The 144,179-nt window shown below is 44.8% G+C and overlaps 1 protein-coding gene and 1 pseudogene across 1 annotated transcript; one reads left to right on the top strand and one right to left on the bottom strand.

Moving 5' to 3' along the window:
- The first annotated feature begins 25,597 nt into the window (after positions 1 to 25,597).
- On the top strand, positions 25,598 to 133,068 carry LOC147710881 (uncharacterized). The gene is made up of 9 exons (XM_086921621.1): positions 25,598 to 26,015; positions 81,696 to 81,825; positions 86,032 to 86,253; positions 86,571 to 86,697; positions 94,689 to 94,816; positions 115,967 to 116,095; positions 119,777 to 119,880; positions 123,251 to 123,440; positions 127,862 to 133,068. Exons 1-9 carry the CDS (start codon positions 25,878 to 25,880, stop codon positions 129,793 to 129,795), a joined length of 3,102 nt encoding a protein of 1,033 aa, XP_086777747.1. The 5' UTR covers positions 25,598 to 25,877; the 3' UTR covers positions 129,796 to 133,068.
- Positions 104,324 to 105,253, bottom strand: LOC147710882 (zinc finger and BTB domain-containing protein 37 pseudogene; annotated as a pseudogene).
- Positions 133,069 to 144,179: the final 11,111 nt, after the last annotated feature.

Genomic DNA, 144,179 nt, shown 5'->3' with positions numbered 1-144,179 from the left:
CGCTCCTTTGCCTATTGCTATTCCTACTGCTCCTCCGCTTCCACATCCTCCTGCTCCCGCTACTGCTCCTGCTCTACTTACTCCTGTTGCTTCTTCTGTTTCTACCTCTTCTCTTGTTAGTCCCTTGTGCTATACTTCTCCATCTGCTCGTAGTCGTACTTCTCCTGTTGCGGCTAGTTTTTTTCATTCTCTCGGCCCCGTTTTTGGGTCCGCTGGTTCAGATGGTCCTCAGAGACGTAGTCAGCTTCCCGGTAACAGGGAGCGTGCTTCGCTATACAATATGGCGATGGGTTGGATGACGCACCCTCTTAGAAATCCTCCACGTGTTGTACTTGATACGTTTTGCCAATTCAATGTACCGACACAAAGATACGTGTTCGAAGAAATGTGCAAAGTTCTGCGTGATCAGATATCGGCCGATGCACCTGACGAGGTGTTGACCGCTTTGTCTGATCTACAGCTTCAGTTCTCGACTGGACTGATAGTGGATACTAACGTTCGACGTGCTGTTGAACGGTTGTTATCTTTCCGTCCCGCTCCTATACCTCAAGCTTTGTTTGTTGAGGATGTTGAGAGGCAGTTAGATGCGTCCGGTCAGTTCCCCATGCGAGAAGTTCCACCAGTGTGGATGCCAGGTGATGCTGCTCAAATTCCACCGATCCTGACACATTTTCAGAGAGTATGGATACATCTCCCATGGAAACGATCAGAAGTTTTACAGGTGAAGCAATCTTTGCCTGACCCTCGCAAAAATCCTGCAGGGTATTATAAAGAATTGTCGCAGCTTGTAGACGCTACGATAATGAATCTTGCCGATATCGACATGCTGTTCGGCAATATCGTACCGCAACCGGTATGGGCTAAGATTCGGCACGAAGATCACGCAAACGAATTAGGTGGCGATTGGGCTGCTCTTACTGCGGCCGATACGCGACAAGTTGGCGGGGCTAAGCCTGAACAACTCATTACTGCTCTCCCTCAAAGAATAATTACCCTAATGAAAACACTTATGCCAGCTATGAGGGTGAACTGGGACAAATTGTCAGCTTGTAAACAGAAAAAGGACGAGAGTGTCTCTGATTTCTTCACGAGATTTGAGGAGGCATTCATCGATCACAGTGGTCAGGATATGAGCACTGAGGGTGGTCAACGGTTGTTCGTGGACAAATTTGTCTCTAACTTATTGCCCGATTTGAGCAATAAATTGAAAAATTCTGAGAGTGCGTGGGCCGTTTCTACCTCGGCTCAAATATTGGCTACGGCACAGTATTATGAGAACAGAGAAGAGGAGAACGACCGCGCTGATAAGAAGACGAAAGAACTTAAAACTAAAGTGTTGTTACAGCAGGCCTATCCTCCGCGCTCGAATCAGAATGCTTCGCAGCAAAATAGACCGCAGTCGCAATCAAATAGGTCACAACCTCGAAATGACTCCTCTTCCCAAAGATCTTCGTTAGGGTACAATCAATGTGCCTATTGTAGACAGGAGGGTCATTTAAAATTTAACTGTCCCGTTTTAAACAATCGTAACAGTGGTAACTCATCTAGAGGAGGTCGTGGTGGTTCTCAGCAGGCACCACGTGGTAGAGGTCGTGGGGTTCAAAATGACCGTTCAGATAACTCATCAAATTCCGATAATTGTTTTGATCAACGTGGATCATCGCAAGGACGATCTGCGCAGTACAATGTAGACGATTATTACGTCGATCAGGGAACTGACGACAGTAATTACTAGGACAGCCATAGACAAGGAGAGGGAGTGGTATCAGTTCCGGTTGATCAGAGAGGGCCTCACGTCGCAGTTGCTACATCGGGCGTCGTTGAGCCTTTTCTGTTGGACACTGGTGCAGCGAAAAGTTCCATAATGCATTCGAAACTCCCTGGCGCACCTTTGTCTGGCTTAACAAATGTTTCCGTTGGATTCTCTGGCGCCCCCGTTAGCAATCCAGTTTCACGCCCTTTGCCCCTTGCAATTGGGCCTCGTAAGCTAGAAGCTCCGTTGATTTTGACTACGGGTTGTGGTGAAAATCTTTTGGGCCTGGATTTGCTGAAACGTTTGTATGCAACTCTGTATTGTTCTCCTGCGGGTGTAAAGCTTACTTTGGGAGAGAGGGTTGTCTCTCCTATGTACTTGTCTCTCGATAAGCTTCCACCGGAATTGAGTTCTCTTCCTGCATCTTTGTGGGCAACAGGTCCCAATGATGTGGGCCTGCTTGACATCTCCCCTTATGTTGTTCAGCTGAAATCTAATGTGCGGTTGCCACGTATTCCCCAGTATCGACTCTCTCTTGATGGTGAACGAGCATTGTTAGCGATCATCTATGATTTGATCGAGAAAGACGTTATTGAAGAGACGCGGGGAAACGTGTGCAACAGCCCTGTACTGCCCATTCTAAAACGTACTGATCCTTCGAAACCGCCTGTTTATCGTTTTGTTATCGATTTACGGGAGGTAAATAAAATTGTGATTCCTCAGTTTCCTGTTGTGCCTGACATCACGGCGCTGCTGACTCTGATTCCAGCTTCTGCATCGTGGTTTTCGGTGATCGATTTGAAGAATGCGTTCTTCAGCATTCCCATTGCAGAGGAGAGCAGAGACCTTTTCGGTTTCTCTCTTGGTGGACGCAGCTTCCGGTTTAAACGCGCTCCTCAGGGCTACTGTGAGAGTCCATCGATTTACAGTCAAGCCTTGAAGGGTCAACTGGATGCATTTTTGTTGCCGGCTGGCGCGGCCTTAATCCAATATGTCGATGACTTGTTGGTGGCTGCAGATACTCAGGACATTTGCAAAATTGCTACGGTGTCGTTGCTGCAACATTTCTGTGACTTACATCACAAGGTGTCACCTTCTAAACTCCAATATTGTTGTCAAGAAGTAACCTATCTAGGTCACTTATTGTCAAAGGAGGGAAGACGGTTGACCCCAGAGAGAATTGCAGCAATTGCGCGAATGGCTGTGCCAACAACCCAAAGAGATGTGCGTGCCTTTCTAGGTATCACGTCGTATTGCAGGCAATGGATTCCAAATTTTTCATTGCTAGCGAAACCATTGGTGGCTCTTACGTGCAAGGATGTTTCAACTCCTTTACCATGGACGGAAGAATGTCAGAAAAGTTTTTCTGAATTACGTGACTCATTGTGTTCGGCTCCTGTGTTAGGTACTCCTGACTATAGTAAGCCGTTTACACTATATGTTCACGAGAGGGAAGGTTGTGCTTTGAGTGTCTTAACGCAACCTTTTGGTGGTAAGCAACGTCCATGTGCATATTTTTCCTCGACCTTGGACCCGGTAGCTAGAGCATTGCCGAGTTGTTTGAGAGCAACAGCGGCAGCTGCGGTGTCCATCCGACAATCAGCAGGATTGGTCATGGATAATATGCTTACGGTGATGGTTCCGCATGCAGTCGATACTCTTTTGAATCGTACGAAAACTCAGCACTTGACGAGTGCGAGGTTGTCTGGGTACGAGTTGACGCTGTTGGCAAGCCACATTCAGATAAAACGTTGTAATGTTCTGAACCCGGCAACTTTGTTACCCATTAGCACAGAGTCAGATGAAATAGCAGCCCATGACTGCTATCTGAGAACTGAAGAGGAAACAAAAGGTCGAGTGGACCTTAAAAACACTCCTTTGGAAGATCCAGATGGAACGTTGTATGTGGATGGTTCATGTTTTAAATTGCCGAATGGTGATGTGACTACTGCGTATGCTGTTGTGACTTTGAATACTGTTGTGGAAACTGCGAGATTGAATCAGAACTCTGCCCAGGCTGCAGAGCTGATCGCTCTAACTAGAGCGTGTGTGTTAGCGAAAGGGAAACGTGTGAATGTGTTTACCGACAGCCAATATGCTTTTGGCGTCGCCCATAGCTTTGGACGGTTGTGGAGAGAGAGAGGTTTTATGACATCGCATGGTACGAAGATTCAGCATGGACAACTTGTGAATGATCTTTTGGATGCACTTACGTTGCCTAAGCAGGTAGCGATTGTTAAATGTAGTGCGCATCGTAAGGTGACGGATGATGTTGGTCGCGGTAATGCCTTTGCGGATGAGATTGCTAAGGAGACTGCACGGAATCTTAGCACTAGAATGTATGTGATGAGTTCGGTTAGGTGGCCTACCGAATCGAGTATGTGTGAGGACACTATCGAGAGTGTGAAAGCAATTTAGAATGAGGCCACCGAGACTGAAAAGACGAAGTGGAAAGAAAGTACGGGAAAGTTGGATGTGAATGGTTGTTGGGTTGATTTGTCGGAACATAAGAGATGGATGTTACCGGATGCATATGTGCTGGCTGTTGTGACAATGGCGCATGGGTTAGCACATATTAGCGTGAAAGGTATTTGTAAGTTGCTGTCCCCTGTGTGGAAGAATGATGGTATCGCGAAATGTGCTGAACGATTGGTTAAGAATTGTATGGTATGTATGTTGTACAATCCTGGTAAGGGAACCCCAACTCCTCCTGGTAGTTTTGCTCCCCCTTCATGTCCCTTTGAGGTGATCCAATTAGACTTCATCCATATGGAGCGATGCAATAACCTGAAATACGTTTTAGTTGTGGTTTGCGCGTTCTCCCGATGGATTGAAGCCTATCCCCTCAAGGACAACACTGCTTTGTCTACTGCGAAAATCCTACTGAAGGAATACTTTCCTCGGTATGGAATGCCTCGGATTGTATGGTCGGATAACGGAAGTGAGTTTGTGGGGAGTGTGATGAAGAGTGTGTGTAAGGGCCTTGGAATTAATCAAAAATTCCATAGCGCCAATCATCCCCAGTCAGCTGGTTTGGTTGAAGGGTATAATGGCACCCTTAAATTGAAACTAGCGAAGATTCAGGCTACGACTGGTCTTTCGTGGCCTGATGCTTTACCCTTAGCTTTGTTATCAACTAGGGCAACCGTACACTCCCGAGTAGGGCTTAGCCCCTATGAAATAGTGTTCGGTCGACCTGCGAATGTGTGGGGGGTCCCTAGACCGGGTGTGTTCTCCAGTTTCGAATACCCAATGTTGATTGACTATCTTCATGATCTGACTGCTAAACTGAGGTTAATTCACCAACAGGTTTACGAAGCATTGCCGACGCAGACGGAGGGTCCAGGCCACCAGCTCCAGCCCGGAGACTGGGTGGTCACCAGAAGTTTTTCCCGCAAGAAGAATTTGGAACCCCGGTTTACTGGACCCTACCAGGTCCTCCTTGCCACGAGAACTGCCGTTCGTTTAGAGGGCCGGAAAAATTGGGTGCATGCCACCCATACAAAGAAAGTTCCTATTCCTTTGCCGGCAGACTCGTGGGTGAGGAGGGGCATTGCTTCATCTGAATCCGAAGGATTGCCGGCGTTTGTACCTTTCAGCGACGCACAACCTGTCGGAGAATCCTCAGTGCAGCAGACAGACACTGTTGAACATTTGTCATCAAAAGACTCGAGACCAGAACATTCGGCTGATCAACAGGACTCTGTTCCCTCATCGGATCCTTTGTTTAATGAACATATACGTCCTGGGAAAACTCGATACTTTTTGCGTTCCAGCACTAAGGACAAATAAAATAATCCCGTTCTGCCCCTTGATAAGTGCATCATCCCGTTTTCCACGATCAGTCCGAACACCCGTATTATTGTAATTATTTTTGTATATATATATATATTGAGTTTCGTTCCATATGTGTTTTTGCTTCCACAGCTGAGAGACATTTTTTTGCATATACATTGTGAATAAAGGCCGTAGGGCCGCGCGTGTACTTCCTTCTGGTTAGCAGGTCTTGACGCTAGGTTAAAGACCGTCGGTTCCTGGGAACTCCTAGGGATTGACTACTGCTACACAGAACGAAGTGCGTCAAGAAACGTTGCGGACGGTCATAGGGGATGGCGTTTTCGAAGCTGATGGACTTGGAAGAAGCTCAGGCGCAAAGGTTCAAGTTACAACAACTTACTCGTACCAAATGTTTTATGTTTCAAATATTCGTACTGCTTCTGATTGTTTCTGCACTATTGGCGGGTGGGGTGTATTACACGATGTCTTACTTCTTACCTTCTGCTATACCTACTCCTACCTCTGACCCTACACTTACCTCCACTGCATCCCCTCATTCCTTTCATATCTTACCCGAACACGAGCAGGCTAGACGTGCAGAATTCCGCAATAATTCCTTTATTCAGCTCCTTCACCAGCACCAGTGTAATGGCTGCCCTTCTGCTGGCTCTTTGGAGAGGGAGAATGATGGAGAGTGACTCCAGCCTATCACCCCCATAGCATAGGGGTTAGGACTATAGACAGGGCCCCTGTCTTTCATATATTAGGGCATTTTCGTGTCACTTTCCTTAATGTAGGGCTTATGAATTTAAGTTAGGGGATAGATATATAAGTATTAGTCATGATTTGCCCATTTGCTAACATGCTAGGATATTTTCCATGGAGTTATGCATATTGTGGTCTCCGTAGGCCTTAAACGAGACAGACTCCATTTTGCTTTCTGCCTGGTAGCTCGAGAAGGCTTTCTAGGTGAAGTGTAATGTTTTAGTTTCAAGCTGTTGTTCGCTTGGAGAGAACCGGTTCAGGCTGACCCTTATCGAAGGAATGTATTTTTCTCCACACCGAAGACACAACTTCAGGCCGGCCGGCTGGGAACGTGTCCTTGGTACGGGGAGGTACAAGAATTTGGTGGGCGGCAGGTTACTGGCCGTAGCTTTCCATGAAGGAACGGGCTTTGATATTAGCGAAGGTGTTAGTCAGTTTTGAGTTAGTCCGTAGGCGGCATCTAGCCGTTAGCATCTCTGCCATTAATTATCTCATGGCGGACAGTCGCCATCTTTGAAGTCCTAGAAAGATTTAAGACCGAAACTCTCTGAGAAAGACTGAAGGAGAATTAGCGCGGAGCGCACTGATACAGAGAGAGAGAGAGAGACGGTAGCTAATAACCAGCAAGGTTCCGGTGCCCTGGAGGGAAGCAGACGAGGTTGAGCCTAGCGGTGCAGACGTGTACTTGTGACGGTTGGGGTGTGACTGCAAGGCGAGCCAGGACACAGAGACGAGAAGGGAACCTAGATGACTGCCGAGCCCAGACTTCATATTAACCAGGTGATGTCCGTCCATTGTTCATAGAACGTGCACTCTAATCTTTACCTTTTCTTTGCAGAAGTTATGTTGCATAGTAATGTTATTTGTGTCTACTGTTAATAAATATCCTAATTCTTATGGAATTATCGTGTGCCTCGTGTTCATGTTCAATCTCGGTAAATGCATCTCCTAGTTGAGCGTTGTTTATGTGAGCGGAGGTGAAATCCCGATCAGGTAAATAGTGATCGAACAAAGAGGGAGTGAGTGGACCTTTGATGCCACGAATAGGAGGTACACCATATAATTTGGGAACCGTATCCAAAGTCATTATTATAGTTTTATCCCGAGTAGGTAACTGAGATATTATCCTGATGATTGTTCATAGGAATGTGGTCGTCGTTGATATGCGGCGTTAGTGAGAACGCTGGGGAGGATTACCAGCGCGTATACCCACAGGATTGTGGCTTGAATAAGTGAGAACGCCAGGGGGGAGACTGGCGTGTAGTTTCGCAGGATTGCGAACAGTTTGGAAAAGGGAGCATTGGGTTCTGCAGGCCCATGTGTAGACGCACCGGATTGTGTGTCAGATCTGCCCTAGGGTAGACCGGTCTGGGTCGGGGTGGCCGCGAGACCAACTGATGTGAATAAGATATTGTAGAAAATCTATGTATATTCCCCATCCTTAGGTACGACCTGTATATATATCCGTACATCTATCCATTGTGAATACTGTCTAAGGAGGGAAGGTGAGTACGTTTTGGCTGGGTCATAGGGGCCCCTGGGGGCTGATCCCATTTCAACGGAAAATCCAGCCATAACAACCAGTTAGTGGTAAACACTACTAATTGTTGGGTGTGTGGACTAATGCCGCATACCACGGATAAGGGAATTCCATATCTGGTCTTACCGTATAGTTCCCAGGGTTCAGCTCGAGCATTCCAAACAATGTTTCGAAGCGCACTAGATTCTCACCCCAGTCGAGAGCCACGTTCTCCCTACCTTGGCCTTGGCTCGTACTATAAGCCTTTGTCAATAGCGATAGAAGATTTAGATAGAGATATCTATGAGATATCTATGGAGAGAGTGCTTGCACCGAGAATTACATTCTGCCTATGGTCTCGTCCCCTGTGTTTCTGGCTGCCAAGGGTACGTACTTTGTCTGCCATGATCGTGCGTATGCATGGTTGCCCTCCGACTTTGTGGGCGCCTGCTTTATCGCAAATTTGTTGCCTCCGACGTTCACTGTAGATGCAGATTATCACAAGACAAGAGTTGTGAGAGGCGTAATTAGCGAAGAGGATACTGCCGGTCAAGAGGAAGGAGACTTTTTCAAGGGTTTCCTCCCGTTTTGGGGACCTATGGTTAATAGTAGGAACCTGAGACAGTTGACTCGAGTGGTAGAATCGACAGCTAATATTACTGCCAGTGCCCTTGGTAATATCACCACAGAACTTCAGGCGGATAGACTTATGACGTTACAAAACCGTATGGTTTTAGACGTGATCTTAGCAGATCGAGGTGGGGTATGTAAGGTGATCCATTCGAGCTGCTGTATTTTCATTCCGGATAACGCTCCGACTGTCTATCAAGCCATCTCAAAGTTGCATAAAATCTCTGAATCCATACACGTGGATGTAGGGGATTGGACGCTACTTGGGTGGTTTTGGGGCCTGATGTCGACTTGGGGTTGGAAGATTCTGATGATTATCGGAGTTGTTGTGGCGTTCCTGTTCACGTGTTGCCTTTGTGTGCAGTGTGGTCCTGCCTTATGTGGCCTCTGTGCTACAACGTGTATGAGACAGCCACCTGTTACCAAGGGGACTCGGTTGGACAGAGCTATGTTACAGCAACATCTAGATGGTCTGATGAATATCGAGTATGATTCCGACTAGTGCTTGCCTACATGAGGGCAAAAGGAGCGTCTGAGGTTACGTGGCAATTATAAGTGGTGTTTTCGACTCGCACGAATATGGTCGAGTCTGGTATCTACGAACCGCAAATGACGAGTTTAGTAAGTGTGCGCAGTTTCGCTGTGCTAACTTAAACCGTTCGTTTGTTACGTGGGTTTTTCGTCTGTACCCACGGGTTCCATCTTAGATACGGCATCCATTTTGTTTCTTGCCCTCAAGTAGCCAGCGAACGGACGTTGTCCGCTTCGCGACCCTGGGATTCCCAAGATATCTGCGGAAGACACATGTCCTTTGAAAGTGTCTTTATGACATGGGGGATGATACTGTAAGGCAGATGGCCCCGCTCGAGGCTCATCTCGCCGTGCCGGTTTATTGTCTCAGCCGTGCATCTCATTAGGCACGTCCCTTTGATGCCGGTAGCTCGTGTTTCCCGATACCTCCCCTTTTACACCCTTTCCAATCTCCCCACTGTCTCCATCTTCCTCCACACCTGTTCTTGTTCCTTCTTCGATCTGTTTTACTGCCGATTGGAATGTACTAATGGTGGGAAGATGGGTTTGTACAGTTGGGAATCGCCAAATGTTTCCGCACTTATATTCTGGACCTTGAATGTATCAAAGTGACCAAAAACGACCCCTCTCGGGGATAATTGTGGGAACCAAGTCATAAACCTTTGTGTACCATGTAAACCTATGGGAGAATCGTGTATAAAAAGAGCGATCCACAGAACCAATTTGAAGCAGTCTCCCTGAACTACACTCGTTGTACTTCCTGTGACTTCTGTGTTTCCCTGCAGTAAATAACCCTTGAATCTTTGACGCCGAAGGAAGTGTCCCGTGTCTCTGTCATTCGTACGCCGGAGCAGGTTACCCACGAAGGTTTCAGGTGTTGTCCCCTGGCACCGCTGGGTCTTCCAGAACCCAGTCCTTCACAGGCACTGCCCTATTCAAGGTTCAGGTGCAACTCCTCCCTCCCATCTAGATGCAGAACTCTCTATTTACCACTTTGCGACTCAGCCTGTCTCCTGGAATTACCCAGCCCCGTCACTCACTAAACCAGACTTAGGAATACACAACCTAGCAGAGGCAGGTTTGAATGGTTAGACAAGCAAATACATACTTTCTAAAAGTGGTATTTGCAAACACAGAATATTAAAATAAACTTCACTAAAAGATGTGTTTTGTTATTCTGAGTTCAGGCATACTAAACTCGATTTTCTACTATGTTCTCTGAGACAGTTAGGATTATAAAATGTAATAACTCTAACAGCCCATTCTGGCCTATGGAGAACAGGTAGCCTTGCAATAGTGAAAAACTAAAATGGCTGTAATTCACTATTAGGACACGCCACACACATCAGGGCTTGTCCTACCTTATACTTACAATGCACCCTGCCCTTGGGCCTACCATAGGGGTGACTGATATGAAGAAAAGAGAAGGTCTGGGGACAGGCAAATGGGTGCACTTGCCCAGTCAGCATGACAGTCCAGACTGTACGCAGGCTCTGCAATGGCAGACCTTAAACACATTTTACAAGGCTGCTTCTGTGGGTGGCACAACCAGTGCTGCAGGCCCACCAGCAGCATTTTAATTACATGCCCTGGCATACTCAGTGCACTAGACTAGGGTCTGACAAGTAAACCAAAATAGCCAAACATGGAATCACTAATCCATACATCAATTTACAACATGGAGCACTTGCACTGGACAGCAGTGGCACAGTGCCCAAAGCATCTAACACCAGCAAAAATACATGAGGCAACATCAAAAATGGAAGGGAGACCCACGCCAATGGTGCCAGGTCTAACACAGCCCCAGTAACAAAACCGGTCCCCACCCTGGTGGCCCACCGGGGAAATGTCTGGTGCTTGCTATGGCCAGTCCAGCCCTGATTCCAGTTCATAAATGGGGTGGCTGTACTACTCTGGCACAGTTGTCGACTCCTCTCCTCACACATAATTATGAGTAACTTTATGTTCTCTCTAGCGCTTTGGTTTACTCAGTGAAACCAGCAGTCCCAGCACTAAAGACACAGCAATCATTAAGTTGTGCTTTACTAAAGTATGCCCTGCGTTCTCTTCCTTGCAATGCAATAGGTCTCATGTTACTGAAAGTTTGAGGGATTGCCATTGAATTATTATTTGCAACGCCAATAGCTCAAACTTGCAGTAATGCAAGACCCGTTGCATTTCATATTTTTTTTAATTATTTTTTGCAATAGAGTAATGACACGAGACAATTGCAAGAGCACATATGGGTGACTTACATGAATATTGTATGCACGCCGAAATTGACAGCAATATGTGTTAAAAAAAGGAGTATTAATCACCCTGGAGTATGGATTCATGCTCGGGACACACAATTACAATTTGACATAAAGTAGGGACTGTTTATAAACTATCCAGAATTGGGCAAACAAATATTGTAGAGCATTAAAAAAAAGAGAAATGCAAATACAGTTCAAAGCCAAAGCGGGAGGGGTAATTGCACGGAACAGGCACCCTCATACCACTCTGATGAAAGTAAACAAAGAAATGGAAATGCCACTGGAAAGCCAAAGTGGGAAAGGGAAGTACATGGAACACCCACTGCTGCCATTGCTAAGGAAAATGAAGCGCCGGAGTTGGGCGAGGTGCTCATTATGAAAATAAAGGCATGCAGCCGCCATTGGCTGCTTACTCTGGCAAAATAAACAAGCATTTGCAATGCAATAGGTCTCGTATTAGGAAAGTGTGAGCTATTTGTATTGTAAATGACAATTTTTTTAATATGTGTTGGCTTTGAAAATATATAAATTAATAGCATTGTTATTCACAAAGCCAATAGCTTACACTTTCTTAATGTGAGTCCTATTGGCTATGGCAATGCTTGTTGGTAGCAGGCAAGGACAGTGCTGTTGTGGTGCTAAGTGATGCTGTTGTGGTGCTGAGTGATGATGTGGTTTGGCTGAGTGATGTGATGGTGTCCCAGAGTGATGTGGTGGTGTCCCAGAGTGATGTGGTGGTGTCCCTGAGTGGTGTGGTGGTGTCCCTGAGTGGTGTGGTGGTGTCCCTGAGTGGTGTGGTGGTGTCTCTGAGCGATGTGGTGGTGTCCCTGAGCGATGTGGTGGTGTCCCTGAGTGATGTGGTGGTGTCCCAGAGTGATGTGGTGGTGTCCCAGAGTGATGTGGTGGTGTCCCTAGTAAACAGACAAAATATCGACTTCAAAATATCGAATGGACAGAATATAGTCATCAAAAATATTGTTTTTAAGGTAAGTAATGTAATATCGAATTTTATAAATATAGAAAGTCAAAATATCGAAGTATATAATATAGGATATTCAAATTATAGTATTTTTTATAATATCGAATTTTTTATAGTGTTTTGTATGTTAATATATGTGTGAAAAGTGTATATTTATGTAATAATTTATTTTAAGTAATGAATTTTATGTTATTTAATTTTTGCGTAATTTAATTCTGTGGCGGGTAGTGGGTTCATAGGGGAATAGGGTGGGAAGTAATTGAATTATAATTAATTAAATATTTAAATGTATTTATTTTGAATTAATTGTTCATTAATTTTTATTTGGTAATTAATTCAATTTTAATTGGCAATTATTTTTACTTACTTGATTAATTGATAATTATGTTAATTTCATTAATAATTTTCCGTAGCGGGTTGTGGATTTATAGGGGAATAGGGTGGGAAGTAATTTAATTATAATTAATCAAATATTTATGTATTTATTGGTATTTATTTTGAATTAATTGTTAATTAATTTTTATTTGGTAATTAATTACATTGAAATTGGCAATTAATTTTACTTAATTGATGAATTGATAATTATGTTAACTAGTTTATTTTCTGTAGCAGGTTGTGGGTTTATAGGGGAATAGGGTGGGAAGTAATGTAATTATAATTAATTAAATAATTAAATTTATTGGTATTCATTTTGAATTCTTAATTAATTTTTAATTACTAATTAATTAATTGTTAATGTGTAATTAATAGGTAATAATTCTAATAATTAATTTTTTATTTGTATTTTTAATTGATTAATTATTATATTAAATTGGTAATTACTTTAATTAATTGTTTATAGATATTAAAATATATATATTTTAAATAATATATGAAGTATTTACTTTCCCTACTGTTGCACTCACTGGAGTGGGAATAGTAATTTTTACCCCTACGCTATCCAACGCTTTCTCTACTGTTGCACTCACTGGAGTGGGAATAGTAATTTTTACCCCTACGTGAGGCGTGCAGCAGTGTGAGGCGTTCAGCAGTGTGAGGCGTGCAGCAGTGTGAGGCGTGCGGCAGTGTGAGGTGTGCAGAAGTGTGAGGCGTGCAGCAGTGCGCAGCATGCAGCAGTGTGAGTAATGCAGCAGTGTGAGGCGTGCAGCAGTGTGAGCCGTGCAGCAGTGTGAGGCGTGCAGCAGTGTGAGGCATGCAGCAGTGTGAGGCATGCAGCAGTGTGAGGCGTGCAGCAGTGTGAGGCGTGCAGCAGTGTGGCGTGCAGCAGTGCGAGGCGGGCAGCAGTACAAGGCGTGCAGCAGTGCGAGGCGTGCAGCAGTGTGAAGCGTGCAGCAGTGTGAGGCGTGCAGCAGTGTGAGGCGTGCAGCAGTGTGAGGTGTGCAGCCGTGTCGATGCTACAATCATAATCCCTATGAGGGGGGAGTTCTTCGGCTTTAACGTCACTGAAAACCTCACTGTAGGCTAGATAGCAATCTGGAAGCACTACCTCTTTTTCAGCTGCTGTTGCGATATGATGCAATGTGGCTAATACCGTCGAATGTCGAGTAGAAGACTGGTTGCAATACTCCTGGCAATAGTTGGATTGTAACAGTAAGGTCTGGCCTGTCCAATGAATGATCGGCTCAAGTTTTCGCAGCCATGGAAGCCCTAGAATCACTCCATAGTGGGGAGCTTGAATGATATTAAAGGAGATTAGTTCTCGATGATACCCCTCATAGGTGAGTTCATATTCAGGGGTGTTATGGCTAATTGGTCCGGTTTCCAGTTCCTGGCCATCCACCGCATATACCAGTTCAGGTGTGTTCTTGCGGATAACCAACACTCCTAGTCGGATGGCTTCTTTTCTGTTCATAAAACAGCTGGTAGCCCCTGAATCCACCATTGGTCTGATGGGTTTGGTTTCTTGGTTTATTAAGATCTCCATAGAGATAAAAAATGTTCAGACTCACGAAAGACATCAAGGTTAACTGAAGGGATGGTGTTTTCACTTGAGAGGTTTCCTTCCAATGGACTCAAGCGCTGCAGTTTTCTGCTGTAATCGTAGCCAATTGCCCAGGGCAAAACCAACCAGGTTTGGGCTTAACAGGACATTCCCTAAGGAAATGCCCCTTCTTATCGCAATATAAGCATAATCCCTGCTTGCGTCGATGATTCTTCTCGCTGAGCGTTAATGATGCTCTCACTGTTCCATTTCCATTGGTTTGGGCCTTGCTTCTGTTTTCTCCGTGGGAAACCCTCGGTCACTTATGGGGGCATGCCTCTCCTTCCTTTTGTGATCACCTTTCCGTTCTCGTAATCTGTGGTCCAACCGGAGTGTCAGTTAGATGAGGGCAGCACAGGTACTGGGTTGTGGTTCTATTTGAGCGAGGACGTCCTTCAATTTATCTGTTAGGCCTTGATAAAAGATGACAGATTGTTTGGCTTCAGGTCAGTTTGTTTCTGCTATCAATCTTCGGAAATGGTCGAGGTAGCTGACCAAATCCAAGGAACCTTGTTTGAGCTCTAGCAGATCCTTGTCAGCTGAAAACGTCTCAGCCCTCCGATCAAACGAGTTTGAGAAAACTCGTTTAGAAAACTGTCCCAATCATAAAGCAGTGGATCGTCTCCCCTGACTATGGGGACCGCCCATTGTGCTGCCTCCCCACCTAAATAGGAGATTAGGAATGCCACCCTAGCCTGGTTTGAAAGAAACATCTTCGGCTTACACGTAAAGTGTAGTAAAACCTGGGTCATGAACACCTGGACCTTTTTCCTATCTCCGTGAAACCTCTCAGGCGGGGCTAATGGTACTTGAGATGGCATCTCTACAACCACTGACGGTGGGTGAGGGGAACCCGCATTGAATGGATTTCTCTGTAGCAAGTCAACCCTTGTTTGTAAGGCAGCTGTCTCTTGACGTGAGGCAGCCAGTTCTGCCTGCATTAATACTAATGCTGCCATTACATCATCCAAGGTGGCCATCCTTGACTTCAACACTGCTGGGAGGAAATAAAATTAGTGGGCCGATAATTCTGTCAGGTTTCTCCAAACAAATCCTCAGGGCTGTGTTGATGCTCTAAAGGGGCCCACCTTAGGACAACCCCAAGTCTGGCATTGAGGTAAACACAGACTTTTGGGGTAATCGAGCGGGGGAAGGAAAGGGTAGGGACTGCGGGAGGGAGATCTGAAGAGGAGAGAAAATTACAAAATCACCACAGGTTACACAATTAGGGCTACAAAAACACAGAGATAAATAATGCAGCATGAATGATTCTCAACCCCCCTCACCTGAAAGAAAATTAAGTGGAGCCTAATACATAGAAGAGAGCAGAGGGCAGCGGCAAGATCACCTCAACACCCTATGATTGTAAGACAAAAGAACAGGAAATCATGTGGATGAAATATAGTATGTTATTTCCACCTAGCAGAGTATACTTCCTATATTCCTATTCCGCCTACCATTATATTTGAAGTGAATGCAGACGCCTAGCCTAACTGGCAACACACCCTCTCCGAACCCCTCTCCTATGATAAAAGCAAAGAACAAAAGGCAAAAGCATGTGAGTCTTAGATTCCAGAGCTCTGATCAATAACTTCTTGTCTTTAGCCCTGATCAGAGGTTTGAATCAGTAAAGAACATAGTCACCAAATGTATGTAACCAAAACACTTGATCCTGATAAATCACTTCTTTATCAGGCCCTTTTATATATGTTACAATGGTTCGCTCTCCAAGTTTTGTTCAATAAAGTAACATAAAAGGAGCGCCTCTGCACAAGACCAGAAGCAGTCGATCTCCTCCAACAGGGGAAAAATAGGAAATGGATCCAAATAAACAAGCTCTAGTACTCCTCTGCACAAGACCGAAAGCTCGGTCTCCTCCAATAGAGGAGTTCAGGACATATGAACAAACAACAACGAAAGAGCAGCGTTATCTCCAAGAAAACCGGAGTAACACAGCCTAGACAGCACTGGCTACAGTATTGAGGGAACCACCTCGCACGAAGAGCACTCCAAGGTTATTTAGGCGATAACAAGGAACAGTGCATGTGCACTCTTACCGCCTTACAGAAACAGGGAAGCAAGTAATGATACCAGCAGCAGGCACCAAATTGGAATTATCGGCACCGCGGCCATCAGCAATCGCCGCTATATCCTGGTTCCGGGTTTGCGTGCGTGTCACGTGATGCGTGAGACGCAAGTTCTGCTGGGGAATGTAGTTTATCGTTCCCAAATCGTCCCAATCACTGCTACGCCAGCAACAGGAGCAGGCAGTGAATTGCCGCAGGGAGATAGTGACACGGCTAAACTGGGAACTGAAATCGGCAGTGGCAAACAGCTCGGTCAGCCTCCGGGGGGGGTGGTGCTAGTTGGAAGCACCACTCCGGTCTCCCAGCTCCGGCTTTTGTTACACGGGGCCGATATTGCAGCTATGCTGCAAAACCAGCCTGTTAGATTTGGGGGTCTCTAGTTTGCACAGGTAGGTACTTGTGACAAGTAGGGACCCTCTCCTCTAGTCAGGACAAGGGGTCTTACACTCCTAAAATAACCCCTGCTCACCCTCTAGGCTGCGTAGCGTGAGCAATCAAGGCTTATTTCAGAGGCGTTGTAAGTTAAGCAGTTGTAACCACATACAGTAACCCAGTGACAACACTACAAATGGACACCACACAGGTTTTTTATAAAATAATAAGTAGACTTTATATAGAGTTACCACAAGACCATAAACAACAAAAATGCACACTATCATTACTTTAAGATGGTATATTTAAGCTTAGTTCAGTTCAGTTCTTAGATGCGACACTCTGCGTCAATGTACCTTAGGTTGCGTTACGCTTCCAGGACAAGCAACATTGCAGCTATGGGAAATGTGGCAAAGTTCAGATACAAAGAAATAAAGACGTGAAGATCTTCCAGATGTGGCACGCTTCTCGGGGGATGCGAGAAGTCCTCAGTTCGATGCGTGGACTGCAGCGGTGACACCCTTATGATGCAACGGGAACAGCTCCAGCGGTGACGCTCTTCTCCACGATGTGTGAAGCTTCTGCTCAATGTGACAACCACAGCGGCAACATCCAAGATGGAGGCACAGCAACGGCATAACGCTCCGACCTCATTGCGAGATTCTTCTCCTGATGCGGTGAAGTGCGACGGCTCCTGCGGCGACACCCTCCTTCTTCGGAGTTGCGACGGCAGCAGCAGTGACGGTGATACGCTTCCTCTTCGTTACGACATGCTTCTCTCTGATGCGGTGCAGTGGGACAATGCCAGCGGAGACACCCTCCTTCGGAGTTGCGATGGCAGGAACAGCGACGGCGACACACTTCTTCTCGTTGAGTCGGGCTTCCAGCTCCTTGCGACACGCAGTTCCTCAGAATGCCCAAAACAGCAGCAGGCACTTCCACAAGAACTCTGGGGGGTGAAGTCTGTTGTCCCTGAGACTTCAGCAGGAGGCAAGCTCTTTTCCAAGCCCTTGGAGATCCTTCACAAGTTGAAAGCAAAGTACACAATGTTCCTTTCTCCTTCCTTTCGCAGTAAGGCAACCACTGCAGGCCAATCCCCCAAGCAGCACTTCAGCTTGGGAATAGTCTCTCCTCAGTTTCTTCAGGTTCCTCTCCTCAGTAAAGGTTTCTTCTTGTAGTCCAAAATGATCTAATTTCTTGGGATCAGTGTCCCAATATTTATACCCCAAAATCCTTTGTTTTCTGAGGGGAGAGGGGCCTTTGCCCAGTCCAAACCAGTTCTGAAGCACTCTGTTTACCAGACTTCTCCTTTCCTTTCACAGTGCAGGGCATGCACATCAGACGCCCCACAGGAGGTGGAGCCAGCATTGTGGAAGGCAAGTACAGTCCTGGAGCACTTTGTTTACAGGACTCATTCTCTTCTTTCAGTGTGTAGTGCAGAGACATCAGCCGCTCCCCAGGGGGTGGAGCCAGCATTGTGGAAGGCAGGCACTGCCCTATTCAAGGTTCAGGTGCAACTCCTCCCTCCCATCTAGATGCAGAACTCTCTATTTACCACTTTGCGACTCAGCCTGTCTCCTGGAATTACCCAGCCCCGTCACTCACTAAACCAGACATAGGAATACACAACCTAGCAGAGGCAGGTTTGAATGGTTAGACAAGCAAATACATACTTTCTAAAAGTGGTATTTGCAAACACAGAATATTAAAATAAACTTCACTAAAAGATGTGTTTTGTTATTCTGAGTTCAGGCATACTAAACTCGATTTTCTACTATGTTCTCTGAGACAGTTAGGATTATAAAATGTAATAACTCTAACAGCCCATTCTGGCCTATGGAGAACAGGTAGCCTTGCAATAGTGAAAAACTAAAATGGCTGTAATTCACTATTAGGAAACGCCACACACATCAGGGCTTGTCCTACCTTATACTTAGAATGCACCCTGCCCTTGGGCCTACCATAGGGGTGACTGATATGAAGAAAAGAGAAGGTCTGGGGACAGGCAAATGGGTGCACTTGCCCAGTCAGCATGACAGTTCCAGACTGTACGCAGGCTCTGCAATGGCAGACCTTAAACACATTTTACAAGGCTGCTTCTGTGGGTGGCACAACCAGTGCTGCAGGCCCACCAGCAGCATTTTAATTACATGCCCTGGCATACTCAGTGCACTAGACTAGGGTCTGACAAGTAAACCAAAATAGCCAAACATGTAATCACTAATCCATACATCAATTTACAACATGGAGCACTTGCACTGGACAGCAGTGGCACAGTGCCCAAAGCATCTAACACCAGCAAAAATACATGAGGCAACATCAAAAATGGAAGGGAGACCCATGCCAATGGTGCCAGGTCTAACACAGCCCCAGTAACAAAACCGGTCCCCACCCTGGTGGCCCACCGGGGAAATGTCTGGTGCTTGCTATGGCCAGTCCAGCCCTGATTCCAGTTCATAAATGGGGTGGCTGTACTACTCTGGCACAGTTGTCGACTCCTCTCCTCACACATAATTATGAGTAACTTTATGTTCTCTCTAGCGCTTTGGTTCACTCAGTGAAACCAGCAGTCCCAGCACTAAAGACACAGCAATCATTAAGTTGTGCTTTACTAAAGTATGCCCTGCGCTCTCTTCCTTGCAATGCAATAGGTCTCATGTTACTGAAAGTTTGAGGGATTGCCATTGAATTATTATTTGCAACGCCAATAGCTCAAACTTGCAGTAATGCAAGACCCGTTGCATTTCATATTTTTTTTAATTATTTTTTGCAATAGAGTAATGACACGAGACAATTGCAAGAGCACATATGGGTGACTTACCTGAATATTGTATGCACGCCGAAATTGACAGCAATATGTGTTAAAAAAAGGAGTATTAATCACCCTGGAGTATGGATTCATGCTCGGGACACACAATTACAATTTGACATAAAGTAGGGACTGTTTATAAACTATCCAGAATTGGGCAAACAAATATTGTAGAGCATTAAAAAAAAGAGAAATGCAAATACAGTTCAAAGCCAAAGCGGGAGGGGTAATTGCACGGAACAGGCACCCTCATACCACTCTGATGAAAGTAAAAAAAGAAATGCAAATGCCACTGGAAAGCCAAAGTGGGAAAGGGAAGTACATGGAACACCCACTGCTGCCATAGCTAAGGAAAATGAAGCGCCGGAGTTGGGCGAGGTGCTCATTATGAAAATAAAGGCATGCAGCCGCCATTGGCTGCTTACTCTGGCAAAATAAACAAGCATTTGCAATGCAATAGGTCTCGTATTAGGAAAGTGTGAGCTATTTGTATCGTAAATGACAATTTTTTTAATATGTGTTGGCTTTGAAAATATATAAATTAATAGCATTGTTATTCACAAAGCCAATAGCTTACACTTTCTTAATGTGAGTCCTATTGGCTATGGCAATGCTTGTTGGTAGCAGGCAAGGACAGTGCTGTTGTGGTGCTGAGTGATGCTGTTGTGGTGCTGAGTGATGATGTGGTTTGGCTGAGTGATGTGATGGTGTCCCAGAGTGATGTGGTGGTGTCCCAGAGTGATGTGGTGGTGTCCCAGAGTGATGTGGTGGTGTCCCTGAGTGGTGTGGTGGTGTCCCTGAGTGGTGTGGTGGTGTCTCTGAGCGATGTGGTGGTGTCCCTGAGCGATGTGGTGGTGTCCCTGAGTGATGTGGTGGTGTCCCAGAGTGATGTGGTGGTGTCCCAGAGTGATGTGGTGGTGTCCCTAGTAAACAGACAAAATATCGACTTCAAAATATCGAATGGACAGAATATAGTCATCAAAAATATTGTTTTTAAGGTAAGTAATGTAATATCGAATTTTATAAATATAGAAAGTCAAAATATCGAAGTATATAATATAGGTTATTCAAATTATAGTATTTTTTATAATATCGAATTTTTTATAGTGCTTTGTATGTTAATATATGTGTGAAAAGTGTATATTTATGTAATAATTTATTTTAAGTAATGAATTTTATGTTATTTAATTTTTGCGTAATTTAATTCTGTGGCGGGTAGTGGGTTCATAGGGGAATAGGGTGGGAAGTAATTGAATTATAATTAATTAAATATTTAAATGTATTTATTTTGAATTAATTGTTCATTAATTTTTATTTGGTAATTAATTCAATTTTAATTGGCAATTATTTGTACTTACTTGATTAATTGATAATTATGTTAATTTCATTAATAATTTTCCGTAGCGGGTTGTGGATTTATAGGGGAATAGGGTGGGAAGTAATTTAATTATAATTAATCAAATATTTATGTATTTATTGGTATTTATTTTGAATTAATTGTTAATTAATTTTTATTTGGTAATTAATTACATTGAAATTGGCAATTAATTTTACTTAATTGATGAATTGATAATTATGTTAACTAGTTTATTTTCTGTAGCAGGTTGTGGGTTTATAGGGGAATAGGGTGGGAAGTAATTTAATTATAATTAATTAAATAATTAAATTTATTGGTATTCATTTTGAATTCTTAATTAATTTTTAATTACTAATTAATTAATTGTTAATGTGTAATTAATGTGTATTAATAGGTAATAATTCTAATAATTAATTTTTATTTGTATTTTTAATTGATTAATTATTATATTAAATTGGTAATTACTTTAATTAATTGTTTATAGATATTAAAATATATATATTTTAAATAATATATGAAGTATTTACTTTCCCTACTGTTGCACTCACTGGAGTGGGAATAGTAATTTTTACCCCTACGCTATCCAACGCTTTCTCTACTGTTGCACTCACTGGAGTGGGAATAGTAATTTTTACCCCTACGTGAGGCGTGCAGCAGTGTGAGGCGTGCAGCAGTGTGAGGCGTGCAGCAGTGTGAGGCATGCGGCAGTGTGAGGTGTGCAGAAGTGTGAGGCGTGCAGCAGTGTGCAGCATGCAGCAGTGTGAGTAATGCAGCAGTGTGAGCCGTGCAGCAGTGTGAGCCGTGCAGCAGTGTGAGCCGTGCAGCAGTGTGCAGCGTGCAGCAGTGTGAGTAATGCAGCAGTGTGTAGCATGCAGCAGTGTGAGGCATGCAGCAGTGTGAGGCGTGCAGCAGTGTGAGGCGTGCAGCAGTGTGAGGCGTGCAGCAGTGTGAGGCATACAGCAGTGTGAGGCGTGCAGCAGTGTGAGGCATGCAGCAGTGTGAGGCGTGCAGCAGTGTGGCATGCAGCAGTGCGAGGCGGGCAGCAGTACAAGGCGTGCAGCAGTGCGAGGCGTGCAGCAGTGTGAGGCGTGCAGCAGTGTGAGGCGTGCAGCAGTGTGAGGCGTGCAGCAGTGTGAGGCGTGCAGCAGTGTGAGGTGTGCAGCAGTGTGAGGTGTGCAGCAGTGTGAGGTGTGCAGCAGTGTGTGGCATGCAGCAGTGTGTGGCGTGCAGCAGTTTGTGGCATGCAGCAGTGTGCAGCATGCAGCAGTGTGAGTAATGCAGCAGTGTGCAGTGTGTAGCAGTGTGATGCATGCAGCAGTGTGAGACGTGCAGCAGTGTGAGGCGTGCAACAGTGTGAGTCGTGCAGCAGTGTGAGTCGTGCGCAGTGTGAGTAATGCAGCAGTGTGCAGCATGCAGCAGTGGGAGGCGTGTAGCAGTGTGTGGCGTGCAGCAGTGTGAGGCGTGCAGCAGTGTGAGGCGGGCAGCAGTGTGAGGCGGGCAGCAGTGCAGTGTGCAGCAGTGCAGCAGTGTACAGCATGCAGCAGTGTGAGTAATGCAGCAGTGTGAGCCGTGCAGCAGTGTGAGGCGTGCAGCGTGCAACAGTGTGAGTAATGCAGCAGTGTGCAGCATGCAGCAGTGTGAGGCGTGCAGCAGTGTGAGGCGTGCAGCAGTGTGAGGCGTGCAGCAGTGTGAGGCATGCAGCAATGTGAGGCATGCAGCAGTGTGAGGCGTGCAGCAGTGTGAGGCGTGCAGCAGTGTGAGGCGTGCAGCAATGTGAGGCGTGCAGCAATGTGAGGCGTGCAGCAATGTGAGGCGTGCAGCAGTGTGAGGCGTGCAGCAGTGTGAGACGTGCTGCAGTGTGAGGCGTGCAGCAGTGTGAGGCGTGCAGCAGTGTGAGGCGTTTGTCGTGTCATCACTACTGTTGACAATCAGCAGTAATCTCCCCCTGCCCTGTACTCCCCGGTAGCAAGATGAGTACAAGGCCATTTAAATAATCAGCCCTGCCAAGTACCACGCATCAGGCGTTAGTCTAATGCTTTTCAGTCTGGTGATCTGCATCACCGCACTGAAATGCAATGTCACAGTATATAGCGCCTCCTCAGCTGCCACGTGGAGAGCTGTTATAATACACATGATGGAGTGAGCTGCAGTGCTCATCAGCACGGTGCACACTGCTCTCTGCAGACAGGGTCTAGGTGGCTGGCTAGATCTGCTTGCAGCTATTCGAGTACTGCTACAATGTCATTGTATCCAAGTTAGGTACACTCTGGGGTTGACGCACATGGCGCCAAATTAAAACTGATGTCACTGAAGTCAGTGGCCAATGGTAAAGTTGACTGACTGACAGTGAGGAAACAATAGGGTACCTTAAGTCACTGTCAGTCCTCCTGCTGCCACCCGCGCTTCTTGCAGTTATGCCCAGCTCTTGCTCCTCTTGACCTCACCGCTCTCAACGAACCGGGTGGCGGCGATTAGGTGAATTTCGCTGTTGATTGTCAGTGCAGGGTCCAAGCCAGGCTGAACGCTGCTGACACCGCTGTCTGCAGTAACGGTGGCAGGATCCACTCTGGAATCAGATCCCACCTACACCATTCATCCTGAGCAGCACCATGAGCCAGTGTTACAGTAGAGGCAGCGCTGGGGCCCCGAATGTTAATGTATTCTTCCCACTTTAGGGCAGAGGAGCGTTGCAGCAGGTGGGCAACACACCTCTGCCCTAAAGGAGGAACCGCCGTTGGAGCCAAACAGATTCTTGATGTTGAGTGAGTGTTTGATTCGTTAACCTGGGATTACATATTTAGCATGTGTTGGAACACATGGGCTTTGGCCCAGTGTACATAAACTGGGTCAAACTCTTGTACATGTGCTCTTCTACAACAGTATGCACTGCTGGTTCAGTCTCTGATGACTGTAAAGTAGAGGGCGGAACATGGCAGGGCTGTCTTCTTTTGCCTTTATTGTTTGTGTTGGCAGTGATGCCATTAAGCTATGACAATCAATGGCCGCATAGGGAATTAAGATGGGGCAACAATGCATTTGGTATCTTTGTACGCCGATGATATGCCACTCTATCTATGGGACCCTGAAGGAGAGATCCAGTAGCTGTTGGAAATAGTGGAACACAATAGAGATATCTTTGTTGTACATATTAACCAGGAAAAATCCAATGTTTTACCTGGGACAAGTTAGAGTGAAGGAGATAGTGATGTTGCCACAAATGGTTATGCAATGGAAGTTAAATAGCGTAAGGTACCTGGCTATATAAATCTTCTATGATAATAATAGACAGTTAAAGGAAAAATGGGCAAAGCACTAGTTAATATCCGAAATACTGAACACCGCCCCATTGTCAATTATAGGACCAAATCCCTGGCTAAGATGGTCTTCTTCTTATACATGCTGTAAAATTCAATATGTGCCATCCCCAATGGAATAAAGAACTCAACTCTGTTATGGAAAAAAGGTTTGGGGCAGGGAAAGGAGTAGAGTCAAACAGGTAATACGCAAATTACAATAGGAGCAGAGTGGGCTTGGTCCTTCATACATGTTACTGTGCTATGCTGCTAACCATTTGCAGCATGCAGTACATTGATTCAATCATCAGGTTGATTGGGAGAAGACATTGGTGGATGGGATTTACCCACAAGGTTCAATGCAAGAAGGAATTATGTTGGGCAATGATATAACATTAGAATATCATTATGTTGTTCACTGGGTGCGAATAGTTTAGAACAAAGAAGTGCAGAAAATTAAATGTAATTGCATTTATATATCGCTTACTACCCCTGATGAAAGATGGCGTCAAATGCTGTACGGTGAGTAGCATGCTACCCAGGAGCCCAAATACTTGGTTCAGAAGGTATAGCCCACTGCATCCCCCTTAAGAGCAGCCCCACAGAAGACACCATGTCAAAAGAATGGATGTGTTTGAGGTCACCTTCCAGTATCCGCCCTGCCTCATAGAGTCAGTAGCTTCTTGTCTTACAGATAGGAGTTTAACGTAGTAGTAGTCTCTACCGGGGAATAAATGGAATCCTGCAATATTTATTGCTAGACCAGTCCTTAAAAACAAACTTATTCTTCTATAACTGAAATACACACACAATCACAATCTACCTGCACTGTACAATTCTACATGAGGTTGTTCATACTCCACCTTTGTTTGCCTTCAATCTGCTGTTAATGCATTATTCGGCCTTTCAAGAATATAATGAAAGCTATAATTGTACAATATAGCAACAAGGGGTTGCAAAATTTGAGAAAACACAATAAATATTTGGATTAAGTATTATTCTGGTCTGGGACAGGTGCTTCGGAAGATCGATTAATTGTGTTAAATGTGAAGGCTGCAGGTAAAATAACCGTGTATATACAGAAACAGGCAGCATATCTACGCAAGAAAATAGAAGAAGGACCAACGTGACACTGCCCCTTCAATGGATTGATGTAAGGTATTACAAAAACCTCGATTCGCCCGCGTAATACTTTATAATCTTTGCAATAACCATATATCATGATTAAGATACATTGTTCCTGTAGTTTGTAATGGTTACCAACATAAGTATATTTTTTGGGCAGTCGTAATATATTAGATTCCCCGTGTTTTGTTTTGTACCTGTCGATATTTTCATTGTACTAAAGTCGCCGTTATGTGTAAAGTCGCCGGTGTCACCGTCCCCAAGTCCGACTTATGTCGTATCCAAACTTATAACATGGCCGCACCCAGTCACACGAAAACAGCGGCTTCCGCTGACCGGGACGCGCTTGCGCAACCTATCGTTTCCTGTATCTGTGACGTCGGCTATGTGGACGGATCTCCTGCACCGTTTCGCTTTCTGAATAGGTCGGTAACCTGCGCTGGCCAAAAACACCCGGTTGCCCCCTCCTCCCCGCCTGGCAGAGACAAGACACACTGCCGACTGATAAAACCGGCAGGGGGAGGAGTACTGTAGGCAGCTACCATCACTGTTCATCCTTGAGTTTTCCCGTCTGTGCCCCTTTTCTCCCAGACCGGACTACGGTGCTCTCCGTTTCCCCTAGTTGGTTTACTGTGCGCTGCGGTATGCTGCTGACGGTGTTCTGCCTGCGCCGGGACCGCTCGGAACTCACCTTCTCACTGGACGTGGATCCGGACTTCGAACTCCAGAACTTCCGGGCTTTATGCGAGCTAGAGAGTGGCGTGCCGTCAGTGGAAAGCACGGTGAGTCGGATTTAGAGAATTAGCGTCAGGGCGGTAAATTACAGAATTGGGTCATCAAACGGCCTCAATCTGTCGCTTGAGAGGAAGGGAATCCGGTTCCTTATGTTTGTTGGTTGCTTTTCAGTGTAGTATTAAGTGTGTCAAAGGTCCTTATACAAATAAGGATATGTTGCTGCTTTGTTGTGTAGATACATATAGTCGTCATTGTGGTGTAGCGGGCTCCTGTACACCTGGCACATATTGCCACTAATGATAGGTGCGCCCCTGTCGGCGTGCACAGATTTCCGGTGATCTTGGAGTTGGAGCAAGGTATTGCGAGTTCTAGTCAGAAGGCATCTGATTATTTAACGGAACTGCCGTAAGTAGGTGAGATCAGTTGAACTTTGACCACTGCAGTACCTTAGCACAGACCATGTGATACAGGAACTGGGCGGTCTGTTACTGTCTAAATTGAGGTTATTATATTGCTAAAGCTCGACAAGGTTTGTTTGCTTATTCTACTTTTTCTTCATATTAACGGTGGGACAGGCACTGTTAAAATTCAGGGGATTTCTTTGTTTTTGCCTAGAGAAGCCATGTGAATAAATGCATGCGATTAAAAATCGCTATTCAAACTTGTTTAATTTCTCAGCATGTCATTGAAATGTGCTTGTCATCAAAAACAACAAAGCTTTGATCATAAACCAATCCAAACATACACCCGAAAATGTAGCCTACTTCCGTAGGCCGGTCCTACCGAATGAATATCTGGTGTGTATACATATCATTTTGGGGGTGGGGAATTGGCCTGCTATTTACAAGTAAGGGTTCTCCAATCCCACATAGACAGGTATTTGTGCACTCTTCTTACATAAAGCCGGCGCTTTTACATAGAGCAGTTTGTTATTGAGTGTTTATGTAGATTGTTAGCCGTTGACTGTTTAAAGCGTGACAATATGTGGTGGCTTCTTTGGCTTGTCTGCTTACAGCTAAATAATTGGGATGTTTGACTCTTCCTTCCCTCTCAGTGGCAGTTAAAACAGCAAATGCCATGGGCAACTTCTTGACTTATTGCATAGAATGCCTCCCAATTACCTATTGTGAATGTTTTGCTAATGTCCAATGGCTGGAAGACGGAGGTACTTTTGTTTTGATTCTTGCTATGGTGAGAAGTGTCACTTGATCTAGTCTTCTCCTCTGCATGGTGTGTGCCTGCTCCGTGGTTCACAGGCCAATTTCGAACGTTGTCATGTTTGCAATTCTTTCAGCCCTAAAGAGTTTCTGGTGTTGCATTTGCCCTTTATCCAGTGAGAAGGCGTTTTTTTCCCCTTTATTTCCCGTACCCTTAGCTGTCCATGGATGTGAGGAGGGCGATACTTTTTGGGGACAGATTTGTTCTCCACTGAGGTTGAACTTTGGTGCCATACCCACTCTTTGGGAGGTAGGCTTTAGTCTTCAGTAATTGTAGTACCCTTGGTCCGGTTGCTATTACTCACCTTACATGATAGTATATGGGAAACCTTTGAGCAGTGTCCTTTTATCTAAAAATGAGTGGCTGAAGCATATAAGAGTCTGGATTGAACGCAGAGTGTAGGAAATATGGGAGCAGTGAAAGTCAGAGCTTTACTTTCTATATAGAAGCCAATACGTTGTACCAACTAATTCAGTTTTCCATGTACAAATATTTCGAGTATTGAAACATGGCCTAATCTATTTACATATACATTCGAATTAAAAAAAAGTCATATTGGAACATATTGTTTTGCACTGAATGAACATTAAAAAGAATATGTAATTTGTTACAAGGTTTCATAAATATCTCCAATAGATAGCCACTTCACCAAGAGTCTTAATCTTTACTTATACATGTTAATTGCATTAAAGATATTGACTGACTGATTGAAGGTATTGTCCAGAATCTGTACATTCATTCCAAATTGTTTCCTGCTAAGAGCTGCAAACCAGTAGCACGCCAAGAATACATCCTGCTCCCTATTGAGTTTAGGACAATCTTACTGCAGCTTTAAATTCTGTTAGACGCTGCCTGAAAGACCAACTAAAATTAGTTTAAAACTTGCAGCAGAAAATGGAAGCGCCCAGTTTCACGCTAATCAAAGTTCCGTACTTATGGCTTCCAGGGGAGTTATTGAATAAGGATCCGAAAGCATCTCCTCCAAAATGGGTCCTTAAGGCAATTAATGGATTTGTTAATGTTGAAAGCCAATTTTGAGATTCAAGGGTAAAAGCGTGTCACTTTGAAAGTGTAGACTTTTACAAGCACAATCCAGGAATGACGACCATAGCACATCTCAGAAGGACACTGGGCAGAATACACAACATTCGTTTTTTTTTTTTTTTTGAACGTGTGATTTCATGATCGTAAACTGTCAAAAACAATTCAAATGACGATAAGAGGTCGCATTGAGAAACATACATGTATTAAAGAACCAAAAAACCTGAAGCAATGGCTGCCACATTTTATAATCTGGTGTTTATCATAGTTTACCCTAAGAAAAGTATTAGATATACGGAGGTAATGTACTGAGATCATGTTGCATTCCTTCAGCAGTGTGGTCCAATATTAGGTCATCTGAAAACGTAAGAGCAGATAGCACATTTTAACAAGAAAACTAAAAGATACTCTGAGAATGAAGGCTTTGGGATTCTTCGGCTGTTGAACAATGGCCAGAACGCATCCTTGGTAGACTCCAGAATTGCACTATTTTCTACAGTTCTGTCTTTCTGCAATGAGGATAGCACAACTTAAGAATCAGAGTAACGTTGTGATAACATACAGACAAAACGATGCAGAGCTCCTAGTTTTAACGTACTAAAGCTCTATTGTAATCAGTCAAAGCCCATGCTGAAATCCGAACACTACTAGCAAGGAATAATAAAGGGTAATGCATTGTGCATAAGTGTCCTTTTCTTAAGCCTATTTGACTTGGTGAAATTAAATCATTTTTGTAAACCCATAATGTTTTAACTTCCCAAAAGAATTTTAGAAACGATTTGGCCAGGGGGGATAACAAGGTGATAATGTCCAGTGTCTGTTTTGACACATTTTAAATAACAGCTCAGTTATGTTGTGTTGCTAAAGATGTAGGGTTCTGATAAAATGTCTTAATAGAAGATTCATGTTAGAGGGGCATTTCAACCGAAGTTCTACAGATGATTGCTGAATCAGCCATCAGAGCCAGTGGCATTGGAAACCTTAACATGCTTTGCTATTCTGCTACATTAGTTATAATAAGATCACTGGTAATGGTTATGAATTCAGAAAGTCCTTCAGGTTTATTAATCTTAGCAATGTACGTTGACTACACATTACTGTTGTTTACAGAACTAGCACTCTTACGTACACTCCTTGCAGGATCCCTTTTCATTAAGTGCCCAGAATTTCTTATTTGATTTAATCACCATTGAGCATTTGCTCCTATCTTTTAAAATCATGCTTCGACTTTCTATAAATTAGATTTTTAAATACCCGTTTGCCAGACTTTATCAAACTGACTACTGAGAGAGGAATTCTCATACCATATCTTCCTAGATGCTTGAAAGAGAATGCACTTGGACTGATGTTTTGTAACGACTTCTTAATAAAATCATTGACCTTTAGAATGGGACCCTGGAGGCTTACTAAGCTTTACTTATAATTGTTCATTTGGCACCAGATTGAAAAATGTCTTCATTTTGTCCATCTGATGTGTAACGATGGCACACAAACTATTGTAGATGGATGCAGTATGCCTCCCACCACACCCTCACAAATCTTGCTTCCGACCCCATCTGCCTACGCCCAGGCAGAGTTTATGCAGGTCATCAAGTTAGTGCCTACTATCATGGACATTCTAGATGCTGAATCTTTTTGCAGGAAATCTCATCCTTCACTTCCGCTCATCTTTAGGTACTGCTCCACCTTAATCCACTTCACAAAGAGGTTAACTCTTAAGTTATTGTGGTTCTGTGGCTTTCAAGCATAGAGTCCTATCACGGACTCTTTAAACACTGAAGTCTGGAAATAAAGTGATACCCTCCATACGCAGGATTAGGGTCGAAACCGACAAGTTACAAAGATTGCCTGCTGTTTTATGTACTACTGGACCAGCTACCTCTGAATGGTTGAACAGTGCCATGCTGTTACTATTGGCACCGTTTATGCATCTCTCTCCTCGTGTACTTAATTTTCGGGAATGGCACTTGCTTGAGTTCCTCTCAGCAGACCGTACATCAAGTTCTTCGGGGGGACTGGGCTGCCTGGATCTGCGAAGAAGGGCGGGGAGTCTCCAGCTGCTTGCTTCTCTTCGTGCTCTCAACTTTGTCTGATCAATCCTACTTCCTCTATGATCCACTTTTAGAAACTGCGTCCACATCTGAAGAAATGGAATTATGACAATCTTCAAGTGACTGAAAGCTCCCAGGGAAAACATTTGTTTCATTCAGTACCTCGACCATGCCAAAGAATTGCCTCTTGAAATATAAGCGTACCAATTTTTAGGATTATCACAATTTTATCACACTCACCATTTAGCCTGGGAAACAGGAGGGTAGGAAAATCTAGCAGCACCATAGATTATTGAAAGGTAGACTTCCTTTTGAATGAACTCTGTGAGCTAGACTAATAATTGTCACTTCATGGGTTAAGGCATGTTGCCTGGGACTAAGACCATGAAACCCGCCCAGCAAATATTATTTGCACACAACAATGCTGAAAGATTGATTCGTCTATTGTTTACGCAGTGAACCTGTTTACTTTGGCAATACCCGTTTAGCTTGTTCCAGCAGTTTTGCAGTTTGGAATCAAGGTGCCTGGTTGTGGCACGCAGAAGCAATTCTGTATAGAAGGCTGGGTGTGTTATCTATTTTTGTGGAATGAGCATGCCCCCTGTTCGCCCCTCTAAATCATGCGGCTGGTATATGAAAGACATAAGCAGAGAGAATGGTGTGTTAATTAGAACACTGATTCTTGGCTTCAGTCATTGGTTTCCAACTCTTTTTATTCTTTGTGACACACTTCTTGATAACTAATTACATTTACTTTTATTTCAATCGTTTATAAACATTTAACAGTTGATAAATTGGTGAGTGGGTGCCAAAATTGGATAATTTTTGAATGTGTGCTGTTCTTTTATTTTTTTGAAACATAGTTTTATTGATTTTTCTTGAGAGAACGAATATATTTCAATACAATGTTACATAGCCATATACATGTTTCGGATATCGTATAGCAATACCTATGCTGCTAACAAATTGGAGCCTGGCATCTCGGTATAATTTACCACTGCCGAGAAGTTATTGTTAGTGTATATATCCCATAGAAACTGTAATAACAGGGGTGCAGGCAGTTATCTTGTTATGTCTGCAAACATAAATAATGATCGTAAAAATACATCCGAATGTGTACTGTTCTTAAAAAGGTTTTTTCAGCATACCATCGGCAGGATTCTGCTTGAAAGGCTCTGCTCTCTTCAGAGTGTTTGAGGCTTGTTTCTTGTCCGTTATCAGGACAACACAGTCTTACCGACCTGGTCCAAGTTTTAATTATCAGTGAATTAATCTATTTTCTCCTTTCTTTAGCAAATTGTTCGATAACGCGGCATGATATTGAGCTCCTATGCACACGATTGCGACCCAGATCTCCACACATTACCAGCTCTCCTCTGCTCAGTCGAGAATTTAGAGGCCCCACATTAAACTCTGGTCGTTCATAATCTATGAAAAGGGCCTCGAATGTCGGTGTCGTGTACACTGAAAGAAGGAATTTAGTAGCAGCCTCGTTGCAGAACATCTTGCCGCTGTTTAAATCTGCTGCTTGCAGTGTACTTCAAGAGATTAATGGAATACAATGTAAATTTATTAATGTGAATTCACGAGCCACCGCTCAAAGACCCCCTTTAATATATGGATTTTTTTTCTAATAAGAGTATAAGAAAAGTAGCGCCTAGATTCCACGAAATAATCGCTTGTCCAAATCTATTGGACGACTGAGAATACATAACGATATGGTGCAGCATGCTCACTGTGCAACATCGACTCGTGTGCCTGTTGGTAATTGAGCATTTGTGCACCTGCCACGCTTCTCTAGCTACTTAAGCCCGGCGCCAGTTCGAAAAGGAGTGTGCTGGCACAATGCCGCATTAAAAATCTATTCGGACAGTCCATCGAGATCTCGCCTGTGTAGTTCTGTTTCCCAGCTGTTGAAGAAATCACAATTTCTACTCGTTGCAACTTGAACTAAACGGTATTCTCCCCCCCCCACCCCCCATTTTTTTTCTATTTGAGCGCTATAAACAATCGATGTTACATGTACCCTATTTGTGGATAATTATTTATCGACCTTGGAAGGATGAGGGGCTGCATTGATATTTCCTGGTTTTGAGCTCCTGACAAGCGGCTCCCTAGGGTGTAGGCAGGCAGGGTTTAACTAGGTGCTGCAGTGTGAAGGCTGTTGGTTATACATTCCTTCTTGTTTTGATATTCCAGCGATTACGCCTTTGCCTTCAGCGTCATCATTTTATGGTTGGTACTCCCCACACCACTGTTTACGTAGATTGGAGGACTTATTTGTTTGATAATTTTCGTTTTCCCCGTTTCCCCTCGCTTTTTGCAAACGAGAGATGCCTCGTGCATCTTGACTGGTGAAGAGAATGGGTTAAGACCTTGTTCATCAGCTTTGGGTTTCCTTTGAACCACCAGCATACATTGCTTTGTAAAACCAGGGACTGCAAATGTAATAACTAAATGTATTTTGCTTTCATACATCAATTTAATTGGGGTCGTAAGTAAGTGCCGTGTCACGTTCTGTCCTTGCATTCTTTAGTTGTTCTACTGCCTTGCCGAGAAGTTTAGGGGCAGTTGCCCATTTTTGGGAGAGAAACTCTGGATAGGGATAGCAGTGCATGAACATTCTTAGGTTTAAGAGTAATAACAACAGACGAATAATTGTGATGGCCTTTTTAGCTGGATGTCATTTGGTCCCATGGTTGTACATGCGAGGCAACAAACAGTCCGAATCTAGTCCAAGTAGATATAAGAAAGAAACAGTGGGGCAAAATGTGGAGTGTTTCCAATCGGATTTGGTGTGCTGCTTTTGTTTTCTTATAACCTAACCAGCTTCAAGCCACAAATAGCGATGAACACCCAGAAGACGACATTATCTCTGTTTGTGACATGTCTAGAGAGTGGTGGAGAAGAGTTTGTTTGAACAGGGCGCCTGAGTACTGACGCTCACACGCAGTGCAGTGCAGTGCAGTGTAGAAGCCCTACTTCCTTTTATGGAGGCGAGTAGGCAGAGCACAGACGATTATCCTATCACCCTAGTGAAACCTATTTTCGCAACATACAATTAAAATCCCTGATAAGGAAACTTGGAGTAGTTACTAGTTGCCAGGGTCTTTTAGACAGGCACAATACTGCTGTAAGCGCGGCTATCATCGCTGGTTCTTTTTCCTTAACAACCACCGTCCCTTGCCAGATAGCACTTTCATTTGGAGACTATTTTGTAATGCATTTATTTAGTGCTTACTACCCCTAACGAGGTGTTAATGCGTTTTACACCTTCCAGCATGCTGCCCCAAGGTTAGTCCAGTTGTGTTGGTTATTGGGGTTATTTGACTAGATTACTGTAGATATTGTACCATAGATACTTATACTCCCAACTTTCCCCATCGAGTGAAGGGTTGAGGCACATGAGGAAGATAAACTGGCATTATTTCTGTGGTACCTAATTTTGATTTTTTTTGATAATCAAGTTTATTGATTTTACAAATTGCAGCAAAGGAAAACAATACCAGCTCTCAGTACAGTGGTCAGTGCAGAGCAGTGACAAAAGATAAATAATACCCCAGCATACAGTATTTAACATATGAATAGCAAGCAATATCGTCCGCACCCAAGTCAAAAGTTGATCAACAGGAATATTCAATCTTCTACCATCGACCCATTTGCCTCACACCCTTCGAAACTTTTTTGGACAGCCTTGGGCCGCATACATTGGTCGCTCCTGCGCTGCACACCAATCTACCCCTCTGCGCCATCGCGCCATGGAAGGAGCTGTCGGGTCTAACCAGAGAGCTGCCATATCCCGCTTAGTCACCATCAATGCCGTATTTAAACAAAGCTTCTCGGCTCTGGACTCATTCAATCCCTCGGTAGCACCCAGAAGTATGGTCCTCGGGCTCAAGGGAACCTCCCAACCCAGGACCTCTGCAAGTTCCCCTGTCACTGACACCCAGTAGCGCATGATTGCAGGACAGAGCCATACCATGGGATAAAAGTCAGCCTGGGGGCAGCTACAGCAGGGACAGGAAGCATCTGGTCGGAGCCCAGTGCGATGAAGACACAATGGCGTGAGGTAGGCCGCGTGTAAATAGTATATTTGAACTAACCGGAGCCGCTGAAGCTGTAACTGTTTTAGGGGCCATCAGCGCATCCCTCCAATAAGCATCCTCTAAGGAGCCAAGCCAACCCTCCCACTTATCCCGCAGATGGGAGGTACCTGCTCTTTTTGAGGATGGTTTGCAGTGACATTGTGTTCTATTAGGTAAAAAGCTCCAAAAAAGTTAGAAAGCCAAGTGAAAAAAAGTGTGAAAAACAAAAAAATATTAAAGACAAAGCTTTGAAGAGTTTGAGAAGGTAATTTAATTTATTCTCTTTGAGGCCCTGGCTCTTTCCCTTCACAGCCTCTGTCCATGACTCCTGGTTGTGGGTCCGATAGCAACTTTTATAGCGGTTTGAATAGACCGCTTTGTATGCTGTTACCTTTATATGATTATTTGTAATTCTGCGGCAAAATATATCTGACTTAAACCTGTTCTATAAAAAGTTTCCCCACCAACCTGTTACCTCGATGTTTTTAAATAGATGCTTTTCTAAAACGTTGAATCCAACCTGACAAAAAAATGCCCTTCTTGCCAAAACAACCCTGCATTATATTGATTCAATATCATATAAATCACATATTTCTCTTTTATGAGGGGACAGTTTGAGTCCCTTCTTCTTTCTCTAGTTACTTTCCTGTTTTTCACCCCCTCCTACAATCTTCCTATATCTTGGTTACCTCCTCCTTCCTCAGCGATGTATTTTTTGTTTTGACACCCATTTATCCTGCTTACACCCTTGTACCTACGACTCTTAACAATATATAACCACGTACTTTCACCTGACCTTCACCCTAGCACCTCCTACTATATTAACCTTACCTATACTGTGGTACCTTTACATCTTACACTAAATAACCTCCTTTTTCTATACCCTAGTTACGCTACCTGTTTCCTAATAACTTTAGTCCTACCTATACCCTAGCATCTCTACTCGTACTGTTACCTCTACTCCTACCAGTGCAGTAGAGCTTCCTGTACTTGTACTCTCCTGCCTTTTGTCCCATCTATACCCTACTACCTCTTCCTATACCCAATTTTATACCCCTGGAATTCTGCCTCAGCTGAACTCTAATTCTTAATTAGCAAGTTAAACCCTTTTACTATTTCTCAACTCGTGCCCTGTATTTTTACCCCTGTTTTTAGGTTTCGCCTGTCGAAAGCTGCTCAAGCAGCGTTTCGCGCAGGCGAAATCTTTTGTTTTGCAGTATGGCTGTTTGTCCCGCCTCTGTTTCCCATTGGCTAGCTCTCTAAATGGAGGCTAGCCATTGGAAAACAGAGGCGTCAGTCATTCTGCGAGGCGACTCGTGGGCGTTCCTGAGAATTTTTCTCATCCGGCCCCTTTTAGGACATCAGTGCGGCGCTGGGCGGGGTTTATTTTTTTGTTCGCCGAGGTTTCTATTCGTCATTCCGCGGCCGACCGCTGCCGGAGGAAGTCCAGGTGAGTGCTTTCCGTGTGCCCGTTCGTTCCCGCACCCCCGCACCCCCCCTCCCGCCGTCCGTGTGCCTGTAGCTGCTTGTTCATCCTTGATTTCGTCTCTTGCATTATAGGAATTGTTCGTTTCACATCAATGATGGCTCTTAAATAACAAATTGTAAACGCGCATCCTGGATACTTGTCTAAGTTACACCGATGATCTAATTAATATATGATAGATCAGCTGTCGTTGGATTATTGGGGGGCGGGGCACTCCTGTGCATTTTGTGTGCATAAATGTGTTTTTTGTGTGCATTTTAATGTCGTTTTCGTGCAAAACCAGAAGAGTCGCTTTTATTAATTAATTCCATATTCCTGTGTGACCTATGCGTTAGTGTTTTTGATTGTGTCATAGTGCGCGTAATTGCTCACGTCCCTGCTGATGTGTTTGTTTGGTTTGATGTGTTACTGAGCGTGGTTTCAGTGGTGGGAGCAGTTATTCTCCTTGGGTAACATCTCTCTGGTGTAACTACCTCACCATGGTGCTTGGGTATAGGCAGCGACTCTGATTATGCGGCAGCAACGTTTTCGCATTTATAATTACCATATTTGCCAAATAATCCACCAACTGCTTCATAATTTGCAGATTCCAAACTAAGTGAGGTTTGTAACTCGAACGGAACTAGTGACTTTAATACGCCACAAACGTTGTTCCGTGCAGTGGCACACACCTGTAGGGTTAACTCGCCACATTTCACTTGCTTATTGCCTATATTCAGGCATCAGTGAGGTGGAGCCTCTACACAGATAGTATCAATATGTTAAAATGGCGAAATAAGACTACAGCAGAATGGGCCTTATTAGTTCATGAAGTCTGCCTTCTCTTGCTGCATAATTTAACAAACCCTTAGTATAGGCGGATAAATGTCTGTGCTGAAGAAGTGCGTCGGCTGGTACAATAATTTTAAGATGTGGAAAAAGGGCCACGTGGTAGAGTTGGGAAACCTCTGTGTTTACTGCGGATCTTCCCTATCAAAGTGGCAAATGTTCTTAGAAAACGGATATAGACAATCTTTCACTGAATTGATATAAAGCCTGATGAGTGACGTGATTCACACTGCCAGAACAGTGTTTACACTTATTACATGTTTAAGACCTTTCCATACACTAAATATCCTGTCACCGTAGTAGTGACCAATATTTGATTAAACAATTGATGTCAGTTTTGTTATTTATGCGAACGGAAGGGCTCGGAAAACATCAAAAACGGGATCGTCTATATCAAAAAATATCCTGGTTACTAATTTGTGTTTATTGTCAAACTCGGGCGGTTTGTTAGCTCTACCTTTGAAGCATAAAAGGCTTAATTGGAGTCTAAACCGATGTCTGTTGCAGGTTTGTAAACTAACTAAGTCCTCTTTACTGCCCGCGAGTATCAGACTAAGGAATCGCCAAGTGCCCATTAAGCCCCCTGGTTTCATAATTCAGAGCTAGCATCCCCTTCAAGTCTCTGTTCAACCTTGTCTTACAGTATGAGTAAAATGTATATTTTACGTATAGTTTTTTTTTAGTTCGTTAAAATTATTGCATGCTTAATTTTTGTCTTGAGAAGTAGTAGTGCTGGAGCGAAGCTATATGTCCCAAGGGTACTTCTGGCTTGACTGATTCTGTCACAACTCTCTCACCCTTCCAGGTGCATGACTCATACTGACATGCCTGTCATTTCCGAGATCTTGACAAGTGACTGGCACTGTGTACCACAGGGTCTCCAGACTGTTCTGTAATAAGAGAAAGTGTGTGTGTGTATGTGACTGCTCCAGTGTGTGTGTGTATGACTGCTCCAGTGTGTGTGTGTGTGTGTATGTGACTGCTCCAGAGTGTGTGTTTGTGTGACTGCTCCAGTGTGTGTGTGTGTATGACTGCTCCAGTGTGTTTGTGTGTGTGTGTGTGACTGCTCCAGAATGTTTGCGTGTGTGACTGCTCCAGTGTGTGTGTATGTGACTGCTCCAGTGTGTGTGTATATGACTGCTCCAGTGTGTGTGTGTGTGTGTGTGTGTGTGTGTGTATGTGACTGCTCCAGAGTGTGTGTGTCTGCTCCAGTGTGTGTGTGTGTGACTGCTCCAGTGTGTGTGTGTGTGTGTGTGTGTGTGTGACTGCTCCAGAATGTGTGCGTGTGTGACTGCTCCAGTGTGTGTGTATGTGACTGATCCAGAGTGTGTGTGTGTGTGTGTGACTGCTCCAGTGTGTGTGTGCATGTGTGACTGATCTTGAGTGTGTGCATGTATGACTGCTCCAGTGTGTGTGTGTGTGTGACTGCTCCAGTGTGTGTGTGTGTGTGACTGCTCCAGAGTGTGTGTGTGTATGTATGTGACTGCTCCAGAGTGTGTGTGTGTGTATGTATGTGACTGCTCCAGAGTGTGTGTGTGTGTATGTATGTGACTGCTCCAGAGTGTGTGTGTGTATGTATGTGACTGCTCCAGAGTGTGTGTGTGTATGTATGTGACTGCTCCAGAGTGTGTGTGTGTATGTATGTGACTGCTCCAGAGTGTGTGTGTGTGTGTATGTGACTGCTCCAGTGTGAGTGTGTGTGTGTATGTGACTGCTCCAGTGTGTGTGTGTGTGTATGTGACTGCTCCAGTGTGTGTGTGTGTGTGTATGTGACTGCTCCAGTGTGTGTGTGTATGTGACTGCTCCAGAGTGTGTGTGTATGTGACTGCTCCATAGTGTGTGTGACTGCTCCAGAATGTGTGTGTATGTGACTGCTCCATGGTGTGTGTCTGTATGTATGTGACTGCTCCAGTGTGTGTGTATGTGACTGCTCCAGTGTGTGTGACTGCTCCAGTGTGTGTGTGACTGCTCCAGTGTGTGTGTGACTGCTCCAGTGTGTGTGTGACTGCTCCAGTGTGTGTGTGACTGCTCCAGTGTGTGTGTGTGTGACTGCTCCAGTGTGTGTGTGTGTGACTGCTCCAGTGTGTGTGTGTGTGACTGCTCCAGTGTGTGTGTGTGTGTGACTGCTCCAGTGTGTGTGTGTGTGACTGCTCCAGTGTGTGTGTGACTGCTCCAGTGTGGGTGTGACTGCTCCAGTGTGGGTGTGTGTGTGGGGCTCTGGGTGTGTGTGTGGGGCTCTGGGTGTGTGTCTGGCTCTGTGTGTGTGTGTGTGTGTGTGTGTGTGTTAGTAATTGCTGTCTGCTGAGCTCGTCCGTAGGGTCCAATAGGTCTCACATTTGCGAGAGATTAAGCTATTGGCAATGTAAATGAGAATGCCATTTATTTATCCGTTTTCAAAACTAACACATAAATACAAATTTTGTCATTTACAATGCCAATAGCTCTAACTTTTCCAAAGGGGAACCCGTTGCATTGTAAATGCTTGTTAACCTATCTTCTCTACCTCGTCTGTTCCCTAGTTACTCTGCCTCAACCAGTACCCTATTATCTCTACCCTATCATAGTAATGGAATCCCCGCCATTACCCTTATACATTTATCTGTACCCAAGTACCCCTTCCCTACATATATCAAGCACTTATAAAATGAACTGTATTCTATGTTCTCCACTTCCCACTTTGACCATGGTACGTTGACTTCTGTTTATGCCCAGATATCTTTTCACTTAAATGCTGTTCCATTTTCTCTTTAAATGTTTTCTTATGTCATTTTCTTACCTTTTTTTCTTGCAGATTTTTTTTGTTAAATCTTTTTATCTTTTTCGAGGAAAATTGCATTCCTCATTTTGAAATGTGACCAAAATGGATATTAACCAATGGGATTGTCAGGTTGCTAGCCTTCGTTCTGCATCTTTTCCAGAGTGAGGTATAGCCATCCTGTACATTTGCATACACCTGTGTTGCACGCTTCTTTCTGTTCACATATGCTTGTCCTTTGCCAGATTCATTTTTTCCTCCACACAGTGTAGCATGAACTTGCTTTTCTCATGCTGTGTGACTTTACTACTATGGTCCTAGACCCAGTGTGTCTTTTATATAGATTTTTTTTCTGACTGAGCTTATGCTGTAAGGCCTCAGTTTCAGGTCATGTGCGTCATGGCATTGGATGTCATTGGCATCTGCACTGCATAAATTCTGATTGTGTGCTTGGGGAGCTGCTGTTAAATGAAGTAGTATTTATAGAACGCAGCTTATCATCCGTGAGGGTATCTGGGTGCTTGCTGCCAGTCTCATTCGAAGAACCAGTTTTGAGCCCCTTCCTGTAGTTGGTCAGTGAGATCAAGGTGCAGAGGTGGCGGGTGTTCCACGCTTTTGCGGCAAGATGGGAGAAGGAATGTCCTCCATTGTAGCAGTGGTGTGTGCGAGGGGACGGTGGAAGTGTAGCCGGTGATTCAAGTAAGAGGGTCCTTGGTGTTGGAGGGCTTTGTGGGTCTGGAGGTTGAAATGGCATCTCTTCTGGACCGGGAGCCAGTGGAGGTCTTTCAGGTGGTGGGTGATGTGGGTTCTCTTTGGCATGTTAAGGATCAGTCTAGCGGCTGCGTTCTGGATCGTCTGGATTCTTTGTATGAGTTCAGTGGTGGTGCCTGCATAGAGTGCATTGCTGTAGTCCAGTCATGTGGTGATGAGGGCATGCATTATTGTCTTCCTGGTGGTGATGGGGAGCAACTTTAAAATCTTGCGAAGCCTGTGGAAGCAGGCTGATGAGACTTCGTTGACCTAATGTTTTTCGCTGCCTAGGATGATAGACGTTGCAGGTGTGGCCTTTCAGCGTGGGGGTAGGACTGAGTTCCGATGGCCACAAGGAGTCGTTCCAGAGGATGGTGTGTTTGCCAAAGATGAGAACTTCCATCTTGTCCGTGTTAAGTTTTAGGCAGTTGTCCTTCATCCATGCTGGGACATCCTTCATGCAGCTGTGGAAGTTGGTCTTCATTGCGGAGAGGTCAGCAGAGTGCAATGGGACGAGTTGTGGCTCGGCTGCGTTGGAGCTGCTGTTGTTATGCGATCTAACAATGTTTGCTAGTGGAGTCATGTATATTTTGAAGATTTTTCGGCTGAGCCTTGGGGAACACCGCAGATGTTGGTTGGGCTTGGTTTGCGATGTGAAGGGATGAAGGCAGAGTTTCTGGGTGCGTCCTGTGAGAGAGGATGCATCCATCTGAGTGCATCGTGTGTTATACCAATTTGGTGTAGTGGGAGACTGTTTCGAATGCATCTGAGAGGTAAAGCAGGATCAGGATAGCAGATTTTCCTCTGTTGAATAGGATGTGGATGTCGTCTGCTGCGGTGATCAGAGCTGTTTGTGTGCTATGATTGGCTCTGAATCCTGATTGGGAGGGGGGCAGCAAGTTGTTTCTTTCCAAGTGTTTGGTGAGTTGTAGGTTAATTGCCTTCCCCAGTGCTTTGGCAGGGAACAGGGGTAGTGAGATGGGACGGTCGTTCTGGAGTTTGTTTGGGTCTGCAGAGAGTTTCTTGAGGACCGGTCTGGTCTCAATGTTTTTGTAGGCGTTGGGAAGGGTGGCCATGGTTAGTGACTCGTTGATGGTGGTGGTGAGTTGGTGGCTGATCTCGTCTCTTCTGAACTTGAAAAGTTGGGGGGGGGGGGGGGGTAGGGGTCAGTTGCTGCTCATGTGTGGATCTAGTTCATAAGGATGATTGTGTTTGATGTTCTGAGCCTTTTCCATGCGTTTAGCAGGTGGTTGATCAGAGGCTGCTGAGGTTGGAGGAAGGGTTGGGGATCGAAGTTCTTATAGATGGTTGCTATCTTGTGGAAATGGTCGGTGAGGGTGTTGCAGAGTTCTTGTGAGGAGGATTGAGTTTTCAGTGGCTGACGGGCAGGTGAACTCTGGCGATGGTGAAGAGTTCCCTGATTTGGTTGACGCTAGTGTGAATCCGGTGGGTCAGGGCCTTTTTATGTCGAGCTTAGAGCAGCACATACACTGCTTGCTCGACTTTTAGTATGGGGGTTTTCAAAGTGCTACCAGAGGCTTTTGCTGGCCTTAAGCTTGCGCGTGCAAGCGCGCAGCCTCCATGTGGGTTTCTGTCAAGGCTCATTAAGCCTTGCGTGCCTGACAACATAGCCAAAGGTAAATTATCCCCACCTCCTTTCACAGTGCGGTGTTTTTCGTGGCTCAGCATGGGGTCCATGCGCAAAGCGCTTTCACTTTTACATCTCTGAAGCATAGGATTCACGGAGGGTGCGCTTCAAGCAAAGTAAAATGTAATTAACTGAGTCACTGCCTGGGAGAGATTCATACTCCTGCCATATTTTTACTGCTGCTTCTGTTGAGTATCTCAGGAACAAGTTCTGGCTGTACACTGATCATCGGGTTCAAAGCTCGCTGTGCTTACCCCCTGCTCTGTCCTAACCCTGATCATTAGGTTCAAAGCTCACTGTCCTAACACTGATCATCAAGTTCAAAGCTCGCCGTGCTTACCCCCCGTTCTGTCCTAACACTTCTCATCAGGTTCAAAGCTCGCCGTACGTATCCCCCTGCACCCGCTCTGTCCTAACACTTGTCATCAGGTTCAAAGCATTCAAGCATTGGCATAGCCAATAAGTCTCACTTTTGGGACCTTATAAGTGTTTAGCCATGCAACAGTTGATGTTGCACCAAGGATATTGTGCTGTATAACTAAATACTTATTAAGTCCCAAAAGCGAGACCTATTGGCTATGCCAATGCTTGTTTTTTTGCCGCTTTGCTCTGTGAATGGTAGTTCTTGAGGACTAATTTGAAAGTGGCTTGGTCGGTGGGGTTCTTGCTGGAGCGCCATCTTCTTTTGAGTTGTTTGCACTTGTGTTCCTGAGTTCCGGGGTGTACTAGTTTGCTTGTTTGTCTGGTCTGTGTGTTTTGGGTGGTTTGGTGGGATTGACTGACTTAGTCGGCGGCTCTTGGGATGCAGTTGTTGAAGTTCTGTATTCCGTAGTCCACATGGGTAATGGTCTTGTGCTTTGTAATGTTGAGGGTGTCCGTCCATTGTTGCGGAGTGACCTTGGACCAGCTGCGGTGCATCTGTTGGTTGGGGATGATGAGGGCATGTCCGGGGACGGTGAAATTTATGATGGAGTGGTCCAACCAGGTGACTTCCGTAGTGTAGTTGTATCAAATTCTGTTGCTAGATATGAAGAGGAGTTTCAGCATGTGTCCAGCTTTGTTCTAGGGGTCCATGACTAGTTGCTTGAGGCAGATGTTGTCCTGTCTGCAGGAGGTCAGTGGAGTAGGTTTTGGTGGTGTCGTCTAGGTGAAAGTGGAGGTCTCCCAGGAAGACTTAGTGTTCGGATTTGATGGTGAGCAGAGTGATAAATTCAGCTATGGCTTTGTCTGGTCCGCGTTTCTGGCGTTCTTTACGCGAAGGTGCTTTTGATGGCAGTGTTGTCGTCTGTGCAGAGCTGAAAGTTCATGTGTTCATGATCAGTGTTGTTTGGTCGGCAGTGATGGGGCAGGTGATTGACTTCTTGTATATGATGGCTATGCCTTTTTCGTGCCTGTTAGTGCTGTGACAGTGTTTGATCTTGTTTGATGGGTGTTGCTGTGGCAATATCCGAGGTCGATGCCGGGGTAAGCCACGTTTCTGTGATAAAGGGTGTGTTGGAGATGGTGGTGGAGATGATGGCCCAGATTTCTGTGGCATGTTTGCAGGGCAATCTGGTGTTGAGCAGGAGACATCTGAGTTGGTCTGGTGGAGTCTTGGTCGGTGCGGATGGCGCTGTGCGAGATATTGCGGAGGACATTAGTCCTGAAGTTGAAGTGAAGCAGCAGGTATTACAGGTGAACAGTCCTGTTGTGAAGCAGGGGGGATGCGAGGCAACAGTTCTTGCGACCAGGGTGTAGGGTGCGAAGATCGGCGGAGGAGTTGCTGTGGGAGTCTGGAAGGCCACGGTTCCTGGTGCGGGGCACAGTCCAGGCGCAGATGGGCTTGTAGTTGGCGTGCCTTCGGCGCGGCCGCACTGCGGCCTCTATTAAGTAGGTCCCAGGAGAGCCGGTGGAGGTGGGTGCCGGGGAGCGGGAAACCGTGAGAGAGCAAAAGGCAGGCAAGGCTCATAGGGGACAGGAAACTTTGGTGCTGGTCCCTGGGGGCAAAGGAACACCTGCACTTGCTGCTGCTGGGCGACTCACTGGTCAGGCAGGCCTGCGGTCGCTGGCGGCTGTCAGGGAGATCTGGACTGGACCTGCTCTTTGGGTGCATATCCCTGTGTCCTGACATCAATTTAAGATCCAGCCGAAGCAGCCCTTACGGAGAAATGCCTACTGCAGAAAGCAACTGCAACATTTGTTGTGTCATTCCAATATTTAGTCAATCTAATATGATTTGCAAATATCAAGTTAATTAGCTTAGCCTTGTGTTTGGAAGATTGTTGATATGCCCCACTAATGTTTTACTCACGTCATGGTGGCAAGATGTCCAGAAGTCGCATTTACAGTATTTGTATATTGACCTAAAAGCAAGGATGAATGAATATAGAATGTTCAAACAAACTGTTTGCATTCTAAATCTAGTTCTCTAGGGCCACTCTTGCTGTTATACAAACGTTGTAAATGGGTAGTTATAATATTGACATTTTAATACTTCTGTATTCCTGTTTAAATATAATTTTAAAATGATGTATTCGTGATCATTTTTTCCGAAGTAATCAGTCTTGTGGTGGTTGCGCTGCTTCTATTAAAACAACTTAAAACATGGATATTTGACAAGTAACCCTCCTTCTCCTTCCTAAGCGCCTTGAAACCCTCTGGGTATGTAGTGCGCTATACAAATTCATGACTTGACTATTTCAGGCTAGTTACAAGCACATTTTGATCTAGGGTGGATGACCTGATATCTGAGTTTTAGATCGATGAAAGGGGGCACTGCGTCAACTGGCTTCATGTATAGAATTGAGACAGTTTTTCACATCAGTAGCATAGCCAAGTTTTGCATCACTGTTTTTGTCTAGCTGAAACGTTAGGTCTTCAAGTGAACCTATAGTCTAAGATTGGAGGCCTTTAAATGCCATTTATCTAAATTCCAGGACGGTGCCCTTTTGGTAACCATTCTTTCCTCCCTTTGTGTTTGCTTTGTGTTACTTATTTATGATAATTAGGTCTCTTCTAGGGTGAAGTGCCATGCAAGTCTTTTGTGTAGTTTCTGCCTGTTCAGTAGTGGCACAGGTAGATCCTTAGTTTGGCAGGCTTTAGTGCGCGCGTTCCGGTACACTCTACAATAGCAGGGTGGTACAAAAATACAGTTTTGTTGCTGAAGGAGTTTGTCCACCATTGGTAGTCTCACGACGAGCCATGCATTTCACACAAAGCTAAAGTACAATAGCAAATCTAGTGCTTTTGTACTTCCATAAAATCGTCCATATATTCTTTCACTCTGATCAGGAGTTGTCAGGCTTTATGAAGTTTCAGAAGTATACTGCTCACTCTGTGGCTCGAAATCCAGAAGTAAATAAATCGAGTTACAGGCTTTCACATTTTTTGATCGAGGATGGAGAGACGAGTCACAGAGTGGGAAATTGCTGTGCTGCGAGTTGAGTGGTTAGCAATTTTATTCACAACTTTATGTATGTGCCCACTGGATGCTTTTACCTTTCCACCTCCTCTTCTCTGTAGGCTAGAGATACCTTTTGTGCACTACACCTTGTTCATGTCAGTGTTTGCGTTTCTGGCACTACCCCTATATTATTATGACGAAACTAGTATTCAGACAGACAAGCTAAAGGCAGCGCTCCCTTGTGGGCAGGTGTTATGTGTTTGGTATGTAGCACTGTGAAATGTTGCTACTTCTGGCAATGCCCCCTTTTTCTTCGGAATCCTGTTTGAACTGCTTTTCTTTTTCACAAGCTGGTCTGCTCGGAAGTCATGGCGCCTGATCATTTATAGATGGATCTGGTACAATGCAGTCTGAAAGGAACATCGTAAAATGAAGAAGAGTGTTGTATCGATTGATCATAGTTAATGCTAACTGATGTTTGGAACTGAACCCAAAATGACAGAATCCCAAATCACCCTGTAATGTCATCAACCACTCATGATAAGGATGTGAGTTACAGAAGCGAGTTACAATAGTAGGGGGGGCCATCAAAGCTCATTTCCAGTCTCCACTGGGTGTTCCAGGTGATACAGTTTAAATGTATCCCAAATATCTCGATGTTGGGACGAGAGTGGAAGCAGCCCGGCATAAATGTCTGCTTGGTTCTACCAGAGTGTAAGGTCGTTGATCCATTCCTTTAATTTGGGAGCACGACCGAGGCCCCAACACCCCGTGTGACAAGAAGGAGAGTAAATGACAAACTTGCGGTGCAAAGCTGGTGTCTCCTCTGTGTACCCTAGTATTGCGAGAAGAGGGGAAACTTGGAGTTGCAGGAAGGTCATTAATTGCAGCGCATTGAAAACCTGCTACCAGTATGTAACAACTGAGTTACAGCTCTACGTGAGATGCAGAAAGTCAGGGGCTTCCGCCTTGCATCTGTCACATTGATCTGTTTTACGGAATTTGTATTTGTGCAGTTTGGTGTAATAGATGCGGTGCAGGAATTTGCAGTGAGTAATACGTAGCCGACTGCTAGAAGATACTTGTTCAGTTTGCTTACAGCAATACATCCACTGTTGGTCTGTGACCTTGTGGCAGAGTTCAGCGGCCCACTTATCACGGGATGTGCAGGGTTGGTAAATTACGTCTGTGGACAAGCTATGATAGAGTGTGGACACAAGGTGGGATGAACTTTTAGTATGCAGGACGTGATGCAGGGGAGCAACTGTACGGGGCTCTTGAGGTTGGAAGGTGTATACTCCTTAAAACCTTGTCTCAGGCGAACATAGAGAAAGAGATATATGGGAGAGGGTTGTGTGTCTTTAAATAACTGCTGCGAGGTGCGAAACCTGCAATTGAGATAGAGGTCCCCCCGGCAATGAATATTATGTTAGCTTTAGCCTTGTTGAAGACACCTTCCTGCAATACAGGCATCTTTGGGTGGTATGTAAGCGGGAGTAGTGGAGAATATAATATGATGGCTTGTAAGTGACGAGCGATGCAACTCTACGCCATGACTGTGCAGTGGACAGATGTCGGGCATGGCTTTCGAGGTGTGGTTGCAGACAGTATGGCCCCGTTGAGTGGGATAGGGTCTGCCAGCCAGTGTTCGGATGCAACATGAGGTGTATATCTGGGAGGGTGGAGCCAATAACGGACATTATGTGCCTGAGCACAAAGATAATCTAGTTCTAAGTTGGGCACATCAAACCCCCCCTGAGAATAAGGTTGTGTTAGTGTATCCCACTGCAAGCGCGGTTGTTTGGCGCCCCAAACTAATCTTATTAGCTCCGAACATAGCTGAGAGAAGAACGGCCTGCCCGGATCATGCAGTATATTTGAAAACCGCTATAAGAGCTTGGGGAGGACAACCATTTTGATGAGTGAGATCCGTCCCGCCATAGTAAGGGGGAGGACGTTCCACTGTGTGATGCTGCTAGTGATGTGCTCTAATGTGCGTCCATAATTGAGTCTCATTAACTCCTCACAAGCGATGGTAACATGTATCCCCAATTATTTCACCTCCGTGGCGCACCATTCTATGGGAAAATCAGTAGGGAATTGCACTGCAGATGCTGTGAGTGGAAAAATTTGTGTTTTAGTCAAATTATATTATTTCCAGAGAGGCCTCCGAATCGAACAAGTTCACGGGGGATCAGGTTGAGGTTCTGTGGGGTTTTTTTTTTTCACACACAGGGTAACATTATCAGCATAGAGTGAAATGAGAATCGGGTGGAGGAAACATCGAAGGTCCTTTTCCTGATGATGCTGCCTAATTTTAGCCGCGAGCGGCTCTATTGCAAGGGTAAACAGGAGGGGAGAAAGTGGGCAGCCTTGCCGAGTGCCTCAAGTAAGGCAGAAGGAGGGGAAGGTATGACCATTGATTAAAATCCTTGCCGTGGGAGAGGCATAAAGCAGGAGAATCCATGCTAAGAAGCCTATTGGGAGCCAAATGCATTGAAAGATAGTAAAAAGATAGTCCCATTCCACTGAGTCAAAGGCCTTTGTGGTATCTAAAAAAACTGACACTAGTGCTAATTTAGGGGCCATCGGCTGCAGAATGGAGAAAAGAGTATGGTGTTATGGAAGGTCGCTCCCCCGAGAATAAATCCCGCCTGATTGGCTAAAAGTTTGGCAAGGATTTTTCCATCTGTGTCGATGAGGGACAGGGGTTGGTAGGAGTATGAGCGGTCTGCTGGCTTTCCAAGCTTTAGTAGGGAAACAATAAGTGCCTCTCTCATTGATCCTGGGAGGATCTGTGCCTCTTAAGCCTCCATGTATACCTCCCTCAACACCGGGAGCAGTTGTTCAAGATAAGTCTTATGGAAATCAATGGGGAAGCCATCAGAGCCTGGGGCCTTGCCCGATTTCATCTGCATGATGGCCGTTCTGAACTCATCCTCTTCAAACGGAGCTGCCCTCATGTGATGTGATATTTTCAAGAAATTGAGTAAAGACTGGGGGTTCGGTCCTTCGAGAGTGGTAAAGGTTTGGGTAAAATTCAGTGAAGGTATGTAATATTGCAAGACTATCTCTGTGACGTGTCCCCGAGTCATCTACTATATCCAGAATGTAGTTGGAGAAGCAGGACAGTATGATCTCCGTCGCCAGCGCCCTGCCAGGCCCCCCCCCCCCACCCCATAACTGCGAGCAGTGAAGTATTTTTTGTGAAAGTGAACCTCTCGCGCAGCTGTGTTGGTATATTCAGTGAGTTTATCTCTAAGTGTCCGGTTGAGTCCTGCCACATATCTGCTTCCGGTTGTTTTATTTCCCATTCGAGGCAGCGCAAGCTGCGACGAATCACTCTGAGGACTCCAAAGCTTTTTGCTATACAAAAAACACCCACCGTTACTTTAAAAGCCTCCCAAAGGGTGCTCATGTGAGTGTCTGAACCTTTATTCAGTTTAAAGAAGTCAGAGATCTCCTCCCCAAGGTCTGCCTTGAAGATAGTGTCTAATAGCGCTTCTGGCATTAGCTGCCAGATTCGTGGGGAGGCGATCAAACTAGGGGGCTCAATCGTCATGCACACTGGCGTGATCTGAATGAGTTGTGTCCATGTGCTCCAATGAGTGAATTCAAGGAACAACCCCTCGGGATACTGGTTCAGCGAAGGGTTATGTGAGTGTCCAGAAATTTGATGGCGCTCTACAGGTAGTGGTTAGAGAGTAATGCAGAAAGAAAAAAAGAGGGGGTTCGGATGGTTGGTGCTACTTGATCAGAGATAACCCTGGTCCCTGAAAAAGGGAGGGGTAGGCAGACTCTCCCTCCTGTATAAATGTCAACAAAGTCAAGCGCACACAACGTTGGTAATTTCCTAGGTTTAGGTTTGTTGTATCGTTAGATGAAAGGATAAGATCAAACTCCAAATGTTTCTTGTTCGTGTTTATTTTATTTTTCTGTTGAGTATTCGTTTCATAAGAAAACCAGCCGACACGTGTTTCGTCAATAACGGGGTAGACCCGTGACTCTTCAGGGCTGGGGAGATAAGGTAGAGTATGAAACTATACTTTTTTTTATGGAGGTGGGGAATATAAATATAAGGATGTGAGAGGGCCAGTGTGGAAGGAGTGACGAAGAGAAAGACAATCAGCAGTTAGGCCAATTGTTATTAAGTGGAAACCAAAAGATAAGGGTGGCTGGGGAGGAAGGAGGGACGGGGGGTTGTTACTTGAAGTGAACATTAAGAGATAACCGAGTGACATAACAATCAAAAGTGAGTGCACAAGTGTGGTGGTGAGCTGCTGTTATATTAATAGTAATTCCAAATAAAGCAGCGACGCAAGCGAAAACCACATGGTGTGTGTCATGTGGGAAAAGAGGTGACAAGCTGAAAAGCGCATATACATGACTGTTATGTCTATACAATATAAGTAACGATGTCCTGTGGAAATAAAAAGGAGGAAAATACAGAGAAAATATACAGTTATTCAGAAGTTAATTTGCTAATAACCGGTGGTGAGTGGTATGTGGTGCATTGATACGTAAACAACAGTATTCCATATTTTAAATTATTTAGGACGAAGACATTTGCAATGATAATGTCAAAAGACCCCTCGGGATACTATCCAATAGTCAAGTCTTGACCAGGAAGCATGTGCTGTTGTGTAATAGGTGCCCTCTCTTGCATCAAGGTGTACAAGGCGCCAAGCGTCTATCAGACCATGGTCCAGAAGCAAACGCACTAGTGTTTCATGAGTTTTTGTGTAGTGATGAGTGAGAGGATTGGACCTGTCATCAGAAGGGCACAGAGCAGTATTAAAATCTTCACCCACAAAGATTACATGTGTAGATCCCACTTTAAGAATGTGTCCCCATACAATAGTGAAGTAGTCCGGGCCATCAGTATTGGGCCCGTAGCAACAGATGGGTGTAATTGACTGCGTACTCAGTGTGCCCCAGAGCATGCAACTCCTACCAGAAGGATCGCCAAAAGTGCCGCCTAGAATAAAGGGTGTGTTCCTTTTTACTAAAATTAGAGAACCGCAGGAGTAGGTAGAGTAAGAGGAGAACACCCACTTCACAACCCATCTACTACCAAGTCGAGGAGAGCGGCGTGGATCGACATGTCTCTTGAAGCATAGCGATATGTATGTCATACCTATCTAGATAAGCAAAGATTTGCTGACATTTACGGGGGTCACAAAGTCCTCTGACATTCCATGAAAGCAATTTTAAGCGAAGCTTTTCAGGAGGCGAGACCATTATTCTGGGAGAAAGAAGTAGCAACTTAGAACATCATGACGGTGTGTGCTATACGTATCTACATCAATGTACACTGGCATGATTATCTGTTGATACAGGACAAACTTAATATAAATAAACAACCGTGATCCCCAACGCACCCACAGCAGCACCCCAATCGTGCCGGTAATACATTGCCCACCCCACTTCCAAGAAAATTGTGCCATTATAGTCCAGGTCTATCGAGTCCAACAAAAACAGAAGTCCAGCTGATTAGGGGGGTCTCCCATATAGGGGGGGGTCGCTGGTGGGTCACAGATTTCTCCTTTCTCTCATGAGCTGCTTGGCAGCTACCCACTGGAGTGGGGATGCGATGGAAGAGAGAGGTAGGGTACTCAGCATAGTTCAGGACTAACACACTAACCATATATTAAAGCTGTTTACCCAACATGTTAGGTTTGCATACAGGAAGTTGCACTTATCTGTCCAATATGCGCTGAAACCGGTCAAGAACTTCGGAGATGAGCGAGATTAATGCAGCCCCATAGTTCAACACCAATTTCACCTCAGAGTCTGAGTTTCTGGATACAACGGTCGCAGAAGAGGACATGAGGTGCGAGAGAGGTACATCAGGATGCAGTGCCTTCCCGGAGATCAGTCCTCGGCGGGAGATGAAGATCTTGATTCGCGGCTATCAGAGGTTCCTCTTGGTGATCTTCGGTTGACGGATTTGAAGAAGTCCTCCGCTTTTTGTAGGTTGGAGTAGATGGTGTGTTTGCCCTGGTAGGATATTTGAAGGCGCGACGTATACAGGAGCGCATATTCGATCTGCGCTTTCTTCAAAGTTTTTGCTTAACAACTAGGAATTTGCGCCTTACTTCCTGCACAGCAACAGTGAAGTCCGGAAAGATCGAGAATTCCAACCCTTCATGTCGTAGCGGTCTGTTCTCTCGGGTCATTCTTAATGCTGTGTCGGGGTCCCTGCAATTAAGGAGGTAGGTCACAATGGGCCGAGGCGCACCGCCCGGTGGGGTCCGAGAACCCAGGGAACAATGTGCCCCTCTCCACAACAAGTTGCGTAGAGAAGGCTCCATCACTGCATGATGGAGGCGCTCCACAAAGTAATCCATGCTGCCCGTATTTTTACTTTCTGAAATGCCTATTATCCTGATATTATTACGATGGCTGCAAGCCTCCAAATCCTCATTCTTTGCAGCAATGACTTTGAGCAGCTTATCCATCTGCGTCACTTGAAGCTGCAGTTGTGAGGTGGTGTCTTCCGTGTCTGATATACAACATTCTGCTTCCTTGATCTGCTTGTTGTGCTTGTCCACCTTCTGAATTAAGAAATCTAAGAGGCTCTTCATGGGGTCCATTTTCCCAGAAAAGTCAGTGAGGCTGTACCTCATAGCTAGAAGCAACGTTTTGATCTCCACTTCTGGTGTTGAAGACTGCATTTGTACCTGTTCCCCGCTAGATTGGATATTTTTCGTAAGCTTGGAAGTCAAGCAGCTCCCATTGCCCATTGTGTGGAGTACTTTTGTCAGAGGATGTTGATCAGGCTCCATGTCGGCGATGTCACCCCAAGCTCTCCAGCGAGGCCCCTGTGCAATAAACTGGCTTGCCATGGGTTAGTTCTGTCAACAAGTCAAATGGGATGAGAGACCAGTCATGAAATGAGTCGCCTAGGGTGCTTACATATACGGATTACCAGAGTGCAACTCCCTCCAGACCAGTAGTTGCCTCTGCAATGACACTCATATGCTACTCGAAGGAGGCTAGAAAAGCCACTGGCCGCAATGAGCCAGGATGGAACAATTTCTGCACCAGACTTATCGCTCTAGCCCCTGTCCCCGAGCACTCTGTCAAGTTGTACCTGGTTAGCCAGCATGTGGGCCATTGGAGCTGCACGCCGGATAATAGTTTTCGAACACTGGTGTGCACAACACTGCACTTAGTAGTTAGTTGCAGTTTGGACAGGGCACCTCTAGGTCTTCCTTTGTTACATACAATGCTACCCAGCATCACGTTCAGTGACAGATATGTGCTGCGAGGGATATGAATTGGTAAGCTTGTGAAGTAGTATAGGAATTGTGGGAACATCACAATTTTAGAGAGGGCCACCTGGCCCTACACTGTGAGGGCCAGAAGACCGCCTTAGGCTGCAGGGAATAAATCGCCCCCCTGAGGTTGGCATCTATTAAATCTCGGATTGTGTGGTAAATCTAAATGCCAAGATAGCGGAAGGTATGCAGTTCCACCAAATTACATGAGTGCGAATTGCAACGTTATGCGGTGGGCAGTCTGGATGTAAGAGTAACAGAAAAGTCTTAGCCCAGTTTATCCCCAACATCAAGATGGTTTTGAAATTGTTCAGGATGTGGGCGATTATAGACTATACCATAACAAATATACTTGATCTATAGACCAGGATGTCCTCCATGTTCATGGAGGCACCGTGGAACTCTGCCAATAGGAATGCCCCAAGCGTTGTCAGACTGATTAAGACACTGTGTCAGGGGCTCCATCGCCAGAGCAAAAAGTGGAGTGAGAGGGGGCATCCCTGAAGCGTGCCCCTACCGATTGGAAAAGGGCTTGACAACATGTAGCCTGTTTTTACTCTTACTGATGGAGGATCAGTATAGTTTAATCATCTGCAAGAGCATCCCCTAAATGCCCATCTTCTGTAGGGGTGTGAACATAAAGTCCCAGTCCAAGGTGTCAAATGCTTTTTCGAGGTCCAGGACCAGGCAAGCAGAGTTTCCTCCAGCAGTCTCTGTTTTCAACAATTGAGGGTCTTGGATTTGCCCCATATGAACTCATTCTGATCAAGGTGAACCAACACCGGCATGTTCCCCCAGCAACCGTGTCACCAGTACCCTACTACGGGTCTTTTAGTCGCTACTCATCATGGACAGCAAAACACACAAGATGATGGTCGGAATGTTGCACAGTGGCAAAACATACACTGTTCCCATTTGGCACAGGATTAAGGCTGATTTGCATATGGCCATGTCTGAACTGGGTGGTGTGGTGAACAAAAGAATGATTGATTTAGGCCCAGATCTCTGTACTGGGGTTAATGTACGACATTGTTCTGCATTCTGCCCATCAACTGTTGTTTAGGTCTCGCCCTGGTGAAAGCGCGCTCTTGCCGCGAGAACTATAGCTGTTGGCTCAGCCGACAACGAGGGGAGATGAGACTGGCCACACGCCCAGCATCGTCAATGGGAGAAGGAGAGACCAGAGCTGGCCACGGCTGCATGGGATTGGGTCGCGCGTGTGAGTCAGTCTCGGAGCTGCCGATGTGCACGCTCACGACGACGTCTCTGCCGCGCGCCACAGCCCCATGATGAAGGTGACGTCAGTGAACGCTCGCCGTCTCCTGTGGCTGCTGCGGGCCCGGCCAGCGGCCGCTGCTTGTTTAGCTTTGACCGCGGCACCCAGAAATAAACCAACATCTGACTGTGAATCAGCAGCAAGATACTACCGAAAGAAAAGAGCACACCTAGCACAGCCAAAATGTCAGGGACTTTCTTTACTGTTGAAGCGGTCAGTGGCGGTGAGCAAAGTCACACGAAGAGACTGCCATCAAGCGTTTGAAGGAGTGAACATTTTGCTGCCCTTGTTCAGAAGTGCCCCCGTCAATGCCAGCTGCATCTCGTGATGAGTGAGAAGGTTTCAGCACAATTACTATCCAGAATAAAAACCATGCTGAAACCGAGGGAAGAACGATTCAAGGTCAGACTGTGTTAGTACAGCCCTGCTAAGTGCCATGCATTACAAGTTAGTTACACCAACGCATTTCTACTGAACCCTCTCATTACCGTTGCTGGGTCTTATATTTGTCATGCATAGTCCGGTAAAAGCGGATAGCGCGTTCATTCACTATTGCAGTCTATCCTGGAGCAGAAGCGGACATCCGTCATGCTTGGCCTCCTGGCTGACGGCAACACTCCTGTATGCCTTGGCTGTCACATACTCAGCAATCACTGAACAGCATCACGCGGCCTTTGTGTGGATTTCTTACACACGCTCGCCAGAGAGTAGCGCGTGACCACCAGTAGAGAGTGCCCCTCCTTCACCAGCTCAAACCTAACTAGGACTGAGCTCTGCAGCATCCCCAGGTCATAGAAAAGCGGTCTCTTGTGCTCAGATATGGTGGTCTACGACTGTCTAGTGTGACACGTAAAGGACAACACTGATCAGGGATCTCTTCATGTCCACACGGGTGGGAAGCAGCAACAACAGTTGGTACGAGGGTGTGAAAGCAATCAGCTATATGCAAGGGATATAGTCCAGGGCTAGTTCTTAGCAGGGGACGAAGACGTGATTTGCCCAGAATCACAGGATGTTGGTTTACGCAAGAGTCTCAACTAATTCTTGTCGAGGTCTCTTTCTGCTCCCCTGCTTTCAGCCCCTTCGTTTCTCTTTCTGGGTAAATAAACGCATGTTCTATTTTATTCTTACAATAAGAAGGACATCATTGCCTTTTCACGTTGAACCCGATTTTCATTGTAGAGCTGTTGGATTTTATTTTACGAAAATGCTTTCAGTTTACATTTATTTTTCTTGTCTAAATGTTAACGCGTGCTTCTTAAATTATGTTTTTCTGTTTCTATAACATGCCATTGAATGTGCAATGTCTGTCTAGGGCTTTCCTTCTTCTGCCCCTTACTACGCCTATTTGAGCCTCTGGTACACCAGGCAGTAAGCTTGGTTGACCAGGTGAAAAGTTGAGGGCATCTTTCTCGGGTGCATTAATCATTTAGGCCTTTTCGGGCCAGTGGGACTTTGAGCCATTGTCTCTGTAAACAAGCATTTTCAATGCAATAGGTCTCGTTTTTTTAGCTAAGCCTCTCTTGGAGCCCGAGTCGTTATGCAGTCAGGCAGAATACACACAAAGATGTGAAGAAAGAGCCGCTGGCAGGGTTTATTTATTTTTCCTGACACTTGAGGGAGACTTGCCATCACCTACACTAAAATAGGTGCACGACGCTATTAAGCTCAAAGCAAAGGTATCAGGACAACGGCACTAAAATGCTTCATTTCCCACTACATTTCTCCCAATAATCCTCTAACAAAGCCCCCATTTTTCATGGTGAATGTGCTTCTACAGCTCATGCATACACGTCCACTTCCTCAGCCAAACCGCATTCTGTCACAGCCCTATCAGTTAGAAATCCGTGGGTGAGCCCTGCCATCAGGGTGGCCCTGGGCGCTGTCAGGAGGCGTCACAGGGTCAGTCCATGGGGTCTGAGGGCAGTAGAGGACCTGAGAGCATCCTGAGGGGTTCTCAGGGGCCCTTCGCGCCCTCACTCTATCTATCGCCCTCACTCTCTATCTATCTATCTATCTATCTATCTATCTATCTATCTATCTATCTATCGCCCTCCCTCTATCCATCGCCCTCCCGCCCTCCCGCCCTCCCTCTATCCATCGCCCTCCCTCTATCCATCGCCCTCCCTCTATCCATCGCCCTCCCTCTATCCATCGCCCTCCCTCTATCCATCGCCCTCCCTCTATCCATCGCCCTCCCTCTATCCATTGCCCTCCCTCTATCCATTGCCCTCCCTCTATCCATCGCCCTCCCTCTATCCATCGCCCTCCCTCTATCCATCGCACTCCCTCTATCCATCGCCCTCCCTCTATCCATCGCCCTCCCTCTATCTATCGCCCTCACTCTCTATCTATCTATCTATCTATCTATCTATCTATCTATCGCCCTCCCTCTATCCATCGCCCTCCCGCCCTCCCGCCCTCCCTCTATCCATCGCCCTCCCTCTATCCATCGCCCTCCCTCTATCCATCGCCCTCCCTCTATCCATCGCCCTCCCTCTATCCATCGCCCTCCCTCTATCCATCGCCCTCCCTCTATCCATCGCCCTCCCTCTATCCATCGCCCTCCCTCTATCCATCGCCCTCCCTCTATCCATCGCACTCCCTCTATCCATCGCACTCCCTCTATCCATCGCCCTCCCTCTATCCATCGCCCTCCCTCTATCCATCGCCCTCCCTCGATCCATCGCCCTCCCTCGATCCATCGCCCTCCCTCGATCCATCGCCCTCCCTCGATCCATCGCCCTCCCTCGATCCATCGCCCTCCCTCGATCCATCGCCCTCCCTCGATCCATCGCCCTCCCTCTATCCATCGCCCTCCCTCTATCCATCGCCCTCCCTCTATCCATCGCCCTCTCTCTATCCATAGCCCTCCCTCCCTCTATCTGTCTATTGCCCTTCCTCTATCTATCACACTCACTCTGTCTATCACACCACCACAGCATCACTCAGGGGCAACACAACATCACTCGGGGGCAAAACAACATCACTCGGGGGCAAAACAACATCACTGACTGCCACAGCATCACTCGTCGCCACCACAACATCACTTAGCGCCACCACAACATCACTTAGCGCCACCACAGCATCAATCTAAGCAACCATTCAACAACTGGTTCAAATATGTTCTCTCAATGTTTCAAGCTTTATTACAAATGTCACAAAAAGATGTAAATATTTCACTTCTGTTCTTGGATTTTCGTCACAATAAAATACACTGAAAAGTTGTTTACAAAATTTTACGCAATTGCCATTTATAAATTACAATAACTTTTAAGTATAAATTATTCTAAAAAAATTAAAGCCATTGTTATTTGTAAAATCAATACATCTAAGTCACGTAAATGCAACACATATTGCATTACAAATGCTATAGGTGTCATGTTTGTGAAAGTTAAAACTATTGGCATTGTAAATGACAAAGCTATTATTTTCGCTATTTTCAAAACCAACACTTAAATAAAACATTTGTCATTTACAATACCAATAGCTCAATCTTTCCTAATGCGAGACCTATTGCATTCCAAATGCTTGTTTTGCATTTGTCACCCTGAGTGGGACGGGTATGCTCAGACGTGAGTCCTGTACTCTCCACCCCACTGGAGTCAAGCTATCCTGGCTGATAGCCTGAAACCGGTCCTAGGATGCTTGATTTCGGTCCAGGGAAGACATGACTTGGCAGTTCGGGCTGGACTGTTACGATGAGGCACAGGGTCAAGGCTGATTTGCATATGGCCATGTCTGAACTGGGGTGATGTGGTGAGCAAAAGAAATGATGGATTTAGACCCATATCTCTACTGGGGTGAATGTATGACATTGTTCGGCATTCTGTCCATCGACTGTTGTTTTTGCACTCATCATGGACAGCAGTCTGTAGTAGGAAACCTCCAAGGGGTCGCGTCCTGGTTTTGGGAGTGACAGGAGGTCAGCCTCCCGCAGGGGTGGGGTTTAAATGACTAGCGGAGAGGGCTTCCAAATAGAATTCTGCCTATTTAGGGGCCAACATGTTTTATACAATTCAAGAGGTAAGCCGTCCAAGGCCGGTGTTTTTACAATTCGGGGACTCGCGTACAGCCTCTCTAATTTCTTGTTATGGTATGTGGCTATTCAGGGATTTTCTCAGGGACTGTCTTTAAGGTAACAGTGCACAGGTATTCCCAAATATTAGGCTGCCTTTGTAGAAGTACTGTGTTGTACAGGGCCTGGTAGTACAAACAGAATGCAGTGTGTATCACTTCCTGGGTGTTGGCGACTGAGTTGTGAACATTGCGGCTGGCAGTCACCGACTTTATGTCCGATGCACTCTTTAGCAGCCATGCCAGTTTATATCCCACTTTGTCCCCTTCTGCATGCATTGTGGCTTGGTAAGCTTTATAGGCGAGGCATTGGAATGACTCAATCAGTTGTGCGGTGGTACCTTGCTTCTGGCATGTCGACCCGGACAGCATCATCTCCACTGCAGCCCGCTCGAGATCCTGTGAGGAAGTTTCCAGCTGGGCAAGCTCCCTGCTCTGGGTCCCACACCAACAAAAACTTGTGGAGGCTGTGTTGCTGTTTTCTGTTATATAAATGGCTAGTGTTGCATGGAAAGAGTTGCAGAATGCATGGCCCTCAAATACTGTGGGCTGCAAGCACCAGATGGATACTGGGAGATGAGGTCTCCCCATGCAACTTGTAAAAGTAGCAGGTTATGATCTTGTCGGGTCTTCCCCAGGTACTCCTCTTCTGTGACTTTGAGCTGCGTCACACCGACAGAGGAAGCGGTCAAGATGGACATGGAGATCGTGCAGTGGATAATCGAAGGAATATACCCTGGCAGGCGGGTTCAGGGCTCATCAGCTGTCTTTTAAGGACCAGTGTGTGAACCATTGTTAGTCATGATGCAGCACATATGGTGGAGGATTGGGAAAGAGGGGGTGTGCTGGGTCCTGTACACAGTTAAAATGGCCCTAAAAAATCCAAGGCAAATGGGACCATTGTGTCAAAAGGAAGGATATCTGCTCCAGAAACACTTCCTGTGCAAAATCCGGTACATACACATTTCCCAACAATACTTCTTTGCCACCGGACCTTGCCACCAAAAACACATAGCATCCTTCTGGGTCCGTCTGGACCACCGTGCTCTGAAAGGGCACTGATGGATCTATATCTATATTTGCGCCCCCAGCATAACCCAAATAGGCAATGCAAAAGCATTTTCCCCTCCAACATTTTTGAGGTCTAAAATCCTCCCTCATTAGCATGTGAGTTTCCTGCAAAAAAGGCCACATATGCCCCAAGTCTTCTGATTTATTGATGGACAGAATGACACCTTTTGACTGTGCCCAAGCCCTGGACATTGTGTGGAGAAGTGTGGCTCAGGGGTTAGAGGCGGCAGACCCGGAAGCTGAGATCGGCCCTGGACCAGGGTTCAATTCCCCGCCTCGGCGGGTCTTGGGCTCAAAAAATTCCACGGACTCGATAATTCTCGCTCCGGTGCCTTCTCAACTCATGGGTTCACACTCTGCGACTCTGGGCAATAGCTTGCTTAATCTCCACAACGGCCCCTCGCGGCGGGATGCCTGGCTTTCACCTTGTGGATACCCTGCCGGGGTTATCTCACAGGGGAATACCAGGACGGGTTCCCTAAGCAAGCGCCAGGAAACCCTTTGTGGGTAGCTGTGCGCTATATAAGCTCAAATACATTTACATTTACATTTACATTCCAGGATAGAAACTTTATCTTACCCATTCTACAGTCCAGAGCGGTAGGAGGTAGGGAAGTCCAAATTCCTCCCGGCGGGGAGTCCCCAGGCATGATGCAATAAGGTTGTGATAGATGGCACAAGAATAACAACAAAATTAATTTCCCAACTCTGTCCCAGGACGGCAGAACAAAATCTGGCTTGCCTAACACTTAACATAGTGTTGCAAGCTTGTGGGCTCCACAACGTGGTGTACCAATAGTTGCAGCATGGCAATTGTCCAAACGCCGCTCAATGGGAGTCTATACTTGCAGTAAGGCAGGGCAGGCGCTAGCTCCCACCTTGCCGCAAGGCCCATTCTTTGTCCATATACGACAGGAAGCCCAGTCGAGACCAGAACAGTGAGTAAGGCTGCAAGTGTCGCTGCCTAGAGAGAAAGGGGCCAGCCCAGAGAAGCAGTCCCTGGGCTCCATGCACAGTGAGCGCCACCAATGTCGCTGCAGCCGCTGACTCTGACCGGGCTCCTGACATTCACCCCTCCCACAACCCAGCCAATGTTAAGGGATCCATGGTATGCTCCTCCTAACGTGGAGGTGGGGAAAGTGTGTCCTGGGGCTGCCAACTGCTCTCAGGAAGGTCTCTGTACAGGTCGATGGCTTCAAATTCTAGGGCGCCAGCTGCTGCTGCTAAAACACTAACTGGCAACCCCTGGGCCCTCCTAGGCTGATCACATCTTCAGGTGCACCGCTCCGCCACTGCAGCCATCATGCGGTGCTTGGCCACGGCCACCTCCTTCTTTTTTTTTTTTAAGAAGGTTCCCAGTTTCAAGCCTGTTTTCATTAGGCTGTATTGCAATCCGAAGTAAGGATTTGGAATGTCTAGATTGTCACACTGCTTACACTTTACATTTTTTGTTTTTAGGTCGAACCTAGAGTCTGCGAACATGCACTGCTCTGCGAGACTTGTAGTAGAGTATGGAATAGAAGTTGCTTCCACTCTGAGCCCATATTTGTCATTGGCTTGTGTCATTGTTCTTTGTAAAAGCTGGCTTTCGATTCTTAAAGAGGCTTGTTATTCCCTCCTTTGTACCACCATGTCTTTATTTGGAACCTCCAATTCGACTGGCCCTTTTACTTCGGTCGTTACATGGTACATGTTCTTAAGTCTGTAAGCACTATTTTCTTTATTGAGTTTCTCCTATTGGAGGTACCACGTGCTTTGCTTACATTCAACGCGCCATGCACACTTTTTAGGTCTCGCCTAGGCAGTGATTGCGCTGTCTCTTTAAGGCATGCTGTATTCAGGATATGGACATAAAGCTCCACCTACTGTACACCCATCTTTTAATTGGCTCCGGTCCCTGTCCTTTGTAAATGGTGGCTTTTCATTGGCCATTAGGCTTAGTAGTTCCTCCTTAGTACTGCCTTGTCTCTTCTTGTAACCTCCTATGAGGACATACATGTGTTGTTACGCTCTAGGTTTTAATTACAGCCTCGAGGCACTATTTTCCTAAAGGCCCTCACTTGGTCCTGAACTAGGTTGGCAGTGGTTACTTTACCCGCTACCACATCTCACATTTAAATTGGACCTTCTATACATTTCCCTTCATCAGCTCCATATAGAGTACAACCTAATCTGGAAATATAATTATTTTGTCACATTTCAAAGCTACTAATTATATATGTGAACATAGCTATTTGAATGTACTTGTGGTACGGTCTTGCATGTATGTATTATGGGTAGGGTGGATTTACCATATCTTTTTGCAGGGTGCAGTACCATATGTGACCAACAGTTTATGATGCTCACTAGGGACTTCTAGGAGCAGCTTGCAGTACTGCACCTAGACATGCAGTGCTAGTGCCTAGCTCACTAGCGATCTCTCGGAGCAGCTTGAGGCACTGCACCTAGACAATCAGTACTGGTCCCTTGCTCACTAGGGGCCTCTAGGAGCAGCTTGCCGTACTGCACCTAGACATGAAGTGCTGGTGCCTTGTTCACTAGGGACCTCTAGTAGCAGCTAGCGGTACTGCACCGAGAAATATAATTCAGGTTCCTGGCTCACTATACAAGCATTTGCAATGCACTAGGTCTCGCATTTCTGAAAGTATGAACTATTGGCGTTGTATTATTATTCCCAACACCAATACCTCAGTAATGCGAGACATATGGCATTGCAATTTTTTCCTCCAAATCCTACTAGTCACCAGCATTTATTTCACTTTTTTTCCGCTTGTTAATAAAAGGAATAGAGTTTGCCCTTTCCCTCTTGGTATCCATGGAGCTCCCATTGAGACCACCTTTACTTGCAGTTTTATCAATCCTCTCTACACTGTTTCTGAGCACCCCCTTTCCCTGACTGCTCTTGGTTCTTACCTGCTCACATAGCAAGCCCAATGGTTCGGGCGGAAGGGGAGTGAATTGGAGGGTTCCTCGCAGAGGTGAAATGCTTTCCAAACAATCCTCCTTCTATTGAGCCCCTCCTGTACGGTCAGCACCAACGCAAGCGGTTTACGATCCAAGTTTTCATGTCCCGCTGCATTCCTTGCTTGTAGAACTTAAGCTTTCATGTCCCTCTTCTTTGTTTGCTTGTAGGACTTTAGCTTTGCACCAACCTCCGCTTTCCCTGTGAAGGAATCCCCTTAATTAAGCTTCTCTGTGTTCCAGTTGTCTGCTGCTATCCTACTCTTCAAATATCATAAAACTGAGTCCCTAGTACGTGCTGCTCGATATGAGCTCCCCACTCTTTCATTGCTGAGAACGCCCCACATCAGAACTGTATCCAGCCTAACACCAACCACCCTACATCACTGCTGAACCCCTTTGCAGTCCTGCAGCTCCCTTCAGTTTATTTTCATATCCAATTTCTAAGAGCCCCCTGCCCTGCAGCACCTCCACTAGTATAGTTCACGATCCCTGGGCTCAAAAGCGGTGTCCGTCGATAACACTGCACCTTCTCTGTTACACCATCAAACATCCTTCATCCCAGCCCCACTCTCTGTCTGGCGAAGCACCTTGCGGCTATGTACTCCCCCCCCCACCCCCCCTTCCCCACCTCCCTTGTCAAAGAAACGTTAGCACCCCACCCCTTCCCCCTGTTTCAGTACTCGACTAGTTTACCATAATGTTAACATCTAAAGTTGGGCGCTGTTTGCTCATGGAAGTCACTGTCAGCGCATTCCTCTGTGGCTGGCCAGCGCTTCTTGCATCTGAAGTCCCTAGATGCTGTCACAAATGATTCATGTTGTTCACAACTGCTTCAGTTAGTGACTGAATCACATTTGGATCAATGGGAATATTCTTATCTGCCCTGACCACCAGCAATAATTACTTTGCGCCCCCTACAGGAGTGGGACAACTATATGGGAATCAGTACTTGACCTGCCGCAAAAAGAGGAGTAAAGCCTGGAATGCTAAGCCATGCCCAGTCCGTACAGGAACATGCAACCCTGACTGTCTTCGGGCTTCACTGGGCCTCCTCTGCGAGGAGCGAAAGACTTGAGCTGTTTAGTCAAAGCCCTACGTGTGAGTGTATCCTTGATGAAGAAAATGCTCTTTGACTAAGCCTGTAGCGAAATGTTAACTCCCAGCCTTCACCGGTAAATATCAATACACCCAAACACCCACCGCATGGGCGCAGCGGTGCAAGAGCCTCTCCCTCAAAACACATCTCAGTTTTGTAATTTCGCCTCGATCACAGAATAGGCCCAGCATGTGCAGCTGACGAGCTATCCCCTCTCACACTAACATGGTATACAGCAATTGTGTAGCAGTGGGAGCTTCCCTCGCATGCAGATTTCACCAAACGGACAAAAGCACTACGTACAAAATTAACTTGCCAGAAACCTTATACCGTGCAATGCAGCCCACCCTGTCTCACCGCCACATTCCCCACTTCACACAGACATACCTGTTCGGACTAGCATTACCTTTCTACAAGAATACCCTCCCTGTTTAGACTGAGCCATACAATACCTGACGACAACAACCACCACCCAATAACTACGACCCTTATCCTTCTCCAAGCACTGCCCTCCTAATAACCACTACCTTTTAACTTTTCCATGCAGTACCTTCCAATAGCTATTGCTCTTTTGCTGCTGCGTGCAGCACTTGCCAGTAACGACCACCTTTTTAGGGCGAGGTAATATCCGGTCTGCCGAAGGCAGAACCGGAAGTCCGAGAAATTATGTTCCTTAGAGTGGACTATTTGTCCCGCCTCTGTTTTGGGCTCTCTCCCATTGGCTGGCTTCCTAAACGGAGGCCAGCCATTGAAGGAGAGAGCCGTCCCTCCGAATAGGCTCCGTCCTTTTCGGATTTGGAGGTGTGTTCCTTGCTGTTCTTTCCACTTTTTTCCACGCCTCTTTTGAACAGCAGGAACACGCGCCCAAATCCGAAAAATCTCCGAGCTTGAAATCGCCATTTTGTTTTTTTTTGCCGAGGCTGGCACCATCTCTCCCTCCTCAAAGGCCCAGCGCTCTCACCGGTGAGTGATTCCCTCGGTCCCCCCCACACACTCCCCTCCTTCCTCCTGGGTCCTTCCAATAATTCTCGACCAGCTCCTGTTAAACGTCTGCAGGGGCGCAACATGCGGGTGGATTTGATTCCCCCTGTGTCTCTGTCCTCGCTACCGCCCACAAGCGTTGGTACTGCTACTCTTTAGCGAGGGTCTGCTAGGAGCCATTCTCCCCCCGGCTCTGGACGCACAAAGCCGTACAGGTATCTGTCTTACTCTTTTACCTCAACTTTACGTACGTACTCTCCTTCAGTCTCAAGCCTGCTCCTTGGGAGGACGCGGGCTGTCTCATGTGTTTAAACAGCCGTCCCCACCCCCTTTGTATTACTATAAGTTCTCATGGGGTCTTTTGTGTAGCTGTCTTCTCCTCCCATTAAACGTCTGCAGTGGCGCAACATGCGGGTGGATTTCATTCCCCCTGTGACTCTGTCCTCGCTACCGCCCACAACACTTTCTCCCCCTGGAGCTGACCTTGCCTGAAAGCGGCGCCTCCAGGCGCTTGAATAACGGGTGCTATTGTTAAGTAATTCCATTGCATTCATTGGCTTTGCAGCTGAAGCACAGTCTCGTCACTTTTGGGACTAATTATTAGTTATTTCAAGGCGATCCTAGGCGGCCAAGGCGTTTTAACAAAGCTGAAGGATTTGCATATGTACTGATTTTCAAAGGCTAGACTCACACCGCCACTGCTAATAGTTGCATATAGTGCTTGCTATTGAATATTTTCATTTCGTTGTTCTGCAATGATATTTTAGTGCTGTTAACCAGCTGACTGATTTTATTGGACTGTGCGTGAATTGAATTACTTGCGAAAGGATGAGTGCATGCCACCCGTATATGCGACATAGATCGTGATAGCAACTGCATTAATTCACTGATGTGACTTGTTGCATTGCTTTTAGAATACATGACTTCATGTTACACACAGATATTTGCAACGGACCCACTAATCCCTTGAGCTACCTTATCTGCTGCTAACGTTTCCCAGATCTACACACGCCGCCACCTTACTCATTTTGTGTATTTTGTGTTTGTCTTGAGAACTTCGTAAAAGTCCTACGTATAAGCAAATAAGCATTTGGTTGTGTCTCAGTTTACTGAAGTTAGTTTTCGCTGCCCAGTGTGTAATGTGTTCCTTCTTCCATTGGGCATGACTTCCTAGGAGGGTCTTGCTAAGAGCTCAAAGTGCATCATCCTTTTACTTATAATTGATTATTAGCTCAAGATCACATACTTAAAAGGAAAAGCTGGCATTGAAGACCAGAGCTGGCAGTAAACATATACGTTGACCCTCCCCGCCACTCTTATCCCACAATGCATGCTACTCAATACTATCTGTGTGTTTAACAAACCTCGCCCCATTTAGTGCACCGTGATCCCACGAGGTTAAATACAAATTGGATACAGCTGAGAGACTGGCGACCAGAACAATGCTTTTTTTAACCCATAATTCCATTGGGAGGCCTAAGAATCTTACCTTCTCGGCACCAGAGAAAAGCCTGTGTGTTGTGGGGGAGAATAGAGAGACATTCAAATTCAGACGAGAAAAAAAGTTTCTGGATTTTCATTGTATGCGATAAGAGCTGACCGCTATAGGTCATGGTTGAGACTTTGGTTGAATTTAATATATATATTTTTTTATTACAGAAATATATATATTTTATTACAGAAAAGTGAGTGAATGCAGCAGAAATGAATAAAATGGAAAAAAGGCCTGAGCTAAATACAGTGAACTGAATTCAGTTGTTTTTTTAGGACGTTTATAAAGCACGTGTGCTGTGGAGTGCTGTGGAGTGTGTCTCTGTGAGGGTGGCTCTGTGTAGGTTGTAGTTATTGGCAATGTAAATGACAATGTCATTGATGATTTAAAAAAAAAAATGTCATGAGCAATGCCAATAGCTCTACCTTTAATGATGCCGAGCCCATTGCATTGTAAATGCTTGTTTACTTCTCCAAGTAAGACCTGCCAAAGCCACTGCCCTTCTAATGCCCCCCCACTGCAGGCCATACTGATAAGAACCAAACGCTTACTGCTCCCTACTGTGCATGCCAACAACCGCCACTGTTCTACAACACGATGCAACACGTGCCAACAAGCATCATTCTTTTACCAGCTCTTATCAAAACTTCCACCATACTCTGCAGTTCTTGCCGGTAACAACCAGCCTTTTACTGCTCCATGTTTCACATAGTCATCGCCGTTCTTTCTCCTTTGTATGCGCTATGTAGCACCTGCCAATAACTACCACCATTTCAGTGTTCCATAGAAGGCTATTCTCCACCATACTGCCGGACAATGCATTTATTGCCTACCAATAATCGGAACTACTTTGCCATACCATACAAGAGTGTCAAACCCACCACCACTGTTCTACTGCATCACCCACTGCATGCCAATATGTACTTCTCTTTTTTCTGCTCCATACTGCCAGTGTAACAACTGCCACCCTTTTTCTGCTTAGTGCAGCACCCACTGATAACAACTAAGCCTCTCACCTGCCAGTTTTCCTCTACACTGCAGCACACGCGAATAACCACAAAACAATTCTGCACAAGCTAGTAGCCACTACCCTAAACCCACCTTCTAATACCCTGCTTGACCAGCCGCTTGCACCCTGTCTCTTTTCACTCATTCTTTGTGCCCCAGCTCACTTAGATTTCAGATAGTTCTCTTATCTTTTCCCCTTGGCTATCAGTTACTGTGGTTACTGGCCCCCTATGGAGGACCACTATCAAATTCTGTACTTTTCTTTAAACGTGTTTGTGTAATCTGCAGGTCACACATTATAACTTTCAGGTCATACATGAGTAACTGGGTTCCAAATGTTACAACTGAGCCTTTAGCTAGTCCTGAAGCTCATCCGTACCTCAACACTGGGAATCTGTAGTTTATTACACTCTGCGTAGCTGCATAAATGGTTTATGCTGGCGCATTTTTTTTCATGTGTACTTGGTGTAACAAAAGATATTTAACCAAAACCACAGGGTATACAAGTTTAAATTTGTGCAATAAGCTCAATTTGACTTTTTAAGTGTGGTAATAAATATGTGAATGTGTGCACGTTTATTGTTATACATATTGGGCCATATTTATTTTCACTCAAGTGGCATAAAATAAATGTGGCCCAATAACATGTAATTTAGTGTAACCATACTAATAAACATGTATTAACCCATTTGTTGGTACAGTGCAAAGTTCACATTAAAGTTTTTTACCTCAGTATAGCAAATGTGGCATGATGAAACCACTTATGTTAGAGGCATGTGAGCTGTGGATCACATGCTGTGCATAGCCTGCCATCTAGTGTTGGGTCCGGATGTTTGCACTTCCTTTTTGTTAGAAGAAGTCTTTCCCAGTCAAGAGGTAGGTGACTCCTCCTTTCGGCGATAGTGAGCATGGGCATAGACTACATCATTAGATAGTTTTTTTCTGCCATCTGAATGAGACACGTTAGTGATAGATTCCTTACCTTCGAATATCCCCAGGCGTCAGACTGGATCCGGAAATTTTTGCGTAGCAGTACCCTTGCGCGTCGGTAGGCGTCGACTGCGGCTCCGCGTCAGTCGTCGGCATCGTGGGCGCCGTGATGACGTTGTCGGAGTACTTAGACGCCGCCTCCACGTGCTGACGTCAGTTCTTTTTTTCCGCACCAGCAAACGCAGATCTGGAAAAAGCAGTACGTTAGTCACTTTTTGACTAGTCTTTTTTGATCGCTTTTGATCATATTTCTCGAGTCTTGCGACTCCAGACGGTGCCTAGGGATGCCTGGTTTCAAGCCCTGTGAAGATTGCGCCTGACTAATGTCGGTTACGGATCCTCACCGTCGGTGTCTCCACTGTCTAGGCGTCGACCACCACGACAAGGCCTGCCTCGACTGCCGGGCCTTACTTCGAAAGCTAGGCGGGAGCGGTCCTGCAAGCGACTCGAACTCCGGCAGTCGGCCCCGCGCCGTGAGAGGTCCCGGTCCCGGGGGAGGTCGAGGGACAGGTCGCAGGACCGGAGCCATCACAGCTCCGAGAGTCGGCATCGCTCCTCTGGGTCGAAGTCGTTGTCAGGTAAGAAGCACAAGAAGTCGAAGAGATGTTATCGCTCTTCCGACTCCCCCCGACGCTCGCGCGACGGGGGTTCGGGTGACACCGCCCAAGCCGGGGGAGAGCGAGCGATTCCTCATGGCCATGAGGAACCTCTCTTCCCCGACGGGTTCCACGGCGCCTTCGGGCCCAGCGGACCCGTCTTGGGCCCCTAGCGGGTCGTGGGCTTCGGCCCCGTCGCCGCCTTCGGGCCTGTCTCCGCAGGACCTCACTGGATCCGCTTCGGGATCCTGGTCGTCGGCGGTTGACCTAACGACCTCACCGGCGCCGGTCCCACAGGTGTCACCTCCGGCGCCGTCCTCGGGCGGCGCCGTCCCCCGATGCCTCCCTCGCTCCAGTTCCGGCCTTGAGCTCCCTGTCGCGGCCGTGAGGACTAACCTCCTCACCGAGGTCCTTAAACCGCCGAGCCTCTGCTGCCCTTTAATGAGGTCTTGACCGACGTTCTTTTGGGCACTTGGTCCAGGCCCGCTACGGGTTCGCCCGTAGATAGGAACGTGGCCAGACGCCACCGCCCGGTTCCAGTTCCGGCGTCCGGACGGCGGCGCTGGGCGCCGCTTTCGACACCGCTTGGGGAGTTTAGCTTCTATGAACCGGCCTCATCTTTTGACAACCCTGACTATCAGGGGATGGGTGAAGAGGAGTATTGGGAGGGGTCTGAGGACCCTCTGACCCGAGAGTGTCAGTCTTAAGAGGACTGGACAGGTGGACTTGGGGATGCCAGTGGTCTGGACACATCGCCAGACACTGGCTTTGTCTCACCTCCTACCGTGGCTACGGAGGAGGGGGCAACCTACAGTGTGGTGTTGATGAAGGCAGCCAAGGCCTTGGGCCTTGAGCTCCCTGTCGCGGCCGTGAGGACTAACCTCACCGAGGTCCTTAAACCGCAGTCAAGCTCGGCCGAGCCTCTGCTGCCCTTTAATGAGGTCTTGACCGCCGTTCTTTTGGGCACTTGGTCCAGGCCCGCTACGGGTTCGCTCGTAGATAGGAACGTGGCCAGACGCCACCGCCCGGCCCCGGGTGACCCATGTTTCCTGTCCACCCACTCCACCCTCGAGGTGCCTGGTCATCCAAGCATCTAATTCCCAGACCGCCAGAGTGTCCGTTGGAGGTACGGGCCACACTCGGCCAAGCCCTTGTGGAAGGCCGGGATGCAGCGAAATATTCTATCCGGTGTGGGCTGGATACCACCGACTCACTAGGTAGAGCGATGGCAACGACGGTGGCGATTCGTCGCCACGCCTGGTTGAGGTCCGCCAACTTTTCGGCCGATGTCCAGAACACTTTAATGATGGACATGCCGTTTGATGGCCGTTGCCTGTTTGGTGACAAGGCAGATCATGCGCTTGAGCGCTTTAAGGACTCTAGGGCTACGGCCAAGTCCTTGGGCCTCTCAGCCCGCGCCAGCAAACGGGTGCCTTTCGCTCCTTTCGTGGCCAAGGAAGGGGCGCCCCCACACGTGCTGCCAGCCACGCACCGCAGACTAACATCCAGCGCGGTGGCGGCCGTGGGAATCGCCGTGGAGGCGGTCGGGGACAACGGCGAGGCCAGTCCACAACCTCCCCCGCAGCATCCGCCTCAAAACCCTCCTAGTTCATGCTTTTCGGCCCATGTGACGCCCGTGGGTGGCAGGGTTCGCCATCACCACTCTCACTGGTGCACTGTCACGTCGGACAGGTGGGTGCTGCAGATCGTCCGAAGGGGCTACTCCCTCCCCTTCGAGACGACCCCTCCAGCCATGACTCCGCAACACCACAGCGTATCGGGGGATCATTTGTGGCTTCTGCAGGAGGAAGTGTTGCCCTCTTGGCCAAGAGGGCCATCAAGCGCGGTCCTGGGCCAGAAGTAGGACGTGGTTGCTATTCCCACTACTTTCTGGTACCCATGAAGGGCAAAGGGGGCCTACGCCCTATCTTGGAAGTACGGACCGTCAATGGCTTCCTCCGGAAGGAGAAGTTCAAAATGCTGACTCTGGCTCAGGTGACTGGATGGTAGCGTTGGACTTGCTGGACACTTATTTCCACATCCCCGTCCTGCCGGCCCACCGGCGCTACCTGCGGTTCACGGTAGGCCACGAGCACTTTCAGTTTACCGTGCTCCGTTTCGGCCTTACCAGCGCCCCACGGGTGTTCACGAAAGTGATGGTGGTGGTCGCAGCTCATCTGCGCAGGTTAGGGGTTTCAGTTTTCCCCCTACCTCGACGACTGGTTGTTGAAGGCGGGCTCGCCCCAAACAGTCGTCAGCCACCTCCAGCCGACGGCAGACCTCTTGCAGCTGCTGGGGTTCTCCATCAATGTGCCGGCGCAGTTTCGGGTTCACCCACCCGAGCAGCGGGTTCGGGATATATAGGCTCTGATTCCAATCTTTCAGCCTTCATCCCGAGTTTCGGTCAGGTTGACGCTGAGGCTTTTGGGGCTGATGGCTTCCTGATTCCTTCTGGTGCATCACGCCCGTTGGCGGATGCGGGCTCTGCAGTGGGACCTGAAGTTTCAGTGGGCCCAGCATCAGGGCAACCTGTCCGACTATGTCCTGCTCTCGGAGGGCACTGCGAGACAGCTGCAGTGGTGGCTCACGGACCGCGATTGGGTCAGCGGCAGATCCTTTCCTCTTTCCCAACCGGAGCACGTGGTTGTGACGGACGCGTCCCTCCAGGGCTGGGGAGGCCACATGGGAGAGGCGGAGATCAGAGAACTCTGGTCTCCGTCGGAGTCCAGGCTCCATATCAACCTTTTGGAGCTGCGGGCGATTCGTCTAGCACTGAAGGCATTCCTCCCCTCTGTCCGGGGGAGTGTAGTGCAGGTGTTCATGGACAACACCACCGCCATGTGGTACTGCCACAAACAAAGCGGGGTGGGGTCGTGGACCCTCTGCCAAGAGGCTCTGCGCCTTTGGCAATGGCTGGAACATCAGGGTGTGACCATGGTGGTTCAACACCTGGCAGGTTCTCTGAACGCCAGGGCGGACAAACTCAGCTGCCGGTGCATGATGGATCACGAATGGCGTCTAAACTCGGACGTGGCGCAAGGCCTCTTTCAGCAGTGGGGAGAGCCTTGGTTAGATCTATTCGCCACCGAAGAGAACGTGCAATGTCATCAGTTCTGCGCGTTGGAATTTTCAAGGCGGCACTCGCTCGGAGACGCTTTTCGTCGCGAGTGGAGTTGCGGTCTGTTGTACGCCTTTCCGCCTATACCATTTCTGCCCAGAGTGCTGAAGAAGATCAAGCGCGACCGGGCACAAGTCATCCTTGTGGCTCCGGACTGGCCACGAAGATACTGGTATCCCGAGCTACTCAGTATGTCAGTCGATCCCCCGGTTCGTCAGCCTCTTCAGGAGGACCTTCTGTCGCAGCAGCAGGGGACGGTCCTTCACCCGAACCTGTCCAGTCTCCACCTCCATGCTTGGAGATTGAGCGGCGACAGTTGAGGCAATTTGACTTGCCTCCTGAAGTCTGTAACATTCTGACAGCCAGGCGTCCCTCCACAAAGTCGGTGTACGCCTGCAGGTGGAACAGATTTGTGGCATGGTGCACAGCAAAGGCTGTGGATCCTCTCTCTGCCCCTCTTTCTGAGGTTCTTCTCTTCCTTCTTTCTCTTGCCCAGCAGGGCTCTGCTCTGGGCACTATCAAGGGCAACCTTTCTGCCCTTTCAGCCTTCCTCAGACTGCCTGATCAGCCATCTTTGTTCAAGTCCCCTATTGTAAATCGTTTTCTGAAAGGCATTACTCACTCGTTTCCACCTGTTCTCTTCGTGATGCCTCAGTGGGACTTGAACCTGGTTCTTACTTTCCTGATGTGCGCTCCTTTTGAGCCACTTCACAACTGTCCTATCTGCCTTCTTACATTGAAGACTGCCTTCCTGGTTGCCATCACCTCTGCCAGGAGAGTGAGTGAGCTCCAGGCTCTATCCTCTAAACCTCCTTTTCTTTCGGTCCATCCGGACAAGGTTGTATTGCGGACAAGGCCCTCTTTTCTGCCCAAGGTAGTCACAGCTTTCCACATCGGGCAGTCTATCACCTTGCCCACCTTCTTTCCACCTCCGCATCCCTCAAAGGAGGAAGAGCGGCTCCACCGTCTGGACCCAAAACGTGCGCTATCTATTTAGATCGCACCTGCCAGTTCCGGGTGGATGACCAACTCTTTGTTGGTTACGTGGGTGCTAAGAAGGGAAAGGCGGTGGATCATCTTATGTATCCAGGCGTGTTACTCCTTGGCTAAGAAGGAACCCCCTGTTGGGCTTAGGGCTCATTCCACTCGAGCCATGGCGACTACAACTGCCCTGGGCCGAGGAGTGCCCTTGCAGGGCATTTGCCAGGCAGCTACGTGGGCCTCGCTGCACACGTTTGCAAGACAATATTGCCTGGACAGCCTAGTCCGGAGGGATGGCTTCTTTGGCCGTTCTGTCCTCCAGGACTTTCTGATGTGATTATTGGTTCGCAGACCCACCACCGGGGTTGGTATTGCTGGGATATATATTCTAAGGTAAGGAATCTATCACTAACGTGTCTCTTTCAGATGCACAAGTTACTACTTGTGTAACGATATATCTGTAAGACATTAGTTAGTGATAGATTCCTTACCGACCCCACCCATCCTCCCCGTTCTGCGAACAGATATCTAGGGTTAAGGTTATCCCCTTTCAGGGCCCTAGTTTCAATTGCACCAGTGTTGGATTTTAGCATAGCTCTGCGTTCCTTGCGCGGAAAAGCTGTGGCTAAGCACTGACGTCAGCACGCGGAGGCGGCGTCTAAGTGCTCCGACGAAGTCATCACGGCTCCCATGATGCAGACGACTGACGCGGAGCCGCAGACGATGCCTACCGACGCGCAAGGGTACTGCTACGCAAAAATTCCGGATCCAGTCTGACGCCTGGGGATATTTGAAGGTAAGGAATCTATCACTAACTAATGTCTCTTACAGATATATCGTTACACAAGTAGTAACTGGTGCAGTGGGTTCAGATGTGAATTGTTGCTCTCCGGTTCGGCACCGTTTCTCAGGTTCCCTTCGACGCGCAATCCAGTACAACTGTATTGTTTTTCGATCGCGTAATCCAGTACAACTGTATTGTTTCTCGATTGCGTTTCCTATTCTCCTCATAGCGTTTCAAACCAAGAATCTATGATCGGGAATCTCGTGGAGGGCCGGGCTCGCAGGCAGTCGATGGAAAGGACTCCATTCAAGCTCTGTCCCGGATGTCACGCCAAGTTTCTGCGCATCGACCTGCATGAAGTGTGCAATCTCTGTTTGTCCCTGGAACGCGACGAGAAAGACTGCGACGTGTGCCGATCGAAGACGCTCCGTGACCGTCAGGCTCAACGTCGCGAAATGCAACAACAAGGCGGCTTTGTACAGGAAATCTAAGGAGAAGATTCCGAGCAAGAACACGCTCAAGGAGCCGAGGAGGAAGAGCATGGCTCTGGTCCGAAGCTGACTCTGACAAGAAGAGGAGCAAGTTACACCGGGTCAGCGTACCGTGAGTACAGGAACCCCCTTGCCCCAACAACCAAAACGTAAGAAGGCTCCAATCCTTCCTCTGCCTGCGGGCCAAGGTCGGCACCGAGAAAAGGTTTCGAGCACCCCGCTCGCAGGCAGGCCCAACACTAAAACACAAAGAAAAACCTGCTGGCTTGGGATCGAGTCGGCCCCATAGCCCACAAAACTAAAATCCTCTGGGTTGAATACCAAGCATGTCCGTCCTCAGTCTTTGTCCAAGCCTATATCTTCGGTGCCGAAGAGTTCGGAGCGGAAACTCTTGACGCCGAAAACTACAACTAAGGGGAAAAAGACTCCAACAAAAGATTTTCTGTCCGATGTTCCACCTCTGGATCTGAAACAAAAAGAACTGGTTATCAACCCAGATGCTGGACATATTCATGCCATATTACCTGAAAAAAGGAAATTGGCACATCAGGATGAACATCATATACCTCTAAAGAAAAGAAGTATGGGTACAAACCAGTCACCACCTGATATTCCACCTCCTTCACATACTGATCCTCATCTCCTTATTACCCCCACCACTATCACCTGACCCACAGGATGAGGGGGATGGGGATAACAGGAGGCCACAAGATGCTGATCCATGGGAGGATTATAATACGGATCCACATACAGACCCTGACCCTGATTTGTATCCATCTAGCCCATCACCTCCTCATGACAATATAGGTTACATTGAGCTTCTTCATGGAGTGGAATTACATAAAGAAACTTTAGAGGAGGACTTCTTATTTGAGACATTTAAGCTCTAGTCAAAAAACAACACACTTTACCAATGCTTAAGGCGATGCTTAAGCATGCAGTTGCGGTGTTCAAAGACCCTTTCAGGGCAAGAATAATCATACCCAGGGTTGAGAAAAAATATAAACCAGCACCTACTGACCATGCTTACATCAAAGGTCAACTGCCCTTAGTCTCTAATGCTCGTATAAGAGCAAATTCGCAAACAGGTAAGGCCTCTCCTCCTGATAAAGGGCCCAAGTTAATTGATGCCTCTGGTAAAAGGGTAGCTTCTCAGGCAGCTAATCACTGGCGCATTGCCGATGCTCAGGCTTTACTAGCCAGATATGATAGAGCTCATTATGATGAGTTGGAAAAACATATCCAATATCTGCCCGATGAGCATAAAGCGAAGGCAAATGATCTCATCCAAGAAGGAAAACTCATTACCAATACCTCCATCAAATGTGCATTAGATGCAGCAGACACAGCAGCACGTGCAGTAAACACAAGCGTGTGGCTACGCAGACATACATGATTAAGAATATCAGGTTTCAAACCTGAGGTACAGGTCTCTTTTCTTAATCAACCTTTTGACAAGGAACACCCATTCGGCCCAGCAGTTGACACCTCGCTGTAAAAAATGAAAGGGCACAAAGGTCGCAAAGTAATTGTGGGCTTTACAATTACCTGCTAGTAGAGGTTCCTTTCGCCGCTCCTTTTACAGGGGTGGTTCCAAAACTGTTACCACAGAAAAAAGGGCAACAATCAATCTCCCTCATCAAGAGGATATTTTAGAGGAGGTTTGAGAAGAAACAATGGTAAAAGAAGAGGCAGAGGCAACTCCACACACTCTTCACCCGCTAACAAAAACAGTGACTTGCTTCCACTACCCTCCGATCATTCCACTCCTGTCGGGGGATGTCTCTCAATTTCTCTGTCTGGAACCCCATCACCTCAGACAAATGGGTTCTATAAATTATCCAATATGGTTACTGCCTGGAACTTAAAGACACTCCCCCAAACATTTTCCAAGATCACATGCAATGTCACAGGAACATCTCACCCTTCTAAAAAAAGAGGTTCAATCTCTGTTAGAAAAAAGAAGCAATAGAACCAGTCCCATTAGAAAGTCAATGAACTGGAGTATACTCCCTTTACTTCCTAATTCCCAAGAAGGACAGATCTCTCAGGCCTATACTGGATCTCGGAGAACTCAATCTATACATTCAGTCAGACCATTTTCACATGGTCACTCTACAACAAGCACTTCCACTCCTTCAACAGGCGACTTCCTGTCCACTCTGGACTTAAAGAGCACCTATTTCCATATCCCAATACATCCTGCTCATCGCAAATACCTAAGGTTTGTGGTAGCAGGACCGCATTATCAGTTCAAGGTGCTCCAATTTGGAGTAACAACTGCACCCATAATTTTCTTAGCAGTAATCGCAGCTCACCGTCGAAGACAGCACATTCACGTCTTCCCATATCTGGACGACTGGCTCATAAAAACCAATTCGCAAAAAAGCGGTCTCCGTCACACTCACAAAACAGTGCAGTTGCTCCACGATCTTGGAGTCACAGTAAACCTGTCCAAGTCTCATCTACAACCATCCAACACACAGGTGTATCTGGGAGCCTCAGTAGATAAACAAAAGGCTTTGGCCTACCCCAATCACCCCCGGCCAGAATCCGCAACATGCAGGCTCTGCTCCGTCTGTGTCAGACTCATCACTCATCACTCATTACCAGCTTGAGTGTACATGCACTAACTAGGGATTGCGTCTTGCAAACTAATAGTCCCTTAAGCAAGACTTCACATGCGTCCCCTTCAATGGAACCAGGCTTAGGGTTGGTTATCGGATCTAGTGTTGGTGGACGGCCGAACCCATCAATCTCTGCAGTGATGGAATACAAATAATCTTTCATCGACCCGGTTCCACAGATAGGGCTAACAGCAGATGAATCGCTCACTGGTTGGGGAGCTCATCTCCAAACACATACAATTCAGGGCATGTGGAGCCTGCAGCAAACACAGCTCCACATAAACCATTTAGAGCTGTTGCAATTTTTCTAGCGCTCCAAGTGTTTCAAGTTCATCTAGTAGGCAAAGCTGTCTTGATACGTACAGATAACATGACAGCAATGTACTACATACAAAAACAAGGGGGGATGCACACACTCCAGCTGTCACAACTAGCATCGACCATCTGGAGATGGGCCATACATCACAGAATATTTCTCCTGGCAGAACACCTTCCAGGAGTAAGATATTCGATTGAGCAGATCTGCAATCATCAAAGACGACAGATCCACAAATGGGAACACCACCCTCACGTTCTCCTCCCATTCTTTCAAATGTGGGGCTTTCCAGACATAGGTAGGCTCTGGTTCCCTGCTGCCCTCCCACCTCCCTCACCCGGGCTCTCACTCCCTGCTCTGCCCTCCCACCTCCCTCACCCGGGCTCTCACTCCCTGCTGCCCTCCCACCTCCCTCACCCGGGCTCTCACTCCCTGCTCTGCCCTCACCCAGCTCTCAGTTCCTGCTGTCCTCTCTCCCCCCCCCCCCCACCCTGTGTGTCAGCCTGGGCTGACACAGCCTCCCGGGCACCCCAGTACTTCACAGGTCTTTACAGGACCATTTGTTTGTTAATGAGCCTTTGTTCACCTCTTCGCGCCCCTGCAGCTCCACTCTTGACTGTGGCTGGAATGGCCCAGCCCCCATAGAGAAGTCTCTCGGATTCCGCACTGCTGGTCCCAGAGGTGTTTGCTGAAGTTAAAAAAAACAAAAAAACACCGGTGCGATGTCTCAAGCTCCGCGGGCCGCCACTGAAGGCTTGCCGGGCCGCTACTGGCCCGCGGGCCGTACTATGAGTACCCCTGCCATAGATGATATCTGCAAAGCTGCAACATGGTCTATACCTCACACATTCACAAAACACTATTATGTAGATGTGTGAGCAAGACAGCAAACTAGTGTGGGCCAAGCAGTTTTACGTACACTATTTCAAACCACTGCAACAGCTACAGATTATCCACCGCTTTAGGAGATAACTACTTTGTAGTCTATGCACAGCATGTGATCTACAGCTCACATGCCTCAAACGGAAAATGCTGGTTAGCCAGTATGCACCTGTTCTTGGCATGTAGAGCTGTAGAGTCACATGCGCCCACCCGCCTCCCCGGGTACCTATACCTGTTGAAGTTAATTCTTACTTAGATACATACATGGACATCTCTTACTAACTCCATCACCCTCTGCGGCAAACAATCTTAACAGTGGAGTCGATACCCATGCGCACTATCATTGAAAGGAGGAGTCACCTACCTCATGACTGGGAATAGACTTCTTCGGGGAAAAAACAAAGTGCAAACATCCGGACCCAACAGTAGAAGGCAGGCTATGCACAGCATGTGACTCTACATGCCAAGAACAGATGCATACTGAATATGTAGCATTTTTCTTACTGCCTTACAGATTGCGTGTAACAAGGGAAAGCAATCTACTAGTCGACTATAGGATTTTACCGTGCTGTGTAACTTTTTTTTTTTTTTTTTGTGAAAACCTTTATTCGAAAAATAAGGAGATACATGCGCAGGCCCACAACCACCATGGCCGGCCGCAAAGACAGTAAATAGGAACAGGAAAAACGTAGGCCAATCAGCAATCAGGATAGTTCAAGTTATTCCAGACATGGCTGTGAGGTTCGCAATACAGGATAGGAGGTTTTCATTTTAAAATTTTAAAAGAAGAGTAGGGGCTGCAACAACAAGGACATCACACCTTACATGGGAATACACAAAAGAGACGAGGGGGACGTACCCCATTGACAATCAGAGATAGGCTATGGCTAAAGCAACTATATAATCTAGGCTGCCGCGACGATAAAACAGGGCTGTAAGCAGTACTACAGAAAGCAACATTACGAAGTATCATCCAGAAAAAGCCCACCCCCCAAGAGCAGAGAAACAGAGGCTTGTTGAGATGCCAGAAAAAGAAAAAAGGTGCAAGACCAAGAGACAGCCAACCCTACTAAAGAGGAAAGAACCCTCCCAAAGCAGGAAAAGAGCGATAGGGACCATAGAACAAAACAAACTAAAATAACAAACCCCCCCACACCCGCCACCCTGCACCCCTGTAATGGCTACGGCCTAACCCACTAACAGCGTGCCTGTCGGCCCGGAACTGCCCCACAGACGGGAAAAAGTAAAAGAAATGGAGGAGGAGAAAAACAGACACACTCCCGGACACCCGTTACCCCCCGCCGGCAGTGACCTCCCCAAGGCACAGTCATTGTCAATCAATGCCTACTGCTTGCTTTATCACGGGGAGGACAGTCACCAATAAGAAACCCCCCCACCCCACCCCAGGCCCGGTGAGATACTCGATGCAATCCCGCCAAAAAGAACTGAGCAATCCCAGGAAAGTAGAAGTCAACCCTGCAAGTAATCCGGGGAGACCTATCGCCAAAGTCACATAAAATGCAATCAGGAAGAGAGTCTCGGGTAATTCAAAGCAGTGGTAAGGAGCAAGAACAACTCAAAGTCAGATTCAGCCCTGACCAGTGCGAATCCTTTCCGAAGCCCGCGCCAACCAAGCCACAGCCGACCAGAGGCAGACAAAACGTCCACGGCAGTACGAGGCACTGAAGATGGAACCAGGTCCGGACACAAAATGGCGGCCTCCGTTATACAGACGGGTCAGGGCGAAGATAAATGGCAGTCCCCTTCGACCGGACCCTGAGACTCGGCATTGACGATCAGAACCTCCAGCGACGATACTCCATCGTATAGAAAACGTGAAGGGAAGACCAGGCTCTGTAACGGGTGAAGGAGAAGTGGGGCCGACTCCCAAGTGAGCGAGGTCGGGCTGCCGTTCGGGCACCTCGAGATGGTGGGCCAAATCGATCGACTGGACCACAAACTGCTGTTCAGGTGCCGCAGCGTCAGTGGCTGGCCGCGAGCAGACATCATCCAACTTTGCCGCCAGGGAGACACATGTGACGGTGAGTTGTGAGCGGAGCGCCCCAATCGCCGCCATTACGGAACTTAATGAATGTGCGCTATCCGTCCCCTCCATCCGGGGCCCAGAGGACGGAGGGGGACACAATCTCCAGCCCACATCGCCGGGCTACGGGCACTCATCCAGGCGATCTCAACAACAGGGGCGCCCCGGATTGGCACGCTCAACACAGTCACCGGCCGTGGGTGCAGCCCGTTAGCCCCCGGACCGGGAAACGAGGGTCAGGCACACAGCCCCCAGCTTCGGTTCAGGAGGATCACACACGTCACGGTGCCTCTCCTCCAGCACTCGCCATCAACGAGGTCACAAGTCGAAAGTGCAAAAAATTTGTCGAATCCGGAAGACCGGCCACAACCTTGGCCCCACAGCTGATGTTGATCAGTTCCCACTCGGACAGTTCAGGAATCGAGGTCCCGGCGGCAGCCCTGGAGTAGGCCGAAAATGGGACACGACATAACTCTGTCTCCGAATAAGGTAGGAAGTCCGGGACGGCACCGCTGGCATCAGGTAACCTTCATACATCCAGGCATAGGGCGTGGGTAGAGGATGGATAACAGGATAGACGAGTCGCCGGCGGAGGTCGGCGGAGCCGGGAGCTTATGCGGCCATCTTGGTTCGCAGCGTAGCTCCTCCTCCCGTGCTATATAACTTTAACTTCTTGCACGCTGGTTCTGCTGAAATACCTTTCGTTAAAGCAAATTCACATGAAAAAAACATCAAGGCATAAGGGATAATTATACCCTGATAACCAGGATGGTTCCACTCGTGACTTACAAAAAAGAAAATCTGTTTGTCAACACAAACGGATGCTTTTTTTGTCAAAGCGCCACATGCCGTGGTTTTACTTTAATGTTGGCCACGCCCCTTTTCTTTAGACGTGGCTGGTCTAAAGAAAAGGGTACGGCCTCCATGAAACATGTTAAACAAGCAAATATTTGCAATGCAATAGGTGTCGCATATGCGAGAGTTTAAGCTATTGCATTCCCATTAGCTCAAACTCTCGTAAATGCGAGACCTATAGCTTCGCAAATGCTGGTTTTTATATACTTTGAAACCTCAGTTAATGGCATTTCAGAGATAGTAACCACTCAATTGAATAACTCTGACACACGGTACAAATAACCTCCCGCTTTTACTTAACCATAAGCTTACCTTCTTTCCAAAATCTTATAGGCACTAAGGTTACCAGATGACTCCATGCCAAGTGTGGGGACGAAGGGGGGAGTACCATTTGACAGTCTGTTTTTCTTTCTGTGAATCATTGCAATCTCGCACTTAAGTCCAGTGTGTTCCATTATTTTAAACAGTACTATCTTTCATAAATAACCACCTATTGACTTCTGAAGTTGGTTGTAGTGTTCATTTTGATATTGAGTTATTGGGTAACCTAAGTGGAAATAGAATAGCAAGCCTCCCTAAAGTATTTGCCAGACACCAAATTTGGCCTTGCTCTCTACGAAAAGTCTGTGCTGTCATCCAGTAAAGAGAAAGCCACATTTGACTTGTTGGCAGTTTTAGGTTGAGCATTTGCGACCTCTTGTATATACTTTAGTATATACTTATATGTATTTCCTTTGTGAGCTCTGGAGATCAGCCCTAGGAATTGTCTGCTTCCGCTTAGGGACTTTTTTTCTGTTCAACTGCCTCTTTTTAACAGTCTTAATAGAAAACGACCAGTAGAGGTCAGTAAAATGCCAGAATTGCTTTCTCCTTGTTCAACTGCCTCTATTTAACTGTCTTGATAGAAAACGACCAGTAGTGGTCAGTAAAATACCAAAATTGCTTTCTGCTGATGGACTTTCTTTTTTTAAATTATTCTGGCAACTGCATCTATTTAACTTTCTTGATAGAAAACGACCAGCAGAGGTCAGAAAGATACCAGAATCACTTTAGCATTCTATAGATTCCAGTCCATAGAAATTGTATATCATGAGCACTTGTAGACAATGTTTTTTTCAAATCTTGTATTTTCAGTGATATGACCTCGAAAGCCCTGATTTTATATTAAAAACAGAGCTTTGGGCTATACCTTTGCCCGCTGGAAGGCAATGTTTCTCTCCATGCGTTCCCATACCTAGTGTGTCACGGTGCCTCCATGTTAAAGAACAGTAGATGCTTAAGCACCCAGGCTAAAGTACTGCATAGATAAATACATACATGTAAGGTCCAAAAGGCGAGACCCATTGCATTGCAAATGCTTGTTTCATACGGTCACCAAGTGTCTATGCTGCCATTACTTTATGTTTTCAAAAGCTTAGTCGAATGTTATTCACTTGTTACACGGTCTTGTTAAAGTCAAATTCGTTTTGCAGTTTTTGTAACCTAGGCGTATCCTTTCTAGTCGTTCTTGTTCCTCCGTACCGAGACTGACTCTGATCTTGTGTTTTGCAGATAATCTATGCTGAACAGCCCCTAACTGACAATCAGCGTTCCCTATCTTCCTACGGCTTGAAGGACGGCGATGTGGTTGTCCTGCGGCAGAAGGAGATTGTTGAACCCCGCCCAGCAGCTCCGCTCCCAGGTGAGAGATCTGCGGCTAGACATGCAGGGCATTGTATACTTTGAAAGGACACGTCTCTTTGCATTTTTTTTTAAATAATAGGATTATTTCTGCATACTGCAGTAGTAATACTTCTGAGCTTACCTCCCCAGGCTGTCACACAGTTGTATTTTCAGATGTGTCACAACTAGTGCAAGTAAACCGTGACGTTATCATTGTGGGACAATACCCTGAAAAGGGCTCCAGATATCTGAAAAAGCAATTGTTAATGAAACGTAAAAGTAGTGTGTTGATTATTAAGTACGACGTTGAGAGTCCAGTTTTGGGACAAGCAGTCCCACACACTCCCGTGTACGCTCTGTTCATTTTAATATGTTCGGTAGGAATTTCCATGTCACTGTTCAATTAATCTGTTTTTAACTTTTTAGTGTAGCGTGTTAACTGTGTGTCTGCTACACATTTAACTTAAATAAAATAGTTTAATTCCCATAACATTGTTTTGAATGGAACAATGTAATGGGAATTAAACCAACTATTGCTGAAGACTTTTTATAGGTTAGTGGTGACTCCGGGTCAGAAAGATGAGTTCATTAGTCTGAAATAAACGGTTACCTGCTGGCCAGTGTTATTGTTGAGGTGATACAGCAACTGAGTAAGTAGTTCATGTGTCCTGATTCAGCTGAAAAGTATCATTCTTGTAACGTGGAGCTTATTTGTGTGCTTTTGTTTTAGTAATCGAATTACAGTAGAATAGACATTCATGCACAGGTGAATATTAGAGGACTCCTTGCTAGCACATTGAGAACATAGCAGCCTTTTGTTATAAAGGTATGCCAAAGTTTGTAGAAATGCACCAGTGTAGTCACAGTGTTTGGGAGCAGGTGGAGTGATCGGTTAGAATGAATTGACATGACTATGTTATTTGCATTTATATAGCGCTTACTACCCCATACGAGGCGTCAAAGCGCGTTTTCGGATTAGTGGTGGATTAGTCAAGTGAAAATATTAAAGTAATTTAAGTGGCAGATAGGTTAGTCAGTTATTTGGATTGAGAATGATAGCGCAGGTTTAGAGAATGGAAAAAGGTTTGCATTTATATAGCAGTTGCTATCCCTGAGGAGGTGTTAAAGTGCTTTTTCGGGTATTAGTAGTGAATAAGTATTGTGAAAGATTCAATTAATTTGAGCGGTGGACATGTTAGCCTGTTATTTGGATTGAAAAGGATAGTGGAGGGATAGAACGGAACGATTTAGAGTTTTTTTTGTTTTGGAGCTTATAGCAGTAGGAGGAGGTTTGGGATGAGTAAAAAGGAGGAGGAGGAGTGGGGAACGAGCAAAAGGGAGGTGGAGGGCGAAGAGTCAGAGGGTGGGTTTAGATAGGCTTGTTTTGGGGGATCGGAATAGTAAAAAGAGGTATGAGATGATGCAAGGAGGGTTGGAGTAGGGAAGAGTCTTGAAAGGGTTATTTTGGGGATCATAGTTTAGTGGTATGGGGTCTGGGATGAAAAAGAGTGGAGGTAATGGATATAATGATAGAGGTATAGGGTGAGAAATAGTGTAGTACAATGGAAAGAGTAGTAGAAAGAGGTTTTAGATGAGTCTGAGATGAGCTAGAGGATATATTGAGAGCGGTATAGGGTGACAAATAGGGTAGTGCATAGGCTATGCTGAATTAGAAGAAAAGTACTAAATAAGTAAAAGTAATAAATATATAGATCCAAAAGTAATAAAGACTGATCCATAAGTACATGGAAGGTATATAGATGCATAAAGGAAGGTAGTATATGTAGATTAAAGATGCATTAGATAAACTCTGGCTTTCAAGTGTTGTACTTTAAATTAGTTTTTTTCATGTGTGTGTGTATGTATATATATATATATATATATATATATATATATATATTTGTAGATCAATAGTGAAGCAATTATAGATAAATAGTTATGATAAAAAAGATGTACTTATTTATGTAGTCACATATACATGCATACATAGAATAATGTAACTATCAGTAATATGTACATTTGTTAAGCAGAACTAATGTATCTATATAAATACTTTTTTAAACTTTAGTATTCTAATCATTTAAACAAAGCAATACACATATCATATATAGGTACATATATGTATAGTAGAAATAAATGCTTCTATACAGAGAGATATGCTGTATTTCCATCTGTTTGCATATGGTGGTTATGTGGGGAAGAGCCAATTCTTGAGTAGTTTTCTGAAGATATGGGTAATCCGTGGACCTTATGTTGGGGGGGGGGGGGGGTAAAGAGTTCCATAGCTTTGCTGCTTGAACAGAGAATTATGTGCCACCCATTGCTTTTTCTTGTATCTTGGGATTTTGAGGCAAGGTGTCACTCTAGAGCGGAGATTCCTTTGTTGGATGTTTTTGGTGGTTTTATTCCTGATGAAGAATGCTCCTGGTCCATCTATTTCTTTGTGGGTGATACAAAGCTACTTGAACGTGCTTTTCTGGCTACTGTTAACCAATCCCAGGGCTGTCAAGGCAGATATGGTCTTGCGGTTTTATATGTAAGAGTAGTCTGGAGGCCGAGTTCTGAATCCATTGTAGTCTTTTCATGGTTGATAAAGGTGATCCATGGTAGAGGCTATTGGCATAATTGAGTTTGGACAAAAAAAGGGAGATGGTAACCTAGATCTTGTGTGGAAATCCCTTATGGGGGAAGATTCTTCGCATAGCTTTTATAGTAACAAAGCTTGTTCTTGCTAGTTTGTCCTCGTGGGCATTCATCAATAGCTTGGAGGGGAAACATCCTTTACAATGCAACTTTTACCACGCAGTACCTTTTACAACGCAGGTTTTTCAACGCAAGTCATTACAGCGACTTGCGCTGGGGGGCGCTCTAGGATAGGTAATACTTAAATTTACTATCCAACACCTTCCCTACTATCCACGGGGACTGGAGTTGGAATAGTAAATTAGACTATTCACTATCCAGCACCCCCCAACACAAGTCGTTGTAACGACTTGCGTTGAAAAACCTGCGTTGTAAAGGCATGCGTAGTAAAAGCATGCGTTGTAACAACGTACATCCGCTTGGAGTCCATGGTCATTCCAAGGTTTCTTAATTCCTTTGATATTTTAGGCGGTGTTCCCAGATCATCAGGCCACGCGGCGAGCGGGTCATGTTGTTTCCAATCGCCACACATGAGTATTTCCCGTTTTGGAAGCATTCAATTTGAGATGGCTCCTGGTCATCCATTGATACATGGCTCTGATACAACTGAAAATTGGCGAGTTTCCAACGTCTTTGGGGTAGTGCAGTTGAAGGCGTGTTTGTGTTTAATCTGCATAGTTACAGCAAGTGAGGTAAAATTGATTGATCAGTGCCGGTGATGACTTCATGTAGATGTTTAAAAGCATGGGCCAGTTAATCGACTTGAGGGACCCCTGCTTTTGTGAAGTACGGTTTGGACGAGAAAGGTGGGGTATGGATGACATTAGTTCTGTCGCGAAGGTAGGATGTGAGCCAGTGTAAAGCAGTCCTCTCTATGCCGGCTTCGTAGAGTCTTTGTAGCAGAGTGTCATGGTCAACTGTGTCAAAGGCCGCTCAGAGATCCAAGACAAGAAGCGCAGGAACCCCGTTGCAGTCAATTGTGCTCTTTAGGTCAGCCCAGATGGCAAGGAGGGCAGATTCTGTGCCTTTTCCTTGACTGAATCCTGTTTGGAAGTCTGAAAGTATGGCATTCTCTTCAATGAATTGTGACATCAGCTACTTAGCTTGTTCTGAGCAAAGTATCTGTTGTGCAGACCAAAACTTTAGATGTGGGCCCCAGTGTGATGCAGTGCTGTTGTTGCTAAAAAGAATGACATGTTCATTTAAATCCTTATACCGTTTTATGACTGCAGTTGAGTTGTAGAAGAGTAGTCTTGAGTTTGACTGAGATAATCAGCAGCTACACCTTGGGTCTGGATTTCTTAGTGTTACTTGTTTATATGTTAATGTGAATCACAATAGTCCTTGAATAGTAGTCTGTGTTTGTTTATTGATGTGTTAGTTCAGCTCTGAAATTATTGGACTGGAAGGCAATTGGTCGACAGTAATCTAGTGGGATAAATCTTTGCAGCAAAGGAGAGTGGAGATCCAAGACTGAATCACTAAATTAAAACTGTGAAACTGGCTTAGATTATTTTATCATGTAGTGTTCTTTTCTCTTTCTTCACTGCAACACTAATACTGATAATTAATTTTTTGACAGGTGTGCCCAGGATAGACTTCAGTAGCATTGCTGTGCCTGGGACCTCTGTCCAGCATTCGATGAGACCCCAGCGCCCATCCCCTCCTGACTCGACTACATCTCCTCAGGGACTGGACAATCCTGCCATGCTGCGGGAGATGCTACTTAGCAACCCGCATGAACTTTCTCTGTTGAAGGAGCGCAATCCACCTTTGGCTGAGGCTCTGCTCAGTGGTGACCTCGGTAAGCTTTGGATCTAAACAATTTGAGCTATCATCTAGTTAAGCTAGAAACCTAACTGAGCCGGATTTTAACCCAAGCAGAATGTTAATGCAGATATGGTCTATGGTGCTTTTTTTTAATAGAAAATGTTCTTCACACTTCTTGGAGTATCCTTTCATAGAGAGAGCTATCCTTTAATTTATTTTCAGTGTAGTTTAATGTCCCTGAATGTGGAATACATGCTTTGAAATGGCGATCTGACATATCAAGTAGATTATATGAAATGAAAATTATCTGGTAATTTAAGCTGATCATGCCTAATGGTTTTAATGTTACAGAGAAATTTACCAAAGTGCTGTTAGAACAGCAGCAGGAAAGGGCCAGGCGGGAACAGGAAAGGATTCGTCTTTTCTCTGCGGATCCCTTTGACCTCGATGCGCAGGCCAAAATTGAAGAAGACATCAGGTAATTCAGGTGTTGTGACTTCGTATTGCCTCGCTTTTCTTTTGGTGTCAAGTCAAATATTATGGAATACCATGTTCCTTGTTACCTACTTACATTCAAGAGTTGTTCCTTCTTGACGCATGTAAATGCTATTTGTTTGCTGGGCTCCATACTGCCATTTGGGCAGTTGTGTCTCCTTGCAATAATCTATAGCACAGTTTATCAGTCTGGTGTTTGCCCATGATGCTTCTTTGCTCCATATTTCTTTCACATATTTTTAGGTTTCGCTTACACAGCGTGCAAGCGCTGCTTAGGAGGGACCTCTTGAAATCGCTCCGGGCTTTTGTGGAAACTCGTGCATGTTCTGCACTATTTCCAATGGGCCCTTATGCATGTGCGGCATTTGCCTTGCGGGAGCGAGCAGCGTCGCCATCTGTTTGCAATTATCATTCCCGCCACTGCTCACTCCCGCAAGGTAAACGCTGTGCATGCACAACTTTAACTTTCGCAGCGCTTGTCTTACTTTCTATAACTGAAACTGTCATGCTCATGATGAGTGTTTGCAGTTCTTAAATTCGATTCTCTTTAATACCTCAAGATGTCACTGTTGCTCTAGTTTACTGCTCTCACACTAAGTAAAGTTGCCGAAGGCAAACCGGTAGCAGATAAGGAATGTTCAAGAATTTTAAGTTGTTCACAGACTTTCATCACTCAAATGCCACCCTCTGTTCAGAACCAGATTTGGAGCTGGATCCTCAGCGGATCTACACATAAGAGCTCCTCCCCAAGTTCAGATGTAGTCGCGACAACGTAACTCACAAACTAAAGTTGGGGGAATGTTCTCAGACAGGTTCTCATAAAGCGGGGTTAAACTATTTTCTGTCCTGTACACATCAGCCATCTTAACACGCCCATATTATGTTTTAATTGGAATATTAAAAGACAAGATTAAAAGGAAGGGGTGAAACTCAATAATGAGGCTGCTGGACTTATCGAAGGGACTTGGTAGCCCTCCGCGAGTATGTCGCTCCAAAAAACAAGATCCCTGTCGCTAGCCAGCAATCTGCGGCAATGGACTCGTGGGAGGAACTCCCAAAGGCCACCCATGTTTGCATGGCAAGTTCCAACATTCTTCTTCCTGAAAAATGGAGATGTGGAATGGCAAGTGCTCTTGGCGATTGTACTGAGCTGTCACTTTAAAGACCTCAGTCAGGCCAGGTTTCTGTCCTTCAGGTGTGTCCCCCACAAGATTCCTTACCAAACTCATTTCACTTTGCTATGTCGTTCCACGGTTGGTGGTGGTACAATGGACTCTCTACTTTGAGATGACTTCAGTTCTGGGCTTCTGTTGTCAGGGTCTCCCTCTGCGCCCCTGCCTCCCCGAAGCCTATCACAGGGAGGACATTGGGGGATGTAGGCGAAGCCCAACCTGCAGTCAGTTCCTCATAACAGATTTTCACTTTCGTTTGGTAAAAGAAGAACCGGAAAAGCGCTACTCACACAGCCAAAGGATAGTGTCTCAGGATTGTGCACTTCTTAGTTGGAAATGGTGTAGGAGAAGCAGGGCAGGGTGAAGGTCTGTTTTTATCACCCAGGTAAAAATAACTAAAGCTTGTCCTTTGCTCTCGGTCCTTCTGTTCATGTCTTCAAAGCCAGTAAAGTATCTTTAGGACATCACTCTTTCCAACATTAATATCAGAAAACTTATTTAATTAGTTGTTTTGCTGTCGTACAAGGAGACCTGCAAAATTCGCCCACTTGTTGTCCCCTGGAAAAGGGTTATCTTTGAGAACAACTTGATGAAAGCCCCAACTGAATAGCTTCGAGTCTCCTCCAAGTAAGAGACAGATACTCCCTGACTCTATTATCTGAAGGGTGCTTGCTCACCCTAGGTTGGGGATGTTTGGGCTCTTCTGAGGCCTCCCAGACCTCAAATGTGGCGTCTTGGTGAGGACCTTTTTTGACGATCTGCAGGTAGCAGGTACTGCAACACACCACACACACTTCATGGGTCTTCCTCTGAGGTGGTGGCTTTGCTGTGGATAAAGGACTGCAGTGGTATTACACATGGGAAACTTGCAGACTGCCACCAGATCTTGGCAAACCAATCTTACTGTAATTGTTTTATAAAGCTCTAGGAATGGAGCATGGGGAAGGCCTACTGTGTAATATGATTACTTTATATGGGGTACCTGATTCTAGGACAGATTTTCTGACCGTTGCTAACCTTCAACATTTTGATGTAGCAGAGGCAAAACTTGTTGAACGATAACTGATATAAAGACACTTTTCCATTGTGACCCTGGGGGTCATTTTGTGACTCCATGTTGCACTATTTTACATCATTAGTAGACTTGGATGCCACGAGTAAGCTGGGCTGGATGATGCTGCAGCCCAGTTTTAGAATTCGTGCTGTTTTCTCTCTCCATGTTCTCTGATGGTGAAGTGCTGAAAAGAAATTTTCTTGGTCCATTTATTTCATCGCTGACTAAGGGTGAGAAATGTTAAAATGCAGTGAGTTTCAAGCATGCTTTAGTTTTGCTAACACGTCTGTGTGTAGTCTTGCTAGCAAGCATTCATTTTGTCTGTACTGATGAAGTCAGTAAGTTGTAAAGGGGATGTCAGTGTTCAGATGCAGCGATTAATCCCTTAATTGTGAGGGTAGTGGCCCTGGAGGCATTGTTGCTGTTTGCTTAACAGATATTTGCAAGATGAGTTGTCTGGACTGTTACACCCAGCCTGACGAGGTTTTTACCTATATGGATCCCTGCGTTACCAAAGCCCCCTTCTGCCAAATCTTTAACTTGACATTGACTCAGACATCCCACTTCCCGACCTAAGGGCTTTGCCTTAAATGGTTGACACTTTGTTCAGGCCCTCCACGGGATTTCATTGCCAACCCTCTGTGATCTAAATTTCACCATTGTTGTACACATCTAAGGAATTGAACAACTTGCCTCCATGTACATTATCATGCTTGTGTAATATGTGCAACTCCTCGGTTGACCATCAATATAAATCCTCAACGACCTAGCACGGCATGAATTTAAATTGAACATGTGGCAGTACCTGTAAATTTCACTACTTTACTGAACTTTCCTTAGATTAAAAAAAAAAGTGATATTGACTCGCTCTCTATTTCAGTCATGGGATTGAGATCCAGATTCCGTCCCACAGACGTGTCTGAATAAAGGTTGTGAAAGAGTTAAGGTCTGAAAGGCAACGATTTTATTACGTTATAATCTGTTTGACTTTAAGTACATTCTTATGAAAATCCCACATTCTGTTGTGTGCCTGGCTACTAGTGATCAGTTCCTCCCCAGATATTATGTTCCACAGTTCAGATTTGGATCCAACAGATGCTGTTGCAACCTTTGTGACGCAGGCAGGACTTTATGTATGACAGCGGAGATCCTGCTGTAGACAGGGCCCCACCTTTGCACCACCTGGCTTGAGGTATAGTTAAATGGATAGTAAAACGTTTACAACCTTAGTAAGAGCTTAAAATAGTGTGCAATATTGAATATCCTTTGCGGAATGCACGTGTTTTATGAAGGGTATTTATGTATCTCAGAGATAGCATCAAGGATCAGGATATCACTTTTCATAGCAATGCACAATAAGCATAGTTTGAATTTATTTCTGTGGGCCTAAAGTACATATATTGCAAGTCTTTATCTCCAAATGCCTTCTTTCCTCCAGACGAGGCTTGTCTCGTTCCATGTCTAGTTGGTGGCTTTTTGTTGGTCGTGTTATTCTTGATAATGCATTGCCACCCCATTTATGCAGGGCCTCTTTTGCTAATGTTGTGTTAGTGTTATTCAGCTGTTTCATGGAGATACTAGTATTTTACAGAATGTTGCAGATTGTGTAGCATGCTATGATAAAACGAAATGAACTGGATCGGAGTGTTTTAGTATGTAGTTATTTTCATGATGGTGTTTGTCTCTGTGTTCAGTATTATTTCCATAGTGATTAGATTTGCATGCCATTTTGTCAGACATTTTGGTGTATCCTGTTGCTCTAAGTCTAGTTGTAGCTTCCTCCGTTTTTTAGTTCTTGCTTCTACCGGTTGCAGCAGCGTCATGTGATTTTAGTTAATTCCTAAAAGGGTTGCTTCAGATCTAAATATATGTATATATTTTATTTATTTATTAAGTTTTGAACAAACAGATTTACAGCAGTAGGCAGTATTGCAATTGCATTACAAGGAAGCTCAACATCTACTTGGAAAATGCACCGGTTATCCAAGGGTTTGTTATAATCGGCCCTGCATAACCTTCGCTGCTACTAAGCGTTTTTCTCTTGTCCCCGTGCCTTCCGTACATAGAGAAAGAAATGGGCATTCCAACATGTACCTTTAACAAGAGTATAACATTTTAAGAAAGAACAAATTGCTCATTGAGTGTCTTCCTGGCTACAATTATATCTAACAAGTGCGGCAATGTGCGAGGGACACCAGAGGGTCCTGAGGGGGAGGGCATCCATCATCATTCACACACACATTCACACTCCCATCCTGTCCTTGTTTGTCCATCCTGAGTGTCTCAATACGGGAAGCTAGCTACCACTTCTGCTATAGCTCCGCAATTGGTATAATGCGAAGACTGCTTGATTCTTCAGTCCACAGTGCAACCCTTTCTTTTGCAGCTCCTGTTCCTACCTCTATCAGCCATGTACTGTGAGGCTGGCCATGTGGTGATCTTTAGTGGCGTGCTATGTCTCCACAAGCTATTTCCAGAACCAAGTATAGGAACCTATCTCCTACTTTTTTCCTCTGTCCGACTAACCAGGCATAGCTCTGCTGTACAGAGTTGTGGATGACAGAGTACGCTCCAGGTCTGCCGCCATCCGTGCTCAAGATCCCTCTGACTGGGCAACCCCATACCTTATTTAACAAGCATTTACAATGCAATGGTCTCGGCATCATTAAAGGTAGAGCTATTGGCATTGCTCATGATTTTTTTTTTTAAATCATCAATAAATGGCATTGTCATTTACATTTCCAATAGCTTAATCGTTAAATAAATGGCATTGTCATTTACAATGCCAATAGCTACACCCTACACAGAGCCACCCTCATACAGACAGAGCCACCCACACATAGAGCCAGCTAAAAAAAAAAATGGCATTGTCATTTACATTCAATGATACAACAGAGTTGATGGGATGCACACCTGCTTTTCAGATCGACCAATTTTTCAAAATGTACTCCAAAGTTGCGTGCATACTAGGAAAGTGCCATGCCCATTGGCGCGAAGCTGATATAGAAAACAGTATGGGGCGATTTGACGCCCCATTCCCAGTTGCACAGCCGTGATTGCAAATTAATGCTCCAATGTAAACAATCCTTTGATTTCTTAAATTTCAACGATTTTAATTCAATTCTTTTCCATGTACTCTGTTTTTTTGCACCACGTGCAGGTTATCATGCTGTTTTAAAAGCTTCTCATGCTCAAGCCTGCCCATCCGGACCTTGTTCAAGAACACGAAGGAAACGCATGAATAATCCGAAACAGTTTTCTTTATTTCCACCCAATGCATTTCGGTCTTTATAAGACCTTCGTCAGGGGTAACTGCGAATATCCATTAAAAAAACAGCCATTACTATATGTATTACAACCATATTGCAAAAAACAAACCATCAAATATTGTCAAAATCATACTTTTTCCGTAACTCATTTCAAATTATATTTCTCACATCAACAAGTGCCCTCATGCTATGTTCGCCAGTAACAGAAACCTCCCACCGTGTCTTAATTAATTTCACTCTATTTGCGCCTTCCATGCCTCCCCCTGCTTTCGTGCTGAGAACCATTCTCTCACTGTCAACCATTTAACCACCGTTTCCCTCCTTTTCCTCACTCAAACAACTCATACCTTCTATCGCGCTAAAACAACTCGCAAACTTTACAAATCCCTACCTCACTTCACACTTTCACCACTTTCAAACGGAACTCACACATTCCACGCATACTCTGTAACAACATTATCCATCCCTCGCATGCTAAAACCACAGACACTTAATCATTCAAGTTAACCAACGTTCCTCACATGGCTCATCCCTGAGTCCGACACTATTTAATATCTACGTGTCGGACCTTGCAAATGTCATCAAAGCATTGGGATGAGCCTGACCTCCTACGCCGATGACACCCAATTGGTACTGGCTATCAAAGGGGACGGGGATGAAGTGGCCAATCGATTCACGAGAGGAATGATGGCAATAGGTGACTGGATGGCCATAAATTGTCTGAAACTCAATTCAGAAAAAACTGAAGTGGTCATCTTCGGTCACCTCTCCCCGGGCTGGTCACCTGTCTGGTGGCCACCATCTTTCGGTCCCCCGCCGAGTCCAGCTAGCAAAGTGAGAAATCTAGGCGTCGTCTTCGATGCTGGCCTCAATTTTATGGCACATGTGAATAAAACTGCGGCTTCAGCTCATATGAAATTGAGAATGATTAGGAAAATACTACCTTTCCTACCGAACACGGCCGGGAAAACACTGGTCAGCTCACTAGTCCTGTCCTCCTTGGACTATTGTAACGCTCTATTCTTAAATGCCCAAGTCCGAGTGACAAATAAGATGCAGTCAATCCAAAATGCAGCCGCACGAATGCTGGCTGGGATCCCCAAGTTCGCACCAGTTACAAACATCATTAGGGATCTCCATTGGCTCCCGATACGCAGCCGTATCAAATTCAAATCGCTGTGTATTGTTTACAAGTCACTCAATAATCAAGGTCCCCACTTTCTCAAACAGAATCTTCTCCATCATGTCCCAACCCGATCTCTTCGTTCCTCTATTCAGAACTTCTTGGCTGTGCCTTGCACTAGAACAGTCACCTGGGGCGACAGGCGTTTCCTGGTTGCCGCCCCTAGACTCTGGAACACCCTTCCTGCACATATCCGAGCAAGTCCCTCCCTGTTCACATTCCGCAAACAGCTAAAGACGTGGTTATTTGACCAATAGCCTTGTATATCTTCTTTACCCCAGTTGCTGATCCATCCCTTAACTAGCGCCGAGACGCCCACGGGTATTCGCCGCGCTCTACAAATGTCAATAAATAAATAAATAAATACATTTTGCACTAGCATCGCACTGCCTTTTCTTGATCTAGATGTATCTAGTACTATCTAGTACTTACTTATTTCTACTTATCATGTAACGCGCTCTGATACTCGCAAGAGTCTGGTTCGCGCTATATAAAACCTTCAAAATAAATGTAATAGAGTAGCTGTTCCAGATTCAAAGATGTGATCGGTGATAGCTCTAGTGATGTGAAAAGCTATGTCATCAATGATATGTAATGTCACAGTTGGAACAATATTTAGTGAGAAGTTTGTTGGTAGATAGAAACATGGAAGGATCACCATCGTGAATTGATGAAAGGGTCCCTAACTGATGTGAACTCCTGTTGCCTGCCTACCCTGTGCCAAAATTGCCTCAAATGCAGTTAACAGTTCTAAACTATGGTAGAAGCAGCAAAGCTGGAGATATCACACCAGCTTTGTTCATTTTACATTACCACCTTCAGGTAGTATGCTGTGAGCAAAACACATGTTTGTGTTTAGTCAAGGTACAGGCATGATTTTTATCACAGAGAATGTCTGCTCCGATTTATTTGGGGACGCCTTTGATAGCAGAGCACTTCCTATGGGTGTAAATCATTTACACTACGCTCTGTTTTTATGATCTGTGCCCCAGTATTGTACCAGAACAGGGGTCTTCATTTGCTTGTAAACTGAATTTAAAAGGCAAAGGCTTCATTTTTAATTTTGTCTTTTTTTGTTTTATGTTTTGAGTTTCAGAAAGACAGGCAGTAGTAAATTATTGTCTGTTGCTTTTACTATATGGCTGATTCAGCTGATAATAAATACGTCTCGGGATTTTGTTTCCTTCTCCTGAATCGCGATTTGCTAATCTTGCATCCTATATGGCTCTGTTGTTCACTCCTGCATATTTTAATTTGGTCTGCTATTATTTACACTCTGACTTTTATTTGTTTAAGACAACAAAACATCGAGGAAAACATGACTATTGCGATGGAGGAAGCTCCAGAGAGCTTTGGACAGGTAGTGATGCTGTACATTAACTGCAAAGTAAACGGATATCCAGTCAAGGCCTTCGTTGATTCTGGTAAGACATTTTGAGAGGAATTGGTCAGATTATGGTTTTAATCACATTGGATGTGTAGCATTATGTGCCATTATTGTTCTGTTCTCTAACTAAAACTGTATAAAATTGGATTTGATGCAGATAACAGAGGTAAGTCTATTAATGAATCTTGTGGCTGTCCTCTGTATAGATGTACTTTGTTGCATCCACTTCCGTGTCTGGAGAAATGTTTAGGTGCTGCCTCAAAACTGCTTAAGCTGTCTTGGCTACCATAGGTTTAATAAAAAAAAATCATAATACTATTACATACTTGCAAATCTATGTTGGTAACCTTGAGAGCGATCTCTCCTTCCTAACCCTCAATTGATATTTTCAGGTTTCAGCCACGATTTGGTTTTACCAAACACCGGCTTTAGCAAGTGGCATTCGGTCTGGCCACTTTATCCAATGGTTGTCCTGCACTTTAAATGATATTTTACTGGTGTGCCTGGGCTTCTGTTTCACTCCATTATTTTTATGATTGCCAATGTCTTTTTTTGTAATCCAAGTTCGGTGACAAAAAACTGAGTCTCTTAGAGTGTATTCAAGAGATTGGAGTGCTTCACCATGTGATAAGTAGCTGGTCAGCCGATGCCAGCGCTCCATGTCCAAAATGCACAGTGCACCATTTAGAATTGCTGTATCCAGAACTCTAGCGCGCCCTCATCTAGAGGTTTATTTTCCTCTTTGAAATAATTTGATATGCGTCTTTGCAAAGCTCTAAATTGCTTCAGTTACATATTCTCTGGATCCCTGCATACTTCTTTAGTAAAGATGAGACCTTGTTTTTTTTTTAAGCTGTTTGTGACAGTTTCTTGGGCCAGAGAGGGTTTGAGGATTCTTACATGGTACTGTAAAATCATGAGACTGACCTTTGGGAAGTTTTGGGGAAGGATAGTGTCAGAGAATTGGTTTGGTTTTGGCAGGGATACAGAGTCCTTCCTTAAAAGTTGCTGAACTGATGGAAGACAATGGGGACTTGCATCTCTGGTTTGTTTTGCTATTGTCAAGAAATCTTTGGGGGTGTGGAAGGGAAGTGCTCTGTATTTTTCACCTTCTGTATGAAGCAACCAGAGAATGCCTTACTGCTTTCTGAGCGTGATTGGGCATTGTTTCTCGGCTGGGTAGAGTGGTTTAATGTTTAAAACACTGTGTTCATTTTCCAAATTCACTCTCTACTGCAAAGTTGCTTTTATAGCCTCCAGGGTGACACTGTAATCACAGATTTCTTTATTGTTTAAAAGACATTTTCTTTCTTTTCAATGTGCAGTTTTACCTTTTATTAAAGCAGTTTGTGCAACTACTTGTTTTTCTCCTGAGCCTCTTCTCTGCGTTCACACTGTAGTTATGGAAAGTTTGTGCCATACAATACCATTCATTGACAAGCCATACCATACTATACAATGACGGACTATACCATACTACACTATACAGTAACAGTCCATAAGATATGGCGGGGAATAGCATACCATATTATATAATAACAGACCATTCCCTATTATACAATAATAGGCCAAACCATAAAATAATATTCAATAACGAACCATACTGTATTGTACCATTCCATACTATACAATAGCAAGGTATACAATATAATACTGTGAAAAGCCATTCCATAAAATAACAGGCCATACCGTACTGTCCAGTGATAGGTCATGCATATCATTCTATAAGACATTAAAAAAAACAAAGCTAATACATCTTGCATTGGTCAACCAATTGAAACTCAAGTGTGATTTTGGCACACAGGAAGCATGTGAGTTGTGGGTTCTTGATTTTAGGTTTTGTCCGAGACAGCGTATGCACAGTCGCTTGAGGGATCTTTTCATTAAAAAAACACAAAAACTAAAAAGGGCTTATAGCCCACCCAATATTTATAATTGGTTCGCTTCACCGTCTCTCCCATTTCCTTGCTTCTCATTGGTCAGCACATGCAAGTATGGCCTCTTGTTGTGCAGCCAGTTTCATTCCACTATTCGTGCACTTTTCTTTTTTTTTTTTTTACTTTAGTTGTAGTACTCCATAATATTGAATGGATTTACAGTTCTTCTTCCCGCTGTGCGTAGTTGATGGCCTGGCCCACTTCCACCTTCCTCCCACTGTCCATTGTCTTACTGTACACTCCTGCTGTTCCTTGTGTTCATTTTCCCCTCCAGCTGTCTGTTTTCTTGCTGTCTCCTCCTGCTCTCTACCCACTGTCCCTTGTGTTGTTCGACCCCCCCCCCACACCTTCCTCCTGCTGTCCATGTTGAGGCTCCCCTACTTGTCAAAAAAAAAAAGCACTATGACCTGGCCAGCGCTGGCTGTTTTTAGCATTTTTTGTTGCTGCTTGCCTCGTTGTAGTTTTTTGCCCCATAACCCCCTCCTGACGTTGCTTGCTCTGTCCTCCCATCCCCGTTGCTTGCCCCCCACCCCACTAAAAGAAAAATCGGTATGACACTGGTTATGTCCTGGTGCTATTTTGTGTTGCTTTCTTCCTAACCACCGCACCCCAGTTCCACTGCTCTCCCCCCTCCCCAAACTCACCGTCCTTGTTGTTTTGCATGGGTACTGCTGGTTGCTGAGCCCTTCTGGGTGTAAGTGAAAACTGTCAACACTGGCTGCATCATTACATTTTGTTTTTTGCTTCGAGCCATACTGAACAGCTACGGCTATGCTACACAAGCATTTGCAATACAATAGGTCTTGCATTACTGATAGTTTGAGGTATTGGCGTTGCAAATAATAATGCAACGCCATTAGCTCATACTTTCAGTAATGCAAGACCTAGTGCATTGGAAATCCTTGCATAGTGAGCCAGGAACCAGCATTGGTCAACCAATTGAAACTCAAGTGTGATTTTGGCACACAGGAAGCATGTGAGTTGTGGGTTCTTGATTTTAGGTTTTGCCCGAGACAGCGTATGCACAGTCGCTTGAGAGATCTTTTCATTTAAAAAACACAAAAACTAAAAAGGGCTTATAGCCCACCCAATATTTATAATTGGTTGGCTTCACCGTCTCTCCCATTTCCTTGCTTCTCATTGGTCAGCACATGCAAATATTCTAAATATTCATATGGATAATAGTTTAGATCCGGACACTCAAAAACTGCTGGATATTACTTCCGTGCTCGGACTATCTCCTTATGTGGTAGGACCGTCTCATAATAAAGGCCACACATTGGATCAGATTTTTTCTACTCTTCCTATCTGTGTTGACCCTCCCATGCCAGTTTTGTGGTCAGACCATTTTCTCATTACTTTCTCTTTCCCTGCTATGGCTTCATCACGGTCCAAACCTGCTGGGTCGTTAAAGCATCTCTCTAAATCTTTCCATCTTCTTACTAGAGACATGCTATCAAATGCTTTAACAAATTTTCCTTGTCCTACCTCTGACAATGTAGAGGATTACATTACTCTCTTTCATAATTGGCTCGCAGATCGTCTGGAGAGCTTGGCTCCGGCCAAGAAACAAAATTCTGCCGATAAGAGGACATCTGCACCATGGTTTACTCCTCATTTTAAAAAAGCACGACAAGATCTCAAGAAAGCTGAAAGAGTATGGAGGCGATCTTATGATCATTCTGAGAGGCTGAATTTTAAGGCGCTGACTCGAGCCTACCATAAACTAATTTACTGTAATTCTACAGTATTGGCCATTTGTGGTGGGGAATTGACAAGAGCTTTAAGAAGAACATTGGTAATAAATCTCTTGGTACACGTGTTTCTGCCTTAGTATGCCTTAGTATGCCTTTGATTGGTACCGTTTGAGGGGTTTGGGAATCCTTCTAAAAATGTCCTTAAAGGTGAATTGCATCAAAAAATATCTGTTGGTGAGTGAGATATGATTGTCAGGCATGTTGCATATTCAGTTGATGTCTTGGTGTGAGGCGTTTGACTTGCTGTCCTCTTTGTCTCTTTGTCTCACACTACATAATGAAGTAATGTTGAAATTAATGGTCAGCACTTCTCCGATGTACCCTAAAGTTAATTTATAGTCGCATTGGTTGTCCTTAAAAAGAGAAAATCTCAGACTTTGTGGTCACTTTGCATGTTATTCATATACATAAACCTTCCAGTGATAAAAGGATTCAAATATTATACCAAATTCCATCACTGTGTCCTTGTTGGGCTTCACCTTACTACTTTTTCTTTGCATTGCTTTTGCCTCCTCTGGTCCTCGTCACTGTAGCCTTGTTGGGGCTGTCAGTTCATCCTCCCCTGGTTGACTTTCCCTGGCTTCTTCATGACAATATTTTTTCTGATGAAGTAAACAGTAATTAGAACCACAGTGGGACAGTTTCTATAATATTAATGTGAGCCTTCAATAGGTTTTACAATTTCTTTACATATCTTTGTTTTCCATTCATTTGAGAAACCATATTTACATATACTCAACTTTCTCATCCACTCACTTTAAAGGTCTGTTATTGCAAGCATGAAGCTTGTGAAAACATTCACAGCTGTCCTGTTTTCCATTTGTACATTAGTTTATTAAGGCGTTGAACTGCGCTACGGCTTAATGTTGAGAACAGACCAAAATAATGAGTGATCGGTTCAACAATTACTATGTTTTAGATTCATATCATGTTTGTTTGGAATTGCCAGACATTCAAGAACTCTTTCCTCCGTGACCTTGCCTCAGGACTGGGTTCACTGATCCATAAATAGGTTTGTGCGAGATACGGTAAATGCTGTCCCCCTTCAGTACCCTGCAGTTATCCTGTACATTCATTTATTTAACCCCTTCCACGCTGATGATGAGGGTACACCTCTCGTACGCTCATGACGAGCTGAGCTCGTCATGAACCGCGGTATTTACAAAACTCCAGCGCACAGCGGGAAAAGCCGCCGCGCGCATGAGGTGAACATGAATCCATTGTATAAAAGTGAAAAACATTCACTTTTTGAAATGCACAAAACTGAGTTTTGTAACTTCTCTCTTGTATGGATTTCCAACAGTGTATGTATAAATATATCCATATTCACAAATATTTCTTTCTAAACGGTTTTCATTAAAACATTTTCATTGATTCTGTCCTTGAAAGAAATAATGGGCTGACCAGTAGGCTGCTATAAAAATATGTTTTAGTTTGAAAAATATGCCTTGTACACAAGTGCATTCTTTGCATGTAAAAAAAAAAATTACCGCTCACAATTAACAACCTTCAGATTACTTGAGCATACTGTCCAGTCCCTTTTTTGTTGTCACTATAGTTTTTGTTTTGTTGCTGTTTATATAGCACAAACTCGGCCCAAAGGTCTTAGAGCGCTTTACATGAGCATCAGTTGCACTACAGACGGACACCGTGAGATTAAGGGATTTGCCAGGAATCACAGGATGCTTGAGCCACCTGCCAGACTCTAACCTGGTTCTCCAGCGTTGGGTTCGGCTACTCTAGCCATTAAGCCACATTCTCTCGCCTGTCCTTTCAACCATAATAGCGGGCAGCCTGATGTAACTGTGGAATAACTTCAACTTCATACATTTTGAATAGCATTGTTCCGTCCGTTATTTGAATTCTTAATGATAATGTGAACCTTTGTTTCCTGGCCTTATTATCTGCTGTGAGATTTCATTATTTTATTTTACTTCTAGTACAAGTATTAAAATATATTTTCATTACCAGAACGCTACCTCTGATAAATGTTGTAAACAATGATTTTGTTTTCAAGATGCTTTCCTGTATCTGAAAAGAACCTAAGCCCCAATAGTACATCAAATACCTTTTTAGGTCTCGGCAGCTCGCTCAACAAGATTTAATGTTTTGGAGGAGTTTCAGTAAAGGGCTTTAAGTCCCGCCCTCTTTTCCATTGTCTGGCGTCACTGTTTATGCTAAACGGCGGACAGCCATTGGAAAAGAGCTTTTTATGCTGTGTTTTTCAGACGGCCCACTTAGACGGGCTCGCCTGCTTTCTGTGGGTCGCAAAAGGTTTCTTATCTTTATGGGGCTATGTGTTTCAAACACATGGCCCCTCAAAGACGAGCTCCGGCGCGATCCTCTTTTGTTTCTTTCGTTTTAATTTTTGCCCTTGCATCCTTTATTTGACGTCTGTGAGGCGTGCTTTCTAAGTGCATTAACAAAACCTAACTGAGTAAACAGCTACAGGAGAGTGGCAGATAATTGTGTTTACTGGAGATCTCTTCCCTCACTCACATTGAACGTGCATTCCACCGAGGTTCAGCTCCAACTGGCAGTTTGTAGACTTAACAGAAATGCTCCAAAAATAGTCAGATGCAAGATCAGCACTCGGGGACACAGCAAGCTATAAGACGTTCCCTCTTTTTTCCTCAAAACATACGCATAATCTCAGGCACTGATTATGGAATTCCTATAAAATCATCCAAGGTCAGTAGTAGTTTTTACTGCGCAGGCTAAGCCGAGCACTCTGTAACAAGCAACAGGGAAGCTGTAAACCACCCCTGATTTTATACATACTGTCAAATAACCACGTGTCATCATGCATGAAACCGTCTGCTTGTAATTTTTATTGAAGGACCCTTTCAATCTCGGAATTGTAGTTTTGCAATTCCGATGACAAAATGAGGCCTACAGGTCCCAGAATTCAAAGATCGCAAGCACTGCAATAGTGTCCCAGTCAGACCATCTTCAGCCCTGACTTTCCAACCATGTCTGTACCTCCTGCTCACTTTCACCCCTCCACACTGTCTTTAGAAAACAACCAGCTTCGCCCCCTGCAAAGGGCGAGGGGGAGAGTGGGGAAGAGCTTAGATGGGGTTGGTGTGTGTGTGTGGGGGGAAGCTAATGCAACCAGGCTTTAGCGCCCCTGGTTTAATTTGTGCGCTCCTGAGGTACCAGGAAGCCCTGCTTGGAGTATTACGTCATTGGGAGGAATGTGGCCTGTAGTGGCCTCGAGGCCCAGGGGGCGGTGGGCTCACCGTACCCGATTTATGCCAATCTTTTGCTAACCAGCACTTTGGGAGCCGGGACTTTTTTAGCTTCCAGTACGACCTGTGCCCTGACTTGCTTGCCACAATATTGCCTCCACTGGCCACTACAAGGAAAAGATATCTCGGGGCGCGGGCTCGTGGATGCTGCACACGCTGCCAAAGCCACTGTAAATTTGTGAAGGGGCTAAACCAAGTGAACCCTTTGAGGTGGGTCCCTCACCTCATTTCTAAGAAAAATACATCATTTTGCGGTGCACCACCATAGTCAACCAGGGAACAATACTAGACATTGCTAATGACTCCTGTATAGTGCCCAATCTGCCATTAGCGGGGCATGGCGGCGCTTTTATGTCTCCAGTATGTGGAATATACAGAAGTCGTAGTGTCTACATTGTCGAGCTGGATGTGTCTGCTAGTTAGTGCTCAGTTGCTTGGAATGTTAAATTAGACAAGGAAGAAGTGAGGAGCAGCTAGGATGTTAAGTATAGCCAGGGCATAATTTGTAAAATAATAAGTGGGGATGCCCAAAGAGCTGCTCAGAAGCCGGCTGGCGCTATTAAATGCAAGTGCGCCGAATACCAAGGCTCTGTGGCCCTGAAGCCACCTCAGGCCTCTGCCAGACACTGACTGCTCCTGTATCTCACTCTTGCCGATTCCTAATTCCTTCCATTAAGAATGTTTTTCCGTCTTTCTCTTTCTTTCCCCTTTCTTGTTTCGCTCGCTCTCAGGAAATATCTAATAAGGAAAAATAAGAGTGGGCCCCAGAAATGAGTGCCGGCACCCGCCCACCTGTACAAATTAAGCACTGGTGTGTCTGTGGCACTGCTCACCCATCAAGGTCGCTAGCATTCTGCCGGCCAGTGACACTATTCCATCAGCCCTCCGAGGAACAATAAAAGCGAGGACAGCGGTCTTTTGGAAAGGAGACATTTCCCAGGTTCCATGCAGCGGTCACAGCTGAAGAATGAGAGATTTGTCCTCGAACAACGTCACTTACGGAAGACACAAAGCCACTTCAGGCCTCTGCCAGACACTGTTAGCGATACTTATTTCTCCTACTGCGCCCGTCACACATGTGACAGAGAGGGTCGTACATCTCGGGCTGCTTGAGGGGCAGGGCTGCAGAACAGACAGTTTGCCATTTGTTTTGATTGGAATGGGGAAGTTCTCACCATGCCTCGTGGTTCTGTTCTCCGTGACCCTGTGTAGAAAGGAAATGCAAGCCGCCTGCTGCTGGGGTGGGCTCAAACATCGCGCAACTCCTCGTACCACCTTGTTTGTTTCTGTGTTGCTGGCTCGCCCCTTAACTTCCAGGTCAAAGGGGGTCGTGGGGCAGTGCCGTAGCACAAAATGATGCCACTCACACAATGTCCCCCTAAATCCCCAATAATGACAGGTTTTCATTAGCCTTGAGCTGAATGGGACCCTCTTGAGGGGTTGGGGTCCCCTAGAGGCTTGGGACCCCATGTGCAACACCTCTGTCATGGGGTGCACTTATTACACCCCAGAGTCTAAAAAAAACTCCGGCGCACGTTCCTGAGGAAACCTGAATACTTTGCATAGGTTTTTAGGTTTCGCTGGGGGGCGGAGCCGTTAGGCTCCTCCTCCAGCGAAATCTGTAGTTTCTAGTATGGGTGACTTTAACCCGCCTCTCTGCTTCATTGGCTAGCTCCATAAATGGAGGCTAGCCATTGGAACAGAGAGGCGTCCGTCAATGCCGGACCAGACACGGGGGCGTTCCCGAGATTCTTTGGCTTTTGCCGACGTCACGCGACGCCGGGAACGCCCCCGTGTCTGGTCCGGCCGGCCGTGCTTGCTGCTGTCCTCCCTCCTCCCGCCGTCCCCACGTTTCCCTCCTCCCTCCCGACGTCCGTGTCCTTTCCCGCCCCCCTCGTCCTCTCCCGCCCCCCTCGTCCTCTCCCGCCCGCCCCCCTCGTCAGGTTTCTTCAGCCGGCCGGCCGGCCAATCCTAGCGCGGCCGGCCGGAAGTGCCCGCCCCCCCGCCGCCCAGGGGAAGAAGGAAGACGGCGGCCCACAAGAAGTATGGCGGCCCACGCGGGGCTCCCGTGGCCTGCCTGGAGGGAGCCCCGGAAGAAGCGGAGGACGTTGCCGGGCAGGTGTTGCCGAGTAGGACAGCTGCAGCCCCGCGCCTCCGCCCACGGTGAGTGCTGTGTTGCTCGGGTGTTGCGTGGCTCCGCACGCAGGGTGCACACGGCTGCGGCAGCGGCACGGATCCCCTGAACGGTGTCCCCCGGCCTCATTCACGAGGGTGGCGGTCTCCCGCTTCTGCCCAGCCCCCATCCACTCTCTTGTTTCCCCGGAGCGGAAGAAGCAGCCCGTGGTGCTGACCGGTCAGACCCCCGCCGGATTTCACACTTGTCCAATTAATAAAAGTCTAATCGCGTCATGATTTTTTCCAATCAAAATACTACATTACTAGGTTATCGAGCTACATGAAACTCGATCGTACAACCAGCGGTGGACTGCTTTTAGTAAGTTGTATAAGGAACGCAGATGTATAGTTCCTCTATCAAAATTAAACAACACAGTTGCAAAAGGAAGTCAATATTGTGTGTGAATAAAAAAATAATGCACACTCACCTGTCCATTTCACTGCTAGTTGGCCGGGCTACCTTGATTCCAGATGACCCCAGTCCATAGCTCTCCTGACTCCCAGATCCATGGCCCGTGGTATCAATCACCATAGCCGTCACCTCCTCAGCACTGCTCCCATCTTCTCCAGATGGCTGGTTTTCCACTCCAAGCCACTCCTCCATGTTCTCACTCTTGATTCTCATCCCATCAACTACTTGCACATCATCCTCACTCCGCCCACTGCGATCCGCCGCCCCTGTCTCAACATACCACTGTCCTACCCGGTTAATGCGCAATATTGGCTCACGACTTTCTGCGTCCGAACTCCGTTCAATTATTTGAGGGCTGGTGGACTCCTCGGGGGGGCTCAGCTCCCGGAGGTCCAGCACTGTGCTGACCTGACCATGCCGGCTGCCACGTGGGGTGCTGTGACGTGGGCTCAAGCTCTGGCTCACTCGGTGAGAATCAGGCAGTCGCTCTGCAGGTTTTGGGTGACTAAGTTCTTGCTCTGTGTCCTCAGTGCTAATTTTGAAGTGGATGCCCTCCAGAATCTGCGTACATTTGTCAATGACATGCTGCATCTGCAGGAAACTGGCAGCAGTCAGATAACTGATGATGTCCGCCAGCTGCAGGCAGATACGGCCCGTGTAACAAAAGGATAGGAGACGTTCAAACACGGTGGGGTTCTTGATGACAGAGAGGGAGACAGCACTCATCTCGTTTAATGACATGTGGTCACGGAAGTAGGGCGAGCTGGCCGCTAACACCACCTTGTGTGCACGGAACGATTGCCCCTGCACATTCACCACAATGTCACACAGACGTCCCTGCATGCGCAGTTGATTTAAGTGGCTCAGAACCGAATTGCTGTATTCGGGAATCTCCAGCTGAATGTTCCCACTCTTCTCCATGGCGACGCCAGTTTCAGGCTCAGAACCCTAAGGGAATATGAGCAAAAGAGAGACACTTTTAAGCAAAAGTCATCCAGCTACTCGGGGAACAACAGCTAAAAACTTCTTGTAGGATGCAGTTCCAACGGGCTGTAAAACACAATGATAATAGGGTTAGAGTGAATGTATTCCAATGGCTCAAAGCTAGGCAAGGTGGTTGATGGTTTTTAATAGCAGCGCCTCTCTTCGCAGCCTCTGACAGACCGCCAAGGCACTCACCTGAGACTTGGCACCTTGTCATTTCGGATTCTCATTCTGCCTATTCTCATGGAGAACTGGCATACATCTGTACTTTGAGATAATAGTTCCACATGTAAAAAAAACCACACCTCTCCGTAAAGACCTGAATCAAGTTGGGTGGAAAACAAACTGAAAACCAAGGACCAAATGATATGACAACTCAGTATTGGTTTGTCTACAATTACTGTGCATTTCTAAAAGTTCACGTATCAACTTGCCTTTTGCACCCTGCTGCACCCTTTCACACATCAGTTCCAAACATTCAACAGCTTGGGCCAGGTTTCCCTTCACCACACTGCCTAGAGAAGCCCGTTCTGCCATGGCGTTTAAATCCTCATTCATGAATTTGTCATCTTTTGCCAGGAAAGCAAAAGCATCTCACGTATCAAACTCCTACCTTGTGTCTCTGAAAACCACTTGTCACAAACTGTGGTAATGTAACTCTTTGGCTTAGAATGTTTAGAATGTGTCATGAAGTCAATGAAGCTCTGCATTCTGATTGTTAGCAGAAGCTCCAGTGCCCCTTTAATGAAGAGACCTATCTCCTTGTATAAATCTACAAGAACCACCTTTGACTGCCTGAATTCATCTTTATCAGACAAACCTTAACCAATCGCTAGTATCTGCAATAGTCGCCTCATCCTTATTTTACTGCCTGCAAAAAATCCAGCCTATGACAAAAGGGTTCTATTTTGCAGTCACCTCACCTTTAGTAACTAATATTTTTTTAAGCGATTCGTGGCCCGAGGCATCAGATTGCTCAATAGCAATCCTGGAAAAAGCTTAAATCTTCAATATTCATCAAATGCTTCAAAACGAAGGATGCTCTAAAACATGCAGCCGGTGCACTACTCATCTCCTGGCCTGATTACGGGGAAGTCACTTGTCATAGGCATCCTTAGGATCCAGCTCAGTGCTCGAAGCAGACCCACATGCAGCAGCAAAGTTAATATCTTGCATCAAGCAACAGGGTACATAATTCCAGTATTAGCTTTCAAGAATTTATTTTAGATATTTGAAGAGCACATGGTTACCCACTAGCGTGTTCTAGCACTGTATGCAGTAACTTAGGTTTCATTCAATTTTTAAGCAGAAAGTGGGATAACATGTGTAGGGCCCATGATATTTATAGCCAATGACATACACAAAGACTTAGACAGTGATAGCTTAATTGTTGGTTAATTGTTGAGGAAGGTTCAAGAGTAGGTGGACAGAAATCGCACCTGGTAAATTAAAAACTTTACTTTTAATTTCACTTCACAGACCCGTACAACAAATGCACATAGCACGAACCACATATTTGGCCATGTGGGAAACTAGTAGAAAGGCCGGGCTTTTGCAAATGCCCCATATCAACAACCAGCAGATAATGTTTTACTGCCCATGACAATGGAGAAAGCTGTCAAATAAATACTGATGGCCAAAACACTAAGGTGCGTGGATGACTGTTTTAAGGAAGGTCAATACATTACTAATAAATAATTTATTGACAGAGTCTGATTTACTATATCACACTTTCCTATACTACCGACTATATGCATCAGCCAAGTCTGCATTCTCATCCTTCATCTGTTAGCAACTCACCTTTGTCCCGTTGCAAAGCAAGATTACATCAAACAACTAGAAACACTCAGTGCCCAGGCTATAGTTAATGTTTACTGAGAACTGTGTTGGTGATATGTCCAGTTGCAGAGCAGTTGCACCAAGACTTTACCTCCCCAACTGATTATTACACATTGCTCTACTGCTGCAGATTTCCTTCTGTCCCGTCCCTATTTCATTATTAGTGCATTGCGTGTGATAGAGTTGGTTCTTTTCCATTCTGTTGTGGTGTTTTCCCTGGCCCACAGTTGATGCATGTCTTGCTTGGAAAGGGATATCATGTCCCCTAGTTGAAGTATTGGTGTTCTCTGCTCCATTGTCTTGTTGCTCTAGTGTTTTTGCCTCAAATCAAAATCCTACACTTCTATTCAGTATTATCTGTTGTGTTCTCAATGATTTGTCAGGTCCTTGCTCATTCTCTGACGCAAAGTATGTGCCTCCTGTTCTATGATGGGTGTACCCCGGGACCTTTTGCTTTCTGTGTGTCTGTGTATTGCCTGTACATAAATCCATGTGCTTCTTCTCCCAGTGTAGGCATATCCCCTCTTATATGTGCCATTGTCCATTTGTTCCCTGATCACGTGTAAGTGTATCCCTGTGTCCGGTCCCAATGTTAACTGCATGCCTGTTATCCTAGTCTCCATGTTAGTGTACCCCTGATCCTGGTATCAGTATATCATTGCCCCTCTGTTGCTGTACTGGCAACTCTAAAAAGTGTCAGTGTCCAATGTTAGGTCTCTTGTCACTTTATTAGTATATTATTGCCCCAGTGATGCTTTATTGACAAATCTTGTGTGTGTCTATGTCCAGTGTTGTGTCTCCCTACTCCGGTGTATGCGTTTCCTTGTCCTAATTCAGAATATTTTAGTGTAATTGTATTTCACTTGTTTTCCTCGTTGTAAATTTCCCATCATGAATGATCCCTGTTCGGTTGTCATTGTAGACAATGCCTCAGTGTCTTTACTGTGTTCTCTTTCCTATTGTAAGCATTATTTGTTTGAGTGTTATTGATTGCTTGTCTTTCTCAGTGTATTCCTTCAACCAAATCATGCCTGCCTGCTCCAGCAACATTTCGCTCCACTAATGCTCTTTTTACTGTCCCATTATTGGTGTTTGTGGCTGTCCTAGTTATTATGAAATATTGCAGCTTTTTCAACTCTTTGACGTGAATAAGGCGTTGTTTATATAGCTATTTGTTTCTGTTGAAACAATGAAGTTTGTGTGTGTCTACCTCCTATCCCAGTGTGCTTTGCACTTTGCCTCATTGTGGCCAAACTGTCTGCCCGGTGTAAATTACTGTATCTGATATCCATGTTTGTTCAGAAAAGTGAAGTGTTGATTATGTTTTCCCCTCCTTTAACCACCCAATCCGTCTGCCCCTTGCAGTTTAGCTTGTTCAGCTGTTTGCTGAACAAGCTTGGCCACCTCCCTTGTGGACTTGTTTCTCAGTGCAGAAAAGTTGAATTTCCTCATAACGATGTATAAGCCATGGAAGACGGTGTTGGTGAGAGGGTGCGTACATTGGGTGGGGGGTGCCGAAATTCCCAACGTTTTAGGGGTTTTGCCAAATTCAATTGATATATTTACTGCAGTGCACAACGCTGCAGCTACGTTCAACGCCCCCTCCCTCCCAAGGATGGACCCATATAAATTTTGCTCAACAGGACATGAAACGGATCTGACAAGGGATAAGTTTATGTTGTGTTTTCTTGCCCCTGCTGCCTGGGAGGGGCCCGTAGGGGCCTCCACCCACCGCCTCAGCTGCCCTTGACGCTTCTGGGCGACTGCAGCTCATTCCTCCTTGCTGGTTCTTTTCTGCTACGTGACTTTCCCTCGTATGCTCTGGGTGGTTAAACTGTGCAGTATTGGTTTACTGACTGGAGCTGAGCCGTAATCCTGTTGACATGAATATGTGTCATCGGATCTGTCCTGTGTGCATAATATGATTTTTATACGTCGCCGACACACGATATACGGCTGGCCGGACTTCGAGGGTTTGACACGGGATTCAACTCACGCATTCTGGAACTAACATTGAAAATGCAATAGGTCTCGCCTTTGATTAAGTTAAAGCAATTTGCTTTGCTAATGGTATTGTATAGCAACGCAAATGGCTTTAACTTGATGAAAGAAGAGACCTATTGCATTTTTAATGCTTGTTTATTACATACAGCCAACAAGAGCTTGTATGTTGACTACCCCTGGTTTTGCAGCGTGAATCTTTCTGGATTCACTATGCTGTGCATTATTCCGCAGTCTTGTGGTTGGGTCCGGATTCGTAGTCTTTTTTTTTTTTTTTTTCGTAGCCCAGGTGGGTGTCGACGTCCCACCTTTGGTGTATTTCCGGTGACGTCGGCACGCTTCCTGCGGAAGCTCCCACTCCTGGGCGCCATCTTCAGATTCTTTTTTCCGCAGTCGAGTCTGGATCGTTCCCGTAAGGGCTCCAGACATTTTTGGAGACAGAAGTAGAAAAATACGCATTTTTGCAAGAAAAGAGATTGAGAAGACTACAGGAGACTACATCATCGAAGAGGACGACAAAGGGGAAGAGGAACTTCAAGAACTTCGACCTCCATCGGAGAATGCAAGCTCAGGGGGCCCCCTGAACGCATGAGATGGACAACACTCCTTTCAAATTCTGCCGTAACTGCCACCACAAGTACGCGCAGAAGGACCAGCACCCGGTCTGCAACCTTTGCCTACCGGTCGACCACAAGAGCGAGGACTGCAACGCCTGCACGCCGAAGACTCTTCGAGTGCGAAAGAGACAGGATAGCCAACGCCACCATGCAGGGCAAGGGACAGCCACCGTCCCTTCGAGACCTGGGGCTATCATCAGACGAGGAGGACAACGCCGCTGCCGAACACGACGGCTACACGGTCGTAGAGACCGATATTACGAAGACTCCAAAGAAGGTAGGAGACTCCACGGCCCCTAGGGCACCAAGAGACCCTGAGTCTCGAAAAATTGAGGGCAAAACCTCGAAAGCTCCGATGCCGAAAACTTCGGGCGTCCGCGGCTACACCAAGGCACAGCGGATCCTCTGAGAAGGACTCCCAGGCGCCGAGAGCTGGAGAACAGCAAAAGACGTCGAAAATCGCCCCCGAGAAGGAGCGTACGACGCAGAGGGAAGAGGAACTGAAGGGCACTTCAGCACCACCAAAGGACCTGAGAGCCAGCTCTGCACCGAAACCTTCGACGGCGAAAGTCGGCTCGGCGCTGAAAAGAGCGGCCGATCCATTCGACGCAGACCACGCGGCCGAAATGGAGAAAAAGAAAAGACGCCTCGAGGCCGAGATGGAAAACATCCTGCAGCGGAAAAAAGATTTTGATGCCAGGATGAAAGAATACACAATCCCGACGAAACCTAGGCTACAGGTAATCGAGGAAACGGAGGAGGAGGACTACGACGTTGATGGACAGCCGGTGGACGTCGAGACCTTCGACGACCAAGAAGAGGAGGAGGCCTCCTACTTTGAGGAGGAAGGAGTTGACGACCGCAGGACACTCCTCGGGTCTGCATCCTCGGAGACTCAGGATATAGATTGGCAGGACGTCGACACCAGAGCCCAGAGGAAGCCGTCAACACGTACCCCTCGAGGCCCTAGCCGCCAGATGACATCGGGGTCTAAAACAGTCATCAGGAATGCAGCTGCAGTTTTCAAAGTAAAATGCGACGAAAAAAAGCAGAAAGCAGACTTCCTACTCGAGACACTGCTCCCTACACAAACAAGGAGCCAGTTCCTGCCCATGCTCGACAGTGTCATGGCACAGGGAAAAGAGGCTTTCAAAGAACCAAAGCCGTCACTCCCAGGTCGGAGAAAAAGTATAAACATTCCTCCAAGGACCCACCCTACATTCAGGGATCGGTCTCAGCAGACTCCATCATCGCAGCCACGGCAAGAAAGAGGGCCAATGTGCCTACCACTTCTGGGCCACCTCCAGACAAAGAAATCAAGAGGATGGACCTGGTGGGGAGAAGAATTGAACGGAATGCCGCAATGCACTGGCACATGGCGAATTCCAATGCTCTGCTCAATAGGCACCAATAGCAGATCCTGGAAGAGCTGGGCGAGTTAGTAAAGAACATGCCACAGGAATTCAAGCAAAGAGCTGAAAACCTTTTTGAAGAGGGGAAAAATGTAGCCAATTCTTGCCTCAAGACTGCCCTGGATGGAGCAGACACCTCCAGCAGGCTCATGATGATGGGCATCGCGGAGAGAAGACCAGCCTGGCTCAGAATTTCGGGCTTCAAGCCAGAAGTGCAGCACAGCATCCTCAACACACCGTTCAACGGAGAAACGCTGTTCGGGGCCCCACTTGACGAGAAACTCAGCCAACTGAAGAAGGTTAACGAGACTGCAAGATCCATGGGGGCATTGCTGTTCAGAGGTACTAAAAGGGGCACCCCGTCACGAAGACCTAACGGTAGGGGAGGATACCAGCCAGGAACATCACACCTGGCGTTCCAACAAGCCCACCAAGCAGACACCCAGACACAGCAAGGGCAGCAAAAACAGTCCTGGCAGTACCAACCAAGAGGCCAGTCCTTTCGCGGGAGAGGGAATGGACGTGGACATAGTAAGAGAGGGGGACAGCATCCCGCCTCTAAGTGACTTAATAAAACTCCATGTGCCCACCCGAGCAAAAACTCCCAGGGTGGAGCACAAAGACATCGGACAGGAGTTACACGAAATAGACACCTCCGTACCTGTAAGACCAGTGATAGGTAGACTGAAACACTTCTGCAGGGAGTGGAAGAGTATAACATCAGACAAATGGGTACTCCACATCATACAGTACGGGTACTGCATAGAGTTGGAGGGAAAGGCAACGGACAGGAAACCAAAAAGGCCACTAGCAAGGAAAGACCTAGAGCTCCTTCGGGAGGAAGCAAAGGAGGTCCTGCAAAAACAAGCCATAGAGTCAGTACCTTACAGTGAAAGGAACAAGGGTGTATACTCCTCATACTTCCTTGTACCAAAGGTGGACAAAACTATGAGACCCATCCTGGACCTAAGATTCTTAAACAAGTTCGTAAGAACTCAAATGTTCAAGATGACCTCCCTACAAGAGGTACTTCCTCAATTGCAAGGCGGGGACTTCATGGTCACCATAGACCTAAAAGGTGCCTACCTGCACATCCCAATGAACAGAGGCCACAAACAGCTCCTCAGATTCGTCATCGGAGAAGACCACTACCAGTTCACAACCCTGAAGTTCGGGCTCAAATTGGCACCAAGGGTTTTCACAAAGTGCCTCGCAACAGTCGCAGCACACCTACGAAGGGAAGGGATACACATGTACCCTTACCTGGACGACTGGCTGATCAAAGCAAGCTCATACAAAACGTGCAAGCAGCACGCACAGAGAGTGACCAGCACACTGATGAACCTAGGATTCTCCATCCACTGAGGAAAATCCTCCCTGGAACCAGAACAAATAAAAATCTTCCTGGGAGCACAGATCGACACCTTACAGAGCAAGGTGTTCCCCAGCGAGAAGAGAACGATAGCGCTCGTGAGGGAGACGCAGCTCTACCAGAAGGGGCAAGCTCGGACAGTGAGTACAGCGAGCAAAATCATGGGCATGATGGCATCATGCATACACCTAGTGCCAAACGTACGGCTCCACATGAGACCTTTACAGGAATGGCTACAGGAGCAATGGTCACAAGCTACAGGTCGTTGGGAGGATCTAGTGGTTGTGACGCACGCAATGCAGAAAGAGATGGCATGGTGGAACATGGGGAACATAACCAGGGGGAGAAGCCTCTGACGCCAACAGTGACCATTACCACAGACGCGTCCCAGAGGGGATGGGGCGCTCACATGGAGAAACTCAAAGTAAAAGGCCTGTGGACACCAGCAGATGCGGTCAATACACATCAATTACCTGGAGTTGAAGACAGTTTTCCTAGCCATAAAGGCCTTCCAAACAAAACTGTACAGCCAGAGAGTGTTGATCCAGACAGACAACACAACAACGATGTTTTACATCAACAAGAAGGGGGGACACAATCCGCTCCACTTTCGAAACTAGTGCAGGAGATATGGAGATGGGCCATTCCACTCAAGATAGACCTGCTAGCCATACAGCTACCAGGAAAGGACAATGTAGAAGCAGACAGACATCGGCATCCCACGAGTGGGAACTCAATGCGCAAGAGACTAGGAGGCTCTTAGACATGTGGGGGACACCGTCGGTAGACTTATTTGCAACACGCCAGAATGCAAAATGCCAAAACTTCGTATCCAGACAGCCCGGGGAGGGCTCCCTGGGGAATACCCTATGGATAGACAGGTCCAGGACGCTTTTCCCCCGATACTGCTGATACACAATGTACTTAGCAAGTGCAGAGTGAGCAACATGACCCTGATACTGGTGGCACCACAGTGGGCCAGGCAGACATGGTACTCGCAGATCATGGAGATGACGCAGAGTGCACCCCACAGATTCGGGAGAAGAAAGGACCTACTCTCCATGCAAAACGGAGAAGTGCTGCACCCGGAGCCAGAGAGCCTGAGCCTCGTAGCGTGGCGCCTGAGGACATAGAGTTTGCGCATTTGAAACTGCCAGAAAACACCCTAAGGGTACTTAGGGAGGCACGAAGACCCAGCACACGGAAGTGCTACGTAGCGAAATGGAAGAGATTTACACTGTGGTGCAGGAGGGAAAAGCTACAAAATAAGATGAAAAAGGACTCAACAGTGCTATAGTACCTCACGCACCTGCTCAACAAAAATCTGAGCTCATCCTCACTGAGGGTTCACTTGGCAGCGAAAGTCGCTTACACGAGAGGAGAAACGCGCAAGAGTTTCTTCACATCACAGGTCGTTAAGAGATTCCTGAAGGGAGCAAAGAGGATCGCACCGCCAAAGAGGGTGCCACCACCTGCATGGAACCTTAACCTAGTCCTAATGGAACTCATGAAGGAACCTTTTGAACCAATTCACAAGGCCTCCCTGGAAATGCTGACCATGAAAACCGCTTTCCAGGTAGCAATCACTTCAATGCGCTGAGTGAGCGAACTGCAGGCACTAACACTACAGGAACCCTACATACAGATAACCAGCGATAGGGTGGTGATGAGAACGGACCCACACTTCATGCCAAAGGTGGTGTCAAGGTTCCACTTGAATCAAACTATACAGATACCGAGTTTCTTCCAAAAACCGGCAACAAGAGCTGAAAGGGCACTGCACACTCTGGAGGCCAGAAGGGCAGTCATGCACTACATTGGGAGAACGAAGCAGGCAGGGCAGGAACTAACAGAGGGGACATGTGCCCACTCTACCAGGAAAAAAGGAGCTTCAATAGCTTTCCTAGCTAATACACCAATTCAGGTTATATGCCTGGCGGCAACATGGGCTTCAGTGCACATGTTCACGAAGCACTACTGTGTGGATATACAAATGAACAAGGAAGCACAAGTCGGACAAAGGGTGCTTCAATACATATTCAATAACCAACGCTCATCTTCCACCCAGCCGCCACAAACCTGAGAAACCGGTACAAAGTCTATGCACAGCATAGTGGATCCAGAAAGATTCACACTGCAAAACAAATAGTTTCTTACCTGTTTGTGTAGTTTTGCAGCTTGATGATCTTTCTGGATTCACTAGCGAACCCACCCTCCTCCGCCAGAAAGATGAGGCTGGAGAGATAAGGTGGTTGAAACAAAGACAATACTTGGAAAAGAAGCCTTAAAGGTTAAAGCGATGAAAAAACTTTAGTTGAACATTGCCATAACTTCGGTAACAAGACGAACACGAGAAAAAAGAATCCGAAGATGGCCCCCAGGAGTGGGAGCTTCCGCAGGAAGCTTGCTGACGTCACGGGAAATACACCAAAGGTGGGACGTCGACGCCCACCTGGGCTACGAAAAAAAAAGAAAAACAAAGAAAAGACTACGAATCCGGACCCAACCACAAGACCGCAGAATAATGCACAGCATAGTGAATCCAGAAAGATCATCAAGCTGCAAAACTACACCGACAGGTAAGAAACTATTCGTTACTATCCATCCGTATGGATGGCTCTGGAAATGAGCAAAAGAGATATTTAATCCCAGTTAGTAATGTACTTGGAAGCCAAACAGATTGTTTCAGTATACCTCTAAACCTCAGCACCTCTGGCACAGAGTGGTGTCCAGCAGAATCACTTCATGTATTGGTCAACTTCAGGGAAAAGTTAATGACCACTCAACCTGAGGGTGGTTGATTCCAAAAAAGTTTTCCCAAGTTGGTGTTGTCTTACACAAACTAAGTAGATAAGTGACCCCTTCCTTGAGTCACAGCTTGTTCTATTTGGAAAAGTTACAGTTCACTGCATCACAAAATTATTCCCATGCTACCACTTTAGCTACTCTCAGAAATCTAATTTCTCTGTGCTTTCCTGTTAACATCTGTTCCTGTTGCTAAGTTAGATGTCTGTAACAAGCCTTTACCCGCATGCTTCAAAAGGGAATTTAAAAGAATGCTGTAGGACACCAGAAATCCCTACACAGTTATCCATCTTATAATAAGGAAGAACTAATTTCCTTATCTAATGCCAGTTCCCAGGAGTTATTCCAAATTACTTGTGACTCTATAGAAGATACCTATGTTTGTTAAAGGCAAGTAGACTTTTCTACAGTAATTTGTTATTTTTTGCATTATGCTTAAACTTTGTGGTGTGTTGAAAATAGCAGATTTTAAAACCTAATATCACGTTGCCGTGTTTGTGATGTTGGTCTGTTTTCTAAAAGTACAGTTATCATAGAAAAGCAAAACACTTTAAACACCTTTTTCCTTTTTCTTGCTGTTTATGTTCATGTTGTCCTTGATAATTACAAATGCCTTTTCCGGTAGGTGCTCAGATGACAATTATGAGCCAAGCTTGTGCTGAGAGGTGCCACATCATGCGGCTGGTCGACCGAAGGTGGGCAGGAATTGCAAAGGGTGTGGGCACACAAAAGATCATCGGCAGGGTTCACCTAGGTTAGTGCCTAATGATGAATTTATGCTTTTGCTCTTCTTAACATCTTGGTCCTTTTCTTTTCATTGATGATTTGTATGGAAAGTGTAATAATTTTTCATATGTTAGAATTTTGAGGGGAGAGAATTGAAACGTGTCAGAATATAATCTTCAGTCTTACCCATAACAAGCTTTTTAAACTTTGAAACTTTACAGCACATGTTTCTGGCAGAACACTTCATGCCTTTAGTTGCAGGTCTAGCTGTGTTTTTGAATGAGATTTTCTTAATGCCGGCAGCAACAAAAGTAGAAAAGGAACTGGCTTTCGTTGGGATGCATACACCACCTGGCTTGGAAATTGTTTTAGTAGTGAGAACAAGATGAGCAAAGCCTGTAAGGAGCGGGGTAGGGTTGGGTGGCATGGGAGGTTGTGTTTGTTTTTCATTTCCAAATAACAAAAAAGAACATCCTCCTTTGCAATCGGTCTTCAGTGACTCAACAGTTAATGGAATTTGTCGACGTACAACTGTTGCCATGGAACCCACATCAAATACATCACATAGTTAGAAATTAATCTACTTTTCTCAAGAAGAACTGTTTTGATCTGTGCTCTGGTGGGTAAATGCCCACAAATAACCCTGTGGTAGATACTCTAAAAACCTTGGGATAAGCACTGTCACATCTGCTTTTCCATCATACCTACTGTCCATTGTGAGCATATGTGCTCTGAAGTTTAGGTCTCTACATTGTATTAGTTTGTTAGGTTAACGACTGAAGGTGTTAGAGAGTTGCTCACATCTTATTTTGGGGTTGTGAGCTTAGAGATGTGATATGAGCTGAGGCTGAGCTTCCATAAGGCCCAAACAATATTAAAGTGGGGACCAGAGGAATTCCTCTCTGCTCTTAGTAGCTTAGTTCAAGACAATTACGAAAATAAAGATTGTAGATCGTTCAAACCAATTTGATAAAAAAAAATAATAATAATTTAATTAGTAAAATGCCTCTGCAATGAAGGAAATTTGGCGTTGAACCTCAGATTGAATTTTGGTTGCTTTGTGTATTAACAGCTTTTTCCCAGCACATATATTTTTCTTTCATTGGTGAGTGGCAGTGATGTTCTTTTTAGCTTTGAAAGGAATAAAAATAAATGTATAATAATAAATGTCCTCAAAGGTCTGATGCTCTAGCTAGGATATCTAAACAAGCTATTTCTCCACAGCAGGTGATCCAAAAGTTATATCACAAAAAAAAATCAAAAGTGGGGGCTCCATGCCAATACCCTCCAAACCCAGACTTTAATTTTTTTTTAAAGGACTGGTAAACTAAAACAAAAATAGAAGAACGTGATAAAAGTACATTTAAACATACTTTCTTTTTAAAAAAAACATTTATAAGCAGAAAATGAGTACATGTAAAATTAAAACACATATTTTCCCCTCCTGTCACCCACAAAAATACAATATTTAACTAAATCTTAAATCTATATAGTATTACTAAGATGTTCAACCCATTACAAATGTAAGACCGCATTAATTATTTAACAAGCACCACATGTGTCCTACACTAGTTTAACAAAACACACACTAACCTACTACTATTATATGCTAACCAGTAAATCTCCAAACAAGTATTTGTGCTTAAAATTACCAAAACTACACCTAGCCAACCTATTTGAATCAGACACATAAAATTGGTTATCTTACTTGGTCTGACAAAACGGACAAAACTGGAACCTGCAGCTCTCGCGCTCACTTCTGTAGCCATAGTCCAATAAGCATGCCTTATACATTGTTTTTAAAAAAGACTGACATTTTACTATATGCTCAAATTCCATCAATAAATCTACTTATTCTATTATAGATTACTTATTCTATTGTTTCTGATTGCTGGAATGGACCATTAAGTAACAAAATAGTAGTAATCTACTTATTTTATTAGTTCCAGCATTTAGTTCTGATTTAATAAACTAAAATATACATTTTTGTATAGTTAATTTGCTAAATGCTTAGAAATAGTACAAAAATTGGAATGATAAAATTGACAGTTGTTCCTACAACTCCCCAAACACTGGGGAAATTTCAGCTGTTTGGCTTGGGGGTATTTGCTATTCCAACACAATTCTCACAAACATTGGAGAAAGTTCAAACATTGCCTGAGGTAAGGCGTGCTGTTGTACCTCTTGTCCCAAAAACTTGAGGGGAAAGAGCATACACTCGAGGCAGAGTTTGCAAAATAATATTTAAATTCAGTCACACAAACATTGTGGAAAATGTATGTAAAATGGAATGAGGATGCAGAGATACATTCATAATTCCTAACCCAAAATAGAAGTTTAAAGGGTTTTCTTTAAATTGCAGTTTAAGTTTGAACATATTTTCAAAGCAAAATCAAAACCTCATATATATTTGAACATCTTAAAATCAAAAGAAGTTATACAAGAAATGTAATAAAAAAAATTAAAAATGTTTAAATATCTGCCACCAAAAAACTGCCCCAAAATGTAATTGTATATTAAAAAAACATTAATTACACTTGAAGATCCCCAAAAACACAGTTTCCCTGAGTGGACACGAAAATGAAGGTCTCTTTCTCTCCTCTCTCTCTTCACACCCAATCCCGAAGAAGCTGGAAAACCTATGTTAATCACAGTCCAGAAATGCATGCCAAGCACATTTCCACCATGTGAACCGTTCGCTCTGCATTATCCAATGCACAGACGTGGACACGGTTAACATGCATTAAAGCCTGTAAAGCATACTAGGATTTTAAGTTTCCTAGACAAGTGTGCCTGAACATGACAGCAGGGTCAGCCCAAAAAAAAAACATGCTTGGGGTGCTCATTATTTATCATGGGCACATCAGTACACACACCTGTGCATAGAACCTGAGAGATTACTGTGCAAAAGCATAAAGTGTATCTGGGCAGAATCACTGTTGTTGTGCTTCTATTCGCTATTGAAACTTGGCTCAGTTTAGCACCTTGGGGCCTAGCTAAATCCATGATTTGCCCTCAAGGTAGGGCAATCAGGAGCCCATTCATGAAAAGGTTAAGCTTCGGACCGGGAAAAGAAGAGTTGCATGTCAAAGGAATAAAACACTTTCTAGAGGTCCTCAAATCCCATTTACAAGCAACTCCGTTTGAATGAGACGCATTCCCAATGTCTCCACTCAAAAACATGCCTTTAAAGTAGAGTAGTAGTTGAGCCCTGGTTTACAAGGTCTCCTTTTTCTTACAAGGAACTTTGTTTCGAGATTACCTTGCCAAAGAGTGTATGGTATCGGTTTGTGAGACGAGCCTGTAATTGGCAGATGAGCTGATCCAATCCCTGCCCCCTGGCCTGTAACTAGATCTTCATTAATCAGAGTGTGAAGCAGACACCCCAACCTGTTAACTGAGCCATAGAGATAATTAACAGGCACAGAATCTGATTAGAAAGGCAGTCACTCAGTCCTAATCTTGAGGCAGTCACGCCGTTCTTTTGCCTTACCAGAAAATCAACCCCATGAAACATAGGTAGTCCTAAATGCCCAAGTCATTGGAAACTGAAATCCACAAAAGAAGCTGTTCAAAACTGCCTATCTTTGTTACTCTCAGGCAGTTGCTATGGTTGCCTTTTTAGGTATTGGTCTCATGTTGCTTTAGAAATATTTTTATTCCTTATGCATGTTGCACATAGACATTAATACTTGCCTAATTTCTCCAGCTCAGGTTCAGATAGAAGGGGATTTCTTGCCATGCTCCTTCTCAATACTTGAAGAGCAGCCCATGGACATGCTTCTCGGACTGGACATGCTTAAACGACACCAGGTAACGAGGATGCGTGTTTTCGTTCACTTGGTGGTAATGGCCGTGGGTCTCCAAGTGATCTCCCTTCTGCACATCTTGGGGGTTTGAATGAGTGGTTGTGCAGGTGAAAGCAAAATGAGATGACCTCCACTGACAGGTGACTCCCAGACTGGTCTTTACTGAATAGTTTTACCTGGTTAGTTTTTTTTGTGCTAGCAGGTTGCCAAATGTCTGTGCTTTTCTGTAAGCTATTGAATGATGGCATTTGCACGTTGAATGACTTATTTTACATGCTGTTCTAATTGCTCTTTGTCCTAGGATTTGTATGCTGCTTTCTATGCTTTGGGTCAATACCTCCTGTGTGTGTTAATATCTCCATCTTGCAGCGTTTTTTCTAATGCCGAGTAGTAAAAGACTCGGACGCCTTTGGGAATACGTGGTTTCGTCTGAATAGTCTGGCGAACAACACGAGAGCTTACACAGTAAAACGATTAAGAAGCAAGGGTTCTGATTTTCCAATTTGGCGATCATGAGGATATATATGCCTGGACATATTATGCGGATCTAAAGAATTTCAACCCGTTTTTTCACCTGAAGATATTCACTTTCTTATAAACTTTAACCCCTGAATACCTTAGCCGGATTTGGGCTAGGAGATTATTTAAACCATGCTGTGGTTAATTATTATACGTTTTGTTGCCCATTGTCCTGATGAGGCCTGAAACTGCTTGACAGGCCGAAACGCGTCGACAGTTACCATCAATTTCGACACCTTTTTTGATTTTTGAAATTTCATGGATATAATCCTTTGGAGTATTATTTGTATAGAAGCTACAAAGACATTGATTTTCGCTTCCCATGCTCCTTGATACTTGGGTGTTCGAAAAAGGAAATTAGGCCAGTAAAGACATTGCCAGTATTTTCCTTGGAGATAAATAATTGGGCTTTATATATAACCCATGGATTAAGGGTTGAAAGAAGTAGAATTTTCGATTCTTGAATGTTGGAGATTGTTTCCCATCAGATTAAAAATTGTTTGATTACTTGATTTGTATATATGATGTAAAAAATGAAAAAGGACTTTTAAAAGAAAAGTTACAAATCATAACACTCTTTTGTGTTTTTTCCTTTTTTGTTGGTTCAATAGCCACTAGATGAACGTTATAACAGTGTAAGATCGATTCTGTACAATCCATGAAATTTGGAGATAGATAATTAGCAGTATCTGTCTCAACAAATAACCTTTTTGGAAGTAGAAGACCGTTGGCATCACTTTTCTTTAGTTAGTTATATTAACCCAGATGCCTCTTGGTTTATCGGGTACCCCCTGTTGTTAATAATTCATCTTGCTGGAGAGGCTGGAAAGTGTTGTGTTGAATGTAGAACTCTTTCAAAGATTTACAATTGCCTAAACCGATTCTGCTTTTTGTTCCCAATAAAATGCGAAAATAAATGTATGATTTCTCTCCCTTCCTGAAAGAGAAATTCAGGAAAATTAGGTAGAAGGGAAGAAGCCTCACTAAAGATGAATTTGGCACTACTATTCTGCTGTAACATCCCAGAATATAGTACATTGAATCATGTTTTCTCTTGGGCCTTTCATCAATTATATTTCTTCAGAAATGCTTATCCTGTTTTTGACTTGATTTTACTTATTAAGACTTCTTACATAGTTTGTATGCTACAGTGGCATGGTCAGAGATTGGTTCTTTTTCATTGACCAGTTTTAGCGTGGACAAACTTAATTTGAAATAAATGCGGTTTTGGTGGTTTGTGAACATTGAGAAGATGTGATATGCTTGGGCATGTTTGTTTGTGGCACTTCTCATGTATGCTAGAGCTTCCACCCAATTCTGGTACATTGTTGGCGCTGCCGTGGGGCCATGGAGGATCTGCCCTGATCCCCAGTTCTTGCTAGTCTTCACTCTTATACTATACTAAAATGAAGTTCCTCAGATCTTCTTTACCTTTACACATCCTACTTTTCTGGTAAGTGTTTGGGGAGGGAGAATAATAATAAAACCCCTAACCAGTAAGAGATTGACTTCAGAGAGGTGGAAGTTGCATCCTGAGTCTTCCACATGGATGTCGTCATCAAAATCCTAACTGGTTCACCATTATGGCTGTGTTAATAAAAGGGCGTATTGAAATAGTTCTTCAGGGCTTACCACTTACTCTCCTGACCATAAAAATAAATGTAGTATTGCACACTGCTTTCTGGGATGCTGCTACAGTCTAATACCTTAAAGCAACCGTGTTGATGTCCTCTTAAACATGGCTACTCCCAAGCTTTCTACATTTCCCACAATTTTCCTTAAAAAAATATAGCAGTTAAAAAGGCCAGTTAATCATTCACCTTACTTTTGAACAGTAATTGTGTATAACAGCTGTCTGATTTTGCCGTTAACAATGTGAATTATATATTTTTGAAAGAGTATGTTTGAAATTGTTTCCTGGATCTCGCTATATTAATTGAATTTAAAGGACGCGCCCATGATGGGCATTTAAGCTTAGAGGAAATTTACCATATCTACTGCTATCAGATGAGCGGAGGTATTACCTTACCAGGTAACTGCTGTTGCATGCCTTTATGTGCACATTGCCCAGTCCTGGTTTTGGATGACTGATCGGTCATCCCAACTACCCCAATGTGATTTTTGGTAACTGCTTGGTCCCCATATGCTTTTAGATACCTGCAGGGAACCTTAACTCATTTCTCTCTAGGCTATTGTAAAGCCACATGTTACTTTGTGATTTCTGGGGACAGATGAGAGTAGGGACAGGGATGCTGAGTAGTTGGTATGCGGAGATGGAGGAGTGTGGCACCGACGGGATTGTCCTCACCAGTACTTGTGCATATTGCTCTACATGCTGCTGTTTGGGAGAATGCAGAATGCCTGCCTCATGTTTTCACTAATTACTTGTGCTGTGGTCTACCTCTTGAGCTACTAGGGTACTCCAGGGTTGCATCCAATTTTTTTGTGTACTGATCATTAACCGTAGGAGATCCATGGCTCTTTGCTCACTGGTTGTTGTAAGAAGTGGATTTACTTCTGGTGCATTATACACTTGTTCTGTTGAATGCAGATACCTTTTGTCAGTGTTCTATTGAGGAACCTCAGCTGCATTCCTTGATGCACATCTGTAGGAGGCTATACAGCCCAGTGTGGTTGCAAGTGAATGGAAGATTCACACTGTCAGTGTGCAGTCAAGTGACGGATGAAATTTAACATCCTGTGCTGTCTGGTAACTGGAGGACTAGAGGTGATATAATTTGCTGATAATTGTCTGCTTAGAGTAAAAGGCATTACACTTTTTTATTTTAGTGGATTGTGTTATTTACTGAAAAAAACAACCTTCTTAGTTCCTAATGTCTGCTGTTGTATTACAGTGCTCCATTGATCTTAAGAAAAACTTCTTGCTGATTGGTACTACGGGCACTCGAACTGCATTCTTACCAGAGGGAGAACTTCCTGAATGTGCTAGGCTAGCATATGGCCCAGGGAGGGAAGACATGCAACCAGAAGAGATTGCAGATCAGGAACTAGCAGAAGCACTACAGAAATCTGCAGATGAAGCAGGTATTGCATGGAGCTGCACATTCTGATCCTTTGGTGGTGTGAATTCTGCATGGTACAGTGCACTCTTTCTAATGTCTCCGAATAACCGACATGGATGAGGTACATTTTATGCATCATGTACTGCAAGCACAGGGAACCACTTACTCTTCAAATAAATATTTAATTTTCTCCCCTGCAGTTGTGAAACCTCTTTATTTGAAAGAAATCCTAAATAAGCTTCACCTCCAGCCAATACTCCCTCACGCATCTTCATCTGCTCCATGATCATTGGTGGTGGTAATTTCCTAACATTTAGCATACATGTGTATAATAAGCCACTGATGAACCTTGGTCAGCTTTATCATCTGTTTTTTTTTATCATTACTTTCATCTATTTTCTTCTCTGTGTATTTATCATATTTGCAATATTTTGTATTTCATAAGTGGATCCACAAAATGTACCGTATTATGGGGGGCAGGAAAGTAGATTATCCAAATGAAACCATATACAATTCAATTGAAAGTCCAATAAAAACTAATAACAAAAAGTGCCATTTTCCTGTGTTAACATTCTGTAAGTATTTATTATATAACCAATCTATTTTTTCGATTCAAAAATTTAAATTGAATTCATTTTCTGAACATTAACTATGAAATTGATAGATTTTCATGAACTATGTCCTAAATGTTCTTTACTAGAGCGATAAATGTTCAGAAGCCTCATTATTATCCCCATCAACAGCCTAGCCTCTCAGTATAGACAGCCAGCACGTGTTTCACTGTGCTCCATTCATGAACGCGTCTTCAGGGCTGTAATTTGTAAGTGTGTAATTCTCTTCATTTAATGTTTGTCTCAGATATCGCATTCAATCTTGCAGTGATCATGAAGCTTCTTTTCATTCTCTATTAGTGATCCAAATGTCATAAATATCCTTCATTTATTTCATTTAAAGTAATCAGTTATTTTTCTCATAAAGCAACCAGTTGAAGAGATAATCCCAGCCCATATTCTCCAGTAAAGGTTTGAAATAATTCTGTATTCCATCAACTCCACTATAATCACTAAGATCCAATTACATCATTGTAGTATGTGTGCCTCTGTAAAGTATTGATCCGATTTGCAAAGAAAACAGATCAGCGGCTCATATTCCCGCTTTGCCACTGTTTACATAGGAATGTATCTCAGTTTTTGTCATTCAATTTTTATTGGATTTTTTATTGAATTGTATTTGTTCATTTAGAAAATTCAGCTCCCCCTCCCAGTCATTTATTACCTTTTGTTTGTTCCACGTGTAAAATGCAAATTTATTGTAATGCGTCAGTAAGGTTACATAGCAGTGACGGTTACAATATTTGCAGGGTCACTGACTCAAACCGTTTTATTCTGTCTTTTACTCCTAAATTAATCATTGATCATTAGGCAATTTTTGTTTTAATGTTTGTTGATGAATGAGGTGTTTCTACCAGAATCAATGGGGTACTTACTATCAAGAAGGAACATCAGCTGCATCTACAGTGAAATCTCAAGGGGGTACTTGTAAGAGTTAAGCCTAGAAATGGTTTGGCTTCTATCAACAAGCAGACAATGTATTAGTTTATTTCATTGCTTAACGTAAGGAAAACAATGGTGTGTGAGACATCCTAATAGAGCACCAATTGAACCTTGTTGTACCATAGAGAGGGCTAAGCTGGAACTCTGGAGAAAGGTACTGATTTAATACAGGGAGCTGCCACCCCCTGGTCACACGTGATCAAATGTATTAATTCTCACTTTGATCAAGCTGACTAGGGGTTGTATAATTACAAAAAAGACGGTAAGGACTTGCAGTACCATAGTGATGCTCATCACTATAGTAGGGGTGAACAGTTCTGGTTTGACTTGCGTGAACTTGTTATGTTAAAAGTGTTAATTGAATGCTGAATTTTATGGGTATTCCCACTTGAGGTTGATCATTTCCAACTGTGAGTTTGGAAGAATATAGATATGTCACCTTCCTTTGGTTTTTTCTTTGCTGGTACATTGTTTGAATACTGATTTAAGGTGATGTACAGATTTTTGGCTGAAAAAAAAAAAGACTAAGCATGACGTCACACCAGGCAGCATTATTGTGCATACCCAATATACAGTGGTAAGTTAGAGAAGCATGCATTAAACTCTTTTAGAGGGAGAGTTGGGGGATAGTGAAAGTGGGTTTCCCCCATCAAATGGGTAACTGTGTGAGGGGTTCCATGGTAAAGGGGCCTCGGCATGGATTAGAATGAAAATATTTGCAATACCCACTATAGCAACTTGCCATTCGCTATCTAGAATGCATTGCATTCTCCTCTGTAACAGGACGCAAGGGACCTGTTTTATTCGACATACGAACCATTGACGGTTGGTTACAAGGAATAATCATAACCCTGCATGTAGAGTGTTTTGAACTCCTAACACAGGTTTGCTGTTTGTGTTTTATTCCCTAATCCCAACAGACACTCCGAAGCCTTGATGCATGTGTGTGTGCTTGCAGCAGCTGGCGTGGGCTACAGACCAGGTATTTATAGACCTCAACTTACAAATGACTTTCATGCATGGTGATGGGAACAATATAATAATCATGCGCTGATTCTCTGAGTTACGTTGTTTGTAGGCACAAATCTGGAATCGATCTTTACTTTTATGATCTCGCATCACAGGAGACTGTTTTTCCCGAATGTCCACAAGTAAAATGTCATCCCTCTTTAGGACTACATAAGCAGCTGCATTCTACACCTGTTGCAGTTGGACACATAGGGAACATCTCCACCCCAAGTAGTACATATGCATAATCCAGGTTCGCATTGATTAAGGCCTCACGGTTGTTTTAAGATAGGTCTTGCCAGCATAAAGGAATTGGCTGAGCTGTTGTAAGCTGAAAAGGCTGAGTGCATCACTGAACTGTTGAGTGCCTCAAAGCTTATTTCAGCATCCTATGTAACCTTTAGTTACTATTAACATTTTTGGTGAATAAAGTGGGTAATGCCAGACCGTTTTGGGGGTCAAGGGAGTGACTCATTAGATCGGAGTCGGAGACTAGAGCAAGTGGCAGGACCCAATCTTTACCCCATTTAATCTGAGGCCACTGAGGTTCATCCATGCTGCACTATTTTACATCAAAAATCTGGGCCTCCTTTTTAATAGTGGGTTAGGATTTACTATATCAGAAGTGGTGCAGATCAAGAACAATGTGCATGGAAAGCTCTCCCTTATCTGCCTTGCCAAAATATAACCGTTAATAAAACTATTACTGTCTATGTCCAGTACAAAGACTGAAAATTGGATTGTAATCATCCACCTGTTTATTGGTTAAAAAAGTACTGTTTTTGCTACACTACTATGCGTTCCATTATTTTTTATAGTCGGGACTGCCCTCAGCTTCGAATTTAGATCTGTCTGTCTATCTTCTCTATCAGTCTCTGCCTATCTCTGTATCTATCTGTCTCTCTCGGTCTCTCTGCCTGCCTGTCTTTCTCCATTTATCTCTCTATCTGTCTATCTATCTCCATTTCTGCCTATCTCTCTCTCTAGATCTCTCTCAATATCTAGGGCTATCTGTCCTTTTTTGTAGCCATCTCTCTACATAGCTATTTACCTGTCCAGATATCTCTGGATAATCTTTTCCCAAAATCTGTGAATCTAAAGGGTCAGTACAAAATAAAATATTGGTAACTAAGGTAAATCTGTATCTTTTTGTCTTTGGACTCCTTCACATGTTTAACCCCTCCATTCCTCCCAAAGGTCTATTTAAAGGTAAGGTTATACCCCTAACTACCCATGTACATAGCAGGAACTGAGGGTGAGGCGGCCTGTGTAAATAGGTTAGGTCCTTGAAGGATGTGCATGTGTGCTCCCATACACTTATGAATTTAAAGCTGTACTGTTCCAAAGTCCTGTCAACATCTGACTGAAAGTTTCCAAAATGTGATAATATGCTGGAGAGTAGGAGATAGACTAGTAGAATGACATGCTAAGTAGTGCTTCTCTCCTTCATTTGAACTCTGACTTATGCTACGTGCGGAGTATGAAAGTCATGACTGCTCCTTAAAACTGATAACTCGGTTGTATCATAATTCCAGAGTAGATCCTTTGATAAGAGGATATTCTTTAGCAATGCTGACATTGGTGTTATTGCCTTGTATATACCTTTGATAAACCGATTATATGAAGCTCTGCTATTTCCTCCTTTTAGCTGCTGTCCAGAATACCAGAGCAGGTTCCATAAACTATGCCCTGGATACTAATATTTTGGTCAGCACCTGCTGTAAAGGTTGGCTTCATAGGGATGTAACACACTCGTATAGCTTGCGCCTTATGAGGCCCTAAACAAATTGCATTATATATGTGACCTTTGAATTTCATATATGCGTGTTATTGACTTAACCAAACTGTCATTTACTGTCCTTCTATTCTTCCGTTTTTATAGAACATGGAAATAAAGAAACTACCTCACTGGAGATGCCATCCCCACCATCGACAGATTTGTTGAACAGAGCAGACGACTTTTCAGGATTTAGTTCCAGGATCTCTAATCCTCCTGGTTCCATGCTTGACCGCTCTGTCTCAGCTCCTGCTTCGGTTTTTGTACCCGAATCCAGTGTAGAAGAGAACATTTTGCCCGAGTCCAGTACCACAGAGAATACTGAACCTCCTGTGTTAGAGCTTTCGGGGAGCCCCGCTGCAACCCTTGCCTTGGCAGAAGGGCACCAATCTTCCACCACCGAGCATTTGTCGGACTATCCTTCCCTACCAGGTTATGCCTCTCCTGTTAAGGCCGAAACTTTAGTTGCTAAGAGTTCTGCTATCCCTTCACAAACAATTTTACAGGAGGCTGTGACTGTACCAGATGCTAGTGGTCATGAGCCTTCCACTAATGAAACTGTGGAAATGGAATACCAAACTGATGGTGCCGCAACTAATATTGAAGCCACTATAAAGGCTTCATCTGTGGAACAATTGGCATCAGGACATCTAGAGTGGAGCCAAAGCAAGGTGCCCTCCAACCTAAATTATGAGCTATCTAAAGATCAGCTTTTACCCCAGGAAGAGGAGGAACCTTTTGATCCAAGAAGTACCCTTGGAGATGGAGACTTGCAATGTGCTGTTGTGCCCATTTCAGCTCGGCGAGGATCCCAGGTTGATTTTTCAGCTGATGAGTTTCTGAAGACTACCCTTCTAGATACTGCCCCTTTACTGGTATCCAGTGATGAAAACACTGCACACTACATGGAGGTTGACAGCGCTGTGCAATCACTTGAACCTGGTAAAGACAAAGAATTGCCATCGTGCTCTGAAACAAATGGTTTCACTGTAGCGCTTTCCCCGCTTTTTTGTGAGACCGAAATGTCTGTAGTAGATGTTTCTCTTCCTAATCCCACAAGTTGCCATGATTCCAACAGTGACCCATTCCAAAATATCAGAATAGGTCAAGTGGATAGAGAATCAACAAAGAAGTCTTCAATTGCCTCTTCCCGATCAACTGCTGATTTTCCTTGTGATGCTCTGGATAAATCTGATTTAGCGGCTATGACCGAGGAGCCTGGTGTGTCATTAGCAGCAGCTTTGAAGGAACTTCATAAACTTTTGATTGTCAGCAATAAAGAAGGTTCTCTAAGAGCTTTTACTGAAGAGGAACCTTTGCATCAGTCTCAGTTAGATGTTGGGGTTGAAATCCAGGAAGAACAAATGGACCTCCCTGAAGAAAGCTTTGAAAATCGAAATCTCTGGCCAAATTCTGATGTCCTCAGTCCGGAAGCAGCCTTTCAGCATGAGGCACTGGAAACTGCTATCTTGGGAGACACCCATGCCACATCATTACCATCTTACCCAAATGAAGTGGAAAGCAAAAGTATCAATGTTTTTGAAAATGACCCCTGTGCTGTTCTGGAAGTTAATGAAACACAAGATGTTCTACGAAAGAATATGGCTTTGGATTTTAAATCTGAAGGCACATCTCCTTCATGTGCCAACATTTTACATTTGCCAGAAACCCAGGAAACGTTTAATGGCAGTTCTGACTTAAGTGAATCTGTCATGCCCAAGGATATGTCATTTACCAATTCTCATCAACAGGATTTAAGCAGTACAGAAACAAGGATACCTAAAAAGGATAAAGGCTTCTTACATTCAGAAGCTGCTAGGCCTGTGAATGGGAAGAATGTGCTGCCACCTGGATCACCAGCTGCACATCCAGCAGTGGACCTCACGGTGCAGCCACCACCTTTCCCTGCTACTGCCATCAGACGGATTCTTGGTGCAGGATTTTCCCTGCAGGAGGCGATCAGTGCCTTAGAACATGCTGGTGGGAATGTGGACCTGGCCCTCCTTGAATTGTTAGCAAGAAATATTGTATTCCCTTAACAGCCCTAAAAAAGTTCTCTGTCTTCTCCTTGCTTCCACAAATGGAGAAATTGATTAACTTAGAGAGAGTGCTGGATTTTAGTTTTAAATTAAGCCAAATTTTGCCCACATTTACATTTCTGTATGACTTTACTTCATCCTTGGTTACCTAGTACTCTTTTATAGTTAAATGTCTACACTATTGCAACATTTGGATTATTTTCATTTCGGGGTGAAGTGTAATGAAAAAAACTGTACTTTTCGTAGCTACGGAAGCAAGTTCAGTTATGTGAATATGAATATCGAATTTAGTGGTGCTGTGGCAGGATGAGGGCTGGTGACTAGTAGAAATAGTTAGGATCTCAGTGACTACTATGTCTGTATTTTGGATCTTCGTAAAACATATGCTTTGACCACTACTTTATTTAAATGCAAATTTTAAGGGCAGGCTAATGGATGAAACCTTAGGTCAGGACGTAATTTCTTGCAGGGAGTATCAGATGGAAGTTAGCAGGTTTAAGATGTAAAACTGCAAAAGCATAGAACCCCAAATCTTGTCTTTATATAACGATCTTCTAACAAAATGTTCGACCTGCACCTACATCCACTAGCAAGAAGTTGTCCCCAGATATGCTTGGCTTGCAGTTAAAACAGTAACTTAATACAGTCCTGAAATATGCAAGAAGATTATTTGGCTGTTGTAAAACTTGGAATAGGAAAGAAGGTTAAAGTGCATCATAGTACTTGAGCAACTATGGCTGCCTTAAACTGGAAACCAAATGTGTAGTATTTATGTTGAGACAAAATGAGGTGCAACGTTGTGGCTGGTTAGAGATCAAACTCCTCCTCTTTAGCTCAGATGCGTGTTGAATTAAAAAAAAAAGTGCCTTTTCATTCTAAATGATTCTCATGCTCTTCCTTCTGAACGAGCACTACTGGGGACTCCGCCTTATGAAAGGCTGTATTTTTAAAGGAAGGATATTTGATCACTACAATGATTTCAGCTGGTAAACAATGCATTTTAAAATTGCCGGCCCCAAAAATTGCTCTAACCTTTCACGGTCACCCTGATGAATTTTGCTGCTTTCTTTGACCAAAACTGACAGAAATAGTTTCAGGCAATTTCTCACTATCCATAATGTCCATCTTGTTATTAGTTGTGAAGCGGTATTAATGCAGTAAATTTGGTAAGAAGGTGCATCGGTCACAATATAGACATTTTCATCATTTAAACATGATTTTAACCCAAACTGGTTCGCCTTCAAGTCCTGGTGATTGAGTCCTCAAGCAAAAACTGATTATCTGACCTGTACCTCTGAAAGCATGCATTTGTGAACAACAAGATGTCCACATTGTAAATGCCAGAAATCAAGCTGTAAATATTTGAAGTCCTTCTTCAGCTAGGCATGACATAAGGCATTGTTGATATATACTGCCATCAATAGGGTTAGGGCCGCAATTTATTTATATGCGTAAGAATATGTCCTCCTATCTTGTATCACTCTGTAATTCACAGTCTCTTGTGCTGTGCTACTTAGTGTCTGAACCTGAATCTACTTCTCAAAGTTGCTCAAAATAAAAGTGCCACACATAGCCACTTCGATTCATGGTCGCGCATGCAGCTAAGACCAGTTCTCACATCTTTGCCCCATGCATGTGCACCCTCCGCAGTTCCCTTTTGTTTCAATGACTGGCATGGACTGGGGGTGCCACTCTTGGATATATGTATTGCATTGCCTAAACATCTGCTACTGCCACCTTTACGAGGACAAAACATCTAGTCCATGTCTGCTTCCTGTATAATGCTGTTCTGATTATGTATTGAAGAACCTTCACCGAATACTTAAAAAGGGTACCCCATCACATGGGTGATATTAGATATTTTGAGAAGGCCAGAATGGAAACTCAAAAAATGGGTTTCGGTACTGTTTCTCATAGACTGAGCTTCTTGTGCATCTCATAGAGGGGCCAACCCCATCTATTTGAAGTTCACCGTTATGGTGTAAATTTTATGGTTGTTAGTATCCTACAGAAGAGTCAAAGCATTCAGTAGCACATTTGTTCCCCTACTGCTACCTTAGAACTTGCACCAGATAGATACAGTACTACATGACTTATTCCATTCAAATCCTGTCTTTAATGTTTAGAAACTGGGCATTCCTCCCACAGGAAACTGGATTTCACACTGCAGACTCGGTGTGCTGACTGCTGTAGTCTTACTTCCAGTCTTGGCACAATTGTCCTGGCCTTCTGTTGCAGAGAGGAAACAAGCAAGCCATCCCATTTGAATGCAGGACATCGGCTTTTCTTATGGGATTTTTTTTTAATGCTGTGAAAAATTAACAAGTTTATTGCTTACCTGCGTTCTTCTTTTACAAAATGTTATACAGCAGACACTGAGCAGGAAGAGGTAACAGTTAAGATGGATCCCTGTGAGGTCTTGTAGCATTCCGCTGCTGCATATGAAATCCTCCTGATGCCTTTGCACCTCCTTATTGTCTCGGATAGACCACTAACTGTCTGAAGACAACGTTTCCAAAAATTTTCATTGAGAAAGGAATAAGGTTGCGTTAACTTGGATCCTCAGCTTATCTGTATTATCTGTTGGTGACCGTGCACTCATCTTAAAAAACATGTATTTTTTGGAGGGGCGGTGGGGGGGTATATTTCCACACTTGAGTATGTATTTAAATGCAGTCTTAAAATCCACGGTGCATGATACTTTTCACATTGTTTTGCCAACTAAGGCACCGTGCATTTGATTTTGTATCTCTCAGTATACTGAACGTATATTAAGATACATTATTTAATCCTTTATAGTATCGCTAAATTATGTATTAATTCAAAGGAGATTTGGCAGTCTACAGACAAACCTTTGAAGCCACAGGATATTAAGAAGTGAACACAAAAAAATGTTAGACTAAATGTAATCAATTACTGATATTTAAGGTGATAAACAACTTTTCTGCTCAATTACTAAGTTTATGATCTGATGTGCTGCAGTTTGTCTGATGGGGCCGATGTAGTTAGAATTTATGTACACTACCAGATATGTGTCTGTTCTTACTTAATGACACCTCTTTCTCAGCAGCCAGGTTTCAGTAGGTGCCACTGCCCTCTCCAGCCGTAAGACATTACTTGGTTGTTTGGGAGTGGATGTAGACTTAGTAATGACTTGGGTTTTGGGCAACTTGTTGCAAAGCAAGCTGTATCTGCCGTTGGTAGATGTTGTGGGAAGAATTCAGAATATTTTATTTGAAAGATTTGTAAGACAAATAAAATGAGCAAGTTTTAGGTTGTTGTCCCTTCATTTACAGATATAAGAAACCGTATCATCTTGATATTCCCTAGAATTGCGGTCTTCGTTCATAATTTTGGCTGTTTCAAAGATTTTTTTTGTTGATTTTTTTAAGTTTTATTGTTTTATTGCAAGGAAATACGGCAGTACATAATTAGCAAAATAACACAATGTCTTCATAAAGATCATAACAAATTATAACACAAATATAAGTCAAGCAACATAGTAAATTAAATCCATTCGGCAATTGGTGCCCAAATTTTCTCCCCAAAACTTTTTTAACCCCCTTTAGCTTGTATATTGCAGATTCAATATTATACATAAACAATAATTTTTCACGCCACATAAAGAATGAAGGTGGGTCCGAACTAATCCATTCCTTAGTAATGCAAGATCTAGCTGCAGCCATACAAAGAAATAAAAAGTAAGAAATTGGTCTTGGCCTAGTAACAGTATGATCAATGCCCAGCAACAACAATTCCGCAGTTATCTTAATCTCACATTTGACAATAATAGTTAAAAAAAATTTCAATATGTTGAAACAACGTAGAGAGTTTAGGACAAAAAAAAAAACAAATGCAATTCATCAGCTGCAAATAGCCCACAGCGACTGCAGTTCGTACCTGTCGTCGTACTCCACTTAGCAACTTTACTTGGGGTATAATAAAGATTATGAATACACATAAAATGTTGAGATTTCATCCTCCCTGTTATTAGACAATCTGAAGCCATTTTAATCGATAGCAAAATATCGACATCAGGTATACCTAGGGTGTTAGCCCATTTCAGCTGACATTGTCCTAAATCATCCTCATATTCCTGAATTAAACTTGAGTAAATAATTCCTATACGGGGTTTTTTTTGCAAAAGTTCTAACAATGGAGTTTTAGCTGGGGCAATTAGAGGATGGTTCAGTAGGAAGTTTCGAAGTTGAAGAAATTTAAAAAAGTAATTTCTTCCCACAGAAAAATTGGTCATTAAATCCTGGAATGAAACAATTTGGTCATTTCTGAATAAATCTCCCAAATACCGTATTCCTTTCTGCTGCCATCTATACATAGTTAAATCACAAAAAATTTCTGGTCGAAGGCCCTTTGATATGAGGGGAGTATAAAAGTTTAGTTTACATAGTTTTATATGTTTTCGAACTTTTTGCCAGACTCCAAAAGCTGCCTTCAGTATTTTATATTTTGTTTTTTTGTGATAACTAGGCTCTACAATCCTCAGAAAGCTGCCCTTAGCTTTCTCACCCATAATCATTTCATAAATTGACGGAGTCTGACACTTCAGCACTTCTACTCTATCTCCCATAATTAAAGGGCTTATATATTGCAATGCGGCAGATAAATAATAGAAAAGAAAATAAGGAACATTCCATCCGCCACATTCATTACTGAGTATCATTTTCTTTGATGCTTTCCTATGACGTTTATAACCCCATAAAAATCGAAAAGTAGTTATTTTTAAAGCAGAGCGATTGAAATTCTAATGGTATTGTACGATACAAATACAGTACTTTTGGTAAAATCATCATTTTTAAAATGTTAAGTCTACCGTAAAGTGATAAATGTAAGTGGTCTAGGCGCTGCAATGAAGCATTAATTTGAGTTATTATGGGGTTTATATTGCGTTCTGGTATCTTCTCTATGGGCAGGGAGATCTTGATTCCTAGATAAGTGATCTCTGAGATAGTGGAAATATTTGAGGTTGGCTTATCTCCTGAACAAAGAATTTGTGTTTTCTCCAAGTTGAGTTTGTAGCCGGAAAAAAGCCCAAATTTCTTAGCAATGTCGTCAATCGCTGGTAGGGTTGTCTGAACATCAGTAGTAGTTATCACTATATCATCAGCATAAGCTAAAACTCGATAATTAACATTGGCTAGATAAATTGGTTTAATTTTTTGTTAAAAAAAAAAACGGTTAATTAGAGGATCAATATAAAAAGCAAAAAGTAAAGGGGAACAGGGACATCCTTGTCGGGTGCCCCTAGTAATTGAGAAAGGAGGGGAGATTTGCCCATTAATTCGAATATATGCTTTAGGAGCGATGTACAAAGTTTTTAAAGATTTTATAATACCAGAGCCTAATCCCTTCCTGGATAGAAGTTCCCACAGGTAGCCCTAAGCAACCCGGTCAAAAGCTTTCTCAGCATCTAGAAATATAAGTCCTACATTAGACCGAGTTGCTTGTGACCAATCCAAAAACGAGATCACTCGCCGAATGTGGTCAGCAGTGTCTCTAGCAGGAATAAAGCCGTGTTGATAAATAGAAACTAAGGGAGAAATGATAATGGATCATCGTTAAGCTAGAACTTTAGAAAAAAATTTACTGTCGGCATTTATGAGTGATATGGGACGGAAAGATGAGGGTAATAGCGGGGGTTTGCCTTTTTTAAGAAACACAGTAATTATAGAATCATGCCATGATTGAAGGGCACTGCCCTGTTGAGCTCTCAGACATAAATCCACTAGTTATGTTTTTAAGACACTCCTAAACTGTTTAAAAAACTCTAAAGGAATAGCGTCAGGGCCCGCTGCTTTTCCTGAGGCTAGAGACATTAGAGAGAGTTCAATTTCCTACCAAGTAAATGGTAAATCTAATTTCTCCTTCTCTTCGCTAGATAAAGTGGTATTCAAAGCTGATTCAACAAACTGAGGAATCTGATCTAAACAATCTAGCCTAACATCCTCAGTATACAATTTAGAATAGAAGTCACTAAATACTTTAAGAATGTCTTCTATTTTGTTAACAGTCATCCCTGTCAGGTTATTTATTTTATCAACACTAGCAAATGTCGCTTTCTGTCTGGCCCTCTTAGCCAAATGTTTGCCAGAGTTTTCTCCAACTTCATAAACCTCTGTCCTAAAGGCAATAACTTGTTGAGCAAACTTTGTAGCAAATCTTGACTTTAAGGGTCATTAGCTCCTTTATAATGCTTTCAGTAGCTGATCCTTTATTACACGCCTGCATAAGCTGAATCTCTAGTGATCTTAGATTTTTCATTTCTAATTCTTCTTGCATTCTAGCCTCCTTTTGTTTTCTTATTGAGTAGCTCAGTGTTTCTCCCCGGACCCCACATTTAAAAGCATCTCAGACTATTTCTGCAGATGCAGTACCTCTGTTAGAAAAAAATTCCGGGATCCAGATACTCATATGATCAACATAGGATGAGTCATACAATAATTTGCAGTCAAATGACCATGATCGGGGGATGGAAGGAGTGATTAATTCAAACTTAAAAGTTATGGGATTATGATCCGAAATAATTTTTGGTAGCACCCCATATTCCACTTAAGTAAGCTCATTATATAAGCACTTAGATACGAAGAAGTAGTCCAATCTAAAAAGTCTTTGATGCGGGGCAGAAAAAAAAGTATATCCACACAATCCTCCCCTTTTCTCATACCCTACATCTAACATTCTGTATTCTTGAATTATCCCTTTAAGTGCCCCAAACACCTTCTTCCTGCCTTTATATGGGATACTGCCATAGATATCAAATGTTTCATCCAAATGTAGATTAAAATCTCCACATAATATGATATTAGGTGACCATTGAGCTAACTCCACACTTAGATGATTAAGGGCAGTGGGGTCGTCAATTATAGATGCATATAATGAGCATATAGTATTAATCAATCCTCCAACTTTAAGTTCAGCAATAACCCATCGTCCTAATGAATCTTCTTTAACTTTTTTAGTTTCCCCCAATCCAAATCTCTTTAAAATTGCAACCCCTCTTATTGTAGAGCTCTGACGAGAGCACCCTACGACTTCCAATCCAAGATCTCTTAGCCACCCTCTATTAGACCAAGCGATATGAGTCTCCTGTACACAGACTACGTCCAGCCGCATAGTTTTTACCATCTGAGCCATTATATCCCTTTTTCTTTTATCATTTAAACCACAAACATTGATAGAGCATATCCTCAATTTAGCCATTATATTCTTTTAGTAACTTAGCACAGTTAAACATATAATAACAAAAAATTCCGAGATTCGACACCTGCCATAAATGGATCATGAACTTAGAATGAGAACATCTTTCAGCTGTATGTCCTTGCACCCCCCCAAAAAAAAATGCTCCCACCCACAACCCCCCCCCCCCCCACCCACCCTTTCCCCAACACCCCCCCACCGGAAGCGTAAGGGCTAATGCCCTCATTGATGGTAAGTGAGTATGGGCTGTTAGTTCCGCCCGGGCCAACCCGACCTGAAAAATAATATACCTCTGGCACAAAGAAAAAAAAGACATAAAGGTAAAGCACAACTAGAAGGGCCGCCCACTCAATCTAAATATAGTTATTATGCTTAGCCTTTATCCTATGAATCATTATTGCATAGTTTCTAGAAATTGTTGTGCTTTGATCTCTGATACAAAGTAGATAGTTCTCCCCTTATGCACAACCTTAAGTTTAGCTGGATTTAAAAGGAAGGCTTGTCCCCCCTTAGATTGTATTGGTGCCATTAACGGTTTAAATCTCCAGCGTTGTTGCACTGTTGCAGAACAAAAATCTGGTTGAACAAAAAATTCGTGCCCCAGACCCTTTCTAGTTTTAGATGGCCTTGCCAAGTCATATAGAATCTCACGAAGTAGATAATTCTGCAAACTTATAAGAATAGCTCTTGGATTTTTGTTTCCTCCCTCCTGATCATGTTTTTGGTTGAAAGGAAAGCGATGAGCTCTTATGACTTCTTTATCACAGTCCCATCCTTTGAGATCCTGAAAGGTCTCTGAGAACTTCTCTACAACAAACCGTCGAGCATCCTTTCCTTCTGATTTTTCTGCCACTCCCAGTATACGTAGGTTGTTACGCCGTGCGCGATTTTCCAAGTCGGTTAATTTCCAATCGATATCTTGTCTAGTACTATCGAGATCTTTGCTTGAGGTTTTTTGTAAAGTTAATTCATCCTCTACCGCAGATATGCGGGTTTCAGTCTCCTGTACTCTCATATTAGTATCCGTACTAGACTTAGCCAACCGGCGAACAACATTCTGGAGCTTGCGCACAGCTCCTTGAGTGCGAAGCCCCTCCGCTTTAGTTTCCTCTCTGTGAGTCATGATCATTCTGTACATTGACGTCTGTAATTTGTATATTGACTTCAGTGTAACCTCTTCGTCTCCCTCCAATACCTCTGGAGATTCGGAATCAGTTTCTACATTCGTACCAGCCCCTTCCCATTGCGGTTGACTTATAGAGCCTATATTTTCACCTGTTTTGGCCTCTATAACCCTACGGACAGTGTTAGGGGCTCCTTCATTCAATAAAAAGTCAGATCCAAGCAGATCTTCTTCTGAAACTTGATTATAATCATCGGCCCAGTCTTTTACAAGCGGATGACCCTCACTAAGTAACTCATCGTCAAGATCCCCTTCGGATGTTATCGACACATCAGACATAGAGAAAAATTGGCCCCCTGATTCGAATGGAGTCTGCATCATGCTGTTCATTCGTCCTAGGCGAAACTCTGACTTCCTCTACAGCATGACAAAGTTCGGATAGTGCATCGTCACTCACTCCGCTCTTGCCCCAGCTCCTTCCTCAGCTGTTATCATTGCTAAGTTTACAGGAGATTTAGCTAAATGAATTGCGTCAGGATTTTTAGGAATAGCACCAGGTAAAGCCTTGGAAGAGGTCTGCTCATTAATGCTGCTTTTAGAGGGATTAGCTTTGTTTTTTTTTCTAAATAGTTCAGGTATTATGGGTACGTTAGTAGTCCCATTTGCTTGAGAGTTCCGATTTTCTGGCTCTGTTAGTGCCATCGATGCTGTTGTCGTTTTTTCTGTAACTCCTGGCGTGGTATTTACGGGGTTGACTATATTAGTAGCATTTTTTTTTTCCCTCTGCCTTTTGGGGCCATAACTGAACCTTCAATTGTTATGTTAGCAGGTTACCACCCTTTATGCAGCCCTTATGTAGCTAATTAGAGAAAACTCTGTAGCAATTTATAGTGGTTTATCAGTCTCATTAAGCCTCCAAAACAAAAACTTATGGTTTCATTTATTGTATTAGATCAAGCACAGAGTCTTCAATCTCCTTTCACTTTGGCTCCTTTTTTTTTTATCTGCTCTCCACACGCCTTTATCAAATGTTGCAGCTCTCACCTGCAACTTGGTAAATATGAACGCCACAATGTTTCAAACTCAGCACTAATTGAAACAGCTCACCGATTGAGTTGAAGCGACCCCAGACGTGGTACTCAGCAGTTTCAGCAATCCCTTAAGCTGCTGCTACAATGTTGCGAGGATAGATACAGAGAGCTCTCAGCTCAGCTCCCCGGTCCTTGCTGGTGCCCCCGCCTCTCCCGCAGAAACGCCGTGAATCGAGTCTCCGCCCGCAACAAGTAGGTTCCAGCCACCGCGCCACACCGACCTCAGCAGGAGCAACAATCCACAAATGAAGCGTCGCGGATCATGTCTTCACCCGCAGCAAATAGCAGCGTCCGACCGCCGCACCAGCCAAGCGGCAGCCGCATGGAAGCACCAAACACGCCAGTCTCCCTCTACAATAACGCCAAAGTTCGAAAACCAGTTCAGCGGCCAGATAACCCCACGTAACCCTCGCAGCTTATCCCGAATACTTGTAAGGTTTTTGGCTCCCAGCAGCAATGAAACAAACGCCGGTTAAATCCAGGTCGAGTCGGACATCAGGCAGAGAACACCACAGCTTCTCACACGGCTGCAGTAGCGGCTGCCATCTTGCTTCCCCCTATGGTAACAGGTAGAAAGGTCCGGCTGTTTCAAAGATTGTTTTTTACACACATCTACGTAATTTAGATTCACAAATACACCGTCCTTGCTGTGTGTTTGTTAACACATACTGTTTACTTGCTGGGATTTTATTTTCTAGGTGAAATACAAATATATTTATAGTTCTAGTTTGCAGCCTAGGTGCCAATTTTCTGTTGCAAAGGAGTAAATTGCAACAGTGAGATGGGCTATGCACACTCAGGCTTTGCCCCTTCATACCTGCCGCCCCCATACCATTCTGTCCTTTTCTTCAGCTTGCGTTGGATGAATGTTTATTTAGTGTTTGTTACTACCCATGAGCAATTTCTTGCTCTTCCTCTTTGCCTGGCTCCCCCCTTCTGCCTTTTTTGCTTTTTTGTTTGACTCCTAGATAAGGACGAAAGATGTTAACCTTTTCACCTCCTCTCTCATCCACGTTGCAAAATATTTCTTGGCTACATGTAGAATCATAAAACAAATGTAAAAATATGATTTTGATGTATAATGCTGTTCATGGCAATGCCCAATTTAACTGGGCCAGTTTCCCTCTAATTCTCTTTGGACATTACAATTTGCAGATCCTTTGCCCCTGCCACCAAAGCTTTGTGAGGAAGGCAGCCAGAGGTAAAGCCTTTCCGTCTCTTTTTTTGTAAACCAGAATATCCTTTGCCGAAACCATCAAAGGATAGAAGAGCTCTTACCTTTCGGAAGGCATTGAAAACGTAACCTTACTGAATAGTTTAATCTGCCATTCCGTGTGCTGACAAGTCACTTTTTGCTTCTACCATAAGCCCATTAAAATAATATGCTTATGGTAAAAGCAGAAAGTGACTTCTATGCATAATTGAGTGACAATACAAATTAGATGCCATGACTACATAGACCATCACCATGATTTCAATCAGAGAGCATAATGCTATTGCTTTGGCATTCAGGATTATTATTTACTGGATGTGCCCAGGGCCCTTAAGAATTTTAAATGATTATCCAGTATTGGGGTATCTTTCATAGATTCACATGCCTGAATCATTCCCCTTCGTCAAGATGGGAGTCCCACGGTACCCTAGTCAAGCAGTATTCAAATAATGCCATTGGCTATAATGGCCTTGAGCCATGTTCAGTATAGCCTATCCATGTCTTCTTTAAAAAAAGACTAAGTGTTGAATGCAGCCAATTCGCTGCTAGCATCCTCTGTAACCTACCCAGCAGAGGCAGTTTCCCTCAGATTTTTGCCGCATGTCGTGTGTGAAGAGAGTCTGAGTTCTACTGAGTTTTTCTACTACCTTTTAGGTTTTTTCTTCTACAAAAATTCTCCTCACCATGTCTGATGAAAAGGGATTCTTTCTGGCCTGCAAGACCTGTGGAAAGAAGAGTCCATGTTGATGATCCTCACAAGGACTGTGTTTACTGCCTCCACCCAGCCCATGAGGTAAAACAGTGCAAAGTCTGTTGCACTTTCCCTTCTAAAACCTTAAGAGATAGAGAGGGGAGGCTGCTTTTGTGGTTACAGTCCACTAAGCACCTCAGGTCAAAGGAGGAGGGCAGTAATGGCTCGTCCAGACCTCACAAGAGAGCAAGACCCCAAGAGAAAGACTCTAGAGAGGGCAGGAAACACCTCAAACCCTCTCCAGAAAGCAAGTGCTCAAAACATGAGAAACATTCTAAGGTCTCCTCTGAGCCTTAGTCTTCTGTTTCCTCTACTCCACTGAGGAAAGAAAAGAAGCACCATAGAGCTTCCTCATTGGATCCTGGCAAGAGTAGAGCTGAAAAATCCCCATAGACGACGCCACCGTCGACGACCGTCACTGGATGGCCGACAAGTTTCTCGATTACTTTGTCTGCCCCGTCGACGTTCGGTATGACAGCCTTCTCTGGGCCCATACTGACGATGAATGTATTGTTGACGCCATCATTGTCGACTAATGCCCCATCTGTGCTGTCGGCGAGTGATGAAGCTGGAGAGGCTACCGTCGACGTCCACTCAGTCAATGCCACTACTGACGCTGACGCAGACACTGCTGACGACAGGTTCCTCGACGACAGTGACTAAGCCATCGGGGGTTGCGGTTCAGTTGACTACGACGCCATTGATGATGATTCCGTCAAAGGCAACATTGTCGACGACCGGGTTTCCAACGTCGGTGACCAGGAGCCCGTCGTCTATGATTAGGGTGACAAAGAAATATTTTCATCCTGAGATGTCAGCTTAACAGTAAGATCTCCCCTTTGCCTCCTTCGCACCTTTTGGATCTTCAAGAGTCGGATGGAGATGATGAGGAAGCTGATGGGACTATACCGAGTGGTGCACAGCCCTTCGGAGTTGCACGTTAAGTGCCATGAAGTTGACAAAGCCTATGAGGCCCAGCAATACTACCACCCATATCTGGCACTGCCACGTCATTATCAATGCTACAAATATCAAGCACATCGCCCCAGAGAGATGGGTCACCTGCCTCCAACTTGATAAAAGTCCTTCAAGCTATGCTGGCAGTTTACAAACCAAGATTTCCATTCCAAGAAGTTCTCAAAGAACTACTGGTGCAAACACAGGCCCTTAAGAAACCAAGTTCGCCAGCAACACCTACAGTTACGGCCTTTTATGCAAGAGCTGGATCCGGTCGACCTTTCCTTTTCTGATGAAGAGAGAAAAGGCGAAATTCCAGACCCAAAGCCTTCGGACCCTTGGGAGGACTACATTATTCCCACTCCCTCCCCTCCATCACACCATCCAGCGGATTCCCCGCCAGAAGACTGGGGGGGTTTCCACAACTTAATGGAGAGGGCTTTTAATAAATGTCATCTCCCCATGGAGGTTGCACATACAGACCGCTTCCTATATTACTTTAAAGAGGAAGCCAGAAAATCCATGTACAAAATTCCAATAATAGACTACATCTGGCAAGAGGGGATAGAGACAACGATGACCCCGGCCACAATACCGCCAGTGCGCTCTCGCAAAGAGGAAAATTACAGAGCCTTGTTTGACAGGCTACCCTAAGCCATATTCTGTTATCTCGCAGGTGGCACAAAGGAGATCTACAAACCCAGCCACCCTGATCTCCACTTCTCAGGACAAAGAAAGGCGTAGGCTAGACATCATGGGGCAGAGTTTCTCCACCATGGCTTCAACTACCATCAAGACAGCCAACAACTGGTGCATGTTCCGTGAGAAAACGGTCTATGTCGCAAGAGGGTGCCCCCAAAAACGGTCTAGAGTCTGGACGAAGTGTTATGCCTATAGACGAGAGATTTGTGTTGCACCTACTGCTCCCCTTGACAATGTAACCCTGTCACCTTGAATATCAGATCCTTCACAAATATTGCTTATTGTATCTGTTCTGTATCCCCTGTGAAAATTTTTTCATAATCATGCCATATCTCAACGATTGATGATTTTCTGGCTGTCTGTTTATTAAAATCAATAAAAAGATGTTTTAAAAAAAAGCCAGCCAATGCTTTTGGCTATCATCGGCCGCTACCATAGACAAATGTGGTCGGATATGGCCTCTTTACTAGAGCACATTCCTGAGGACTGAAACCAGGAAGCCAGAAACATCCTCCTAGAAGGAGAGCAGGCGGCCTCAGAGACAATCTACTGCACTATGGACGAGCCACCACGGGTTTCCTCCAACTGGCAAGTGCAGCAGTCTTAAGGCGCCAAGGGTGGTTCAAAGCAACCACATTTAGACCGGAGGTCCAGTCTAAGGTACTGGATATGGCGTTTGATGGGGACATTTTGTTTGGCAAACATATAGACGGGGTGCTTCTATCCTTCAAAAAGGAAACGGATACAGTGAAATCCTTAGGGTCCCTCCAATACAGGAAAGTACCATTCAGAGGGGCAAAAGGATGTGGTTTTCTACCTACAGAGGAAACTTACAAAGGGCACAACCATGCCAGAACTATCAGCCACAATACAAGCAATCCTATCAACTGTGCATACTGTCAACTGGCCACGGCTGGTTTCTCTCGCCAAGGGGGTCGAAAGAGATCATCGACCCAAGACCGGGACAGTGGAAGAAAACAATGATGTTCGAGTCATGTGGGCTGCTGAATATATATCTGTGCATAGATCGCTGCCTAGTGTTGGGTCCGGATGATTGTACTTTGTTGTCCTGGAAGAGTCTTCGAAGTATCACAAGATAGGTGACTCCTTCCCCTGGACTACAGTGCGTATGGGCATCTTCTCCATCCTCAGATTGTTTTTTTCCGCCATTGGGTTCGGATGTTTTTTCTACCCCAACTTCGGAATCGAAACAAAACTTTTATAAAGGCCAAAAGGCCTTGACTTCGACGGTATTGTTCTCGCTCGGTACTGTAGGAAGGTACATCCTGACTATGGTTGCCCCCAACTTTTTGCCCTGTGTTTTAGCTGGTT

This window comes from Lissotriton vulgaris, chromosome 5, assembly GCF_964263255.1.
Source record: "Lissotriton vulgaris chromosome 5, aLisVul1.2, whole genome shotgun sequence".
Classification (NCBI taxonomy): domain Eukaryota; kingdom Metazoa; phylum Chordata; class Amphibia; order Caudata; family Salamandridae; genus Lissotriton; species Lissotriton vulgaris.
This window is presented reverse-complemented; position numbering and strand designations above follow the sequence as displayed.

Coding starts and splice junctions, on each gene's coding strand:
- LOC147710881 (XM_086921621.1), top strand. CDS start 25,878: ATGCTGCTGACGGTGTTCTGCCTGCGCCGGGACCGCTCGGAACTCACC. Junction 86,254..86,570: donor TCTGCTCAGTGGTGACCTCG/GTAAGCTTTGGA, acceptor TTAATGTTACAG/AGAAATTTACCAAAGTGCTG. Junction 86,698..94,688: donor AAAATTGAAGAAGACATCAG/GTAATTCAGGTG, acceptor TATTTGTTTAAG/ACAACAAAACATCGAGGAAA.